The sequence below is a fragment of the Suillus fuscotomentosus genome, assembly GCF_016647785.1.
Source record: "Suillus fuscotomentosus strain FC203 chromosome Unknown F5891scaffold_28, whole genome shotgun sequence".
Classification (NCBI taxonomy): domain Eukaryota; kingdom Fungi; phylum Basidiomycota; class Agaricomycetes; order Boletales; family Suillaceae; genus Suillus; species Suillus fuscotomentosus.
The window spans coordinates 470820-605834 of NW_024539540.1; the positions used below are offsets into that span (position 1 = coordinate 470820).

A 135015-nucleotide genomic window follows, 5' to 3' on the forward strand; every position below is an offset into this window, starting at 1 on the left:
AGGTCAACACCCACTTTGATATGTTCTAATAAACATCCAAATTGTAATCAGTGAAATATCACAATTAAAAGGAGTGAACCTATGGTATGATTACAGATAATTTCAGACCATCACATGCATGTAAATATACACAAACAAGGAGAACTTCTGCTCAGAACTGTCTATAGGATCTGGCCCGTCAAGATTTTCCAACACTGATTGAGAGTATTAGTCTAACCACATTGTGCTCCTTAAGCAGACGAGTTTCCCTCCGACCTTCTCTATCATTGAAATAACATTCTGTTTGTGAGCATGAAGATGATAGATTGAGAAATGTATGTCTTGGAGGGGCTGAAGGAGAGAGAAAGTCATTGAGGGATTCAAGTACACAATGGGGTTGACAAGGGCAGGAGCATCAATGTGAGCCTGTGCCAAAAAGAAGCTCCTGTCATATGGGTTTCAGAACAGTGTGCCTCATTGCATTTGTTGCTTTGCTCACACTTGGTCAGCATCGGGATCCTTCAGGTTGTTGTGACAAGTCAATGCGACTATAGCTCGATCTAATCTAGTGAAAGTTAACAGAAGGAATATCAGCACATGAAAGATGCGAGTTCAGAGCTCTTGACAGGTTTAGTAATATATAGCCAAGCTCAGAAATATAGAAGGTGAGGTGCTTCCATCACCCAACCTAAAATTTGGCGGATCACATAACTAGATGCAATATTAGCACAAAAAAAGTCTGTTCAAATGCGTGGTAGCAGCTCATAGATGATCCTTCTTCTGTTTCTGGATCATCTAGATAAAGCTCAGTGAACTTCTGACTGCAGTGAATATGATCTATCTCACCTTTGTACACACTTCAGGAAATCTCTGTTTGCAAACTTGATCACAGAGACGCTCATGATCAGTATATCTGGAAAAGGTGAAATGACTTCCTGGATGTCCCACTCTGAAAGCTTGTCAGCCATTGACTATGCAAGTCCAAATATCAACTTACAACATCGAGCAAGCCCTGGCAGGGCACATCAGTAAATTAATGAGTCCATAATATGGTAGTGGGTAGATAATCTTTGAAGTGATCCCTATCAGATAATGTAATGTAGTTTGCATAGCATGAAGGAGATGCGATGGAGTGCTGAGTACTATCCTCACTGACCAAGGGGCCGTATGAATGGCAGGCCATCATGAACCACAAAGTGGTGCATGTGAGCATTTATGCCACCACAAAATGGTGAATGAGTGTCTCTTGGCATGTCAGATCCATCACTGTCACTAGGACTATACTAGTCATTAGAGTCCACAGCAGTATTCGGTGTCTTATGGAGGAAGCCAATAGTTTCTTCTGGAAATTAACATCTCAAAGCTAGTAGTGTAGAAGGTGCACTTGTATGATGTGAAATTTACGAATGAGATTGATGTTATTGGACAGCACTTTGATTCCTAAATGACATAGATAAGTGATCAAAGGAGCAAGTATTAGATATTATGTGACAGAATTAACCAATTGATGTAAGTGTATAGTAACTCAAACACCTAATCTCATGTATAGAGAACATAACACAAGATAACCAGGAGAAAAAAATGATGGGTCCTTAGATCAGAGGAAGATTTTCTGCCAATATGCACTCTATCCCATGTGGTAGACAAGGGAGTAGAATCACTTTGGGAAAGGATGGCCCCAACTAATTGTCTCAAATCATCTGAGGTATCATGAGGGGATTGAGGTGTAGAATGTTACCACCTGCAAAGCATAGTTATTGATACAGGTCAAGATGTGAATTTCAACCAGGATTTACAGTTCAGAGAGTGCTGCTTGGGTATCAATGATTTTGAAGCAGTACTTTAGCCTGCCATGAGATTGTAGCACTCACATATCACTATAATGATTGTCTCGGCATAGTATTCGCCTGTGCCACCATGTTGCTGGCCAGAAAAGCAGAATTAGGTCCAGGTTGGATACTATATATACAAACAAACCACTATAATCTTTGTGTTGTTGGCAACTATCTAATTATTACAGCTGTTTGAGAAACTAATATCATTGGTGATTTTTTTTCACATGTGGAATATGTCTTGGATGTTCATGTTAGGACTCAAGACACGACTTTCTGTAGTTCTACTTAATATCTGAGTAGACACTGGCAGCACACTGGTCCATTCATTGTGATGGGGGAAGCACCCCTCCCTGATTTCCACAACTCTATTCATTCTATTAATGTGCACCATGTAACAGCTACACACCTATAACACACAGGTGCCGAAGGTACTATGAACTTAGGTACTACTAAAGTATAATCAGCTGTCAGCAATAATGAGAGACTAGTACATGAATGCTTAAACTTATATCAATGCCATCATAGAATTGGGCTTGCATCTCTGCTAGGCTCCGCATCCCACATTTTGGACATTGCCCCACCAAAAGCCTTCCCAAGAGCTAAAGCTAGCGATGTAGGTGCTGCATTACTAGTCTGTCTGAATTGCTGTAGACATGTCAGATGTAGAATGGTGCGCAACACGCAACAAAGGCTTATATCATTGATAGTTTTCCTCTTTCAGAAAATCTGGATGGACTCAAGGTCAGAGCAGGGTATACCAGAACTCATCAAAGGATCCTAGATGGGTGCCAGAGCATGGAGGGTTACAGTTATCACTTTTCACCTTTTACATTGTCACTATTACTAATCATTCCATAATGTTCCATAACATTCTATTGTACAATTCTTTGTTCTCTTTCTCGTTTGTTACTTATATTCAAGCTCTGTTTCAATACTATTATATATACCTTACTCTTTACACTTTGTATCTTTAACTTGACCTATGCAGACCAGGGCCTGCAATCTAACTTCATCTTCACTAGAACATTGATTTTACTTGGATCTTTGAACATTAAGATGTCTAACCAATGCTGAGCATAACATGGAGGGCCTTTGGTATACCAAGTAGTGACAGATGACGAAGTGTGGGAACACTGGCCAGGAAGAGACTGAATGCTTCAATAGGTGCAGTGATCCTGTTGAGCGATAATTCCTGCAGGTTCAAAAATGGGTGATGAGTAGCACAGTATCTTAGAAGACTATTAGCAGGGCTGTCTTCATTGCCATTGTCATTGTCATATGTGAGTTGTTTGCGGATGTAACTCTTGCCAATAGAAAGCTTGATCAGATTGGAGGCATGAAACCCTCTGAATAGCTTGGCAGGATTTCTAACTTGAGGGAATTCATAGTGAAGCCACTGGAGCAGGGGAAGTGATACTTAATATAAAGGTCGACCAGGCAGTGGCCCTGAGGCTCTTAGCACGAGATGTTGGAGGTGGGAATAAGCTTTTAGAATCCCCAAAAACTTATCAAATGTTAGTCTGACTTTACCACTATGGTGGGACAGCTCTAATGACTGGATACAGTGCCTGAACAGAGTAAGTGATTGAGTTAGGATCACGCCAAGGAGAGTAGAAAGGTGGAAAGTGGCCCAGTTCAAATGAATGTCATAGAGAACAATGTTATGTAGTTTGGGAAGGTGAGGAGATTGCACAGGAACTTCTTAAAGGTTAGCACCTATAAGAGTGGTGAATGGGGTCCCCTTGACTGTCTGAATGAACCTTGGATAGAAATTCCAGAAGAAAAAAATGGTGTTGTTGGTTCTTATGAGTTTTATAGACTTGAGATGAAGAGCTCCAGAGCCCTCTGTCCTGTGCTCATTTAGAAAATAAAGGGCACTATAAAGTGACATCCAAATATTGCTGGCTATATCCAGGGAATACCATCTGTACATCTCTGGGAACAACAGGTTGAGAACAGTGGGCATGCAGTGGGCGTGATGGCACATCATTGGAGTGAAATCCCGACACCTCCTTCTAAAGGCAGACATGTTTAGACAGGTGTAGGCTACAATGATACACAACTTACATCTGTCCTTCACAATTAGATGCTGCTCCTTATTGAGCTTTGATCATGATATCTATCAAGGATCTTCCTGATCATCTGATCATGGTGGCCAACTATGTCCAGCCAACTCCAGATTTATTGGAGACCATTTTGTAGAGATCAACGGTGAGTGTCGACAATAGGCTGGTGTGAGAGAGGGCTGCTCTCCTCTAGTGCCAGTGTAGAGACTCGTGTGTCTCATGGTCTGATATGACAGCTTTACACTAGGAAGTACATAGCATGAACTTGTAGTGTCACTCTGTGCGCTACCCGCAGCTATCTCTATATGAGGCACAGCTTTCCCGTGCAACGCGCACCATGCGCGCACCATTCCCGCGCTTCACGATGTATGCGCGCGCACGCGTTCCCGCGCTTGCGCGCCCTATAGCACCAGCCATTCAGATGCATCCATCCACTGTCCACCAAGCTCCCTAGTACGTATATTTCCATTTCCTTTATTAGCATAGTTCCACCTTTATTTTTATCATAGTTTCTCACTCATATATATTTTTACATACCTACTCAGTAGCACTTCGGCTCCGCATGACCGCGCTTAGGCGCGCTATATAAGCGCCAGCAGTACATACTACACTTTACCTTACTTTACCTCCCATTTACTTATTACTACTTACTTACTACTTAGCAGAACATAGTAGAACTCTATCTGTTTACACCTCGCATCTCTCTTCTCTTATCTAGTATCATATCATCACTTAAGTCTAACCTCTCTGTTGTTTCTGCATATGCACGCGCGCTTTCCCGCGCTTCGCGCTAATACGCGCGCGTGTTCCCGCGCCTTGCGCGCACCTGCGCTTTCTCGTGCTTCGCTTCAGCGCGTACCTGTAGATCTTTGCTGCACTCGCTTCCCCTATAGGGTCGAACGCACTTGCCATCTCAAGTATCGCAGACTAGGCAACGCACGACCTACAACATTTATAGATACAGCTAGGAGCTATCTTTGTTCCTGGCAGTATTGTTGTTTCTACACTGGTTTACTAATGCTAGTGAATCTGGCATCATGACACTTTAAGAGGCAATCTCGTATGTTTCATGTCATTTGAGGGAGCCATGTACAACTAGCATGAATATTTCAGATAGAGTTTCTGCTGGAAGTTTGGCAATGAAACATTGGTGGGGGACCTGGCCACTCACTGACATTAGAATACTAATGAGCTGCTAGGGGAATTCAATATGAGCAGGAGGGATTTAAAGTAAATTGCCTTTCACATAAGTCATACTCATGTTTTGCAGTGGAGTTCTGAACCAAAAGACATTGGCTATTGCAAGCATAAGCAAGATGCCAGATCTCGAGTTCACAAGATTTGTTGAGTGCCCATCATGCAGTCCTTTCAGTGGGTGTTCAATTGGCTAGAAGTCTACACAAATTGGCTCAGTGACTTTGAACCGAGATCCGAGATCTGACCTATGCCATGCACAAAGGCTATTCCAGACACCCATATATTACCATGGTAAACTGATTATATATGTACTTCATTTGGATAATGTTGTTGATATTGATGATAAGACATGGTGGCTAGTGTATGAGGTATGAAGTAGGGAGAATAAGTATGGTATGAATAACTGAATAACTGAATAGCCTACACCTACATTATGTAATATTTAGAGCTTGTATGCAAGCCAGTCCTCCAATGAGAGATGCAGATCCAGCCAAGCTTACTATATCAGAAGCAAATTAGGAAATAAAGTCCTGTTGTTGGTAAATAATATGCGCTAAGATATGTATTACTTACCATGTTGAAGTGAGATCTGGATGTGATGCAGTTGTGGACCCTAATCACCAGTGCTAAGCTACATTATCGGGCGGAGTTAGTAATACTTATATAAATATATACAAGCTGTGACATACATAAAGTGTATGAAGGATTAATGACTAAGGCAGAATAAGGGAGGATGATGTTAAAAGACACTTCGCTTTTCAAGACATGTTTAAGCATCTAAATATTGACGCTTGGATCCTCATGACTGACTTATTGACGTCGCTCTGACCATTGAGGCAGAGGGGCATGTTGTCACCTTGGCATGAGTCTTGTCATGAGAAGCTTCTGAGCCACCTCATGCCAGCCGCACCCCTGGAAAAGATTTCTAGCCTTACAACAAGGAAAGACAAATTCCATCTTGACCACACCTTGCAGATGAAGGAACTTGCCAGCTTCTGTGCCACCATGACAGATCTTGCAGACAATGTTTCCTATATTCAGGCATACTGCACTAAGAACACCTCTTACCAATTAATACCAGGGGTGTTTTGCTAAAGAAAACCTAAGGAGCTTTTAGAAAAGAAGAAGGAATGGAAGATCCTAGCTGACTTGAATTCAATAAGCCAAATATACTTTGAATGCACTGGGAAAGAGAAAGGTGTGAATAGTCATAATGGCTACACATGCTTGGAGATTTGAGTCCTGCTGGATAAGGTCATTCATGCTTTGTCTACTCTTCCTGAAGAACTGATTAAGTGTGCTGTAGTTATAATTAAAAGACGAGTTTGGTGGTGAGAACGCAGCTGCATGTCATTCTATACACCAAGCTCATACTTTGTCCTAGGCTCTTCATATATTATCACCTGGCCACAGTACATATAATGCTCAGGAACTTGGCTGAAGCTGATGCCAAAGTGCGTACTCTGGAACCTATATTGGGTTTGGCAGCGATATGCATTTACATACTCAATGCTTGCTTCACCCATCTCACTGAGAGATTTGATGGGAGAGCTTACTCAAGAGTTGTGCCTGTCATGCACTGGAAGATCCCGATAATGAAGACTCCCCCATCATTCCTCTTTTATACAACAGTGGCACTTATAGTGGCTCAAAAAAGTGTCACAATGTTTGTAGGTTTTCATGTAATTAGTGTTATTGCAAGCCAGGGCGTGAGAATCTGACTAAGCCAAAGGGAGGTCCCAAAAATCTCCACGTCTCGGCTACAGTTATGTCACCTATAGCATGACATTCCAATGACGCTGTGTGATGATATGGCTATTTTAATTAGGTGACTCATTGGGACACTTTTTTGAGTTTCTATTAAAATATGAAAATCAGATCATTTAGAGATGACACCATTTACAAATATATATATAAATGGTCCCATATTGACAATATGGTCTTACTTTAATATCCTGTACATATATAAACCCTTCCAATAATATCATGTCCCTCATAATCAGCATGAAATCTATTTCCTCTTCTCAAAGAGATAATATCCATTTTCTCTCCACCTCTGGTCAGGCAGATTGCCTCCAAAACTGGTCTGAGGAAGTCAACTATTGCCAGGGTTATTAACCAGAATATTCTCAACAAACAAAATGTCAAAATAGGTCGTCCTTCTAAACTTACTCTGCATGACAAAAGAGCTCTTGTTCATCATATCATATCTGGAAAGGCCTCTACTGCTGTTCAAGCCACAAAATACATCAATTCCATCATCCCTACCACTGTCTCCACTCAAACAGTCAGGAACACTCTCAAGGAAGCCAATCTTAAAGCTGTAGTCAAGAAGAAGAAACTCCTACTGTCACCAGCCTATAGGAAAAGGAGACTAGCATTTGCTTTAAAGCACCAAAACTGGACTGTAGAGGACTGGAAGAGAGTTATTTGGTCAGATGAAACTAAAATCAATAGGATGAGGTCAGATGGTCAAGAGTATGTTTGGAAAAAAGCAGAAGATCCACTTGGAGAAAAAGAAGTGAAAGATACTCTTAAGTTTGGAGGAGGAAATATGATGGTGTGAGGCTGCATGGGGTGACATAGGGTAGGAATTCTATGTGAGGTGGAGGGGAGGATGAATGCAGAGCAGTGTCTCCATTCTGAAGGAGTGTCTGCTTAAAAGCATACAAGAATCAGGTATTGATGAAGAAGACATTATCTTCCAACAAGATAATGACTCCAAGCATACCTCAAAGTTGGCTACCAAATGGTTTGAGGACCATGATATTACTGTCCTATCATGGCCAGCACAGTCTCCAGACCTCAATCCCATTAAACATCTTTGGGAATTACTCAAGAGAATGCTTGCTGCCTATCAAGACCTACCTAATGGACTATTTCAGTTATGGGAGAGAGTTGTAGTAGAGTGGGGAAAGATTGCTAAGGAGGAATATCAGAAATTGATAGAAAGTATGCCTAGGAGGGTAGCAGCAGTCATTAAAGCTAAGGGAGGAAACACTAAGTACTAGAATTATAGAGATTATGTATATCAGATTCAAACTCAAAAAAGTGTTCCAATGAGTCATCTAATAAAAATAGCCATATCTTCACACAACATCGTCAGATTCTCATGCTATACGGGTCCTAATTGTAGCTGAGAAGCAAAGCTTTTCGGGACCTCCCTTTGGCTCAGTAGATTCTCACAGCCCTGGCTTGCAATAACACAATTATATGAAAACCTACAAACATTGGAACACTTTTTTGAGCCACTGTACTTCCTGTGCGACATCACCATGAATGCAGGACATAATGGATTTCTACGCCTGCTGATACAGAGGAAGTTCAAGCCAGAGTCTATGACTTCCATTTATCACAGCAATACATGGATGAGATCAAGGTGGCCTTTGATTTGAGTATCATATAACAGAGCAAGAAACTCTTAAATAAACAAAGAATGCAAAACTGCAGCTGTAAGACAAGGGATGTTGATGATTTACAAGACCTAGACTACCAGCCCATGCACCTTGCCACTTGGATCCAGGGTGTTTGTGTCAAACCCATGTTACATTTTTGGCAGGTAGGGATGTGGACCTGAATGCCCTGCATGGGGGTGAGGAACAAGAAGTTGATGGAGCAGAGGATGATGTGCAGGCCCTTGAAATTGCTATCAATCAGAAAGTTGCCAAGATCTATGAGCAGTTCTACTTTGACATTATTGAAAGGCTCCTAACAGGAAATGTAAGCAGGCCAGTTCGTACCTTTCCATTCCTGCCCATAGGTGCATTGACCTCGCACGTCCAGAGTTGCTGATAATTTCTGCTCTCCCCTTCCAACAAGTGCAATACTATAGATGCTCAACAGAGTAGTGGGAGAAATACTTTAACTGCATTTTCCTCATGCCCTCCTCTACTGAGGCTATACAAAATGCTAGTGGTCAAAACTTTCTCAATTGCACCTACTACCAGCATTACATGGCTCTTATTGATACTCTACAACCTCCATCTCTGAGGAAGACCAGAGGCACACTCAAGATAAAATTTGACAAGCTTATATGGGTGCCATACACATGCACAGACTGTATGTGGGCAATAGGTGCCAAGCATACCAAAGGATGGACTATGCTTCCTAGCAAAGCAAAAGGAGGCCCAATAATCTCCATCAACCCTTGCCAGAGGCAAAAAGTCACCCTGCTTATGTTTGATTGATCTGGTGAAGAAGATGTGATTAACTTGAAGGAGGATTGAACTTTCCCTGAGTAGTATATCTGATCTGGAACCTGATTAATACATTCATTACTTCTGTACTAGCACCTGCTCGTATTATGAACCTACTAGTAAGTAATGCAGTGAATATATACCATGCCCAAAGTTGCTCATAGTCAGGCTTCAGAACTATGTGCTGAAGTCTTGATAAGGTTTTGGTCGATTGTGAACCCATCGACAACTTGAGGTCCTGCAAAGAAAGTCAACAGAACAGAAATTGTGAGTGAGATTGAAGCAACTTTGTGGAGGGTTTCCAATGCACTGAATTCATCTTTGTCTAAGTCTCTGAAATCTTCTTCATCCTCCTGTTACATCTTCTTGTATCTCATGAATAGTCGAAGTAAGTATGCTATGATGCAGAAATTGATGACAAGTACTAGTGTACTATAGTGGCTGGTGTCTTACCCATGGGTACCAAAGTTCTGCAGGTCCTCATACACAAACACTGTTCACTTGACTGGTAATAGGATACATGGACATTGGTGTTTGAATGTCATTACATACTACCAGGACAAGAAGCTTCAATATAGCAGCCAAATATCTCTGTTGAATCTTAACATCTTACATAAAGAGTTGCCCAAGAGTTTATCTGATGGGACATTTTAAATGTTTTCAATAGAGTCTGAAAGCTTGACAATATGCATTGGAGGGAGATAAGGTGTGAGAAATTGATTAATCATCCGAGAAGAGAACAACATGCAGAGGCATGCAATTGGTGCTTTGGCTGCTGGTATCGCAAAATGAGGTAGAGTTATAAGATAGGCCTCAAGCAGTTTCCGCAAACATCACGTGACAAAGTGTGATGAAACGTGACAAAAGCAATGAATGTGTATAGGATGTCCGTGGCGACAAGGTATAAAAAAACGGAAACGGAAGAGTTGTAGTATACGTACTTTTCGACAAATCATCCGTTCCAGAATTACCATTTGTGTGAAATTGAAGGAGGAGATGGCAACACAAGCAAGATTTAAGGCATACATTGTACATAAAGCCCCCAAACACTCTGGACTCCGCTTCACCTACCATCGGCCTGATACTGAAACCTGCCAAAATGCCAAAACGGTCATGAAAAGTCCGGTCTGCGATCGAGAACCTAGGGAGTCAGGCAAAAAAGCGGAAAATATCAGTAGATAAAGAAAATGTGAGTTTTCAATTGTACTCACTTTTGAAATCAATGCTCATGCCTGTGCAGAGTCATCCAGTAGACATAGCTTCGAGTTCTGTAGTAGCTTCAGGCTGTGAAACCACTTTTCCATTCAATTCTACACCTTCGAAGTCTAAGCTCCCAGTTGAGATTGTTCTGTCAGCCTCAGGTCAGGTTTTTGTGCAACTCAAGAACAATGGTGCCGCTATGGACTCGGAGCGCAGCCACACTGCCGCTATGGTCTCAGAGCGCAGCCACACTACCGCTATGGACTCAGAGCACAACCACACAGCTACTATGGACTCGGAGCACAGTACCCACCTTCATTCATGGATGCTTATTATAAAGGACTTAATGGCAAACAAGCTGCCTGGGCTGCAAAGCAATACCGAGGCCATCGTGTACTCCCTTCAGCAATAATGTCAGAATTCGAGAGTGCACACTTAAATTAAACATAGTCTTCATATTAACATGTACCTACTAATTTTATTACATACTGTAAATCCTGCAAGTTTGTTCTGTATCACCGCTGCGGCGCTGCCAGTATGCTTCTGGAGTCCCGGTACCAAATGCAGTAATCACAAGTAGAGTCACAGCAAGTCACATCACGTGATGTTTGCGGAAACTGCTTGAGGCCTATCTTATGTGTAGTCCCATATTTGGCTATTGGCAGTGGGCAAGCAGATTTGATGTGATTAATGCAAAAATGTTCTGCTAACAGGCTTGCAGTAGGACAAAGTTGAAGAATGGTGACTGAAAAAGTGAGTGGTCTACTTACTTATAGCTTGTCTCTCATGCCACCAAAGTTGGTTTAAACATAGGTCTCACTCAGTTCAGATGATAACAATTGTTGTATCAACCTAGCTTACCTTTGGCATTTGTGCACCTGTACATACCAGGTATTGTCATATCCAATGAAAGGCACTGCTTTCTATGTTGCAGAATACTATGATAAGCTGGTGAAAGAAGGTGTGAACACCAAAAACATTGAAATCATGGGATAAGGTGAGTTTCCCTGCAAAGACATTTGAATCAGAGTGAAAGGCTCACCATATTTCCAGAATATATTGAAGAATTGTTCCTGGTCACAGGCATGCATGATATATGGCAGTAAGCATGCAGTCTGCTGTATTAGCTAGGACAACTGTCATAACTGATCTGATGAGCAGACATGCCATGCAGAAAGATATATCTTAGAAAACCACTTATTTGACCTGACTATAGGCTGTTGGGCTAGATGCCTAGATTTGACCCAATGGCACCAGAACTTGGAGGGTAAATTCTGTGTATTCTTCAATGATGTTGCACTCAGCTGTGGTCAGGCAATGGGTGCTGGCCCACTTAGCAGGTACTGGATGGCCAGGTATTGCAGTGAGTACATGAGCTCAGTAGACTGATGTACATAAGTCACTGAGGAAGTACTGTTGAGCGTGAATGAAAATAGTAGGTAGCTTACGTAACATACATATGAAAGAGGCATAGCGAGGTTAGAATATGCGACACTCCCCCTCAAACTGAGTGGAGTCCTAAGAGCAGTAGCGAAGTGTTTAGCCTTGAGGCTAGGAAGGGGTTTGGTTAGAGTGTCCTGCGATAATATCGTCTGTAGGGCAGTAAAATAGAACCTTTGTCAATTGAAAAACGAATAAAATGGTACCTAATATCTATGTGCTTGGTGTGCGTGTGAAACATGCCAGAGTTTGCGAGTGCAATAGCAGACTGATTGTCATAGTAGAGGGTTGTCGGCTGCAGTGAGTGGGCAAAATACTTCTGAGATAAGGCAGCTGGAGCAAGATGGCTTCCTTTGCTGCGTGCATGGCAGCGATGTACTCAGCCTCTGTCGTGGAGAGTGTCACCAGCTCCTGCTTCTTTGAGTTCCAGGACATGGCTCCACCATCCAGCAAGAACACGTAGCCAGAGATGGCATGTCTATGGTCCTGTGAGGCACCATCAGCATCCGTGTAGCCTTCAAGGCCGAGTTTGCCTTGACCAAAGGTGAGCGCCATCTTTTTCGTACCTGCGAGGTACCGAAAGATCTTCTTGACAGGCCTCCCAGTGGGCCATGCCAGGATTGGCACCATATTGGGCGACAGTCGAGATGGCAAACACTATGTCTGGCCAGGTGCTGACAGCGAGGTGCATGAGCGAGCCAACGGCCTCAGCAATATGGGATGTGCTTCATGAGCGTTGACTTGGCAGGAGTCTTGGGTGATTGCAATTGGGTGAGTGGTGTGTTAGGATCCATTGGGATGGAGGAAGGTTTGACGTCTGAGAAGTTGTACTTAGCTAGGATGGACTCGATGTAGCTTTCGTGTGAGAAGGAAATGGTCCGTGCTACTCTGTCGCGCGTGACCTTCATGCCGAGCAAGGATGCAATGGGGCCAAGATCTGTGAGCTTGAAGCGAGCGGCGATGTCAGACTTGAACTTGGTGATGAGGTTGCTGTTGCTGCCAGTGAGAGTACAGTTGTCAACGTGAGACGCGAGAACGAGAATATCCATGCCTATGTGTTTGAAAAACACTCCCCAATCTGACTCTGCTCTTCTCATCCCTAATCCAAACAACAGCCGGCAGAGTTCTTGATACCACTTGAGGGTGCCTTGTTTCAAACCGTAGAGGGTGACGTAAAGGCGAGCAATGGGATGTTTGTACTTGTTGTCGACGTTGAGTTCAGGTGGGAGTTTCATGTAGATTACCTCATCAGCAGCATCTAATTTCCCATTTAGGAATGTGCTGTGGAAATCAAAAATGTCTATGTCCCAATCTCTCCTGGCTGCAACTGCAAGTACCGTGCGAAGGGAGGCGAGATGCGCCACCGGTGTGTAGGTGTCATAGTAGTCGAGTCCATACACCTGTGAGTACCCTTTTGCCACTAATCTCGCTTTATACTTCTCAACCTCTCCATCGGCATTCCTCTTGATCCTGAAGACCCACTTGCAGCCTACAACGTTGACGTTGTCTGGCCATTCGACAACGGTCCAGGTATGTGCTTCTTCCAGTGTGTGTAATTCCTTGTTGATCACACCTTCCCATTTAGGCCAATCGGTCTGTGCACTGGCTTCCTTGACCGTCGTGGGATTGGTCCCTTCTACTGTCGCTACTCCTGCAACCATCGCAAAGATCTCTTCGTCGTCCTCGTCCATCTCACCATACTCCCCCACAGGCTGCATCCCACGAGGTAAGTCAGTACTCCTGCCATCTGTGGTATCACGCAGGCTCTTGATGTAAGCTGACTCTATCCTTACCCTTCCAGATCAACGTGGTGGAGCGGGTGGTTCGAAGTGTCGACCTAGATGGTCTGGAGGGGGTTTTTGAAGTAGTCCTTGGCCGGTGAGTGTTGAACCGCCATCATTGATTTGTACTGCACGGTTTACTGATTCTTTAGGTGTTGAACCAACATCATCGATTCATACCGCATGGTGTGCTGGTTCTCTTGCTTGTCCTATGGGCATCTCCACCTCTGCCATATTAAACACCACACTCCTTTCTACCACGACTCGCCATGACTCTGGCAAGTAGACCCAGTGGCTGTTGCTATCATGGTCGAACCCCATATATTTTCCATCAATCGTTCACATATCGAGCTTCGAGCCATTCGTCGAGTGGACCTTGACGTTGCAGCCCCAAACCAGTAAGTTTTCAAGGTTGGGTTTCTTTTTGAATAACAACTCATAGGGCATCTTATTGTCTAGTGCGTGAGTCAGCGTCCGGTTCTTCAACCAGGTGACGTGCATGATGGCTTCCCCCCACAGGAACTTCAGCAACCCACTGGCATGCAGCAGCGCACGCGTTCTTTCAATAACAGTGTGATTGAGTCACTCAGCGACTCCGTTGTGTTCTGGCATGTCGTGAACAGTGAGCTTTCATTCTGTTCCTTTTCTGTGCAAATGACGAGTAAACACCTCTCCAGTGTACTCCCCACCACAATCTGAGCAAAGGTGTTTGATCTTGGTGTCGAACTGCGTGTTCGCCCAAGCTTCGTACTTCTGGTATGCGCTGAATGTTTCATCCTTCGTTCATAGTAGGTACAGGTGAGTGAATCTGGTATGGTCATCTGTGATTGACGCAAAATACTCCTTTTGTCTAGGTATTCTTACTGGGGATCGCCGAATCGTTCACGGCGTGGAGGGTCACAGACTTTGCCAATTGGTTTCCGAGTCGCTTTTGTGTACTCGCAGGACTTGCAGCTGTCCATTGTCTTTTCGGCTGCATCAAGGTTTATTCCAGTGACTACGCCATCGTGTATCATCTGTGTGATAGTACTTAGCGCCATGTGACCTAGGCACGCGTGAATTTCCCACATGGTAAGGGTCTCCTTTGGACTTGTTGCACCAGCAAACAGTCCTTTGGGGCTTCTAATGCAATACAGCCCTTTATTGACTGATATTTCCCCCATCAGCTTCTTATTATCGTTGAAGATCTTGCAGGAACTTTTGTGGAACAACGCAGCGTATCCTGCGGATGTGAGGCTACTAATCAACACCAAGGTCAGGCCCATTTGAGGTGAGTACAGAACATCCTTCAGCAGTATGTGTCTTTGACTGCCCATTTGGTAGGAAAATTACTATGTTTCCCTTTCCAGTCGCCTCAAATGTATGTATGTCTATCGGCTGTCATTATTGGTTTTGGCGCAATACTAACAAAGTCTTGGAACAGGTGCCAGTACAATGACATGTGGCGCGAAGCACCCGAGTCGAACAATTTGGTTTGAGCAGTTTGTTTTTGGCTCGAGTCTGTGAGCGTGGTGAAGGTAAATGATGTTTTCTCTTCTGATTGACTTGATTCATGCGCTAACCAGACACCTTCAGGTTCGTCATCATCCTTCCCTTTGTCCTTGGTGCTAGCCGCCATTTTGGGTTTCCTGTCTTTTGCTTTTGCATCAGACTTGCTCTTGCCTCCTGCTCCTGAACCTCTGGCACTTCGACAATCCCTCGCCATGTGTCTGTACTTGCCACAACTGTGACAGTTTCCCATTATCCTCCTATTATGCTGACCCGAATTAGTGTTATAGGCCGCATCTTCGCTCAAAGAGCCATTCTTCTTCATCTTCGCGGCTCTCCTGTCATACTCGTCGACGATTGTTGCTATCAGCATGTCTGATGTGAGTACAACACTTGATACTTTCGCAGATGCTGTGAGTGCTGACAGGTGGGGGTCATAGGATGATGGTAACGAGCTCATTATTATTGCTGTGAAGCTGTCGTCCATTGGTGCATGTCCCAATGAGGACAGCTGTTCCTTTATTGTTTGCAATTTGTCGAAATGCTCATGGACGTTCCCTTTCTCAGGACATTTCAAGTCTTGAAGCTTTCACAGGAGCTCGATGGACACGACTCGAGAACATTTCTTGAAGAGATTGGACAGGTGCGCAAAGATTTATTTTGCAGTGTCTAAGCTTCTCACCTGTATGAACAGGGAATCTGGGATGGTACTAGCAATTTGTTACTTTGTGATGGCCTTGCCAACGCGCCACTCCTTCGATGCAGCTTTGTACGCTGTGAGTTCTCGGACCTCATCAGCGCCGGATGGTACCCAAGATGGTCCTCTTCCTGTCAGCATTGCGGGGTCTGCTGGTTTCTTTTCGGTACCATCCAGGTGACCGAGAAACCCTCTAGCATCTACTGACCATTGCAACCTGTCTTTGTAGGTCATCCAATTTTCTCCATCTGCGGCTAGTTTGGGGATGCACAGAAAATCTTCTCCAAGTTTTGTGTTGGAGCTGGACATGGCGGGCTAGTCGTTTCGTGTACTTTGTAGTTAGTTTGAATTAATGGGCGCAGGGCTCATAACCTGCAGTGAGTACAAGAGCTCAGTAGACTGATGTAAGTCACTAATATTGGATATATACCTGCAGCGAGTACACGAGCTACAGGATCGGTTAGATATGTATGTACTAGCTAAATAGAATGTACTGACCTCAGTAGACTGATGTAAGTCACTGAGGAAGTACCATTGAGCGCGAATGAAAATAGTAGGTAGCTTATATAATGTACATACGAAAGAGGCATAGCAAGGTTAGAATATGCGACAGGTATAGCACAACTGTGCTCATTGGCCATGAAGCACAAAGAAAACCTGACCTTACACTAATCGACCAAGGCATGGCTGCTGACTGGAGATGTGTGCAGAGTGTTGGTGAAATGAAATCCAAAAGGTATGCTTCTGTTGGCTTTACAGAAATTTTGAATCAGATCAGTGGTATGAAGTCATCTATGGTTATCGTGAAAGTGTTGGGCTTACACTGGGTTCACAGTCAAGTCTTCCATGATCTTTGCTTCTCAGGACAATCAAAACTTCATTCTTGCTCTTAGATTCGCTAAGTATGATATGGTTGTCTACAGGTTTGAGCTGCATCAATCATGTATCATTTTGATATTGACAAGTCCTTCATGTAGATTTGATTGTGATGGCTTGATGCATGTCACTTTATTCTCAATCAATGGTCCAACTGGTTGGAAATACTTCACTCATGTAGCATATTCTCTGACATACAGGACCCTTGATCTGGTGGGATATGATACCAGTTGTCATACAGCACCCCACTTTCCACCACGGTACATGGCCCTGCAGGTGCAACCTGCAAGTGGGTGTTCCTAGCAATCTCTGTTTCCCAGAGAATACAAGATAGAAATACTACTTCATGTAGCAGATAACATGTTTGGCCGTGGATCTATAGTTCACTGGATTCAACATATTCCCACACATATTGCATATACACTTGGCATAATGTGAGTCAAAAGCTCACAGAAGGGCAGATCTTGTGCATTATCAGTGGTATCAATAATGTTCCTACAATCCATGAAGAATATGTGGTGGGTAAGGACTACTACTCTGCCACAGCCACAGCACATCTAGGTCCTCTTATGACAGCTCAAGTCGCCACTGCCTTTCAGAATGGTTAGTTTTAGGATCAGATGCACCTCAGACTATTGATAAAAGATGCCTCCATCAAGCTGATCACACAATTTAAGACCAGGGTGGGATTGGCTCAGGCATTATTGGATTGTATCAAAGGCATGTGAAAATCTTCCTTATTGTCTTTACTGATTCATTTTCTGAAGTGCACCAAGATGTGTATCAACAGTTTGGTGTGTTGCACTGTGATATACATATCAGCAACTTATATATCAAGACTGATGGCTCAGATGATACTCTTGGATGGGAGATAGGTGGTGTGCTTGGAGATTGGAGCTTTTCCAAGTATAAGGATATCAAAAAAGTTTCAGAGCATCTTGGAAATAGGAGAGGGTTTCCTGTATCAGCACCAAGTAGTGAAGACACTGCCCCCCACTCCTCCCCCTCCTCCCCTCCCTTTCCCCTCCCTTTCCCCTTCACTAACACCAGCACCCAGTCGTCCTCCACTATCTCTTCCTCCCTTGTGTGATGGCATGCATTGTATGCAAGTAGCAGGCAGGGATGTTTCTGACTACCGAGAAGTGACAACAGATGTTGATTCAGACTGGGACACCAAGAGAGTTAGTAAATCTACCTCTGCAAGGCACAAAACCCTTAGTACATATTCAATCCATGGCCTCGCGATGTGAATGTTGAATCAGTGAAGAGAACAGTTAGTAGATTTGACTGAAGTCACATTGAATGCTAATTCATACACTTTTGCAGGGCAACACTGCTTTTGTCTCAGTCCGCCTGATGTTGGGCTTGGGCCAGCTGGGTATTGAACATGGGACTTGTGATGATCTCAAATCATTTTTCTTTGTCCTACTTATCATCATGGTTGTCTTCCATGCTCCTGGTGTCCAGAGATTGGATGCAGAATTTGTGCCCCTTGAATTGGACAAGATGTGGTGGAACCTGGATCAGTGGAAATCTTCTGTGAAGTGGAAGATTTTGTCGATGAAGCTCCATAAGCTATGGCAAGACAATATTGCCTGCCTCTTCAGTGATTATTTCCAATGCTGGACTAGCTCGGTAGATAAACTAAGAGAGCTTATTTTCAGTCATTATGACCCAAACCAGCATCTCCTCTAACAAATGTGCATGACTGATGGTGTCACCTATGAAGACATGATCACTGTTCTCTAGGAGGTGATTCAATCTGGAGCTGAGGCCAACACAAAGGATGCAGAGGGCGATGGGTAAAGCTTAGATGTTGCATTACAGCACAATTTTTTCTCCTTAGCACCCACTGACGGTGCCTCAACAACCTAAGTACCTCTCCAAATGACATTCTCCTTGATATCTCCTGATGACACGTGGTATATGCCCTCAGAGAAATTCAAGGTTGCCTCTGTCTTAACTGCCATGGCAGCAACCAGTGAGGTTCCCAAGGGCAATGTGCAACCACCAACTTATCATGACCTTCCCCATCAAGACATCATCTCCCAAAAATCTCATGTATCTGCCGCCCTCACATCCACTACTACTGATGACCTACCAACTAATGTATCTACCCTTACGCAGGGCATTATTAACAATAATGACAATAATAGCACCTTCTCCATTGATGTTGCTGCCCATCTACTGTCGCCTCTGGCCTGTCTCATGTTGTTAGCAACTCTAAGCGCAAAGCTTTGTGAACTCAAGATGATACAAAGTTCACAAAGAAGTCTTGTACTGGTAAGCAAGGCCAGAAAATGTCACTCATTGTGGAACTAAGCAAAAGAAGCAAATCCTGTTCTCATGGGGGCAACTCAAGCAAGGTGTGTTCTCGCCCAGAAGATGATGATGACTATGTACCACTGGGGAAGCACGGCAAGGGCAAGAGCTGCACTTAATAAACAAACAACTTTTTTGCATATAACATTTTGTTCATAAGAACATGCCTTAAATATCTGCTCATAGACAGTATCTCAGACATTGATCTTCATTATCCTTACTTAAGCTGTCACCAGAGTCAAAATGTTTCTCTTGGACTTTGCAGGTTAAATCTATACAACACCAAATCTACTGCAACTGTGCCCACTGTCTCAGCTTTATATATTATTGTTTATTTCTATATCAGACCATATGACAATGCAATCAATACTTTACAACATGTTTGGTTCCTGATAGAGGTCTATTTTCACATCATTCTAAGCACTTTTATAGCGCAGTGTGATGTGTATTTCATTTGACACACCTGGCACTTCAGCACATGCTTACTAGCACAAGCACTTTTGTTGTGCATCAGTGTGTGCACCTTAGCTCGATCACTTGTCCTCTTTCTGTCCATTTCATGCATGTTTTGGTTTGTCAGTGCATATTGCCATTATATCCCTGTGTATTCTGACAACATCTCTGGCACTATGTGCAAACATATTGCATCTTTATGTCATGGACACTTACTTACATATTCGCTTCGCTTCTGACTTGCTTTCATGCTCTGAGATTGCACTTGGAATTACTTACATAGCACCATGTATTATCTACCTTTTAACAAGTTTCCACCACCATCCTGCAGATCGTCCAAACTCTAAGTCTAAATTCTACCATGCTATAACTACTTCTCAACAAATTCTAAGTGTGTTCTCAGCATGTGGAAGCAAGTTGGAAGCGCAGCTAATAGGCAAAAATATGTAAGTTGCTTCTGAATGGGTTTATTGGAAGCACATCTAACTGGTCTTAGCCAAGCAGTTGATACAACAGAATCTAAATTTGTCTGTATGAGTTCAAAACCTGCTAAAGATGAATTTGCCAAGTGATCATTAGAGTCAAAATCCATTTCTCTTGGACTGTGCAGGTTTGAAACCTGCCAGTGATAAAATTTATTTTTTTATGAAAACACACCTTAAAATTTGCTCATGGTCGGTTTGCTTGCTAGCTCATCACAGTTGTGTTTAGCCAAGTGGTTGTCATAACAGAATCAAAATCTGTTTCCATCAGAGTGCAATAAGTTTGAAACTTGTTGAATGTTGTTTTTTTCTCTAAGAATGTGTCTTGAATATTTGCTCATAGACAGCATCTCAGACATTGATCTTCATTGATTCAATAACAACATTTTTATTCTATGAAATCCAAAATAGTGGAATGTGATGAATCATGAGGTAATGCAAAAGACACATCATTATACAGATTACAAACCTATTTAGTTCAAGAGAAATACATTTTGACTCTGGCAATCACTTGAATAAGCACAGTAAAGAATCTCAGCCTAATATATTTGTATTTTTCCTAATTCCTCAGGTTATTAGGATCAAACTTGAAAGTTCAATGTGTAATCTGCTCTTTTTCTTCTTAAGACCTTGAGAAAGAATTGTATTGTTACTGTACTCATCCTTCTGAGTTTGCATTAGGACTTTGGTTATATATTAACCTCTGTGTCAAAAATACACTGTGTGATCCTTTCATTGTCAGTTTTCACTTATGGATCCACTGGTAGTGGTCTTCCATCAGCACCTTTTCAGGGAAATTGTTACAGTGGCTCAAAAAAGTGTCTCAATATTTGTAACTTTTCATGTAATTGCTTTATCATGAGCTAGGGTGTGGGAATATGACTAAGCTATAGTGAGATGTCAGAATGCTATACTTCTCAGTCTCATTTATGTTCCCTATAGCATGGGAAGCTGGTATCATCATGTACAGATATGGCTATTTTAATTTGGTGACTCATTGAGACATTTTTTTTAACTTTCTGTTGTTGATCAATACAATCTCTATAATTATAATACTTTGTGTGACCATGCTATTGAAAGAGCTGACAAAATGCAGATAAATATACTTTTAGGACTTGCTTCTGAATGGATTTATTGGAAGTGATTCTAACTGGTCTTAGCCAAGCAGTTGATACAACAGAATCTAAATCTGTCTGTGTGGGTTCAAAACCTGCTGAAAATGAAATCTCAAGTAATCACCAGAGTCAAAATCTGTTTCTCTTAAATTGTGCAGGTTTGAAACCTGCCAATGATAACATTTTTATTTGTATTCTATAAAAGCACACCTTGACATATGCTTTTGGTCGGTCAGCTTGCAAGCTGTTCATAGTTGTATTTAGCCAAGTGGTCGTCATAACAGAATCCAAACCTGTTTCCATTAGACTGCAACAGGTTTGAAACCAGTAAAGATGTTTGTTTTCATTGGTCTGTAGTCAAGTTGTCAATAGAGTCAAAATCTATTTCTCTTGGACTGCGCAGGTTTGAAACCTGCTGATGATAATATTTTTATTCTATGAAATCATACCCTGACATTTCTTCATAGATTATTTTCTCAAAAATAGTCTTAGCTGTGTTATTGCCACAATAGATTCAAAATCTGATTATCCTAGACTGAGCAGGTTTAAAACCTATATAATTACATTTTTTTCATTGAAATATGCCTTGAATATTTGCTCATGAATGGTTGCCTCAAAAACTCATCATGACCAGTCTTGGCCAAGTGGTTGTTACAACAGAATTAAAGTCTGTTTATTTTGGACTGCGCATGCTTAAAATATGCTAAGTGATACATGTTTTTGACCTGCTTAGTCTAGGAGAATCAGATTTTGACTTTGATAAATTATGAACTAGAAACAAGGAAGATCAAAGTCTGAGAAACTGTCCATGAGAAAATATCCAATTGAGCATGTTGCAACATAAAACAGAAATGTATCATTCAATTGGGCTTGAGAAGGATGTCAGAAATTGATGTTAGAACTAAAAAAAAATGCAAATAAATGTACATTGAGGATTAACTTCTGAATGGATTCATTAGGAGTGCATCTGACTGGTCTTAGCCAAGCAGTTGATATAACAGAATCTAAATCTGTCTGTGTGGGTTTAAAACCTACTAAAGATGAAATTATCATGTGATCATTAGAGTCAAACTCTGTTTCTCTTGCACTGCACAGGTTTGAAATCTACCAGTAATAACATTTTTATTTTACAAAATCACATCTTGACATTTCATCATGAATGATATATGTTTGTTTTCTCTGTTAGAACACACCTTAACATTGACTCATGTGTATTTTCATGTTGTAGCTTGCACTCTCAAACATCCGCTTTATATGATGTTTGTGAATGCACTTTTCTGTGTCCAAGAACATCTCTGGGCTTCATGTGATGTGGCTCCACATCCTAAGCACAAATGCCTTAAATCATGCTTTGGGGTTGTATAGCTTTCATTCCGCTGCCACACAGTACAAATGTGTTCTCCATCTTTGATCTACAAGGCTTTATTGATGCACTCTGAGAAAACTTTATGCTGTCCAAAAGCACTCACTGCTTAAGAGAGTTAGGAAATTGATACCAGCGGTGTTATTGTAGTGCTGACCAAAACTAAATGTGCATCTGAATACAGACATATTTCTTCAAAGGTCTTGACTTGATTGAAGAAGAAGAGCAGATAACACATCAAACTTTCAAATTTGATCCTAATGACCTGGAGAATGATGAAGAATACATATCTGTCAAGGCTGAGATTCAAGATAAAGAATCAAAAGAGCCATCTGACCACTATTTGCTCATGTATAAAGTTGAGGTGCACTGTGTTTGAAACTCTTTCATTATTATGTTGCTCTTCTCTTGCTTTTTGAAAGTGCTATATTGCAGTTTATATTTAATTCATTTGTTCAGCTAAGGGAAGACATTGTGAGTGACAGGGAACAGTAGACTAGCCTTGCAGAATCACTTCTAGATGTTTTCTTGAAAGATGCTTCTGACTGTTCTTAGTCAAGCAGTTAATACAACAGAATCCAAATCTGTCTGCATGGGTTTAAAACCTGCTAAACATGAAATTGTCAAGTGATTCTAAAAGTCAAAATCTGTTTCTCTTAGACTGTGCAGGTTTGAAACCTGCCAATGATAAATTTCATTTTTTATGAAATCACACTTTTACATATACTCATAGTCAGTTTGCTTACAAGCTCATCAGAGTTGTGTTTAGCCAAGTGGTCATTCTGACAGAATGAAAATCTGTTTCTATTGGAGTGCAATAGGTTCGAAACCTGTTGAATGTTATATTTTTTCCATAAGAACATGTCTTGAATATCTGACAATTTTGTCAACCCCCTTGAGGGACACAAAATCTTTTATAATCAATCTAATAACCCACAACTTCCTGTTTCAATCCAGCTTGCAAATTTCCTCAATGACATCAGGCACTATGAAAATGCTGTAATAATGAAGGACTTGGCAGATTTGGTAGGAGTATCTATTGGAACAGTCTACAATTGCATTAAACAAGTTGTGATCACTATCTTGAAGCATCATAACAACATAATTTACTTTTATCTACTTGATCAGGAGGATCTTGAGGAATGAAAAAGGTCACTCATTGATGGTGTGCTTACATTTTTTAAGGTTGTTATTTTACCTCACAATCACTATATTGTTAGTTATGTGATTGGTGTACCCAGACACCTTCATGATTTAAACACTTTTGGTCACATAAGGGTCACACAGTATCCAGACAAGTTTTTTCATGCAGGTCAGTAGTTATGGGCAAAATTTGCATATGCAGCACAAACATAGTATGTCTCACCATTCAAACAGCTACCAGGAGTGGAGGGGGTTGACCAGAGACCATATACACTGATAGTGTGGTGTAGGAAGCTTATATTTAAGAACATGAACTGGAGGCACTTATATATGTCAGCATGAACTGGAGCCAAAGTGCTTGTAAAGAGAGTAGGTAAAATATGTAATAAAGGTTCATGACACACAAATGATCAAATCATTAAAGTCTAAAGCATAATATAATCTGATATGAAAATAAAGTGACAGAAACATACCAGTGAGGTTGGATTGGACAATGAAATCATGTATGATATAGGGCACTTTGAGGGTAGGAAACTATACAGATGTCTAGTCTGACTTTTCTTCTTATTTCTTCTGTTAACTTCTTGATTATTATATTTCAATAGCTACTATCTATGGCTCATAATGACTAAACATGCTCCCACAAGACAGAGCCAAAGTACATAGAATAAAAATATTACCACTAGCAGGTTTAAAACCTGCAAAGTGCAAGAGAAACAGATTTTAACTCTGGTGACAACTTGACTAAGGCTGATAAAGATCAATATTTGAAATACTGTCTATCAGCAGATATTCAAGACATGTTCTTATGGAAAAAATATAACATTCAACAGGTTTCGAACCTATTGCACTCCAATAGAAACAGATTTTCATTCTGTCAGAATGACCACTTGGCTAAACACAACTCTGATGAGCTTGTAAGCAAACTGACTATGAGTATATGTAAAAGTGTGATTTCATAAAAAATGAAATTTATCATTGGCAGGTTTCAAACCTGCACAGTCTAAGAGAAACAGATTTTGACTTTTAGAATCACTTGACAATTTCATGTTTAGCAGGTTTTAAACCCATGCAGACAGATTTGGATTCTGTTGTATTAACTGCTTGACTAAGAACAGTCAGAAGCATCTTTCAAGAAAACATCTAGAAGTGATTCTGCAAGGCTAGTCTACTGTTCCCTGTCACTCACAATGTCTTCCCTTAGCTGAACAAATGAATTAAATATAAACTGCAATATAGCACTTTCAAAAAGCAAGAGAAGAGCAACATAATAATGAAAGAGTTTCAAACACAGTGCACCTCAACTTTATACATGAGCAAATAGTGGTCAGATGGCTCTTTTGATTCTTTATCTTGAATCTCAGCCTTGACAGATATGTATTCTTCATCATTCTCCAGGTCATTAGGATCAAACTTAAAAGTTTGATGTGTTATCTGCTCTTCTTCTTCAACCAAATCAAGACCTTTGGAGGGAATTAAATTGCTCTTGTGCTTATCATTCCAAGTTTGCATCAAGACTTTGGTCATATATTAAACTTTGCATCAAGGATAAAAGAATCAACAGTGACCATACTATTGAAATAACTGATAAAATGCAGATGAATGTGCCTTGAGGATTCACTTCTGAATGTGTTCATTAGAAGTGCATCTCACTGGTCTTAGTCAAGCAGTTGACACATTGGGGTCAGCAATATTTAAGAGTGCTTTACATGTTGTATAAAATGCGAAGACAATACTTCAAACTTTGGGTGGTCAAAAACTTCATGTATTTGTAGACATTTTCACCTTGATTAAGTAACAAATTAAGTAACAAATATATAAATTGGCATAAATGTCTAGCTTAACTTGAAGTTTTGGCGGTCAAAGTTTTGTCAAACATTAAAACCCAGTTAAAACTTCAAGTTCAGCACTCTTAAATATTGCTGACCCCAATGTGTGATATGACAGAATCTAAATCTGTCTGCATGGATTCAAAACCTACCAAAGATCAAATTGCCAAGTGATTACCAGAGTCAAAATCTGTTCCTCTGAGCATGCATGGGTTTAAAACCTGCCAAGTATAACATTTTGATTCTATGAAATCACACCTTGACATTTCCTCATAATTGATAGATGTTTTTGTTTTTCCTGTTAGAACACACCTTGACATCAACTCATGTGTACTTTCCAGAGAGCTTCATATCACTGGTTTTTGCCAGGTAGATGTTGCAACAGAGTCAAAATCTGTTTCTTTCAAATCATGGAGGTTCAAAACCTGCTTGCAAAATCTTTTGCAGTGTATAGATTCTCAGAGACCCAAGTGCAAGCAAATAGGGACAGTTAGACATTTTGGAGTATTCATCAAAGTGATATCATTTGTGTCTATTTTATCTTTTTCAATGCAGCCTAGGTGTGACTGCTTTGTACTAGTTTTGCAGCAGAATGCAGTGAGAATGCTTCTCTTGCATCTATACATTGTGGTCTGTAGCTGAGAGCATCCTTCAGCATGATATAAAAATAAAATGATAAAAATATATCAGCAGTATTGGATTGGACAATAGATGGACATGTAGTATAGGGCATGCACAAAAATGTAGTGCTTGGTATGGAACAGGGTGTGATTTCATAAAATAAAAATGTTATTATCGGCAAGTTTCAAACCTGCACAGTCTAAGAGAAACACGTTTGAACACTGATGATTACTTGCAATTTTATCTTTGACAGGTTTTGAACCTGCACAGACAGATTTGAATTCTGTTATATTAACTGCTTGGCTAAGACCAGTTAGATGTACTGTCAATAAATACATTCAGAAGTGAATTCTTAAGCTACATTTATCAGTTCTAACATTAATTTCTAACATCCCCCTTGAGCCCAACCATATGTGATCCTTCCATTGTCAGTTGTCACTCATGACCTGGTTATTAATCTCAAGACATCACAAACATCATTGGCTCACCATGGTGGTCTGTTATCAGCACTTTTTTTAAGCAATTGCTGGATAAACATGTCTCAAAGTAGAGGCCTGGGAGAAGTCTGATGTCTTTTCCAATAAGAGTAGAATAAAAAAATCAATCATGGTGACCATATTATTGAAAGAAATAACAAAATGCAGATAAATATGCCTTAAGGGTTCACTTGTGAATGGGTCCATTGGAGGTGCATTTAACTGTTCTTAGCCAAGCAGTTGGTACAACAGAATCCAAATCTGCCTGTGTGGGTTCAAAACATGTCAAAAATGAAATTGCCAAGTGATCACCAGAGTTAAAATCTGTTTCTCTTGGACATTGCAGGTTTGAAACCTACCAGTTGCACCATTTGTTTTCTATAAAACCACACCTTCAAATATGCTCATGGTTGGTTTGCTTGCAAGCTGATCAAAGTTGTGTTTAGGTAAGTGGTTGTTATAACAGAATCAAAATCTGTTTCTATTGGAACATAACAGGTTTCATACCTGTTGAATGTTATATTTTTTCTATGAGAATGTGCCTTGAATGTTTGCTCATAGACAGTATCTCAGACATTGATCTTCGTTTGTCTTAGTCAAGTTATTGCCAGAGTTAAAATCTGTGTCTCTTGAACTTTGCAGATTTGAAACATGCCGATGATGATATTTTTATTCTATGAAATTAAACTCTGATATTTCCTCATTAATAGTTTTCTTCGAAATCCATCATAAATGCTCTTTTCCATATCATTGCCACAATATATTCAAAATATGTTTCAATCAAAGCCTACAGGTCTGCAATCAGAGCACTCTTCACAAGGAAATGTCAAGGTGTGATTTCATAGGATAAAAATATTATCATTAGCAGGTTTCAAGATAACTCAGCTAAGACTGATGAAGATAAGTGTCTGAGATACTGTCTATGATTCAATATTTAAGGCATTTTTTATAGAAAAAATATAAAAAAATGTGATGTCTCACTGGTTTCAAACCTATTGCACTCCAATAGAAACAGATTTTGATTCTGTTATGACAGTCACAGGGCTAAACACAACTTTGATCACCTTGCAAGCAAACTGACCATAAGCATATTTCAAGGTGTACTTTCATAGAAAATGGATTGTATCACTGGTAGGTTTTAAACCTACACAGTCCAAGAGAAACAGTTGTGTTTAGCTAGGGCTGTTATCACAGAATCAAAATCTGTTTCCATTAGGGTGCAATGAGTTTGAAACTTGTGGGATATCACTTTTTTCCTATAAGAATGTATTTTGAATATCTGCTTCTAGACAGCATCTCAAACATTGGTCTTCATTGGTCTTGGTCAAGTTATCACCAGATTCAAAATCTGGTTCTCATTACCAACTTTCTGCCCTCTGGAGGCTTTGACTCAGTCAATAGGTACCTAGTCATCTAAGTTAGTCAATGGAGTAGAATAAAACTTAAGAGAATAGATAGGTATTAAATTACTATTACAATAGAACATTATCCTCTAGATATATTGAAATACTTTTGGTAGCTCTTTTTCTGTACCTAAAGTCCCTTTGAATTTCTCTCAAAACTGAAGTATAAGCTATTTGATATCTAGATAATAGAAGGATGTGAGATACTGTTAAGATTGTACTCTTGTAGGATTGGATCTAAAGAACTTTGGCCTTAGCTCATACACTGTGCCCCTTTCCCAAGTACTGTCCCTTATTTCAGAGACTAATGATAATGCATCTGGAGGGTCGGATGAGTCTTATAGTAATATCCAGATGACTTTCAGATATTAGATACATGCATAAGGCTAATCTGGATGGGTTCAGACTAGAAACAAACAGAGTATAGACTATCTGAAGATAGAGCCAGAAATATAGACTATTGGAATTGATCTGAAGTCTCAGAGATTGGTGAGAGCTGATTAGACTCAAGTCTGAAGGATAGAAAGAGGACAAACTAAGATGATATTTGAACTAAGGTACTACAGAACATATACAAGAGTTTATATACTAAGAGAATAACAGAAGGATCAATAAGCAAAAGTCCGAGGCATGTATGAAGCATATGCAAAGTTTATCAAACACAAGTTGGAAATGAAGCATAGGTTAATGGATCAGTAAGCATACCAGTAGTAAGTATAACTGAGATACCGGGAATAGGAAATTAATTAAGAAGCGGATCTATACATTGGACCAGATCGAATCTAAGGGTCTGAAGTCTGGAAGAGAAGCATGAATATATGAGATATGACAGATACAGATAATAGAACAATAGTTCTAGCATCCTTGCTTACTTCAAATATTTTTACTAGTATGCTGCAATGAGATAGAGGAATATCCTATATTTGATTTTCATATGTGTGTTTCTATAGCCTAGATAATATTTGAAAATGTGAGAATATCCTCCAACACAATAATACCACATTGGAGAAATAATGATTATAGTAAAGTCTAATAATAAAGAAAGTTAATTGAATAGTACTATAACATGGATAATTAATTATGGCATCAGGGAGAGTTAAATGTCAGAGCAGTTTCATGGCCAAAATCTTACACTATATCACAATAGGGACCAAGTTACCTATTATAGTACTTTTTTATCATAGACTCAACTAATTAAGTGAATTGTATATCAAGTGAAATCATGTACTAACGTAAACACTCACAATGTTCATTACTTGCATGTGCCATCACTAAAAGCAGCAGGTATATCCTGTCCTCTGGAATGTCCAATTTGACAAGGTTAGCTTGCTATGAGAAAGGGCCATAGCCATCTACTTGGCAAATGCATCGCCAGATTTCATCCATTGTGATAAGATGCAACATGAGGCCTTGAAGTATTGTGCTAATTTCTGTACATACATGCTGAATCGTAGCATTATCAGGCATATCAGCACATTGATCCATTGACAGCAAAAATATATTATTGGTGATGGAGATGCCTTCATTCACATGTGTCACTGTCTTAATTTGCACAGTATTAGTCTGACTGATGGCGCTACAGGACCTATTCAATTTTGCACCAGATGTCTCATGCTCCAGAGTCACATGTGGTGTTGTTCATGAGTGTTAAGACCATGCACAAAGGGTAGGACTGATTCTGAGGGGCTTGGCTTCAGCTCGTGCGCTGCGCCCCTTACCCGAGTATGTGCCCTTAATTTCAGATTGGTGTCTGAGGAAAGTCTGAAGACATCCAAAGACATCCAAAGGACATCCAAAGGCGTGGGAAACTTCGGAAGGACTTTCCAGACGGGTGCAAGTAACTTCCGGATGAGTGTGGGAAAGTTCCGGAGGAACTTCCGGAAATTACAATGAGGTTTTGTCCTGATACGGATATGTATAATGGCTACTCGGGACTTGTCCTGAGTAGAAGTAAACAGAGGAAAGGCTGCAAGGACAAAGTCCAAAGCAGAATAGGTCCGGAGGACCGCGGGAAAGATCCGGATGAACTTCCGGAAACTACGGAGGATCGGATGAGCGGATGAGCGGAGTATCGGATAAGCAGAGCTCTGGCCTAGGGAGAAACTCCCTAGGCCTGAGATAGATAACAACTAAGTTGGAAGACTAGAACTGATATGAGGACTTAGAGTGAAGACTAGTGCGAGGACTAATATGATATTCAGACTGAGGTACTACAAGACATATACACAAGTTTATATACTAAGAGAAATAACGGAAGGATCAATAAGCAGAGTCCGAGGCTATGTACGAAGCATATGCAAAGGTTGACAAACGCGAGTCGGAAATGAACATAGGTTAACAGATCAGTAAGCATACCGGTAATAGATATAACCGAGGTACCGGTAACAAGGAATACCGGATAGGCTGTGTTAACGTTATATGCACAGGAAATGAATCAAGAAGCTTATTGTATATTGGATAGGAAATGTATCTATATGTCGGATAGGATCGGATCGGACCGGATCGGATGTGGTCCGGATGAGATGCGTGGATATGCAAGATATAATATTAGGGCAATGGGACAAGGGTGAACGATGCAGGCTAGCTGCGAAGGTAAAGGGATCTGGATGTGGATGTGTGGAGGTGCAGGGATCCGGATGGATAGAGGACTGCAGACATGGATAGGATATCCGAAGGTCCGGATGAGGCATGGGAATATTATCGGATGTAGGTCCAGAATACGGGATATGACAATGAGCAATTTTTGGCAATGGAAGACTCAGATGCACTAGAAGCGAGTTTGGAGTGGTGATGGGTTAATGATACCATTTTTGGTGTAGTGGTAGGCATTGTGGGAGAAATATTTTTAGACTTCAAGGGGGTGATGGCGGTGAAATGATGACAGGGCATGATACTGGCTGTGCGAGCTTTACAGAGGGGACAAAGGGAGATGTCCCATCATCAGACAGCATATGAAGTGAGGAGCAAGTGGAATAAGGTGGCGATGTGATGGTAGAGCATGAGAGAGATGATATAGACATATTGACAGAGTTGGTTGAAGAACACCAGTCCTCCAACACATAGTCATCCACAAGTTGTGGTGAGGCAGCGACGGGCAGAAGAGGATCGGGAAATATGTATGATCCAGTGATGTTACTGTCTGCCAGTTGTTCAGAGACTGATGTAGACAGAGGATTGGGCAAATATGAATGCAAATGTTGGCATTCAGCCTCATCTAATGCTGCTATCCCTAGCAAAACATGTTGTTAGTGAACGAAATAGACAAAAATAGAAACTATTATACTTTTGAGTATTGCTTCTGGGAGCTGAATATGGTCCCATTTGAATCACATAATGCAGTGACATATCTCCCTACCTATTGGACAGCCCATGTTGACATTCCTCCATAATAGTTAGGCCAACCCACCATGGGCCCACATATGGGATTGTACCCCAGTATAGAGGGTGGGCCAGGTGCTAGATAATAACCAATGCTCAAGGATGGGCCCACTGTATATACATTATGGAATACAATAATATATAGGATAGTGGTATATGATGCATAGGCTATGTCTGGTAGGTTGTACCCAATAATAAGGGGTGGCCCTACATGAACTTGCCACTACCTTAACGCATTGCCAACACAGCATAGCATCGCCATCGCCAACACCCGAGCATATCTGCGGCATTGCCGACATCGTATATATCGGCTGCCATATGCATAATACAATCAAAGCATATATACATATACTTATATGTGGTATCAGGATATAAATGAGTCAGTCTATATTGAATAGCTGTATCATCTACTACCACGAGGATGGCATGATTCTTGGTTAAATCTAGTCAACCTTCATCAGGGGATCACCGACAATGTCAAATTCCAGCATTGCTGACATTATATCAAAGTAGCACCCCACCGTATGGTAATGGCATCTATGGCGCGGAGGCCCAGTACCTGAACTCCTGTGTAGCATCGGCAACTATGGACTGGTAGGTAGAGTAGTTAGTGCAGGGAATATCTACAAACTCATGCATATCATACCTCATGTACCACACCCAGGCTATTTGGTCGCCGTCCACCTCATCCACCCCATGTCTGATAATCCTTCCCAAACCAACAACCATGACACCTGAACCATATTCAATTTCAATGCCTAAATTAGGCATCTTCATCCTTGCTACTCCATAATCACCAACACTTGTCATGACATCAAACTATTGCGGATGAGAAATAGGATCACAGTGCAAGGGTGAATGCCGGTTGCACATAATGGAGACAGCTGTAAACACAGATGCTCACTCTCTGAGACGCTCACTCATTTCATCAAAAATTTTATCCGCTGCCCAGAGACCAAGGGCCAGCTTTGTTGCCAATGATGACCAATAGAGGTTAGGGTGCATGACCCTCAAGGCCGCAGTGATGAGCACTGCCGATCTCTGTATTGCCTGACATATAGACCTGCCATCCTCTTTCAGAGTCGCTGAGACATGTGGATGAAACTTGGGCACCTACCATGTATGAGCATGGATACTGCTAGCCGTTACATGCGAACCACAACTCACTGGGTGTCCTTGCAAAAACCATGCTGGCGACAGATTGATACACCCCGGAGTTACACCGTGTCGACTAGGATGAAAGTTTGATACATGAGTTCTCCATTTATCATTTGCAATGGCGCTGCAAGTGACACTTTGTTCCAGAGCAACTGACATCCTTGCGGTGGCCGCCGCCATGTCATGCTAAAATCATCAAAGGAATCATTGTTGGCAATAGGGACAACTTACCTGTATATGTAGATCAATAGCCCCAGGGAGGTACCAGAGAACTATAATACTGAACTTGTCACAAACAACTGTAGGCTGATCAAGAACAATATGACTCTCTGGCGGATATTGGGCAAGCAGGTTTTCTTCTCGATCAGGGTTGGTCCCCTTCTCCATCATCTGCAGTACATTGGCATACCTAGCTATATCAAAGTTAATAGATACTAATGCCAATACAACTGAGCGGCGCGCCTCGAGAGGATGAAAGAGTCTTACCTGGATTGTGATATGCATCAGCGAGAGTACTGGCTAGTTGGGAGCATGCCATAAGCATGGCAAAATCAAGTTCAAGGGGAGGAAGGGTGTTTGGCCATCCAGTAATCAGAGCACAGAACTGGCAATACACATATTCACTTGCAATATTGGTTGTGGCCAAGGCCCTAGTCTGGGGGAACAGGATTCATGAAGACCAAATAACATTAGTACCATCATCTGTTCTATATATTTTTGCTGCCAAAGGAGATTACATAACATCGCCAAATATTAAATGATGTTGTGTCCAAACATCACTGATGAAGTGAGGACAAATGTAATAAGCAATGCATCCTGCACACTGCTGATGACATGTACTTCCCACCATATGTAATGAAATCGGCATGACAATGACAATGTTTTACTCTCAACCCCTCATGGCTGCTGCATGGCCTTCTCATATTTACATAACTAGATAATGCTGCCATGAAGAATCAGAATGAAATCACAGCACTCCCATGTAGTATCATGTACCACATCCACACCACCATCAGATGTTAATGATTCCAGCGGCAATATAAAACTTGCAGCATCATACATGGGACCCACCACCTAGATAAAAGAAGCATATCGTCGGTGACTATCTAATCCTAGCAGCATTATGGATACATGATCGATAGTGACGCGCCGCTCATGACAATTGATGTCCGCCGACAGGGGTTGCCGAATGACAGTGCTGCATACAATTGAATGGAGCATGATGTAGTATTCAACCAGGCAACAGTAACAAAATTTCAACTACTAAACCTTGAATACCAGGAGTATGATGTACAAAAAAAAACATGACTTTAGTTCAGAAGGCCCACACCTGATGCTGACCCACCACTAGCATTTCCACTTTGGCGTGAACTGCTGGTGACATTACTGACTGACTGACTGACTGACTGACTGATGAGGAAACACCAAATCCGGTGATATCAGAACCACTACCGATGTTGCTGGCAGAATGGCCCCCAAACCCAGATTGACCTTGAGGTAAGTTTAGGTATAAACCTTCCATGGCTTGCATTTGGCTGAGGCTCAGGGGCATTATGCTTTGCTGAGGGATGGATGCTGGGTTAGCAAGATACATGGAGTTAGCAAAAGGGGAAGATGATGCATGATTCAGTGCGAGAATACAAAGACAAAGGGCATTGTAAGCGTCCTGGAGAACCCCATTGGCCTGTTCCTGTTGACTCAATTGCTCTTGAGCACACCGAAGGTTCTCATCCCAAGTCACCGACACATCTTGCAATGCCTTGACTTCACATTGCATCCCAATAAGCTCCACATGCATAACTTGCAATGTTCGAATCTCAGTATCCTGGCCAGCGATGCGCTTGTTGAGTCCATTAAGATGCTCAGTGGTGGCGGTATTATGAGCCTGTAGTTGCTCTATCTCCCCCCCCGGATGCAATCCACAACATCATGGAGTGTGGACTCATTGGGACCCGATACTTATGAATCACAAGGCACCGCCAATTTCATAGCCCACAACTCATCAACTATGATGTCTCCTGAGGAATCAACCTCCATTGCCTGCTGGGGAGCAGTGACAGGCTCAGGTGATTATGTTACAAAACCAAATGGAATTGGTTGTGATATAAGGTCCTGTAAATCTGATCACTTCCTACCCCTCTTGGCTTTTGAAGCTTCCACGACTGCCATCTTGCTCCTTGTTCTCTTTGCTGGCATGTCACTGATGGGCTTGGTGGTGCGCTATTTTGCTGCCTTGATGGGTGGCTCTACTATGACATTAGAAGACATACTGCTGGTGCTTGTGATGATTTGGAGTGTTCCTTTTGTGTCTTCGCTGTAACTGTCATATGTCCAATTGTTTTTGATTTCACTGGCTCCAAGTTAAACAACACTCATGCTCCTAACATTAGCTTGCCTTCCACATTTTGCCATGCTAACATTCACAAAGACCCTCATTCCAGCTTGCTTGAACATCTCAGTGGCAAAATGCTCTATCATGTCAGCACCTTTTGATTCAGTGACATTGGCCTGAACTTCCAGTGGAGCAGCTTCATTGTTCCACTTCTTGGCAGTTACTTGTGCCTCTTCCTTCTCCCCCGCCAACAGACCTGTGAGGATAGTCTTAGTAGATGCTGGCCACTTTACAATCATCTCCTCACTCCCAGGAACTTCCCCTGTCTCCTCTAGTGTTCTGCACAGGTAACCCATGGGTATTTTCAGCTGTACCCCTACCCCTACCCACAAAAACCTGTACCCCTGGCCAGGGGTATGGGTTTTTTCACAGGTAGAAAGTTTTTGCCAGGGGTACACCCCTACCCATACCCGTGGAGGGTAACCTGCGGGTATTTGTAGTACATATTGTAGAGCTTGATTAGGCAATTTCAATGGTGGTCTGATCATGTCAAATGGTTAAGATTTGAGCAAGATATGAGCATTACAAGATAGGATCGCATAATTAAGGAAAATGTGAATGTTGTTAAATGACTTAGGTGTCTAATCTGAAGCTAGTATTATCTTGATTATCTTGTCAAACACTTGAGGTCTGGTTAATGTATGAGCTATCCTTTCATTTCGCGTCCTTTTCTTATAATGATCATATCTTGCTCAATTTCCAGCCATTTTGCATGATCAGACCACTGTTGAAATCACCTGATCAAGCTCTACAATATGTACTCCAAATACCCGCAGGTTACCCACCACAGGTACAGGTTTTTAATGGGTTAAATATTTTGTACCCCTACCCATACCCTTCAAAAAACCCTCCAAAAACCCATGGGTTACCTGTACCCCTGCATATCACTAGTCTTCTCTCTGATCTGAGCCTTGTTCTGCTCAACTAACACCATATGAGCTATCCATTTCTTGCCATACTTGACAAGTGGCTTTGGAGCTTTCCGCTGACATTGGTGTACAACCACTCCTTATAAGTCTGTTGTGATAAAATCGATAGATAGGGGTTGCATATATGTACACTGGCACATACCTTTTTCTGAGCTTTCAATAAGGCTTTATCATGAGTGGGAGCTTGGAGGCAGGCTTCCTTGTGAATGGCATTCAAAACATGAAGTCATTGTTTGCCTTTGACAGACTTCCAGTCCTGCAGGTGGGCCTTGAGGACTGTTATTTCTGCCTTGATTAAGGGAAGTTTGGTCTGCTGGGAGACAGTGATAGGTGATTCACTTCAGGCCATGTTATGATATAGTTGATGATATGAATGGTTGGATGGTTGAAAATTGTCAGTCCTGAAGACTCTTACTCCGATTCCTCAGTTCCTTTTATGTTTCATATCTTGTATTATTATATATAGCTACAAGATCAGTCTGAATACAAAGGATATTACTTGCACCTCTTGTGCACAAGTAGCTTCATGCATGGAAAAATCTATTATTAGTAGCATGACATATCCCTGATGAAATTGAGCAGTTAAAAGACTGATCAAAGCCTTATCCCTGGTATTTCATCTATTACATAGAAATAGTAGCTCAGAATCAGTATGACACATACAAACTTTCGGCCTGATATATATTACCTGCTCTGAGATGCTTAAATGGCTGCATGTTCTACACACATAACTGAATCTAATATCAGTGAGATATTTCTGATGAAACAAACCCATAAAATCATAGGTCAAAGCCTAGTAATTGCTAGTATTTAGTAGTAAGGGACAGATGGATACTGATACCAAGTATACATGACATTGGAATTTGTTGTAGTCTAGTAGTGGAATTGGGCTGCCAAAAACTTCACTCATCGAACATCATTCACTTCAGCACATGGGAGGTTTTAAAGTGCAGGAATGGACACCTACCAGAAATATTTGTGTGGTGGAATGGAAGAAAACATTTCGGAGCAGGAAAGTGACAGGAAAATGGGTAGAGAGACCCAAGATCCAAAACATTTGATTGGTTCCAGCCACCCCTATGAAGTCACCATCAAAGCAACCATCACAGAATATGCTATATAATGGTGAAGAAGATTTTTACAATGACATGCACCAGCAGGATGTCATACCATTGCAGCTACCAAAGTCCCTGGTATGTCCAGCAACATCAGGTATTCTGTCCCTCACTTAGCTTGTTTGAAGAGTCAGAATGACTATCTGCGACAATGGGTACTGAAGACCAAAGAATATCTCAATATACTCCTTGAGTGAGAGGCTCCTGCCGACAGGTCATGCATCATTTGTGGTACAGATGGTGTTTACAAATGTCACGGATGCTTCAGTGAGCCCCTCTTTTGTACAAATTGCTGCAGGGTGAAGCACCAGAGGCTTCCCTTCCATAGGATAAGTCAATGGACAGGAGGCTTCTTTGAGGAAAGTTGCTTGGTGAAGATTGGGCTAGTTATTTCACTAGGTCATAACAGCAATCCTTGTCCATGCCAGGACTATGAGGTGGATGATATTGAAGACTTGTTCGCCGATAGCAGTGCCAACAGGAATGATGCTGATGGAATGCAGGGAACAGTGCCGGATGGTAACAACACTGAGATGGATGAACAGGCAACCAGCATGGGCTATAGAAAGAGCACCAACCATCTACCGACTGGTGTGCCATTCCTAAAGAATAGTAAGACTATGACAACGATAGTGGACAAGTTAGGAATACACAGCCATATCACCAAGTATTGCTTGTGCACTGATGCACTGACCGCTGACATCCAGCTTTGTCAAATGGAACTATTTCCAGCATTCTTTTCCCAACCCAAGACAGTCTTCACCTTTGAGGTACTGGACAATTTCTTACTGGACAATTTGGAGTGTGGGACGTCGGCGATGAATTATTATAACAAGTTAAGAAGAATGACCACTGCCATCTTTCCACACCTCATGCCAGTGAGATCATTCATAAATCGTCGGCATGGGGTTAACCACTCTGCAGGACCATTACTGGGAGCTGAGGAGGGTAGCCAGACAATGGCGGCATCTGAAGCTATTGAAATAGAATGGCTTCGGTCATGAAACAAAAGAAGTGAAACCTGGCGACCTTGCTCTGTTTTGTCCAGCATGTCCACAGCCTGGAATTAATATAACATTGCCGACTGCAGAAGGCGGAGAGATAACGAACACTGCACCAGATCTGGAGGCGCCGAGTTGGCTTTATTCATGATCCCTAGTCATGGATGGAAACTTTAAAGCTGAGTATATGCATGCCTCAAATCCATCAGATCAAGTTGCGCTCATGGACGGCCAGGGCTTCATGGTCGGCGACAGTCTGTATAAAGCTCATCTTGCACAGGCAAAGGATATCATACAACAGTCAGAATGCAACAACCACAGAGCCGTAAATCAAGCCAATGCATCTCATCACTGACTTGAAGCAACGGGGATCAGAGGTTGTGCCTGTGCAAGGCATGGCTGCTTTGTGCCACATGCAATGGTGGATTTTCACAAGGGAGAAAGGTACACATTGCTTAAACCGCCAACATACTTGTAGGACATCGCCGATAGCACTTAGACAGATGAATATGGACTATGCATTGTGTGAGGCATTAAAGCACAACACCGATGGTATTTGGCATGCATTGACATTCTATGATGTCAACTGCCAGTACCATAAGTATCTTAAGAACCGTATTGCTGAGAGTTCTTTTTTGGACATTCCAGAGCAGCTGGAAATCATACTAGGAATTGGCCTTTGGCATGTTCATGGCCATCAGGACAGCTGCTATGTGCGCTACGCCTCAAGCTTTATCAAGGGCGCCACATGTATTGACGGTGAGATCATGGAGTTTTCTTCGGCGTGTGGAATAGGGATGCTGCACCACAAGGAGTGCTTGGATTATCAAATGAATGATTGTAACTTCATGAAAATGATTAGGATGAGTGGGTTACATCTCCTTCGTGATGTAAATAACTGACCAAAAATATAGGTAAAGCCATTTGCCACAAATTCAGACAAGTGGTAAAAGGTGTTGCCGAAAGCACCGCCACCTTTGAGAAGCTTAATGATAGCACCGATGCCATCAAAGTTCAGCATTGGGAGGAACAAGAGAGACTTGCACAAGAACAGTGCATGATTGATCCACAAGCAATGGACATTTATGAGGTCCAAATACAAAAAGGAATTGAAGATTAATATTGTAACATCAATACTAATGGCCAGACAGCACCAACAAGAAAACAAAATTAACTGCAGTTGTTAGTACAAGGTCAGCACCTTGGTTCAGCGTCTCGCAGAGGAGCAGCAACATGGCTGGCGGAGGGCATATCAATTGAGGAGGCACAGGTGACACTCCAGATAGATGTCAGAAAATTGGGGAGGTATCCCACCAAACATCAGCAGTTAGAGATTGCACACCGTCATGAGAGACTACAAGGAAAAATTGATTGTTGGGAGGCTATTGGTCTTAGATTTCTCGGCAATGGAATTGGTGATGGTGATGTTCAAACTTTGGAACAGGAGTTTCTTATTCTAGAAGATGACGAAGATGAATACATCATGGATGAATTTGGACTCTTTGAGCCAGAAAAGATATTCATATCCATGTCATCCAATCTAGGTGTAGAGAAATGCACTGACATTGGCACTGCCGACCTCATTCAACAGGAACTTACTCTTGGGAGGGACAGGCGAATGATGCCCTTCACAACATCTGAGTGCATCTTGCAGACAAGGCAGTCATTTTCCGCACCTCTGTCAGAGCAGCAAAATCACAGGCCAAGTCTACTAGAGCTTGGGTGCAAGTTCATTCAGTGGACAGGATTGTAAGTATCAATGCAAGCATTTATTCAAAGTGCCGCACACAACTCAGTAAACTCAGCGCCGACAATACATTGCTCGAGAGATATTGTCCATTGGCCAAGGAGCATCTGAAGGTTAGCACAGCTGTGGCAGATCCAAATGCAAGAGGACAGAGAATCAACACCTTGGCACGGTTTTGGTCTATGGATGTGGAAAGGGATTCCAACAGCAGTGACTGGTTGAATGAATGTGAGTTGCTGGCTTGGATTCTGAATTCACCGCTTACCCCGTCAATGACATATAGTTTACCATGTACATTGGCTGCATGCAAAGGCCATGATGGATCATTGGAAGGAGGAGCTCCTGCTTGTGCAGTATGAGATGAATTGGACATGCAAGTTCTTTCTGCACAAAGCAGAGCAATGGATCCATTTGTCTATCGCTGCCCAGGATAAGCAATCCTTGGGACATATTGCCTATGTGGCATGGCAGAGGAAAATGTATCAGGCGCCTATATGAAGATGCGATGGATGCATTTAGAACAGTAAAATTATTATGCTAGCAGAGTCCTCTTAATACTGGCTATGCAACATGTATATCCTGGATTCAATAATTATATGTTGTGCCTGTGTTATTAGTATCACAAGACTACTTATGGCGATCATGTAAAATGATTGGTAGAGAATGCACTGACGACCAGTGATAAATCAAAGATATGGGCAGTGATGGATGTTGCATTACAGGTCTACGTTGGAGCCCCACCGAATCAGGATTCTAGTAGTATAATCCATTGGCGGTGGTGGATATGGCATTACATTTGTAAATTTGAGCCCACCAAAACACTATATAATCCATTGGCGGCGGTGGATGTTGCATTATGTGTCTAAGTTGGAGCTCACTGCAACATGATTCTAGCAGTATAACCTTACACTAATTCTGATGCTGATTACAATGGATCAACAAAGGCATTTAATTGCAATCGGCCATCCTACAATCACTGTGCCTCTCGTTTTAAATACTTCATCAACTGTTCCATGACATTAATTGTGGCGCCCACATCCTGACCCAATGCGGTTTCCATTCTCATCATGGATGCCACCACTAGTCAGGCCTCCACTACCTTGCTTTCCAACATTGCGATAATGTAGTCACCCTCCTGCTTAACTTCGGCTTCGATGCATGCCAGCTGTTATGCCACTGGCACTGACCTTGCCTCCACCAATGTTCCAGGTGTGACCAACAAGCGGCCCTCTGGCTAAATTGAAATATCAGCCAGTGTGATTGGCAGGATGAAAAATACTGACCATTTGAGCAAAATGGTTTATTACCATTTGCCTGATTTCATTACAATCTGGGAACTTCGTGGTGAACTCCTTGTAGTCCATTGTATTGAATGGCATGGTCCACCAGGCCATCAGATATGTGTGAATGATATGACCTCTCACCCAAGGACCGGATGGTGTCGGCAGCAACTTCATGAAGGAATCATACAATTCCTGGTTGGTGAGCAGTTCTACCTGGCTCATCCCAAGTGTCGCTCAAGCCCTCACAAAAGGCCACCCAAGGGAGGATAAAGACCTGTTCGGCGATCAATAAATATCTCTATCAGCGACATGCAAATCACATACCTCTCCCTCCCACATCAGATATCTTGCAACAATGTGGCAAACTTTCGCTGAAGTGACAAGCATGTTGTCCTCCAAAGCCATCTGGATAGCGAGCAAGTGGGACATGGTGAACTCAAATATATTTGCCATGTCGGCGAGATCAAATGTGGTGCAGTCACTGGTAGGACTCACACGTTCGGTGAAACCAGGAATGTGTGACATATTTATTATGATCGTCTTGAAATGAAGGTCAATGTATGTGACCAAGGAATCGGAGTTTGAATATATGTGGTAACTGAGGATCCATTGTGTCGGCAAACATGTGGTGCCAGCATTTATTTGAGTCAGTATTCATGGCACAGAATCAATGTGACATGGACTTTAAAAATAGGTGCTGACAATATTCATATTAAATCTTCTATATTCGTGCCGCTGCCAGATTCTGGTGGCAGACTTCAATGCAACAAACTTGGTGGGTTGCAATGTTTGAAATTCATTGTCAGTCACAATTGATTATAGCGTAGGTTTGTGGGGAGGAAGGGGCTATACGCAAATGTGTTGTGGAGTTGTGGGATGTGGTTGCAACCACACAATTGGTATTGTTCAGTGCCCAATTAGGCAAATACATAATTAAATCTTCTATATTAGTGCTGCCGCCAGAATCTGGCAGCAGACTTCAATGCAAAACACTTGGTGGATTGCAATGTTTGAAATTCATTGTCGGTCACAATTAATTATAGTGGAGGTTTGTGGGGACGAAGGGCCCATACACAAATGTGTTGTGGAGTTGTGGGATGTGGTCACAACCAAACGATTTGTATTGTTTGGTACCTGATTAGGCAAATACACATGACATAATCAGCCACGTCACACTGGTATTTATTACCATCACAATTCATCGCCACTCATCAGACTCTTGCTTGTTCATACTTTGTGCTTCTACATCAATTAACACATTCAATATGTCTTCTGTAACTAATACCACATGCACGACTGCCAACCAGACCTTCTGCAAGGCAGGAAAGCGCATGGAAGAACTCCTGCAGACAGCTTTGCAGTTGGATCCTACCAATCCTCGCAATATGCCAATTGTGGTGGACATGGCAAAAATGCTAGTAAGTTTGGTAATTCTTGCAAATAGTATATTCTCTCATGGTAATTCTAGTCACATGCATTTACGATGTTTGCAACACAAGCAAAGTCCATTCCACTGATTGTACTTTCTGCTGCCACAGAGTTGCAGGAACACTTGGACACATCCTTTTGCAAGGTCATCACAACTCCTGTTTGGACTAACATCTGCAGAGACAATCCTCGCAACACCCGGAGCCCCCTTTACCCACTAAGTGTTAGCTTTGCGCAACCTGCGCCGCCAGCAACTCCTCCTATTGCTGGTCCTTCGCAGTTTAGCGGTGCCCTTCCTCAGGAACCTGTGATGTCTGTTGAGAAGGGGCAAAGGCAAGGAAAAAGCAAACCCTGCTGATGAGTCTGCTGATGAGCGTGGTCGTCAACTGGAGTGTGGCAAATGTGCATGTTCACGCGCCACTAGCACCAGAAGTCGCAGCAGTGTGCCGAAGACTAAGTGTCAGCATGCAAAGTCTAAGGTCATTATCAGTGATAATGATGAAAGTGAGGTAGAAAATGCGAAGGTCGCTGTAGAGACTCATGCCTCTCATGGCATGATATGGCAGTTTTCACCAAGGAGTATACAGCACAAACTTGCAGCACCACTCTGTGTGCTATCCACAGCTATTCCTATATGAGGCGCAGCTTTCCACGTGCTTGAGCGCCCTATAGTGCCAGCCATCCAGAAGCATCCATCCACTGTCCACCAAGCCCTCTAGTGCGTATATTTCCATTTCTCTTATGAGCATATTGTTCCACCTTTATTTTTATCATGGACTCTCACTCATATATATCTTTACATACCTTACTCAGTAGTGCTTCGGCTCCGCATGACAGCGCTTAGGCACGCTATATAAGCACCAGCAGTACATACTATGAGGGAGCACACTTCATCCTACTCACTTACTAGTTACTACCCACTTACTACTTAGTAGAACATAGTAGAAATCTATTTGTCTACACTTCGCATCTCTCTTCTCTTGTCTTACATCATATCATCACTTAAGCAAACTCACTCTTACTCTATCGTTTCCGCATATGTGCGCGCACTTTCTCATGCTTCACGCTAATATGTGCGCGTGTTCCCACGCCTTGCGCGCACCTGCGCTTTCTCGTGCTTTGCTTTAGTAGCACACTTCTAGATCCTTGCTGCACTTGCTTCCCCTTTAGGGTCAAACGCACTTGTCGTCTCAAGTATGTATAGCAGACTAGGCAGCGCATGACCTTACAACATTTACAGATACAGTCAGGAGCCTCGTTTGTGCCTCACTGTATTGTTGTTTCTACATCGCCAAGGAAGCGGCACCAGTCAAAGTAAGTGTTGATATCTTTTCATGTACTTATGTTCTGACATGTGTTAGTCATCTTTGCCAGCAAGACTTCCTCCTGTGGTGAAAGGTTCCCGCCAATGCTGCAAGTCTGCCGCAAGTCAGCTTGAGGGCACAGTGACACCAAATCCTGCACCCAGGACAGGCCCGTGATACATCAAAGTCGACAAGTTGGATGAGAAGATGAATGAGATGAATGTAGGTCCTGCGCCGAAAATGGGGATTCCTTATGTTGTGATCCCGGTAAGTTGATATTTGATTCAATAGCCCAATTTACTTTCTAACATTTCCCAGCCTGCTCCCAAGATCATCAAGGCTGTCCCGAAGAATGCAGGCACTGCCACCTCCAGCTCCCCCAATGTCCTTGAGGAAGACGACCATACCAACCTGAGATCGCTGGTATGGGATCCAGGATGCAGTTCCTGTGTTCAAAGGCAGCTGGTCTGCCGCCAAGGATTCAACACCACCAGCGGCAAGTTGGCTGTTTGTGTATGCTACCACCGCTTGAAACATCACTGCGGCGGCAAGGGCTCAGCTCCTCTGCAGAGGGGTAAGAAATCTACAGCGACTGTCGCTCACTGCACAAGGTTGAAGTCCTGCCAGCGTCCATTACTGGTTCATGTTGCCGAAGTCACAAATGGTATGTGACTTTTCATTCTGCTGATCCATATCTTACAGACCAACAGAACTCCCGCACATGGACCCTGTAGCCACCATCACTCAAGGACCTGCAGCAGGTGACCAGGCTCACACCAATGTCACTATGAACACCGCCGATGCTATCCCAGCCACTTCCTCCGATTCTACCATCGCACTTCTTGCTGCTGCCACCAATGTCACTGTCACTTCCAGTCCTGCAGCTGACATGGATGCCACTACCACTGCGACTCCTGCCACCAAGGCCAGTACATCAGTCCTTTCCCTGACGGATGAGGTAGCAGCACTGAAGGCAATTGTGAGTTCTCTGCAGGAGAAGGTGAGCTCAGGTGAGCAACAAGTCATTGATGCCAACTGGTGACTTGCCGAGCAAGAGGCAACCTACACACTGCTCGCCAAGCAGATGGCAGAACTTCAACAGGAATTACTCCTGACATCTTCAGTTTGTTTGCCAGTGATCATTGGCAAGCACTGTGCCTCTCTAGTACCTATTTCTAATTCTGGCATTGATGCAGAGGATGCTCCAGCTGAGTCGGCATCCATAGCATCTACCACACATGAATGAGCTGTTACATAGTGATCTAGACTTGTATGTATTTGTAGTATTAGGATAATTGCAATGGACTATGGTAGTTAGATTTGTCATTTTGTACTTGTGAATACACTGATGTATTCCTCCTTCAGAATTAGTGCTGCCAGTGCATGGCTCAGAATGGCAATTGGATACTTGTATCATTTTGTGCTCACGCTGGTGAAGTGGTCTCCTTCATCCTGATGATATGCCAAGATTGAGGATTTTATTTCAGGCAAGGTGTTAAATGAATCCTGAATGTTGGCGAGCCCGTTGCCTGTGGTGGTGAGATGTCCCAGCAACCTAGGTACATGTGCAGGAGTGTGAACTATATTTGTCAGCAACACTGGTGTCCTGAGCTGCTTCATAAAGTAGCATTTTGTAGCTTCTAGATATGGTATTCTGTGCCCACCGAACAGTCACGTGAGATGGCATTGCAAATACCAGTGAGCCTATCATCGGCAATATATGTACTGGGAGACCTGTGATATGCAGTGTTGATCGTTTTCGTAATAGAGTCCCAGAAACCAGTGTCACTGACTCTGGCATATGTTAATATGACATTGTGTGAGCCAACCAACATGAAATATCTCAGCAGCATCCTGAGTCTTGTTATAGGATATATTATGAGGCCCACAGATCTTAGTATTAAGCCAAACAATCCGAGAGAAAAATGTCACCGCTCATGCCTATAGAATCCCATTTCGGCAGGGAGTATGGTTGGTGTTCTTGTTGATCGGCCAACTGTGGTCCTGTTACGACGTGTGTCGCGTGCGAACTGGGATAATCTAACAGCGACGATCACGACAGTGATACCTCGTGCTGAGAGTCCGAGGTCGGCTCCTACAGAAGAGCAGGAGTTGCGTACGTTCACGGAGGCGAACGATGATAGCGAGTTACAGACAGAAGGGTTCTCAAGTCCTTCCGAAGGTACGGATCTGATGTCGAGCAGGTAGCTTTAGCAGGACAAAGGTTTCGATGGTAAACCCAGTAGGATTAAAGTAAGGAACATCTACTTTAATCCGTCGACCTTATATAAGGCTACTCTATCGTATCTAAGCTCAGCCTGAAGCTGGGTTCTAAGTGCTTATCTATCGAGTCAGAGATACCATGCATGAGGTAGGCTTCTATCTATGATAAGGACCGCGAGGCGTCCTTCTATCAGTACATGAGGCAACACGAGGCTTGCCTTCTATCTTGATAACATATATAGGTCTTCTAGACCTATGTCGTCATATCATGTAAGCGATCCAGATCGCTTACCTAATCCGGCATCTTCCGGACTTCTCTTCTATTTCGTCATCTTTTCGTTATCTATCATCAAGGCCCAAGGGCCCGGGTATCGTATCGTATCGTTGCCGTGCGAGGTGGCAGAGGGCAGGTCGTGTAGCTGGGGGCTCACGTAGTGACTGTAACATTACCCCATTACTACGCACAAAGTCACCGACTTTGTATATCATCAAACATCTTCTTCCATCGTAGCGGCGGGTAGTGCAGGAATTGCTATCGTGGATGTAGAAGGTGCGGAGGGAGTTTCGGAGGCAAGGGAAAGTTCGGTGGGATGCCGAAGTTCTAGATCCGCAAGTGCCTTGTGGTTGTGCTCCCAATCTAAGAGAGCTTCGAAAAACTTCTCTTCATCGCTAAACTCTTGGAGTACGATGCGTCCGTTGAGTCGCGGGCAGTGGACCGACAGATGGTCAGGTCCTAGTTCATCGCAGATGCAACAAACATAATCTGGACATCTTCTGAACTGATGTCCGTATCCTCCGCAGCGCCTGCAGAGCGTGGTGCGGGTTCTTCTATAACGGGCTTCGCTTCGACTTTCTTTATCGCGAGGTCTGTGGTATCGGAGAAGTCGAGGGGGAGTAAGTGAAGCGCGAAGTTTCTGATCCGCCGTTGCAGATGAAGTATAGCAAGTCTACGAGTTGCTTCATCTAGGTCAACACGATTGGCTACATCTTCCAGCAGCTTCGTGGTTCGTATAATGCAGACGGTGAGGGAGGTACTCGCTGCAGTTCTGGCGTCTTGGTCACCAAGGATTTCGTCGATCGCTTGGGAGTACGCGGGGGTCAGGATAGCGGCTTCGTTGAACGCGCTATTTTCTGTCATTCTGAGGACTACTCCGTAGTCGGAGTCCTTCAGTGCATTCTTGATAGAGGCGTTATCGATGGAGTTCGTCATGATGATGATGATGGAGGTTCGTGGGAGAGATGTTCGAGGATCGAGAGGGTTTATAACCTTCTTCCAGATCAATCCAAGCTCCGTTTCAATCTAAACTTGTTATCGTTATCGTTATCTCTTATCGTCTTATCTAGCCATGAGGCTAACTCGTGTTCGAGATTCTTCTTCGCTATCAGAGGGAAAGTGCCGTGATAGGTACTATCATCCTTTATCTTTGTTGAAAGATCAGGTCGTCATCAGAGGGTGGTCGTCATTGCCATGATGGGTTCTAGAGGGTTCCATGGGCTTGCAGGAGTTTCCGTGGAGTTCGTCTCGTGATAGTTTAGCCTCGTTCCGGAGGTCTAGTCTTCTTATCTTCTGTAGAGATCTATTTCTAGATTCTTTATTCAGATGTCGAAGGTACGGGTCCGAGCGTGGGTGCCAAGGCTTGCAGGAGTTTCTTGGGGTCGTCCAGCAGGGAGGTCGTCTTCTATTACCCTTTGTTTACATACGTGGTCAACTCGGGTGGTCGAAGTGCAGTGATGTGAGGGGTCCCGAAGCTTGCAGGAGTTTTCCGGGGTTCGTCCTTGTTCATCGTCTAGTTTTACGTCATTACGGACAATCGTAGTTTAGGGTCATTCCGGACCTGCGATAGTTTTAGGTCATTCCGGACCAACGTGGAAGTTGGTCGAGTTCAGGATTCAGTGATCAGTGTTCGGGGTGGAGTAGGCGTGGAAAATAAGTAAAATGGAGGATTTCACCCCCTTACTAAGCCATTAGTCACCGACTAATCATATCCAATCAGAAGTCTAGGCCAGGGAGCGGGCCGTCGTCTTCGAAGTCGTTTCCTTCCATATCTACCATTCGCAGATCATGCGAAGAGGGTACGTTTTCGTCTTCATCCTCGTCATCCTCGGAGTTATCCATGTCAATAAATCTGACAAAACTCGGCCCGGCGTCTTCTTCTTCCTTTTTTATTTCATTCTGGCGATATGCTTCGTGGACTGAAGCGATTCGTTCGATGAAAATATCCTGGGCTTCTTGTAACACAGGAGGGAGTTCGGTATCAGAAGATAGCGTCATTGCTTCTTCGGGGTTGTGCGCGGGTGTCATGGAGAGGTTGAGGGAATTCGGCGGTTCATCGGCGGTTAAATACGCCGGTTCAGGGTCTTCCTCCATCGCGGACTCAGGACTTTCATAGAATCTGAGTTTCTTGGCGGTGGGAGGGTCTTCGATTCGGACTGCGCGTCCTTTTCCGAGAACGGATATCGGTTCTCCAGAAAATTCGAATCTCTGAGTTTTTTCTGGTTCAGGGGCCAGTCTGGGTGCCTTGGATACAGGCGGTTCTTCATTCATCATCGCACGTCCCTTCCCAAGGACTTGTGCGGGCTCTGCCGAGAATTCATATCGGGCAGGTGCGGGATCTTCATCAATCTTCATCGGCTGAACAGCCGGTACGATCGTCTTCTGTCTTGGCGGTTCGGGATAAATGTGGTCAGATATCAGCGCCGGTCTGGAAGTCTTCTTCTGAGTTGTCTCCGGATCAGTGGCCGGTTTCTTCTGTTCATATCTTCTTGCTGCAAGGTCAATTCTTGGCAGCGAATCTTTCTTCGTCACAGTTTTCGTGGGCTGTGGTACGGGTTCTGAAGTTTCGACGGGGATTCCGTCCTGTGGCTCTTCGTGGACCGGTGCAATTCGTGTCGTTCGGGCTAGTGGTACTGTGCCCGAAGAGAAGGTACGGGGAGTTGTCGGGGATACCGATCGTTTTCTCTTCTGTGTCACCTTCTTTTCTTCTTTCAGGAAGAGGGGCGTCTTGCCGTTCTTCTTCCGATCAGAATCTATCTCATTCTGCTTCTTTCGGGATTCTGCGGTACTTCTGAGAGTTACCGCGCCGGTTTTCCAGTTGATTGCGGGGTTCTGGCTTGTGAGCCAAGGTCGTCCAAGCAAGAACTTGTCTTTCGGACCAAGTTCGGCTAGGTAAAACCTTTCGGTCATTACCCTTTCGTCTATTTGGAAAGTAAGGTTGCAAAACCTTTCTATCGGCTTCGTTCCGAAGCAGGATCCGTCAGCGTTCGAGAATCTTAAAGGGTTCTCTAGCTGGTGCGTCGAGATGCGGTGCTGCGTGATTACGTCCTGGTTGACAAAGGACTCACACGCCCCAGAATCTACGATCATAGATGTCGTGATGGGGTTGCTTCTCGTTCTGGAGATCAGGGTGGCGTTCACCCGTATGTCCTCCTTAGCCCCGGCTTTCTTGATAGCGCGCAGGGGTTCTTCTTCGATCATCTTTCTCCGTGAGGTTCGGGTCCATTGAGGACAGCTCGCGGCTTTGTGTCCGATGACGTGGCACACAAAACATTTCTTCTCTCGCAAACAAAGGCGAGTCTCCTTCCCGGTCAGATGCGAGGCGGCGAAGGTGTTTCTGGTAGTTGCCATATTGGAGATGGGTTCTACGATCTTCGTGGTATCCTTTTCTTGGAGCTTTCCACAGTGACGGCGGTTCTTATATTCTTGCGACTGGTCAGGCCGGTACGATCAGGGTTCTAGATCAGGGATATGAAAATCCTTTCGGGATCTAGGTTCGGGGTTCTACGAGTGTCAGTAACGTTGACAGCAAGTGCAATCAGTTATCTTGTAGCCTGTGATGGAGGCGTACAGTAAAGGGACTTTAATCCTTTGTTACGACGTGTGTCGCGTGCGAACTGGGATAATCTAACAGCGACGATCACGACAGTGATACCTCGTGCTGAGAGTCCGAGGTCGGCTCCTACAGAAGAGCAGGAGTTGCGTACGTTCACGGAGGCGAACGATGATAGCGAGTTACAGACAGAAGGGTTCTCAAGTCCTTCCGAAGGTACGGATCTGATGTCGAGCAGGTAGCTTTAGCAGGACAAAGGTTTCGATGGTAAACCCAGTAGGATTAAAGTAAGGAACATCTACTTTAATCCGTCGACCTTATATAAGGCTACTCTATCGTATCTAAGCTCAGCCTGAAGCTGGGTTCTAAGTGCTTATCTATCGAGTCAGAGATACCATGCATGAGGTAGGCTTCTATCTATGATAAGGACCGCGAGGCGTCCTTCTATCAGTACATGAGGCAACACGAGGCTTGCCTTCTATCTTGATAACATATATAGGTCTTCTAGACCTATGTCGTCATATCATGTAAGCGATCCAGATCGCTTACCTAATCCGGCATCTTCCGGACTTCTCTTCTATTTCGTCATCTTTTCGTTATCTATCATCAAGGCCCAAGGGCCCGGGTATCGTATCGTATCGTTGCCGTGCGAGGTGGCAGAGGGCAGGTCGTGTAGCTGGGGGCTCACGTAGTGACTGTAACAGGTCCCGCACATTTGCCGATGCCAATCAACCCTCACTGGTAAGCATTCTCAAAATTTGTTCACCAATGCTATCTCCCAAGGCATACTTGCCAATGCTCATGGTTTATCGCTGGCACATATGTAAGGTTCATTCGCCGACATCATCTTCCAGGATGCTATCGCCGACGCCTATTGATTATCACCGGCACAGTGTTCTGGCTATTCCTTCATCGACCCAATTTTTCTCGCCAATGCCTTGGTAAGCATTCTCAAAATTCATTCACCAATGCTATCTCCCAAGGCATACTTGCCAATGCTCATGGTCTATCACTGGCACATACCTAAGATTCATTCGCCAACATCATCTTCCAGGATGCTATCGCTGACGCCTATTGATTATCGCCGGCACAGCATTCTGGCTATACCTTCACCGACCCATTTTTCTCGCCAACACTTATTGATCATCGCCGACACAGTATTCTGGCTATCCCTTCGCTGACACATTTTTCCAGCATACACTCGCCGATCATTATAGACCATGGGCCCACTCGAAATGGGTCAGGGCTAACTTCTCCATTCTGCTGTAGGCCCACTCTTCAATACAGTTGAGTATTAATCTGGCACCCATGGGCCCACTCCAAAACTCAGAGGCTCATCCACTGTGGGCCCAGCCCTGACTGTAGGGTACAATGCATTCACCGGCCCACCCGTGGCTATGGGATGACAATCTAATGTGGGCCCATGGTGGGTTGGCCCAACTCCTAAGGAGCATTGTCAAGGTGGGCTGGCTGACTCTATAGGGCCAAGCCACTGAAGGGACTCTTTGAATTTACGACAGCACACCATATGTGCAAACGAGTCTGAAAAGATTGAATATATGTGCTTCAATATGTGTTGCTCCAAATTGTCCTCAATGGGCTCAGATAAGAGCACTGCTGAACAAATACTAGGAAGGATGGACAAAATACCATCATGATGGTCGAAGTCAAATTCAGCCCTCATCTTGATTTCGATGAAGTGAATCTTGTAAAATGATAGTATAAGTGATGATTCATCTTAGAACATAAATTTAGACTTACCAGTATCTCAACTGGCAAATCCAAGTAGTCAAGGCGGGACATATGGTCCTTGTTGAGTTCTAGTGACAACATTTGACAGTAGTGTATAAGTGGGAGGGTGAAATGAAAGCATTGAAAGCTTGAGGCAACTTGTTTTTGAAATTTGGACTAGTGCATTATCTAATTATAGATACCACAAAGACTTATTACGCTCAATACCAATATCATTGAAAGTAATATGTCTGGGTAAGGATGCAAACTTCGAAATATATGTAGCCATATAGTAAAGTAAAGTATGTGCTATATGATGAAGTATGTATAATGGACAAAGATGCAAAATCTGCTTCTTGTTGGCAGCTGCCAATGAAGATGCAATACTTTCACCCATGGCTTGGGTGACCCACCAATAATCAGTGGTAGTATTGTGTTCTCATCAGTAGTGTGCCATGTCACACACCAATGTTGCCAATGAGGACACAATACTATCAGTATCCGAGTCATGGTGGTGGCACACTGCCAATGAGGACGCGATACTATCAACATTGGTGTGTGGTGGTGTGACACTGCCAATGAAGATGCGATAAAGTTTCATCCATGGCCCGGGTGATCTACCAACTTATTGATAGTATTGCATCCTATGTAATGGCACATTACCAATGAGGACACATTACTATCAGTATTGATGGTGGCACACTGCCAATAAGGACGCAAATACTGATAGTAATGTATCCTCATCAGTAGTGTGCCATTACATACCCATGACTTGGATACTGATAGCATTGTGTCCTCGTTGGCAGTGTGCCACTATCAATACTGATAGTAACACATCCTCATTGGCAACATTGGGTGTGGCATGGCACACTATCAATGAGAATGTGATACTACTGCTAATACTGATAGTAATGCGCCCTCATCGGTAGTGTGCCATTGCATACTCATGACTTGGATACTGATAGTATTGCATCCTCATTGGCAGTGTGCCACGATCAATACTGATAGTAACACGTCCTCATTGGCAACATTAGTGTATGGCATGGCACACTGTCGACAAGAACGCGATACTACCACTGATACTGATAATATTGTGTTCTCATTAGCAGTGCGCCACCACCAACTTGAATATTAGTAGTATCGCGTCCTCATTGGCAGTATGTCAAGGCTGAAAGTCTCTATAGACAAACTTCAATTACTGTCTATTAGCAAGTACATTGTAGTCCTGCTGCTGTACAAGGTGTGATATAGTATTTGCAAGTCTTGAAGCTTCATCATATAAGTCACCATTCTCATCATCATCGTCCTCATCATCCAAATCTACAATGAGAGCCTGCTTGTGTAGTGAGTGTGGTGGCAGTCCATTGTAGCCAGTCAGCTGAGAAGTTTTATATAGATGCATGTGATGGAAATTATTGATGTGATGCCATTCTGCACATTGTCTTTCCAACACTGCGAACAGCATCATTGAGCCCTCATCTTGCAAGGAATTAATTGTTGACAATATCTGCTGGTCCTTAAACTGAACCCATGCTCCAAGGCAACCTATTTCAACATCTAGCCAAGTGATTGCTTCATGGGAGCACAATACTTTGAAAAACTTGACTGCCATCTCTCAGTTTTCCAGTACAGCCCATGGTTTCATCATAAGATTGTGGTGAGAGTACTTTAAGAGATCAAATTCACCAAGAGATGCATATCCTATGACGTCAGTGTAATTGAGGGTGGGGTGTGGTGGAACTTGGAGTGGCACCAAGCTGTTGTACTTTTCAAGCGCTGTGCCAATAGCTCCAGATCATTGTGTGATGGCTTTAGAAATATATTTGTGCATTTTGTATCCTAGTGGAGACTTGAGATTGAAGATTCAAAATGACAATAAAACAAATAAATGTACCTGTGCTGGAGAGATTCACCTTAGACAGTTCAAACATGTGTTGCACCACTAGGCCCTCTATTTCTTCAACTACATGCACAATGTGTCATTGGCCTGAGTATTGATGTGCCTGTTGATATTGAGGGTCTGACGCCTCCCAGCATCTATTGATTTCATGGCAGCGTTCAAAATCTCCAACAACATTCATTTGTAAGTGAAGGTGTCATAATGCAGCAAGAAGGTTTGCTTCAGCAGTTCTGGAAGACTGACGAGCTTCAGAATTAAGACCCGACAATGATGTAAAACTTGCTGGGGTGTACATGAGAAATGGCACATCCATCATACTGCCATACATCACTCTAGAAGGATGATTAGCATATAGTTTAGTTTAGTGATCATAAAGCAGGTCACTAACTCTGCACGCTGGAGTTTTCCAGCTCTTCAATGTATGCTACTGCGATGGCATCTGACGGTGGTTCAAGGGCAAGGTTTGTAAGGAACTCAGATTCATCTTCTCTCCATTGCAGGAAGGCATCATCAGTCAAAGATTTGTGTGTCTTGAACTCATTGAGCAAAGGAGTGTATTCATCTATTATGCGAAGTGCTTGGACATAATTGTTGTGTAAGAAATTACCTTACAATGACTTAGCATAGCGCCGTAATTCAAATCTAAAACACTTACTCAACTCAAGATATTTGTCTTTGTCCCATTGGTCAAAATGCAGATCAAGATATTGAATCCAATAAAAGTATGAAGCATGCTGAATGAGCCCACAGGCACAGTTAGAACTTGAAAAAATTTGTTCACATGTTTTGAGATCTTCAATGCCAAAACCCTCAAGATACAAAGGGTGATGAGCCAGCTGACAGCGACGGTTATGAGCATAGCCATGAAATGCATTGATGGCAATGATAAGATTGGGTTCCTGAGCTTTGGTGCTGATTGAACTGGAGGCAACAGTTTTGCGTGAGGTACAGCCAATATCGTGACCCAGCCCCTGGTCTTTCCCACAGACGTCGAGCATGCAATTGATAGCAGCAAGACCATATTTTGCACTAATGTGAATTTTAATTGAAGTGTATTGAGACTTAAAGAAAAACTCACAGTTCTCCACTATGCTTCATCTCAGTAATACACTCTATGAACCCATGCCGGCAGGCCATGACAAAAATACCTGTTTGTTCAAACACCAAAACCTTATTTTCTTCAATGGACCTGGCAGCTGTCCAATTTTCTGTACAATTGTCATCCGGGTTACCCGAGTAGTCTATAGGTTGGCTCTGAACATCGGACTTGAGCTGTTCCACTGCAGCATCTGAGAGAAAGAAGTTGCTTGTGGAAATACAGGGTCTGTGGATCCAGAGCCATCAATACATTTCACTGAGTGATTTCCGTCCATGCTGTGCAATATTTGAGGGATGAGTTTGGGTTCGTCTGATTGCTGATTTGAATCAATATCAGTATGAAGTGCATGTGACGTGCTAAAAGATTACCTCAAATGTGCAAGACAGACATGTGCCATTCATGCGCCAGTTGATTGGATCCCTGCCAAGAGCACAGTCGACTTGTGAACAAATGTTGTGCAATATTTCAAGATAGATGTCGAAGGTGGTTGAGAATTGAGCCTGAAATTATGACGAGTATGTTACCTGCAAGTGGCCCATCAGTAACATGAATTGATCCAGCTGATATGTAGCTTACGTTGTGAAGAGCACACAAAACCTTAGTAATTGTTTGAATGTCAAATGAAGATTGGCAGCGGTGTATTTGATAGTATAGTTCCAAGCACTCAAGTCTGACAACAACAGTAGGCTGGACTGGGGAGCATCCAAGAAAACCATAGTGCAGTAGTGCTGCATTTGCCACCTCATCATGTTGTTGTTGGATGCATAAGCAAGGGGAAAAATCTATGAAACAAAGTGAGAAGGATAAACACCAGTTGTTCATGACCTACCCATTATGCCCACTCTGCTCACAGTGAAAGTGTGGTGACTAGGATCTTCAGCACAACAATTTTGAGGTTCATGTTTCCAGCGTAGATATGCTTCAACAAGAGTAGGTATCTGCTGTGTCCAAGCAGTGTTAGCAAGATAGTTATGCTGAGTACGAGTCCATTTGTCTTGCTGACAATTTGAAACAGCCCTGGTAGTAGTGTTAGCAAATATAATTCAAGAGTTAGGGCACTTACCATTGTGAAGCTGATGTTCGAAGAAACTCAGAGAACAATGGACCATCTACATTTTCTTTGCCATCATTATCTACCCATTGCTCTCCTGCATCTTCATTGTGGAACATTGATTCATCATGGTCATTGTCAACATAGTCAGGTCCTGCCTCAAGGTGGGCTTCTGCAAGCAGTGTTCACATATGCAGGCTGTTTTCTTCTATAGAAGTTGAGAGAAGGAGACAGTGAGTCATAAGCATGCACCTCTTATTTGTTCTGCTCGGCGCTGTTGTTCTGCCAAACACTCATACCTGATCTGTGTTAAGGAGGCAGTGCTGGTACATGTAGAGTGAGAGTTGTTGTTGAGAATGATCATCTTGACCTGCGAGGATGATGCAGTGACAGTGATGGTGGGGGAGAGAAGGTAGTGCCTGTTGGCGGTTAAGTCCCAATACTGAACAATAAAAATACTTACCATATACACATATAACTACATATATATCAAAATAAATGAAGTTGCAGAAAGAAACATTCAAAAATGGTTGAGTTTGAAGGGTATTTCATGCTCATCGTGCCCAGCAATGAGCATGAAGGTTTGAAGGACATGGGAAAAGGTGAGGAGGTGTCGGGAAGTAGTGACCATATGTTGCCAGCAGTAACTTCCGCTCTCAGCTTTGTCCGATAACTAATATTCTACCCATACCTAAGTTACTGCCAAGTGCTGCAGAACTCGCTAAAGTACCGCAGCATAGACTTTCCCCCCTAGTTAGTGACAAACATCGCATCACATGTTCATTACTAATTAGTAACACTAATGGTGTCACACAGGTGAGCCCACAAGGTGTACAAGGTGACCTTGTGCAGTTTGTACAAGCCTGTACAGCAGGGACTTATCTGTGGGATTGTGAGGCTTGTACAAACTTGTACAAGGGCCCACTAGTTTGCTGATGGAGCTTTTAGTGTGATTTTCATGACCTCAACAGTCTTAGCGACATGCTTGCGAGACAAATTTTGTACCAAATCTCTAGATTTCATTGTTGTGCACTCGGGAAATGGTATCCAATGAACCCAGAAGTGATCATAGGTTGGGTGAAGAGCTTGTTGTTGCAGGAAATTTCATCGAGTCAGAATGCAGCCTTATGAAAACAAGATACCAAGATAGCAGTCAAATTTCTCCAATTTTGTTGGCATGCCCTGGACACCATAAAATGGATCATCTTTCATTAAAGAATCATAGCATTTGGAGCAGTGGTTGTTGAGAAACAATTGTTTGATGCTATGTATTGAAAGGGCTGAAAAAGTGGTGTTTCAGCAGCTGTGCCAACTGTTTTGAAAATGGCAGTAATTACTCACATCTTTTCCTTCCTGTTTCATCACAAAAATTGCTCAGCCTAGACACTACCATACATAGGTATATCTGCAGTGTCAACACTGTCAACAATGTCAGGGTTAGGGTCTATTATGTCTAAGCAGACTTGGAACCTGAAATGTCTAATGGATGGAGCATGTACGACGTGTTCCAGGCAAATATATTCTTATCTCAATTAGATTATTCAGACATTGTAAATCACACAGAGATATTCAGTTTAAGTCAGATATTGATTATCATCATGAGAGTACAAAGTATTGCAAGGTGCTACAATGTAAGAAACCTGCTGCGCCAGCAGGATATCACTGAATGAGAGAATACTGAGCTAGCATCAAAGACAATGTAACAAGAGCACAACACCAAAAGTCCCAGTGCGAGAATGAGTGCAACAAGGCAAAGTCCAATTTGGAAATGGAGTGATTCGAGAAGCGGTCGCCGAGCCTCTCCAAAGTGGTTGCCGAGTGCTACCCTCTTCTGTGTTAAGGTTGAGCACAGCAAACTTCACATGTGTATGTCAGGCCCATTTGAGAGGTTATGGCGGTCAGAAAGATAAAAGACTAAGATGAAAACACATGTCTATGTGCTGGGACAATGTTGAGTGCTGTTGGTATGAGGACTATGGTTGGTACTGGGGGATACGCAGCAGAGGAATAGCATGATATGAATCCACCATTTGGAGTTGTTGATGCATTTTGCTTTGTCACTAGCTCATTCTGGCTGCCGAGCAACATATAGTGCCTATAGTTAAAACTTGGGATACCAGCCATTGAGAACATAGCCTCCAAACAGACATACCTTCTTGTCATCTAGTGCAGGAACTTCAACAACAGGAGGACTGGGGCGAGAGAAAGTACTAGGCACTATGTATTGCTGGAGTTTGACATGTTCATCAGCATTTGGTTGAATATGGTGGAAGCTTTGGGTAAGGTGAGTGAGGAGTGCACGTGGATGTGATCCCAAGGACAGTGCAAAAGCATTGTGGAGGTGATGTAGAGAGGGATCAGGATGGGTAGTGGAAGACTGAAAAAATGAAAATCAGAATAACTTGTGCAGGTAAATGGTGGTAACACACTGGATCAGGGACTTGCACATTATCAAAAAAGCCTGGTGGCACTTGATGTGGGGCTGGATGGGTGGATGTCAGGTAGCATTGGCCTGAAATATTAATGTTACAATCAACATCAAGATCAGAAAAAGGTAAATGTACACCTGATAATGCCTTGTGTGAGTGGGATTTAATATCCATGTTCATGATACTGAGGAGGGTGTTGGGCGTGGGAGTATCTCTGTCCTTGTATTTTGCTATGGACTGGGAAGCGGAATTTTTGTCGCTTGCGGGGCCTTGTAAATTCCAATGAGGATGGTGTGGGCCGGAATTGTGAATAGAGAGTCAATGCAGCAAAAGATTGGGGAAAGGCTGAAAGTCCATTCATGAGAATTGAACAGATGACCACCAAGTCAAGTTCAGGTCATTTGATGCAGGAATAGGTGCAAAGAGAGCAGGGATGAGATGTACACGTTTACGAGGATGATAAGATGAACTATCCTGCACCCAATAAGCGAAGAGGTACCATAGTCACAATCACTGGATGATATGAGACGAGGCATGCTGAGATGGGATATGTGGACGCACCATTGTAGTAGTCAGGAACATCAGATTTTGCAGCCAGTTTGAGGAATGCCTCCACATCGTAATTAGGTGGGGTGTTCCCCCCCTAGCGATTCAACATGTTAGTGAGATAACAATGCAATACATGCACCTACCAAAGACTCCCTGCCATCATTTTAGTAGCATAATAAGTAGGACTAGGTAGAAACTCAACACAAAGAGTGGAAAAGAGTGGAAAAAATGTGCATATAATCACCTTCAGGCAAATTTATGTAGCTGCACTCCATGCAAAGATATGTATGAGAAGGGACAGACCGAGTGAGCTATTCACTTGGATGGATGTTCATGTCAAGAACTACAAATGGGAGCTACAAGGGGGATGGTAGTAGTGGGAAGAGAAGAAATGGATGGAGAAGATCAGAGGCATGATTGCCAAGAGATGGTTCAAAAGTTCAGCTTGTTGGGGCCCATTTGCACTTTCATCAGCAAAACCCTAACCCTATGTACAGCGCTGCACAACCCTGCATAGTGTCACAGCGTCACAGTGAGGTCCCCCCATGCACAGCGCTGTACAGCACTGCACAGAGCTGCACACTACACAATTTCTCAATAAAACATAATTATTAGTATACCATCTTGTTATATATATGTTTATGACTACATTACATTTATTTTTACATAGAATCAGTACTTCTGTGATGCTACAGAGCCTTTGCAAAAAAAAATATGTGACCTGTGACACGCTGTGTGGCTGTGGTGCTGTACCCAAATCAGGGTTTTGCTGATGTTGCCAAAGTTCCAAAGGGTACCAAACAAAGGACTTGGAAGAAAACTGAATGTATGTAGATCGAGGAAGGATATGGCGCACTTTGATGTATTTAGCATGCTTCTCAATTGAACGGCCAGCACATCAAATTTTCATTTTCATTTTCTGTTGCACAAAGACTTTGATTACAGTATCTATACGACATGATGTATATATTGTAGTATCTAGGATGTGTCATATAGATACAATAAGTATCTATATAATGTCGTTATGATAGTATCACAAGGTGGGAGGTATCATTCTGAGTTAATTGCTGCATTCAAATGTCGTGTCGAGGACTCGAGGTGTTGATGACATCACACGGACTTGTTTGGTCATATGTTCAGCCACCCTACCGTCCATATCGGGTAATCTCTTAGTTGCGCAATTTTTGTGATGTTCGAGGCGCAGCCTGACACGTCTCTTTTCCCACTCAATCTTCTAACCACGCCTCTAATTCACTCACACTTCATCCCCAGGCTTCTTCCGTACATTGGCTACGTGACGATTGCCATGGTCAGCATGCATCTCTTGTTCATGCCCAATAACGCTGACCATGCTATATAGAATGATTTCCCACAACTTAAATACGCACTTCTCTGGGGCCTTGGGCTCTTGGCTGACATACAACGGGAGTAGAAATCCCTGAGGAGAGAGGGCCTTTACGCAGCGGATTCGTGTTACTTATTTCATGTATGGTGATCGCGCGCGCGCGAAATAGCAACAGTCACCTCGATTGGCGACGTTCAACATCATGATATCTGATTCCGCAAGGAGGTGACACTTTGAACACGCATCTCCCAGGTCAACGAATCTAACTCCAACATTGAAAGGTAAGTCACGACAGCACTTGAGAAATATTGGATGACGCGATGATATCACCAACGCAATTTGCAAGCCAAGTATCTAGGCAATGTGTCGCATGTATGAGTCTAGTCGAGATCTTCGAACCCTGGTCCTCAATGCAACTCAGACCACCAATATTCAGTGAGCGAAAAATTACTGTCATCAACGAGGCCGGTCCCTGTGCAGAGCAGATGCAACGTGTATCGCTCGAATGCTGACAAGTTCGAAGGGGAATACAGATGACAAGGGCGGAAGATGACAAGAAGCTGAGTGTGCGGTATACTTTGTTCGATGATTTTGATGAATAGATTCACTGAAAATATGAACAGGACATGCGTGTTTATATATATGTGGGAAATATATGTTATGAAAGCTCGAGCGGAGTGAAGGAAAAGGAAAGGAACCGGTGTGCGGTATACTTTGTTCGATGATTTTGATTGAATGGATTCATTGAAAATATGAACAGGACATGCGTGTTTATATATGTGTGGGAAATATATGTTATGAAAGCACGAGCGGCGTGAAGGAAAAGGAAAGGAACCAGTGTGCGGTATACTTTGTTCGATGACTTTGAATGAATGGATTCACTGAAAATATGAACAGGACATGCGTGTTTATATATATGTGGGAAATATATTTGAAAGCACGAGCGACGTGAAGGAAAAGGAAAGGAACCACGAGGCGAGCGATGGAAAATATCCTGATTATGATGAAAAAGAGATCCACTTTCTGCGATCTATAGCCGAACGGGGTTTACTCTTTGTGGCGGGGTAAGGAGGAGAGCTGTTAGGTTAAAAGCCGTCCAGTCAGCGTCATGAAGTATCTCGTGAGCGTTTTGACATATCATCTGATGAAATGTGTAACGTTTCTTACTCCGATGAAGAAGCTTGGACTAGGAATGGGAAAGGCACAATAGTCAGGGAAGTGTAAGTAGAACCGTAAATAAGAGATTCAGCTGACTTCAGTCTTACTAGGGAGATTGAATCATTGTCCAAGGGGTGATTGCTTATGTGAAAGTGAGTGCTGTATGTACAAGAGAGTCATCAAATAACTCACATCGTTGTTGATGGGTAAGTTGTTTCGTAAGGACACTAGTCATACACAACTCGGCGGCCACAGCTGAATGACAAGGCATTACCACAGTACCCAGCCCTGTTCCCATCATGATGTTATAAGGACCTGCTGAACCAAATACTTGGAATCCATCCTAACTAATCCTCCTGCCAGTGTCTCGAGGGTTATATATGAATTCTGTTCATTCTCCCGTACTAGTCGTAAGTGACCTACTTGTGATACATGTTTGCATCTCAGCTGAATTCCTTGCCATTAGGTTGGTGCTGGGCCAGTGGGTCTGGTAGCAGCGTTGACGCTCCTTCAAAACGGTATCCCGGTCCGCATCATCGATAAAGACCACCACCCCCGCATGGGACAGCGTGGTGCTGGAACATGGGTTTGTCGCACATCTACTTGTCACACCATCCCGTGGTCTCATTGAATACATGCTCTATGTAGTCACGCTCCCTCGAAGTCTACAATTTCCTGGATATTTCAGAAGTCAATAGTCTGGGAAAATCAGCCCTTCCCGGCCGTTCGTACAAGCCTGGGACATTGGAACCTTTGAAAGACTCATCGATGTTCCCGCATCTGGAACCTACTTCAACGATACCATTCGTGCGTAACACCATCGCTTAATCAAACCTTCATGCTGATTCAATTTTTAGCATGCCCCCAAATTGATGGGTCAACAACTCCTAGATGTGATTCTGCGACGCCATCTAGAGAAGTTTTCTTGTTCTGTTGAGATGGGCACCGAATTGCGCTCATTCGAACAATGCGATGAGGGCGTCACTGCTATTCTAGCAAAGAACGGCATATCAGAGACTTTTGATACGAAGTGGATCATCGGCGCTGACGGTGCTAAAAGTGAGGCGCAGTTTAATCCCTTGGATGAACGACACTGAATGTGTTTTTGCAGGCATAGTGCGCAAGCAACTTGGACTCACATTTTTGGGTGAGAGTAGAGACGATACCCGGCTTGTGACTGGGGATATCCGTTTGACGGGCGTTGGCCTCGATAGAGTGGTACGTCCGGTTTCTATAAATTCGATGAAATGCTATCCTAAACCAGTCTTGAAGCATTGGCACCTGTTTGGAAACTTTAATGAACGAGGGTATGTTCACTTGAGGCTTGGAGATGTGTATATTGACGACATGCAGCCTCTCACTGCGTGCAACAGATGAAATTGCCGAGGATGGCTGGCAATTTTACCTTTACGGCCGCGAACTAGACCCCACGAAGATAGCTGAGAGCGAAGAGCTTGTCTTTGAGACCATCGCATCGTTAATACCAACGAAGATTACATTCAACAAGGTGGTCTGGATGAGTGACTTCCGGTACGTTCTGTGTCCCTGTCTGTGTGGATACACGTTCATCAATTTGTTCCAGGGCTAATATCCGGATGGTGAATAAGTTCAGCAAGGGTCGAGTATTTGTTGCGGGTGGTATGTAGTTCTGTTTGAGATGTTGTAGCTGTACTCATACATGTCGCCGTAGATGCTGCTCAGTATGTCTATCTTTGAGTGCCCTCTTTGTAAATTGCTGCTAACATATCCAAGTGTCCACAGCCCAACGGGCGGTCAGGTATGATTGATCCGATTGTTGCTAATACTTGCTCATTTGTCTATGGACAGGGACTCAATTCAGGTGTACAAGATGCAGTAAGTGGGGTAGATGCAGCATGTGTGTTATGACTGACCGCGTCTTACACCAGTTCAATCTGGGATGGAAGCTTGCGCTTGTCCAGAAAGGGCTCGCCGACAAAGCTCTTCTCGAGACATACAGCGCAGAGCGTCTGCCTGTGATCTCCGAGATGCTCAAGATGACCACCTCGATTCTCGACAAGGCAACAGCGTCTGGGGACCTGTCAGCCGGACGAAATCCCATCCTTTACATGCTCGGCATCAACTGCCGATTCAGCACCATCGTACTCGATGAATTTGTTACTTCAGTTGAGGGGAAGCCCATCAACGCATATGGTGTGCTTGATGAGGGGCATCTGGACGCCGGAGATAGGGCGCCTGATGCGCCCAATATGTTGCGGGTGGGGGGCGCAGAGCTCAACACAACGACGCTTTTCGGTCTGTACAGACCTTGGTACCACACAATGCTTGTATTTGCGCCGAGTCTTGCTGATGCTACCCCGATCTTGGGTGCACTGGAGGCATACGACAAAAGTGTTGTACGATCGGCAGTCGTTCTGCCATCATCGGCATCAGTGACGTCTGTCGCGTCCCCTGACCTCGTCCTTGTTGATTGGGAGGGGTATGCTTATTCGGCTTACCTCGTGGAAGCCAGCCAGACAAAGGTGTTTGTGATACGGCCGGACGGAGTGATTGGGGCGATAGTTCATGGTACAGAAGGCGTGAAGAAGTATTTCTCAAAAATATTTTTGGATGCGTAGTGGTCAGAATATTCGTTCTTTATTTACTATTTTTACAAGCACGGCTCATTCCTGTATGCCTCCGAGTCATGCGATGTAGTGAGTGTATCATATTTGTAACTGTAAAAGCGATACGATCGACCGAGAACCACGCACCAATGTGCATGACACTTTCGCGCAGGTCACTATGACGCAAACAGTTCAACCATCACTTGATCCTAGGCCTGTTCATGCATAAGTTGATTGTCACTTGCAGCCGAGATTATGATGGCAAATGGGATCGACAAGTGCACTGAGGTGCAATGTAATCTTTTGCAATGTCATTGTTATAGGGACATCAGATGTGAAAATCCCGCAGAGCCGGCAACCCACAATAGTTCTGGACTGACCACTTCATTTCATACTCGTCTTATAGCTGTACTATGCCTGTCCTTGTTACATTCACGGACCATAAGTATAGATACATGGTTTTACATGTAGTATGCTCATATGTCGCCTATTGTCAAGTATGAAATTTGTTTTGCGCTGAAACATCCCCAAACGGTGTTGAACTTAAGTGTAACTAGTACTACATAGTGTCATATCCCTTGTGGAGAAATTGGTGGTGTACTGATGTGACCTGCGAGTCCTATCATAAGATATATCACATCCTGTCATCATGTGTTGTTTTGAATTTTTGAACCAAGGTCTGCATGTTGCTGATCTGATCCGAGTCTGACTATGTGTTATGATGTTATCCAGCAACAAGTGAAAATTATGCATTTCCCGTCGAGTGATAGTCTGCCATGCACTTAATGCGGACTTTGGCAATGCATTATTAGTGAACACTCCTCAGGCCTCAGTACTCAAGCTTCAAGGTCTGAACGACGCAACACAAATTTAGACATTGAAATTACTCCTCACGTCTCTTCAAGTCAGTCAATATGGAGCATTCTCAAAAGCACCTTCATTGCCCATTGGAACAGGAAAAACTGTCCATACTCTAGGAATAACAACCACATTGACCAAGTCAGCAACGAACTACGGACTGTGCTATCAGCCACAACACCAATGCGAAAGCAGAAATACGCCTCGTTATCCAGATGTGGTCACGGACAGGCTGCTAGCCCATCGGTGAGCAGTCTAGCAATCATTGCACCCTTGGTACTGGGTAAGCTATTGACATTGTAGGAGGTAAGAGGTAATCAATAAGGTTGAATCCTGGATGCAAAGCCAACTACCCATACTCACTCTCGTCACAATACAGCACAAGTAATCACAGCAATCATCGTAAGTCTTGCAGGGCTCGGATTGTTGACTACATGCAGTGACAGACATACATGCTGCCCAAGCACTGATAACGACGACCGGGAAGGAGAAATGCATGATTTATGTGAAGTGATACAGGTGCTTTGCAGATGGAACTCTGAACGTGGACACGGCCTGCTTTTATATCCTAAGAATAGAGTTTTGGTAAAAGTGAGTTGAAATTTCTATTGGTTTGGCAGATTGGTTGCGCCTGGATGACAGAACTACAGGGTGGATGATATGAAGAACCTAGCAGAGTCCCAAAATCAACAGACAAACAACACAGAATTCAAACACATCAGGTCACCGTTCCAGATATCCCGGGAGAATACTACAAACGATGTGTTTGTGCAATCAACGCTATTCCTTCCTGTAAAGTTACAAATTCCTCGCTTGATAGTTACTCATACCTTTTGCCACATAGTCCGAGTGCTTTGCTTTGATTCCTGACTTGTTTATAGTCGAGGGCGCCATATGCTGTGAGCGTGGTCTATAGATTGGTTTTCAAAGTCCGCTGAGTTTGATAAATCGCGTCTCTACACGTGCAGCACCACGATCTTTATTCACAGTCACATAGTTCCTATTTCTGTTTTCTCATACGACTCCTGTCAACCATTGCCCATTATTGATCTTGGCGTGCATCCGTTTGGTGATCATCGCGCTCTATCTACAGCTATCAGCGGCAATTAAAATTTCCCCTCAGCGCACATGCTAAAGGCCGCTGTTCTATATTTTTACGAGAGCCAGGACAGCGCCCTGCTTGACGTGAGTAATATCAGCCTCTGCGACGTCGGATTTTGTTGATGGAACACCTACTGTTTAGTTCATCGGTGACTGTCATTACTGGGAACACAGATGCGGGCCATGAACGATTCGCCACATACGTGACAAGCAACATGGTCTCTTTACCCCACAGCATTTTCAGTCAGTCCTGGATCGATGTTCGGTCGGCCATCCTGACCAGGCTGTGGCTCTCACCAAGCTCGCGTGGGCCCGCCTTGAAGGCTACTTCCAAACGGTAATCAAGACAGACTCTATCATTTCTCACGAAGCCCTTGCATTGCATCCGCCAGGCTACTCTGATCGTCCATTATTTATCTATCACCTCCTCAATGGAATCTGTGCAACTGTCCTGCAAGCTAGAGAACAACAGCATCACGGCAGGGGCAAGTGGCGTTGATTGTGTGATCCGTGAGTGCAACAGTTTTCTAACAACGCATCCGATGAAGGCATCCATCTTCAATGTGTCGTGCTCGAGCTCTGTTCTCTGGGCAACCAACGCCGTCCCAGAATCCTCTATGAGCTTGCAGATGTAGTAAAAAGACGCTTTGAATAACACGGTAGCATTGGTCACCTAGTAGACGAATGCATACAATGTCGTCATGCAGCCGTTTTTCTCTGCTCTGAGAGACATTCTGAACACGAAACCTACCTGAATAGCTTGGCCTTGTCACTCGATTACCGCTCGGATCACCGAGGCAACTCTCATGACCTCAATGAGGCCATTTCTTTGTATGAAGAAACCCTGTGCCTGTGCCGTGCTGGGCACAGATCTCGTGATCCCTTCAAGTGTTGAATAACCCAGGACTCATCCTCGACCGTTTCAACCAACGCGGTGATATTTACGACCTCATGAGAGCCATCAGCCTTTATTGGTAGGCACTGACACTGTCCACCTGGGAATCGATATCATAATCACACGCTCAATAACCTCGTTGTCACGCTTCAACACAGATACGACAAATTGGATACCAGCGAGGATCTCAACAGAGTCATCTACCTGTGCCGAGAATCACTTCAGTTAGAGCACCATAGCCTCCTCAATCGCCGTTTAACTCTTTGCAGTTTAAGCTCGGCGCTCTGTTCTCGTTTCACGTAAACTCAGAGGAATGGAGAGGTCGAGGAGGCCACTCAAGTATTCTTTTCAGCTACTCTTGGTTGCGGGAAGCATATCTGTCTCGCTACAGAGTGCAACGCAAGTCTGCTATTTGTCACTCGCTGTCGAGAACTTCAGATTGGCGTCAAGACACCCTATTCAAGGTTTTCGGTATCGACTTCAAACAGCTCTGTGCTCACAACCGAGAATTATCAGCCCCGGAAGCATACCAAATATGCTTGGAGCTTTTCACATGACGTGCTCCAGTCCACAAGTTCAATTCTAGCTCGCAAGATCTCAGAGCTTAGGAGGAGCCTTTCTGATGTTCGGGGTTCCACCGGCAGCGCTGCCCGAGCTGCTGCTGATCGAGCAGCAAATCATTCAGTACAGGAGACTTTAGGAGTAATGCGGAGCGGTGGTAATTTTCTAGGTCTCTGGCGGTTCCTGCTTCTGCCGTCATATACAGAGTTGCAAGCGGCAGTACGTCATGGCCCAGTCATCGTCCGCATTGCGAGTCAATACTCGTGCAGTGCCATCATTGTCCTGACGTCAGGAGAGTCTCGTCACGTTCGCTTCCTGCGCATCACTCTCACACATCTGAAGAGGTTCAAGAATGACTTTGTCAGAAAGATTCGACTTACTTGGAATTCTTCACAAGGCTTTGGGGACGTCGTTGTCATCTATCTCACCTATGCCAGGGGCTCATGCTAGCGAGATGGTGACGCGTATCAGCCACACCAACGCGCTTATGCACGACGGCAAAGGCCACGGTTTACGAGAGGTAATAGATATGTCTAGATTGTCCAGTGTTTAGCTACGGCTTTTAATTGAACAGAGAACGTACTACACCCAAGCTTCATTAACGATCACCCTCGCTCAGGGCGTCATAGGCGTAAAACAAGAGTAAGCACGCCTTGGCTAAGTGCCTTAAGGCGTGATGCGAGATATACAATAAGTAGACTTTGTATACCGAACAAGCAGTCGGCGAGTCGTGCAGTGACAGTTACTGCGCATATATACAAACAACATATACCAGTAAAACCCAGAAATGTGAGACGAGGTTTCCGTTGGATTCTGCTTGACGCTTAGTAGTGCCCTCTATGGTCCGTCCTCCTTCGGAATGAGACGACGGACTTCGCTGGACGCTTGGTCCTGTTGTTGCTAGTGCCCTCCAACTCCAAGGCCCATGCCGTGTCAATCCCTGAATGTCTGGTGTCACTGACAATGCCCTGGTTGTTGTTGCCGGCAGTGTCCTGTGCATCTCCAGCGGGTAAGGTCTGGGATCTCTTGCTGTCAAGACGTTGGTATCAATTGCAGGTAAGACGCCGCACGAGCAGGATAACTGACGATGGGCACAACTTCTGGATGATGGAGTCATCATCACGTTTGGTAGTGACAGAATCTAGGACTTGACCCGAGGATCTCTCACTATCAAGTCGTTAGTATTGATCGCACTCGACATGTTGCATTGGTATAATAACTGACTATCGTTTGATATTGGCGACGTCGTCACATTTGGTAGTGACAGAGTCTAGGACTCGACCCAGGAATCTCTCGCTGTCAAGGCATAGTAGGTGTTGATCGCACTCAACACGCTGTACTGGCAGAATTGTTGACAATGGGAAAAATGCGGTATTTTCGTGGATGGTGGAGCTGTCGTCACGTTTAGAAGTGACCTGTGAATGACTAGCCTAGAACGCATTCGCTAGGTGTGCTCGGTGTCTGTTTGAGAGAGACACGAGGGTTTGGAGCACAGCAGCAAGACCAGGGACACTCCGAACTCGACACAACAACAGCGGGAGCGATAAGGGCAGCCAAGTCATTAAATTTTCACAGCAAGAGGTGAGAGAAGACGCAGAAACTCGATGCTCGGATCCCCAGTATGAGTAATATATCGAGCACCGATCACATATAGAACTTCTACTGCGCCTTCGATCGTCCACTATGCCATGATGCATCGTCGCCGTCGAACATCCAGATCATTCAGGTAGGGTAGTGGGACATGAATGCTGAGTATAGGTGCACAGCTGGAGTCGGGCTTCCGCCGCTGACAGTTTGGTGTGGGTCGTGTGGGCGGTGGCGCCTAATGATCATTACTATGATTGCCTTTTTTAGAACCACCAGTCCCCATCATGGTTTTGCCAAATGACATATCACTACGAGCGCTCTCTTGTTTCAGACGATGATGTGAGGTATGACATGACGACTGACTTCGAGGAAATATCGAGACTGGGGGCTTCTTAGACGTTCAAAGAAGAGCAGTCACAACCCCTGGTCTCTCTGCACGGGTCAGACCACGGTATGTAGAAAATTTTAATCCGCCAGCGGTGACCGTAATATTATTCATGCAACGCTTTTTATAGTCATTCTCTGTGAATACCTTGGCGCATTCAATTGCATGCGGGTCCACTGATAGCGACTACATGCTGCTCGAGTGTTGGTTAAAAGTGCGCGACCTCAGGCTTATCTTTATTCGAATCCTTTTCCCTCAACCACAGTATGGACGCGCACAGTCATGATACCGAGAAGAAGATCGATAGCTTCGAGGCTAGTAAGGATTTTGACCCCGCTTTAGAGGACCCTGCCGAGGAGTTGAGCTTGCATCGTGGTTTGAAAGCGAGACAGATATCTATGATAACGGTATTGCGAATTCTCATAATGCATCTTGCGAACCAAACTGAAACTCTTTTACTCTCCTAGCTGGGAGGCTCACTGGGCACAGGCCTCATCATCGGTTCAGGTACTGCTCTCGTCAGAGGAGGTCCACTAGGTCTCTGGTTTGGGTACTCCTTCATGGGTTTAGTCTGTTACTTCGTCATGATCTCTCTAGGCGAAATGGGTGCATATCTCCCTCATAAGAAAGGTTTTGCAGGATATGCGACTCGATATGTTGATCCTGCCTTCGGCTTCGCTCTTGGATGGAATTATGTGTTCAAGTATTTCATTCAAACTACGAACAATGTTAATGCGGCGGGCGCTGTGGTGCAGTATTGGACCTTAAGTGTACCTATTGAAGTTTGGATGGGTGTGTGCATCTTTTTACAATCCAATAATGCACTGATCCTTGTTCCAGTGATTTACATTGCGCTGAGTGTGTATGACATCTGTTTGACTAGCCCAGCTAACACGTCTCATATTAGTCTTCCTCATCAACTTATTGGGCATTCGCATCTTTGGCGAAGTCGAATTCTGGTTCTGCAGCATCAAAGTCGTCGCTTTGGTTGGTCTTATTTTGATGGGACTCATTATTGACCTCGGCGGCAATCCCCAACACGATCGTATTGGCTTCAGATACTGGAGAGCACCCTACGGACCCCTCCGTGAATATCTTCTTGCTGAAGTACACGACACTCGTGTCGCTCAGTTTCTTGGATTCTGGAGCAACCTTACTACAGCTTTGTTTTCGTACATCGGCACAGAGCTGATTGGCGTGACCGTAGGCGAAACTGAAAATCCAAGGAGAAATGTGCCAAGAGCTATTCGTAGGGTGTTCTTTCGTATTTTGGTGTTTTATGTGGGGGGTACGTTCGTCATTGGCTTGACGGTACCGAGTAATAGCAGTGTACGTGGTATTGTGCACATAAGGGGCAGTTCCTGACTTTATTGTAGGCACTTTTTGTGGCTAGTACATCTCCAGCTGGTGCTGCTGCATCGCCATTTGTCGTAGGTACGTGCCTTGTCCCTACCCATGGACTATGCAACTCTGGGACCTAACGTCTCATTGATTAGTGACAACCATTGCTGGCATAAAAGTCTTGAACCATATCATCAATGCCGTGGTGTTAATCTTTGTACTTAGTGCATCAAACTCAGACCTCTATATCGGCTCCAGAACGCTCTATGGTCTCGCTGTGGAACGCAAGGCACCTCGTATATTCGCCAAGGTTAACCGCGCTGGGGTTCCTTGGCCCTCGCTCATTCTGAACACTTTAGTCTGCTTCTTGACATTCCTTAATGCGACTTCGTCGAGTTCTGTCGGTAATGAACGACGTTTGTTTATCGCATGTAAAATGCTTATTATTCGGTAGCGTTCGGCTGGTTCGCAAGCCTTATTGCGAGCTTTGGCGCTATTACGTGGATGTGTATATCTTATACCCACATGTATGTTGTTTATACTGAGCAAGTTGTCATTTTCTGATGGAATTGCTTTCAGCGCCTTCATGCGTGCGTTGAAAGCTCAAGGAATAGATCGAAACACTCTTCCTTACAAGGCACCCTTCCAGCCATATGCTTCATGGTTTGCCTTGATTTTCACAGGCATCGTGCTTTTTTTTAATGGTAGCATTTATCTGATCATGTTTGCAATCTGCGCTAATCACATCAAACAGGTTTCAGCGCTTTTCTTCCCTTTGTATCGTCATCATTCATCACGTCAGTGGCGAAGGTGATCGTAATCTTCCGGAATACTAATTACAATCCAGATCTTACATCCCTATCCCTATTTTTTTCTCGCTATGGGGCGGATACAAGATTTACTACCGCACTTTGACAATCCCCGCAAGCGAAGCCGATCTTATTACCGGAAAACGTGAAATTGATGAAGAAGAAGCACGTTTTCTTGCTCGGGAAAAGCTGAAAGGTCCACGTTCTGGAATACAAAGAATCTGGGATGCGCTTTGAATAGTCTACCACTGAAACAGTAAGTCTTCCCAGCTTTCGAAAAAGGCATCCATGTAACAAAGTTTTCGCCTCAAGTTATTTACACCTCAAGGCCCCAAATTAATTCACATTTGGTTATCACGAGCCACGTATTTGCTCTGGTTTTAATTGTGTGCGAGATAAGATAACCTACTTTTGTACGTTAAGGTTCGCGCGGCGTTTCATGTCGTGCAGGGGCCCCTTTCAATCTATGTCGCGAAGGGCGGTTCGCGCGCGGGAAAAAGTCATTGGCTCAATCCCGGTGCTCTGCTGATTTCCGGCCTGGGACACGGGACAGGGAAATAATGGAATGTGTCCGTAGCTTCTTTCTTCCAATCCTGCGTCGTGATGGTCCACCCGCATCAATATTTACTACTAATTTGGGTATTTGGGCGCCCAAACGGTGTTACCCTGGCCGCTCTTGGGCTGGTGGCGCCGGATACCGCTGCCAATCGGTGAACTTTGTGAAGGGGTCATTCTGATTGCCCTTGATATGCCTTCCTTGGCCTTTGATGCTGGAGCACGGGAACGCGAAAACAGCTAAGTGTATACATGGCATGGAACAGGAGTAAAGAACAGACACGTTGAATTTATCATAAAGTTCCTAGCAGGCGACATGCCTGAATGAGAGTATAACCAAAACTATTCTCTTTGAGACCTGATTTATCGTAGCTCTCAGGGTCATGGGACGCCTCGGAACCTGGTTTTTTTTTTCATTGATCCAGGAGAAGCCGTCGCGGCCCATGTTAGTCTTGTTCGTGTTTTCGCCACCCAATCGACTCCTGGCCATATAGAGTAGTAGAGAGCGGATCGAAGGCGTCCACGTAGAGATGCTCGTCGACTTCTTTTCTGATAACATCTTCAATCTTCTGCATAAAATTTTTGTTTCGTCCAAGGTGAATGTAAACCACAGACGACATGATACTACGATCCCCAGCAGACAAAGTCATTCCGAGACCTCTCTCGCGGTTCCGGAAGTCGAAAGGATACTTAGAATATTGACATACAGGCGGATCGTCGCACTCTTCCAATATTTCTGGAAACCAGGTCGTAAGCCCAAGCATGGAAATCTGATCGAGCAGCTCTTGACACAGCGCGACGGCGCCAATGCCACCCAATTGCTTCAATTCATCCCACTGAAGGATATCGGCTGGAAGTCAGCAATTTCCGAACCGGCGGGAGCGAATTGCGAATTAGATTTCTTACATCCCGAATGTCAGTTACTAGCAAAGAAGTGTTCAGAGAGTTTTGGTGGATGTAATCGATGCATGATTGTATCGTCTTAATGCCAGGATGGTCGGGAGCAATTGGGTGTTCGACTTCCACTTCGTCTTTCTTCTCGAACCATGTCATGATCTAATAGCAGAAGTAGCTTTTAACGGTGGTTTAATTGCATGCAATGATGAAGTACTCACTGGAGCGATATTCATACTCAGCATAGTTGCTCCGGCTTCGATGCAGGCGCGAGCATGTGCAAGGGAAGTCACCACTGAGAGATGTATACTTATTGAGTATCTGTTGGTGAGTTCACGCGCAGCACGGATACCGTCATCTGTCGCTGGAAGCTGAGGATAGTCAAAGGAAGGCTGTATGCACTACTAGAAGCGCATTACCGTGATGATAACTCTCCATCGTCGGACATCAGCTCGGTCAAAAAGTTCGACGAGGGCACGGGCTTCGTACACCATGGCAGCCTTGCTGTCGTGAAGTCGCGAATCGATGAATATCACCACCGGGCCTTTGACTACATCTAACATGGCCAAGCCAAGTTCAAAAAGCTGTAAGACTATCAGTGAGCCTTCACGTAGGGTAGAAGTCTAACACACGAATTGCCGAAGGACAAGCCTCATATAGAACGTTTTCGAGGATTTTCTGTTATATGATCGCTGACGCTCCATAAACATAAGGAACCAAAGACTAACGGATATCTTTCGAGTACTTTCTTGGTAGCGACCCAGACATGGTAACGAATGCCAGTCGTATCTGCCAGGTCACTGACATTCTTCGGGGTGAGCAAGCAACCCCAAACGCCACGAAAATACAATGCTGCTCACAACTTCAGTCAATCACATCCAATGACACAGCCAGGGGAACATACCCATAATGTCAGCCGTATCCCCATAGATTGGGACATCCCTGTATGGAAACGAGGGCACCACCCCCATTTCGTCTGCCTCGTTGGAAGAGGGCTCAGGTAGGACCTCATACCGAGTGCTCATCCATAAATCCAACTTAATCTTGTCCTCCCTTGAGATAGGGTAAGTACCCTGGCATTCGGTCCGTCGGGGTTTTTGCGGATAGTGTTCATCGGTAGTGGCGCTAGGGACGGCCATTCTGTGAGATAGATACCCGTTCCCTGCATCGCATCCCCAGCCAGCTTTTTAAAGCGACAGAATGTCCACAAAACGACCACTGTGGCTCATTGTCGCATGGGCAGGCTCGATGTTTTGCCCGCCTTCAAAAGCGGCATAAGCCTGTACGCAGCAATCTTTTTTTTGTCAAAGGGAGATAAAGAAAGGCACCATTCCGTTTCATTTCTAGACACATTCTGACAGATCTGAACGGCTTTTGACACGACTGTTGACTCGGTGCTTCGGATCATCATCAACCGATCATCAAAGACGACAATAGCCAACCGCAGTATCAACGGTCAAACGAGCTTCATAAACACTGTGTATGTGGGCGTAGGAATCTTCAGAAATAGGGTGGTGCATGCCATGGTCACCGTCGACCCCGAAGTCGTCCAGTGCACGGAACTATAAGCCAATCGTTTCATGACTTCAAAAGGTCCGATAAAAAAACTGCTAGTTGCAGGTAGTGGCGACGCACGCCCGGCGAAGGTTATGTCGTTTTACCCGCGAGGAGGGCTCGATTCGGCGTTAGTCCGAGCCCAGAACGTCTGAACCTTCTCTTCATGAATCATGGATCATGGATCCAGCGAATCCGATGCACGTCCAAAGGAAGTCCGAAGCTCGAATCAAGCTGTTCGCAGAGTCCAAAGATGAAGAGGGCAGTGATTTTTAGAGGCAAAAAGGGTTTGGAATTATGCCCGAGCGAGTACCCGTTTCCATCAGAATGTTCACTGCCTTGATTGTTCTAGTGTGGTATTTGGCGCTTGGGAGAATATAGATAATTTTAAAAAAGTTATCGACGTCGGCAACGCGAAGAGATGATGTGGATATGGCCGAGGATGTTAGCTCTTTGCCAAGGTCGCAGGCAGGAACGAGGAGAGTTCAGGTTCGCTGAGCTTTGGGATATACGTAACAGTGCATCGAAGAATCTGGCAGATCATTTGAAACAGCCGCGAAGACCAAATTGAACGGGGTTACCAAAACCGCATCAACGCTCAGTTGATCGAAGCGATGTAAAATTGATAGGTTCCGTAGATACAAGTCGCAACAATAATACTCATAACACCACCTACTTATATTACAATGAGTATCAAGATTATACAATTCATGCACATATATCCACTAGAATGCGTGATAACTTTTTACAATAGCGAAGCGCAAAATTAGAAGTAGTAGGTTGTTCGTAGGCTCTAGAAATAGCGATGCGGCAAAGAGAGCTAGTCGAGATGCAGCGAGACAGTGATAGCAATAGAGCGGGGGTATCATCTAAACCGATCAGTCCAAAAGAAGAGAACAACAATCCGACGTATTTCGGTTCTACCGATGAACCTGGGCACGTTCGGCCGAATAAGCATGCCAGTTATCCACTTCAGCTTCTGGCACAGTTTGGGCAAATGGAGGGAGAGTAGTGTGGTAATGGTTTGAGGGCCCATTATGGTTGTGATGGTTTGATGACTGCGAAAACCAGTCTGTAAGCAGTTGGGATATTGATTGCGTACAACTCACGCTGTAATGATCGTCTTCAACCTTGACGGATCCGTAATGATTGGAATGGTAGTTGCTTGGAAGTGGGTGATGCGACAATGAACTTGGACGACTGTTGACCGGGGAATGCGATGAGTGTTGCATTTGGGTGGGCTGCTGGTGGGTGAAACAGAAAACAATGGTCACTAGGATCCAGAGAGTTCTCATAGAGTTGGAGGACATTACGTCACTCGCGCAAGGAAAAAGCACTCGCCGAAAATGGAGGACTTGAAGTTGAACTTGATCCGGACGGAGTATGAGGAAGGTGATGAAAAGCGGGAGCGTGCAAATTAAAGAGCGAGGAGGAGTTGCCTGAAACACCGCCATGACCAGATGTGCCATTGTGGGAGGGTATATTGCCATACTGGTGATGGGAAATTGGCTGCGGAATGGTAAGTGGAGGTGGACGATCACCATGAGGGGCGTCTTGCGGCTAAGTAAAAGGCGTTGTCAGACTACTAATAGTGTTGAGGAAGGAAAAGAACAGACCATGTAGAGATCATCCATTTTGCGTTTCTTGAAGTCGCGGTCACAGTTGCGAGTGTCGTGGAAGTTGGACATGGAGTGCCGACGATAGTCTGAGGACAAATGACCAGCTCGATGGTCAGATTCCAACAAACGTCTCATTTCTTCATTTTCTTTCTGCAAGCGAGTATTTTCTTGCTCGAGCTCGCGAATTTTGACCAAGGGGGGCGGTAAAGCCGCCACTTGGTCTGGAGTAAAGCCCAAAGCAGTTTGTAGTTTAGTGACGGTTTGCTCGAGCTTGAAAAAAGGGAAAAGTTAGAAAACGCGTCAAGTTCGCGTCGTATGGAGCTAACCTGCTCGATGTAGGCCTTTCGCTTTGCACGATGGCGAGCTTGAGCTTTAGCATTACGGCTGCGCTCTGGACGATCGGGTTGTGACGAGACAGATTCAGCAGCGGAGTGAGCCATCGAGGACATGTAACGTTATAACGTAACTTTGGGAGAGGAAAGATAGTTCGGGGTTGTAAAAAAAAAGGATTGGACGGTTATTATAGTTGGCGTACGTTGAAAGGACTCCACTCAGACGCCCAAGCCATCGCAACTATTCCAAAAGAATTCAGTGCCTCGGATTCCGAATTATTCGCTTTGAAAAGTCAGCCGACATGTCTTCAATGCGACCCTGGTGGCAAGCTTGATTCCTTGCAATCTTGAATCAAATCTCAACGAACCTTCTCCGACTCCATTGTATTACATTACAATGTCTGTGTGTTCACGGAAATCCTTTGAACAATTATTTTACCTTGCCCCCCGGCGGTTCACCCCAAGTACCGCAACTTACCTTCCTATGTTGTTTTGAAGATAATAATTTTTCACAAGAGAGTTCCCCCGTCGGCAAGTTGCGGTTGTTCCATCAGGCTAATGCCGCTGTGCCTTAGGGATGCGTTCGTGTGTTGATCCCCGATCAACAAAAATATATTATAATCTACTTCCGCGTGCAATCTACTCAATTTTAAAACTCAGAACTCCGCGATACTCCGCCACTTCTCCAGACCTTTCGTTATTGCGAAGTGTTCGCTGAGATGCACTCCCCGAATTATAGCGTACATAGGTCTACTCATCTTCTGTGATTATACCACTACTGCTACTACTACAACCATACAACTATTAACTCACTAGTACCCTCGGATATCCACGGCTGCTTCGAACATGTCACCATTCAGGGACTCCGTCTATCATAAGATCGAAGCCCTCTCTCCCCATGTATATCCCCCAACGCTCCCTACTACACTACAAGTACGCTTATCGACCAGCGGCTATCAACTTCCGCTCGATGGGAATCCGCGCAGAAATGGCGAGGTGCCAATCACCTGCCACCTCGGTTATATATCGGTGCTCAATTAATCGAAAAATATATCCCACAAGATACCTTTCGGTGAGATCCGGTTCCGCCAATGTCCTACTAGCACTAACCCTTGGGGGGTCTATTCACAAAAAAAAAACGCGACTGTCTGCCAGTAGCTGACTCCGTGATTGACGGGGTCTTTATACCCTTTCTCCAAATCGCATCTACTAAACAAGTTGGTAGTTTATCCACTTTCAAACTGAACCCCACCAATTCAATCGGCAATCCCCGTCCTCCCACGCGAAGGCTGTGCAAGTCTCTTCACGCCAAACTTCTTTCCGATCCAAGCCTGTGACTGGGTGATCTTCATTTATTGACCAACCTGGGTATGTCTGCCGCATTAATGTCCTGCCTTTGTACGTCATGCCACTCCAATTCAACGCCTCGCAATCGCGTTCGAGGGTCCCTCTCATCCTTAGCCGCTGGCCACTCAGGTTCAACCTAATAATAATCACCGCAGCGAAGCCTAACAAGGGTACACACGGACCCATTTTGCGACTGGCACCAGCCTAGCTCGAGCGCTTTGTTTCCCTGCGGTTCGGAACCTCCAATATAGGCATGTAAGAGCCGAAGGGCGAGCAGGTCGCCCATCGACCCCCCATACATAATATCTAATGCGGTTCCAATTTTGATAGGCGCAAGGCGTGGAACATTCCACCGCACACGATATGGGGTCGCGGCTCGGTGGCCAGTGGCCGACCATCCTCCTTCCTCTTTCGACACTCGTCGATTTATTTATGGCCCCTTCATCCCAAGCTCACACTCATTGATCGAGGTATCATTGCATATTGCGATAACTACTTCCAAGACATCGTCATCATCATGTTCCCCTCCTGTACCGTCGGAAAATTGGGCCACCACTCGTCGCGGCCACGAGTCTGATCGTGGTGGCATTAATCTTCACTTTCCTGTGGTCTCGGATGTCGCGATCACCGGCAATTAAGCTATCTCGGGACTCTCTCCTCCAGCCTCATGGAAAGCTCAAGGCATATCTAAGCGAGATGATGAGGCTTTTACTTCCAAGAGATTTGCATGGGAAGAGGTATCCGGCTAAACTTCTCAGTTGAAGCCAGAGAAGCAGATAATATTGACTTCGGGACAATGTTTCTCCTAGGCTAGAGAATATGTAGCTCCGAGTCGAATCCCGAAGACATGTTTGAGATGAACGGTCATCATATGCGCCGGCGCCTCGTATGTAAGTATGAGCTCTTCGGGAAGGTTGCAAACTTTAATAATGCGGCCTACAATTGTAATGGGGACAATTGTTATAGGTTGCCACCTACTCCTTTTGCAATAGCAAGAGTACTTCGGAATGGAACCAATATAGTTTACCTCGCCTCCACCCACCGCATTTAGCAGGTGGCATCCGACAACGCAGTTAAATATATTTGCTTATCACTAGTACACAGTCTTGCAGCAAAGTGAAAATGGATGCATCGCGAATGGACCGATACTGACGAGCTCTGCTCTGGTGCGGTCGGTCGTCGGCTTTGACCATGGCAAAAACGTTGACACGTTGGAAGCGATTTGATCGCAACCCCGAGTGCCTAGACGCGTGTACTCCGCGACGCTGTAGCAAAGGTGGTAAGTCGGGTCCGTTCGGTTTCAGACATGATTGTTCTTTTGTCCACGTGCATTCAACATTGCACGTTTATCATCCTCAGATTTGCAACGCTGGCTGATATCGACACGGTCGCTCGCACTGACTCTATGGCCCCTATGTGTACCATACCAGTTACTCCGCGGGTCTAATGCTGGAAACAAAAAGAGAAACACTGGTGAATAAATTACCGTTTTACCAGCCCCTGGGATGCATTTAATAGGCATTTGTGCAACACTTCAAAACATGAAGATAAATCAGTACTACATATGAACGGAATGACGGCATGGGGTCATGACGGATGGACTGTTACAGTTCATCATCCTCAGAAAGGACCAACCGCCCCGTCCCGGTATGTCGAACGCCCGCCAAGTCCATCCCTGCATCGTCCTCGCTCACGGTGTCCGTTGACATTGATCGCTTTGCAGAGCGTTTTGGAACCGGCCGCGGTCTTGGGCGCGTCCTAGGTGCGGGAGTTTCTGGTGTACTGGAGCGACTTCTCCGCATGGCCCCGAGGATGTCATCTTCACCGTCTGAGACATTTTCATCGGCACTGGACTCTCCTGCCGGTTGATTCTCGGGGTTCCCCACATTACCCTGCTTCCTAGCCTCAACATCTTTACCTTTTCTCCGCCGTTTTTTAGTTCCCGTCGCTCGCATGGTTCCGATCTTGCCACTTTGTGCGGCTGCCATGACAGCTTTATCTCTTAATGCCTTTTCCCTTTCGAGGAAGGCCTCCATATCCCCGTACTCTGCATCACTGTCCTCAATGAACTGTGCTGACTTGTATTGCGTTTCTTCCTTCTTTTTCTTCTCCCGTCTCTTGCGCTTGGGCTCGTTATCGTCAATAAGCTCGACGTCAGAGTTAGAGGGTGATCGTCGTCTCCGTCGCCGGCGGGACTTCTTGCTCATGAGCTCTGAAGCCTTCTTGCCGTCAAGGTCAATGGGATGTTGGAGGAATTGATCAATGACATTGATGCTGCTCAGCAGGTCAGAAGGAGGAATCACTGCTGGAACAGCCCACTGTAACTCGTCACCATCTATAAACTGATCAGCTGGCCGCTGCTCAAAAGTTCGCGAAAGAACGAACCGTCGTCATAAATGGTGAACTTTAACAGTCGAAACATGAGCTTCAATATCGAGTTCTTCGTTGCGGCTTCCGCATGTTCATCGCTGATATATGGTATTACTGAAAAGGCGTTAGCGCAGAGTAAAAGTTATCCAGAATCACCTACAGTAATCGAGAAATTTGGAGATTGCTTCTGCAGAAGGAGTCAACTTCTTCTGTTCATCGTCGTCCAGGTCGGGGTCTCCGTCTTTGGGCTTTTTATCCGTCCCCTCGATAATCTTATTGCGTTGACGAATGACTAGCACCAATATCTTTACAATTGAAACATGATCAGAGTCATTCGGTGAAGATGATTGATATGATTACGAACGTCTTTGACCCATTCTATAAGTTCGGTCTTTCCATCGTCTACTAGGGCCGCTATCGCAATCCCGATTTGCTCGCTCCACGAGTAACCCTTCTTCACTTGCACCTCGGGAGGGAAGTTGGTATCTTCTACTATCTCGCGCTCATGGCGGCCTTTGCGTTCCGGTTCCCAGCTCGAGTACAGTTTCCAGTGTCCGCGGTTCTTGGGGAAGAATGCCTGATTCAGATTGAGACAGATAAGCATTGAGCGTTAGTACGTGAGATAACAAAAATGAAAACCTCACCTCAACCGCGAGGAATGGCTCTCCTTGCAACGCCTTGAAGAACCTGTGCAAAATGAAATTGACCAATTTCACAAGGTCCTTGGACGACTGGTCTTTCGGCAATGACTTCTGATCATCGAGAATCGTTTTGAATAGATGGAGTGTCGAAACCTATAAGAACTTGTATACCAAGAAACAATCAACACATAATGACAACTTACGTTGAAATATAGCCCTTCTGCCTTAGCTTTCACGGCTTGTCGGTGGATCAAGTTGACCACCCTCTTCATGAACTCAGGGGAATCGAAGTCCCTGTAACGCGAAAGATATGTCAGAAGGGTCTTCGTTATCGCCGAGTTTGCAAATTTCTGCACATCAATCAACCAACTGTCATTCAATGTTCCGCTTCGATCATGCGACACACCATTTCGAAGGCATCAAAGGTGAACATTGTCTCGTGGACGACCTCCTCCTCGCTATCCCCATCAGGTTCGTTCTCAACGTCAGGCACCCCGTCTTCATCAGCTAGTAGTCCCTGACCTGCGATAACTTAAAATGACACTGAAGGTGGAAAATGTATGGCTTACCCGTGGTCTTCCTCTTACCCGGCTTCTTTTTCCTGACGTACACTGCCCCAGTATTCTCTTTCCCCCACCGTTCCAACATCCGTAGCAATGCGTAAGCGAGGTGCACACTGGCATTGAGATAGGCTAGTGATTGCGTCCCCTCCTTGTAAGATCGAAGGCTTTCAAGTGAAATGTCAAGAACGTCGCCATTATAAATCAACTGTTGTTGTAAAACAGCTGCAGCCTCATTGAGCTGAGGGTCGGAGATTACCGACGAAGACATGACGTCGATCAGGAGAAGGAGTTGAGTAAGGCACTCTATTCCCGCTTGCAGCTCATTCCACATTTTCGGCTGAAAAAAAAAAGCTAATGTGAGCCAGCGACCGTAACAGGTGATAGCTTTGACTTTCACAATACCTTTTCATCCATAGCTTGTCTCATCCGCTTCAAGACCCAAATGATCCACCCACGGTCGGTAACTTCCGCCACTAGCCCGAGGTTCCATTTTCGCTGTCCTTCGGCCGCCTTTTCGTTGGACCGGGATGTCAGGAAAAATTCAAGGTACCACTTCGTGACGTAGAGCAACCGAAGATGATCTTTTTCTTTGATCTTCGGGCGTTCGGACTTGATGTCCTTGAGCAGAGAGCGGAGGAACGCTGCCGAGAGAATGAGGAGGACTGGGAGTATGGAAACTGACTATACAAACGATTAAACGATGACTCCACAGACTCGCGAGCAAAACCCTGAAGGACTATCTTGGCTTCGACGGATAGATTGTCCTCGCGGGCTAATTCGTCAATTTTGTTGCTTTTGCGAGCTTTAGAACGCTTGGCAAAGTCGAGAACGTTTCCAGACTCTCGTGTGATAGCTGCTTGGCGATGAAGGACTAGCGGCCTAGAACTAGAGGCTGGATCGTTTGGACCTTCGGTGTCTACATCTGGAGCTACTGGTTTCTTGCCCGGCCTAAGCTGCACGGAAATAGTTGTCCCAAAACGGGAGTGCCGTGAAGATGCATTCCTTGCCAAGTCTTTCTTTTTCTTGTCCTCTGCAGCAAGCAGCCGATGAAGGTTTTGCGCTGGTTGCTGGAGTGGCGTCAGGATGCAGCAAACAAAAATAGGAAGGAACTTCACTTTTGACTGGTCTACGGCCAGTAGATGAGGTTTTACGCCGCGAAATAACAAATAGAATATCTCGAGTACAAGAGTATTTGATGCGTTGAAAAGAGGATCATTGGACGTATTGGCAGCAATGGTCAGAAGCAAGTCCAGCGTGTGTGTCTCCGAGAGTACTTTTACAAGTCTAGTCTGCAAACTCGAGTACTCCACCTGGTCCGCGCTCAGGTGCGTATTTGCAGGGAGGTCCTTGATAAATATCAAGTTCCGGATGAGATGCAGAATCAGATTCACTATCTGTCCGTCGCGCTCCTTCCTCTCCTTTGCAGGCTTTGAAATTGGGGGGAGAACAATCCCAAAGAGAGCTTGCATGACGCCTGGCTTCAGAAGTGCAGCCTTGTAATTGAGGTGGCTGAACATTAGCTGGGTATAGTCCGTCCCTTTATCAAGCTCCTCATCCAGCTCCTGCAGCTCTTCCGCCATGTCAATTGGCCAGGTCATGGCAGTCATTAAGTCTGCACATGCGATGGCGCGCTTGTCTTCTACAAGTCCCTTGCCTGCAGTTGCCAACAGTATCGGTACAAGGTCGTTTGGGAGGACCCGGGTCTCCCAAAATATGCGCGCGACCGTACGCTCGTCATCCGTGTCGTCCTTTCGCCAGAGTTTCTTCAGATCTCGGAGACAACCGCTGACTTCATCGCCCATACGGTAGGCACCACCTTCGTAACCACCAAGTGCATCAACGACTCGTTGGACGACGGGCTCGAGAATAGCTCTTCTGTCGACTTCTTCCAGGCCGGACTCATGGGACGAGTGGATAGAAACGACATCGTTATCCATGGGCGAGTGCTTTGACGCTGAGCAGAAGGAGTTGCGATGCTCGACGCGAATGAGTAACACGCGGTCTGTCACATCACGTGACGGAAGTCGTAGGTTTCACGTTTATCATTCATAAGACTACATCGGAAGTCTAACTAGAAAAACGACACAAACTCGGGCTCACAAGGTGCGTACACGAGTCGTACTTGGCGTTATCCTCTCTGATTCACGCGGTTCCCCCTCACGTCGGGGACCTCATTGCTGGAGATCCCCTGCTGTCTGCAGTCACAGAAGATGGAGTACTACTTAGCGGCACTCACTGAATGCAGCGATGCATTCGTCGTACGTAGGCCACAGCACTCGTATCAGTAGCGCGATGGAATATGATGTATGAGAGATTTGCAACGACGTCATTCGACATTATCCCGTCAGAGATGAGCTTCTCTTTCTCATGCCAGCAGGGTAAGGCAACTGCCGTATAGTAAGCTTTCATGACTCTTGGGGTACAAAGCATAAACATTTGTCGTGGACCTAGAGGAGGGCTGCAGTAGGGCTGGGCTGTAAATTAGTGGAGAAAGGTGAAACAATGAGAAAGAGGGGTGACGATCGATTGAAACATATTATTGTGGCTGCCGGGCACTCCAAGGTATTTACTGCAGTGCTTGCTCGGTGTCATGACAGGCGTGGAAGTAGAGTGGACGGAAGCATAAATAGCGCTCCAGATGGGCGTCGTTGGGCTGTAGATAAGTCAGGCACTTGGATGCCACCGAGGAACGAAAGAATTACGCATCATCTGATGCATATGAACAAGCAGACATCCCGGGCCTGGAAAATCCCGCAAAAATGTGATGACTTCTAATAAACTACTCTGGATGATGTTCGTCAAGGGGTACTCATTGTTAGAGGACGAGTTACTCACAAAGGCTACACAATATTGAGGAGAAACAGTACATAGCCTTGCGAGGATGTTGCTATGATGTGCCATTTTTCTTCGCTGCTTTCTCCTTCTTCAACCTCTCCTTCTCGGCATCTGCCTTGGCAATTTCATGTGCTCCGTCATTTAGTCCCAGCCGATTCCGGGCAATCTAGGGGCATACGAAGAAAGTTTTTATTAGTGAAGAAAGCCGTAAGATCATCGGTGATTGGGGTGATTCTAAACTCACCTCAATAGCGTAGAACTGTATTCGTGTGACTAGACGTCATGAGGTTCGCATCAGGGACATCAACAAAGAATACTGGGAATACCGAAGATGGTGTTTGTCTCCCCGTACTCTTTCCTTGCATCCGTGCGGATGAGAGACCCAAAATTGTAATCTTTCACTTTTTTTTCATACCTGTAATTGGGTCGAGCTGTCAGCTGTCTCAACACATACCGATAGCACTCACACTTGACAAAACTCTCTCCACTTCTTTTTTCCAATGTCGCTCTTGAGCCAGTCCTCGTCAAGCCTGACAAGATGTGCATGATTTTCCTCATTGAACTCAGGGAACGTCGACATGGTATGTTCGTATATCTCGTCGTCAAGCCTGTCCACTCAAATGAGCCGCTGTGTGGTTCGAATAGAAGAGCCTCACTTTGTCAATTTGAGTGAACGCGGATGAACTTTCTCGAGCAGGTTCCAGTATGTCTACCCAATCATAATGGTGTCAGCTGCAGTGAAAGGCTGAATAGCCCGACACTCTCGCACCTGAGCATGTTCGACCGCTTTCACTGCAAATCTGCGGAGATTGACGAGTTTGGCATAGATCAATCTGCGCTAGACGCCCAAGTGTCTTTCGGCACTCACTGCTTCTCTATCTACGCTCCCATGAAGCAAAGAGAACGAATGATGAGCACAGGAAGATCGTGTGGAGACGATTGGTCTACCTCGATGAGATTCTGAGCATTGTTGGGATCAAAGCTTTGAGTCGACATTATGTTTCTGAGACTTGAAAGGTCGATTTCTAGGCAATTCTAGGAGTATTGTGGAGTAGATGGTGAGAAAAATTACTGCGGTTCGCGGATGAGTACTGAGTAGTGACGAATGAGGCTAAGTACCTCCGAAGAAGTCGTGTGACTGCGATCTTATCAAAGACAATAATAAGTTGGCATACAAGCGTGTACCAGTACGTGCATAGTCTTTTTCAAAGTGCTCAGTATCCTTAAACCCAGTAGAATGGCGGTAACTGTCTGTTCCTTCTTTATTATGTATCGTTCAATGGAATGTTTGCGACATCTCCCAATAAACTTAAGACTGCATATCTCGCACACAGAAAGATTAACTCCTAGAACTTGTTTTTGATTTCTTTTCAACCCCAACACCAAAGCGTTTCAACTTCTCAAAATACTTTTGAACGCGACTCGCAACCTGGCGTGGTGTCCGGCGACCATCCATGGCTTGCGAGATTTTTGCCCATCTATGACGGTTTGAGTCTTTTAAGCAGACGAGAAGATCAACGCTCACCGATTGCGCTCACCATCTGGAATCTCCTCGAGGAGCCGTTCAAGTAGGTGTTGTTCGGATATTGACCATGCCTGCTTATAAGTCTCGGGTTTTGGCTTGTCTGTATATGCTTTTGCTTCTGGTGCGGGTGGTGACGGCTCGGCTTTAACTTTGTGGTTGATATTCTTGACGTCAGTTGAGTTACGAGACCGTTTTCCGAGAGTAGAAAGAGGGGGGATGGTGATTGACATGGATTCGGCGCTGGCCTCCAGGTTATTGTCGAGTGACTGAGGCTGGAGGGGTTTGCGCGAACGGGAAGATCGATTGAGGCTGTCAGGCTGTGTGACAAGGCGTTGATTAATAGTCGAAGTCCGTCTCTTGGACCATGATGGTAAAGGCTGAGCAGGCTCTGGTGGTGCTATTGTGGATGGGGTAGATGGAACAGTCGTACTTGTGGAATCAATGGATGTACTGTCGTTGCCTGATGGCCATAGTATGCTCTCGCTGATATCAACCTCCCCACTCTCGTCATCTACATCATTCCTGACAAATACTGCATCAGCCACCTCTGCATTCTCAGTGGCAGCGTTATACGAAATCTTTCTCTCTTTGAGTTTTTGTATCTTCGCATGTGCACGCTCACGCCTGCGCGTAGCTGTGAAGGATTCTTGGACGGGAGGTAATTTTGTTTCTTTCTCTTCCTCCATGCCTTCGTCCTCGGATAACGTAGGCTGATCGAGACTAGCATGGAATGGAGATGCGGTAAGATTAGAATTAGACGTAAGATAGAGTGCGTTTTCAGGGTCTAAGCTTCCCAAGACGGGGTCAATGATGATTCGCCGTGCATCTTTGACGAATTGTTGAAGGGCAGAAAGAGGGGAGTGTTGAGTGGTGTGCGGCACGCTCCATTCCGTGTGTGCGAGACGCTTTCGGACTGCAAAAGTTCGTAAAGGTGTAGGGTCTGCGACGAAGACGGGATTTAAGATTGCAGGAAGGTAAATGAAAAGACAAAATCCCTACCAGCCGAGGAGAAGACCTGCCAATGAACCTCGTTCGCAAGGGGAGATACGGAACACTCATTATTTTCCGACCACCTCAAACCAAGGCTGTTGAACTGTAAAATAATAAGGGAGGATGTGCTATTAACCGCGCGGTAAACTGCATACCTTCGAACCGATATTCTCGGTGAAGGCCTTCGGTTGGCTAAGGGCATCTGCCCTGAGCTTCCTAAGTCTGTCTATGTCTGCCTCTGCACGACTCAACAGAGATTTCTGAGTTTGTATGTAGGCGGACAGCGCCTCGAGCCTGTCCAAGGAGTAATAAGTTGGCCAAATACATCACAAAAATAACAGATAAAAAACAGTAGGCGTACGTCTCGGCGCGTCTCGAGTCCATGTTTGCGATATCATGGAATTAACTCTCTCTCTGAGAGTTGCACCAAACCGATTGTTGCAAAGTTCGAAATGATTCCTCTCTATAACAACCCAGCTAGTCCAGACTCAGTGCTAAAAATTATTTTCGCATAAATTGCGTAAATCGCAGCACTGATTAAATGCTGACCCCCCTTATGGTACCTATTTCTCACGCATGCAGATGTTCAATTGATCGTCCAAAAGTTCAACCGTGACCGAAGGACTCTCGTCGTCGGCCGAGACGGCGAGCACGCCTCATTAGCCCACCGTTCATCATGGCCTCCCAGGCCGCTTCATCGCACTCAATTTCTAACACCGCATCCTCCACATCTTTGTCACCCAGTCTCGCCAATCTCAACGCCCTATCTTCCCCCAAGCCTGATCATCAGCGGCGCATGACGGCTTCAGCACTACCGCCTCCAACATCATTGAACTTGGTATCGCTTATTGATTTTTTGTTGCTGCTGAGTAGGCGACTAAATGTGTTGTTCAGCCCGAACCTGTCTATGGCCATCCCGGGCACGCCCCAGGATCACCCCGGCGGCCACCATCGCCCCTTCGTAATGAATTCACTCACAGAAGATTCTCAAATGAAAGCCACTCCGGAGATGATGACGATGATGACGATGAAGAAGACCAAGATCTCACGTGGCCACGCAGCCGGTCGCCTACGTCCACCTCAGTCACTCAGTTCGCTGCGAACCTCGCAAACCGTGTCAATTCCTTCATCAGTCCTTCAATAACAGGCAGACCTCTTCCGTCTGATGACGAATTAGAAGCTGAAGCTCAGAGAGAGCGCGACAGAAGTCGACGAGAAGCCGAACGTATCCTCACACGGGAAGCAGAAGAAAGGCGAGCCATGGAGGAACGTGTCCTCTCTATGATGAATAGTTCTCCACAGTCACTTCCCCCTCCTCGAAGTAGGTCACACACGTTACCAAATCCTCCCTCTCCTGCGCACTCTCAGAAGGACAGTAGCCCCAGTTGGTGGACAGCCGCCAAAGCACGCTTGACTCCTACAAAAGATAAAGAACCACTCACTCCAGCTCAGCAAGTCATAGAAGAAACTAAGGCTCGTGAAAAGGAAACGAAGAGTGCTAAAGGAAAGGACAACGAATGGCCTGCCTGTTCTGCAAGCAAATATACCAACCCCGCTTACCTTAACCTGAAGATACCCCCGGGTGGCCCTCCCGCTCGCACGTCGTCTCCTACCTCCCCGACTCCAATTCGAACACCCGTCAACCTCTCTCCTGCCCGTGTCACACAAGTTCCAATAAACCTCTCGCCCGCCTCGATTCAGAGAGGGACTTCTCCTGGCGGTTCGCCTGCACGTGAACCACCTCCAATTTACGCCTCGTTCACACCCTCGGGTACTCTGGATGTACCAGGTACACTGCTATTGATTGCAAAGCGTTTTGAGAAACTTGAGAGGTGGAGCGTCACCCACGTGCGTGCACTCGAGGAACGCATGGGTGATGTCGAGCGCTGGCTGGTCGATAAGGAAAACCAATGCAGCAAGGAGGGGGGATCTTCCAACAACGACAAACCCTCTCCTAAATCTGAGTTGGCTGCTATTCAAGGAGACGTCACTGAGCTACAGTCACGAATGTCGGAGCTTGGCCGAGAGATGACCCGCCTTGCGACATCACCTGCCACTCTCTCGTCTAACAGCGCCATTCGTAGCTCGCCAGTCATGAGCACCACCCCTCCTCCGGTGGAGTCATCCATCGTCAGCCCTCATGAACCTACCTTTTCTAGCGCAGCGGACACTACAATCTCCGAATTCTCATCCCCCAATACCACATCAACTCTAGAAAATATCTACAGTCTCTCCACTCCTCGCCGAGTACCATCCCTTACAGCCCGCGAGTCGACAAGTCCACCCCTCGCTCGTGTGTCCACCCGTCGTACACCGTCAGCGAGCAGGACACGTCTTCCATATCCAACAGGCGACTACACTAGCCCGGGAGAACTAATATCCCCACCTCACACTCCAGCCAGCTCGCCTCCGCTACCGGCACGTCCTGCATCAATGGTAATTTCCGGATTACCAGCTTTGTCCAGTCCGCTGGAACTCCCCGCCGCAATCACTCCACCTGTCCGCGCGCCATCTCCTAGTCTGAGTGGCCTGCCCGCTCCCAGCATGCACAGCCCCCATCGAGGCAGCGTGAGTCCTTCGCCTATGCAAGCAGCGCGTAAGCGATACACCGTCGCTCTCGGTGGACCCATCGTAGCGCCCCCTGAAACCGAGCTTGACTACGGGAGCGAACGTTCGGGCCTCGGCATGGCGTCTTTCTCTACAGCAGAGAGCAGTGAAGACGATGACGACGATTACCAAAATGCCGCAGACGAGACGTTGGGGAAGAAATCTGCATTCCGTGCGATGACTGCTGCCAAACTCGGCAACGGTGATTTGGCGAGCGCTACGCCTGCGAATAACAGCCCGGGTAATCGTACGCGCGCGCAGTCCACCTATAATGGGTACCCGAATCCATTGCAGAGCAACCAAGCGGTGTCTGCGCAGTCAAAACACCGTTTCCGATCGCAGTCCATTGACTTCCGATCGGATAGCACTTTTGGTGGCGATCAAGCCAATAAATTTGTGGATCCACTTGTTCTGCGACGGGGGAAAACGGAGAGGGGTAAGGAGAAGCCTCTAGTGGGGCCAGGAAAGAAGGTTCCTGTAGGACAGCTTGTGGCGTTCTTTGATTCGGAGCGTCGCTGAGTGTGTGCTGTACCTTCGCGACGATGTTTGACTTTCACGATCTCATCTCATGACCTTCCAAATCTACATGCTGACTTGATCTCAGACTTATTTCATACCCATATACCACGCAATCATGCCTGGTCTTCGTTCGTGTATCTTTGATTGTTGCTATCATTGTTTTTGAGCTAATGGCTTCCTGCTATGACAGAAAGATACACATGTGTACTTGCTTCGTTGGTACGATGCCTCATCCTCCATGTTGTTACGCCTAATAGTAATAGCTATCCGTTGCAACTGATCTGCAACTGTAGCAATTGGGGACCGGTTCTGGGTGTGGGTAATGGCATGGGCATCACAATGCTACGCTGTCCTCACGTTGTAATTGGTGAAGGAAGGAAGGTTCAATGGCACATGCACAAAGTAGTGATCCAAGAAATGTGGCGTATCATGACCCTCAACAGGATATTCGGGATGAAAAGGTTGATCCCGACTGTTCATTAGGAACCAAGATGAGGTTCTGTGTTTTTTGTGAGGGGCGTTAAGACTCGGGGCGCCTCCCACATAGATAGTGGACATGCAAACTGAGGTTGCAAGAAATACAACACCACACTGACCAGTACAACTTTGTGGAGAAGGGGATAATTCAGGAAGCCTTAGGTTTAAGGCACATCCAGTGAATAAGCGGATGGGAGTGATGGGACTTTAAGAGTCAGTATTGGCAGATGGTATCATTGGCATCGCGAAGATGGCTGGTATATGATAAAGCTATTACAATTTCAAAAATTGGTTCGGCATTTGTCCGTAATTGAAATCCGCTTGGTTCCGCTGCGCATCCAGCAATATCGTATTGAGTGACCATATCCAAAAGTAGGGTGCCCGCCCATGTTCCTGATATGAGTGGACAGAAGATTGACATGTTCATGTTTGTCCCCAGAGCCTGGCATCATCGTCTCTATGCGTCTGACCCGAGACTTTCAACATAGTACTGTGACATTGGGATGATTTCGCAAGAGTCCAGTGGGGAACACTGCCTGGCGAGATTCAGAACCAGACATGAGAACTTCCTGCGTGACGCGCACTCCGGGGGACAGCAGAATGACAGTGAATGGCAGTGAATAATGCACAGTAGTCGCATATATCGATGGCAGGGAAGTGACAGGTGACCTGACCAAGCTACTGCGACACCGAAGACCGAAAAATGCGGTGATGCATTTGGTGCCGCAGTACTTGATCGAATATTTGCTAGTGGTTGATGGAAAATTTGAACCGTGGTGGGTGACTGATCATGTTCTGGAATGTCACAAAGCCTGTCTTTCCCCATCAAGGAATGTCTTTAGAGAATCCCCGTTTAATACACGCACCATCCTGCTGCTCAAGGTACCCGCGTACTTTTTCCTGCCTATGCCAAGCTGATTTCTTCTGAGAGATGATAGTTGGAGCGGAATGTCGGAGATAAGGCAACAAACAAATTTATTTCACCTGGACTTGTGTGCATTGGAGTAATCAATGGAGTGAGAATCGGGACGGAACATGGGCCTGAAGCATCCGATATTACTCCAAGTTCCGCATTCCGGTCAAGCCTGCAAGACGTCGGATGAATTCCGCTGGTCTGCCAAGCCAAGGGGATTATCATTCTTCATCCTTACCATCTGATGAACCCTGCAAGCGAACAAAAAATATCGAGTATGCGGCATATAGAGCACAGAAGGACACCAGGTGTGGTTTGCAATTGCCATAAACTACTGGGTCAGTTCAGCCTTAGCTAATAGCAGATATGCATACCTCGTGTTCGAGTCAATTTGCACAGCTACATTGTATTAGGATTTAATGCCATCAGCATGAGGCTCATTAATGTGATGTTCGTTGGCCACCTACTGAATTACTAGTACCCTGGTTTTAGGTTGTATGGCAGCTGACACCTTTGACAGTCATAGTATGGGCGGTATGGGGCGGGTTTGAATTTGAAATTACTGGGCTAAAGGAATAAATCCGGGCGTGGGAAGTAACAATTGTCACAAAACTCGATATATTCATCGAAACTCCTAAATCTGAATCCGCAGATAGGTGGGTTTCAAACTACGTTAGCGGAAATATTAGCGTCAACTTGTACAACTACCGTGACGTAGTCATTCCACAGCCAATATTGCCATGTCGCAGAGAACGTACCAGCCCTTGCACACAGACAATCCTTCAAGCAAATCATCACCTGGAGAAAAGGATGACAGGAAAGCCCAATCTCCTGCTGGCATAATTTACTTTCTTCTAACTCCTTATCCACTTAGGTCTCAAATTCAATTCCAAGAAATCCCTTCTCGCAAATCTTGCGACGCCACGACGCAGGAAGAGTTTGTTGCATGTTTGGAACGGATTAAAGACTTGATCAAAGATAATCTGGCAAACGAAGAACTTATAAATGACCCCGCCGAGGTTGTTCTCGACAGGCTTGCTGTCTCACTTGACTGGATGCTAATCACGGTAAGTCCAAGTCATTGAAACAAGTCTGGATACCCTGATCACAAATCTAGGCTGTGATATTTATGATAATGAGCATGTCGTACTTGCGGTTACCCGCTTTCGCAGCGCTTGGGGATGCAAAAACACATGAACTTTATCAGAAACTGGTTGAAATCACGAACGATAAGGCAATGAACGATATTTTTCTCCGCCTATTGGCACAAACGCCTGAAACGCCTCTTTACACGTTCTCCCGCGGGCTCGTACAGACCAGCGTCCTATCAAGCTGTCTCTTCACATTCCTCGCAATACTGGGTAAACTCTTCATTGGTCGCAACGGGCTCTACCTTGATATATCATCTCGTCGCAAGTCTCCGAGGCAATTTTTCTTTAGGCCGTCGCCATTCGTATCGAGCTGGCTCATGCTGTTTCTCAAACCATTACCAAACATCTTTATGTTAAACCAACTTCTTCTTGGCACAGCATTCGTCATTGCGCATTATCTCGCTTTATAGTGACCTTCCGTCAATTCCCCTTTCAGTGCATCAAGCTGCAGCTGAGCAACCCTTCCCACCACCTCGTTTCCATGTAGCCTTTCGTTCAAGCATGCCTCTTCCTATTCCAAATATTCTGTAGGTCATTATTTTGTAGCTACTTATCAGGACACGAATTATTCACGCACACGACTGATGTCTTGTGTGGTTTTAGCTAGTCTAATTCCATTCTGCACCATGTACTGCGTACCCGCTTCTCGGATTATTGGTGATAGCACGAAATACTTCAGTCGGCAGCCATACGCATTGTCCTATTAGTAGACGTATGACAGTCAATAAAACATCAACAAGGGAATACAGAAATTCTGTTCATATGAATGTACGGGTAATGGCATGTAATACATAAAATACCATTTAAAATACAGCAGTGTAGAAGATGTTCGTGTGGATGATGCATAAATAACAAAAGAGTAGGGTATAGAGATGCCCGGTAAAGAACTGAGAGGATCTAAACGACAGTGGACACTAACCAAAGTATCACTAGTATAACCAGTTTACATTGCAACATGTTCGCTATGGCTGTGACGCAGCAGCTTCTTGTTGGAGCTGCTGCTGCTGCACCTGCTGTACCGCCTGAGGGTCCCATGGTGGGGGATCCCGGGCATCCACGAGATTATGATCAGCAAGTGCGTCCCGTAACCGATCTCTGCGGTTCATGCCCATGCGTGCGCGACACCGAATAAGACGAAGCTTTGTTCGCGTGATCCCTAACGTGTTGTCAGTTTCAAGTTGGTATATATCACAAACAAACAAATGCCGCACAAGTTGCGATGGTAGCACGGTCCTCATCCACAAAAGGATTCTCAGTCTGAAGGTCATCTTGCAGTGTATACAGACACCATAGCGATGCCTCGTATAACTTCTCGCACTCATCTGGTGCTTGGTCGAGGAGTTCCCTACGAGCTGCGGTACGACTCTATAAATGGGCTATGAATACCGTCAGTCCGGAATATAAAGGTAAGTGCGTACGAGAAACAGGGCACGATCATAGACCGATTGTTCGAGGTATGTCTTAGGGCCATTATATTGCACCGGGAGCCACGTCTTCACCAGTGTAGCTCGGTCACTACATTTGATAAAGTGCTCCTTGAACCACAACAGAGCTTCGTCCACCACGTAAGCACTGTCCTGCATTCTGAAGGCGGAGATAGAACATACCATCGTTGAACCCTTCACTCACTTCGAAGTCACCATCAGGGTGGCGCATCCGTAGGTGTTCTTGGAAGTTCCTCAGCTTGTCGATCCCTTTCTGCGAGAAAGACATGAGGAGCAAGTAGACGGCAACGCTTGTCACAGCATCGGATTCGGCTTCTCGATCTGCCTTTTGCCGCCGTTGCGCAAGTTTCTCAGGCTCGCCTTCGCGTCGTGAAAACTTCGCTGGATCAGGTAGTGGCTCTGCAAAAGGGTTAGTTTAGCATACAAAAGGGCAGGGGATACGTACTCTGAGGTGCAGCCTTGACACACTCATACAGCTCATCGGCCCACTGCGTGAGGAAATCTGTCTTCTGCGCAAGTTCTTCTAGATACGCAAGAAGCTCGTCTTCCATTGGGTTTATTTCTGTCTCCCTTTCAGAGGGAGTCCGAAGAATAAGTTGTGGACGTCGAGGTGACGAAGAGCTGTGGTAGTGGTTGGAGCCGGGAGAAGTAGGTGATTTGGGCGTCGATGCACCAAAGAGCTTGCGAGAGGCGAGAGAGAGGGCACGACTCAAAGCGTTTGTAGCGGCGCGCGTGGGTGATGATGACAGTGGAGGGGCAAGAGGGTGCGGAGGCGGTGGGAATGTTGGTATTGGTGCGGATAGCGGTGAACCCGATGGTGATGATGCTGTGTGATTTGGCGGGCGTGTTTCGCCGGCGGGAGGTGATAAGGGAACACGCTGATCCCGCACCGGTCGTCGTGCATTGTTTGATTCTGAGTGGATGGGTCAGCTTACAAAGCGATGGCAGGGAACATGACTCGCCATCAACAACACGAGTGGATTCGACTGTACGTGGGTCGATGAGGACGTACTCCTTCCGGATGAGACCATCTTCCTCTGACTCTCCTGGAATGATGGATCCTTCAATCACAAGTAGTTTCGGGCCTGCCTTTTCCTCTTCAGGATGGGGCGGATTTGAAGCAGTTTGTTTTCGATTGATGTTGGTAGTCTTCGTCTGCGTTCTCTCAGGTGATGGACTGAGTGTTTCATTTTCAGATCATCATGCCCAATATAATGTCAAGAGCCCATACCTAATCGGAAGAGGGATAGCGGATACCTCCTCCACTGCAGTGTCCCTTCTCCGGAAATGGAACTTACTGGGTGGAATCATAGCCTTCGGATCAAGCACTTCTGGTGGAATGATTTTATGGTGTTCAGGAATCTGTCCAGGGGGCATTTCCTCGACTTCCTCGTCTTCTACTTGCGTCGTATTTTGCGCCTGCATTTCAGGTGCAGGACGAGGAAACTTGGACTTTGCGAGCGCTCTGCTCTTAAAGAATTCCTCAAAGCTGGAGCGCTCGGCAGGCTGCCGCTTGAGCAAGGTACGGATCAAGTCCTTGATATCAATAGCAACAAGTGTAGGCTCTTCTGTCTTCATTGTAGGTGGAGTGGAAGGATGTGAAGATATACGGGCAGGATCCTCGTCTGGGAATTTGACACCTTTGGAATGTTCGATTTTCTTCAAAAGTTCAACGTGATTTTGGGCCCGGAAAGGTGGTTTTCCAACACACATCTCGTACAACACCGCACCAACACTCCACAAGTCTGCTTTCGCATCGTATTTCTCGTACCGCAAGATTTCGGGAGCCATATAAAGACTGCAAATTATGGTGGTCAAGTGGAGCCATTACAGTAGTAGGAGAACGTACGGAGAACCACATAAGGTCTCTGCCATCATAGCGTTTGGGAGGGACCGTGCAAACCCAAAATCGGCGACCTTGAGTATTGGAACGCCCAAAGGGTGGCCCTTTGCAAGTTCCTCTGGCGATGCGGGATTCAAGAGCAAATTCTGTATACAATAAGATGTTAGACGCCTTGGTTCTATTCCAACGAACACACCTGAGGCTTGATATCCCTGTGGATAAGATTTCGCTGTCGAAGAAATTTCAAAGCGCGAGCTTCACAAAAATCAGATCAACGTAAAGTAAAGGAACTACCATCTCTCACCGAGCTGACGCAGGAAACTCCGTACGACAATCTCGTCTAGACCGCCCGTTCTCGGGTGAGGGTAATATTGAAGAGCAGCTCCTGGTGAGGGTGCGTACTCCAGACCCTCTACGCGACCGCGTTTCTTTATGTAATTGGTTAGGTCACCGCCGGCGCAGTACTCCATGATAAGGTATATGTTGCGTTCTGCGCGCTAAAGACAAGGTGATTAGAAAACCGGTATAAGATAACAGGTGGGTGATTCATGATATGGGCTTGGATGAAAGAGAGAAGATATAAGAACGACCAAAGAGGACTACAGGTAGCTCTGCTGCTTTCGGGACGCAGCATAGTACAGGATTGTTATGTGCGAAGACAGAGCAGGGGCACTCACAACAATGTCAATCAACTTTGTGATATGTCGATGAGATAATGACTTCAAAATCTCAATTTCGCTTTGCAGGTTATCAAACAATTTTGCAGTAAGTATATCTCGTCGCACGGATTTGATGGCGACCTGGTGGTGAGTTTCCTGCAAGTGCCACATCGTTTCTAAAAGCTAGATAAACAAAGGAACTGGTACGCACCTCGTGGTATCCTTTATAGACAGTTGCAAAGCTTCCCTTTCCGATATCGCTGACTATTATATATGGACGTGATTCGTCGTCCTCGACTGTCCTTCTCGGCGTGGATTTATCTGAGGCCATGATAAGAGGTTAATGGCTAATGGAAGTAAGGTATAGCGGTAGCCCGCGAGAGCAGAGGCGCTGAGCGCCGTCAGTGTGTTGTGAAAGAATCTAGTAGCAATCTGAGAGCAAAGGTAAACTGTAAGGGAGAGCACTTAGGGAGTGCCGCTTGACCTGCTTACTTCGTCCAAATCAGGAAACCTGAGAAGAAGCGCCATTCTGACTAAGCTTGCGCTGCTGGCAAAGTCACATCACGGAGCCTACATGTGACCAGAAATCGGCCAGGCACACTCACTGCCTCAGGGGACTTGTTTTCTTCTTGTCTTCGCCGTTGGCGTTGTGTAGCCATTTTTCCTTACTCGATCTATGACCTGGCGTTGGACGTATCATCGATGACTATTGCTGAGGTGTCAAATAATAGTCTTGGAAGGAAGGTTCTACTAACTTCTGACCAGCTGGTATGTTCGGTATGCATTTTTTAGAGGTGACCAAACTGACTGATATAGGTTAAGTATGTGTATCCAAGTCCTCAGTTCAATGATTTGCTATCTGGCACTCTAGCAAGACCGAACTGTTACTCGTTACACAAGCTTGCACGGCCTTAGTCTCAGCATAGGGCGACCAAGCCGCAGCGAATACCCGCTTAGGCCGATAGAACAATCCAACTAAGACACTTATCAGCCCATACCTTGTTTTTTAAGGGCGCCATCATGCAATCACGCCGACAGTAGTGTCATTCACATGCAGTTGCGCTGGGGGGAATTAAAGTATGACTTCTTTTGCATCAGAGTGAGTCCTTTGGAGTCACTAGTGGACCTCATGTTGGACATGTTATTCGTATAACTTGTCGGATTTTCCAGGCAAGACAGCTTTTTGTGACACATGCTACCGAATATTCAGGGGAAGGACATCTGTCTTCCTGTTATTTGTCTACTCAGGGAAGACCAGCATTCACGCATCGATGACGATAAGCCGGATCGACTCGACCTGTACTGGAAATGACATTGTGATAAGTCACAAAACACTATTCAAAGTATTTCAACAGTTGCCCAACGGTAACCTTTAGCGCCCGAATCTAACCAACTTAAGCTGAGCTCATGGGTGTGCCCCCATGAACTCGAGATAATATTGACCTTCGGTTGGCCTTACTTTTCCTTCATTCAGATACTTGAAGTCAGTCTCCCTCCCTAATACTGACATGCGGTACACTAGCATTAGGCTAAACGGATACTTGCAAGAGTTCCTGGTGAAATTCTGGAGTCTCCCCTCTGAAGAGAACTCTGACTGCCAAACGGGATTTAAGCGCAGCCTCCATTAAATTAATAATAAGCTATCAGACAATTAAAATTAGGGCGTGAAATTCTTTTTCAACACGAACAAGATGATCGAACACCACAAAGCGAGTACCGTAATGACACAAGTTGCTAGGAGCGGTTGCCGCCCAAAGAGCCAACATAGTGTACAGAGGGCTTGAGAAAGAGCAAACAAAACGGGTAACGCATTTGACCATGACAAGACGCGGGCCCGTACATGTGGAGGCCAGTCGTGCATTGGTCGCCGTCTCATTTGCACATCGATGTCCTCGCTCGTACTCGTGGCGAAGTGGCCTAGAACCCACTTCCCAAATATAGCGATAGCCACAATGAAAGGGGGGACGAAGAGACACGCGTCCATCACTCCTTGTAGAACCAAAGACGTGAACGAAGGCGCTGCGAAGACCGACAGGATTGTTCCACTTGTGAACGTGCCGTTGCTGATGGTGCGGAAGACGTCATTGACCCCAGCTACCACGGTTGTGTGTCTGTGGTATAGGCGGAAGTTGTGCTGCATGGTTGCAAATTTATTTATGAATGCAGTAGCACCCGCCTGCCAGTGAATACCGAGTTTAGTTGCGGCATCCTGGAAGGAAAGTTCGAAAGACTAACGCAGAGTAAGAGCGTGTTCATTAACCCATCGAGACTTTTCATTTTACGCTCCTCATCAGCGCAAAATTTAGCCTCCCGTAATTGTTCCTTCAGCATGTCAGCACTGTCATGCAACTCAGAAGCGTATTCCTGGGAAGCGTGGGTTCTAGGAGGCATTTAACATAATCAACAACATGCCTCGTCACTCGACTGAAACTTACCCGTCTAACGCTCCAAGCTGCCCATCGAACTGAGTCGGATAGGCGTTCATTGGTTTACAGACAGTCGCCGCCCATGTGAGGGGGCTTGTCAGATGTGAAACCTCTGACGAAGCATTTGTGACATTACGTAACTGTCACAAGAAGATTTGCCTCTTAATGATTAAACAGGCAATGATATTTCCCAATGCCAAACCTCCCAAACACCGTCCGTGACGGCTTCGAAAGGCCAACATAGAGTGATCATTGAATATTGATCATGGGGCACTTGCAATACGTATCAGGTCAGTAAACATTAGCTGCAACAGTATGTACTAAGTGCACTGATTTTGGGCCTATCTAGCATTTTTGCATACTTGATATCGATACTTATTGCATAGAGTTTATTCTTGGTGACGCTAGCAATCTGTTTTCCAGTACATATTAGGCCCCTGGAGGTCAGAACTGTTACAATGATGGTCTGGAAGTTTCGAATCCACCTTCACTTAATTTATATGGCTTTGGATCATAAAATCCTAGACTCCTGGTGAAAAGAATTATCATTCACTTGTGTTTCACAGCGCTTCAAGGTGGTCCACATTGCGTGGATATCTCTCAAGATGGTCGGCTGCAGGTAATAAGACATCATGGAAAATCTCAACAGCGACCAAATTTAAAACCTCGAACTGATAACAGAAAGTGTTCTTCCTCAACCTATTGCTCCACGCAAGGAAATATCCTCTAGATAAATTCTGTCAGTGGTACTAGCAACAAAATGTGATGGCAAAATTGCGAATTTGCCCTATGATAATTGCCCTACTTGCTAACGTTCACACTTTCTTCTCATCATACAGGTCTGTGCAGGTAACTTTCGAAACTCAGAAGTAGTGAGTGATTCAGGTGCAGTAAATGACATTGCAAGCCTATTGAAAGAAGCACAGGCTTGTGGAATGGAAGAAGTTTGATTTTACGATAAAGCGTAGCACCTGGTAGGACCGAGGAACGCTGAGCGCTGAAGTAGGAAGCGCAAATGACCACGGCAAAACATGAGCCTGTAGTACATGTTCAAGGTCCTCGTGGAGAAGTGACCAATCTAGATCCCAAGTTCCTAAGATGGTAGCGGCCACAACGAAAGGGAGAACGGAGAGACACGCAATTATCCATTTCAAAGCCAAGAATGTGAATGAATGTAGATGAATGTGCTGCGAAGACCAAAAGAAATGTTACGTTCGAGAACGGGCCATCACTAGCATTAATGACGCGGAAAATATGTTGTCGACCCCAGCTACAAGGGTTATGTATCTTGGGTCACAACCACTGTAGCTGGGATCATGGGTATAAGCAGCAAGTGCCGAGGTAGCAGGTTTATCTTATTAGTATGCAGTAGCATCGACCTTACACAAAGTCAGTTGCATTCTGGAAGGAAGATTCACCCAGTAAGAGTTGGTGAAACAGCCCATTGTCTGTGAAAACTGTGTGAAAAGGGCTTTCATTCGAAACTCTTCTGCTACCAGTAGCCGTTGCCTCAACGTTTCAGTAATGCCATGCAATTTGAGATTCGAGAATATCGTGTTCCAGGGAACGAGGCCTAGTGGTGTTAAATGATAGACCCAGCCTAACGTACCATCCGACCAAGAACAGGTACTGACAGTCGAATTGGGTTGGATAGTTGTTAATGCCATTGCTGAAGTAAGTTCAAGTAACCTCTCGGAAGGGACGAGCTCTTATTTTGCATTACGTAATTTGTGAACAATTACTCCAAAGCCTCCGAAATGCGGGAACAAACATGCTACTACTCCGATCTGATTACGATTTCCTGCCATGACCAACCAGGTGAGTTTGTAGTTAACATCGCCCAGCCACCTGTGGAAGTGTCAATGTTGACCCAACCACGACGTATGACAGGCGCTCCTTGATTCGTCGAATTCAATTTATTCCAGCGATGAAGATTGTCGTCCCGATGAGTCACTGTTCGCCATTTACTACTCTACACAAGTCACGCCCGCTCCACGAAATTTTATAGGCGCCCTGCCCATCGAGCTTTTGTTGGCAATATTCATGCATCTTTATCGGTCGTCTCGTCGTCTCACTCAAACTGGCGAGACATGGAGACTAAACGATCCTCTGTCATCATTGTTCCCCTACGCTCCGGCCGCAGTGTGTTCGATGTGGTGTTCGGTGTTATCGTGTGTTCCAGAGTTTTGGACTCGTGTGGTCATCAGGGTTGACTCTCAATACACACAAAGTCAAGATATTCGACGTTATTTCGAGTGGTCAAGAAATCTTCATCTAGATGTTATCATCACCAGAAATCGCGATGAATTTGAAGGAGTTGATATGAAGGAGAAGTCAAAAGTCTTCAAGGCGACTCGTGAACTCGTTAGGCATATTGAGCGATGCAGAAGCATCCGCTTCAACGTGATGTACAGCTCATCATTGCCGTCCATACTCCACGACTTTCATCAGGAAACGGCTCCTTACCTGCACACATTGAAACTCAAATGTAAAGTTGACGATGGTGGATCCCCGCCTCGGAAGCTTGTGCACTGGAGTTTTGATGCACCCGGCCTTCGCCACCTCTATCTAGATGCCCGAAATTTTTTCGACGTCTGTGTAGACCGTAACAACTGGCTCAAGCGCCTACACAAGTTAAAGTCACTTTCGGTTTCCCGCCATCACCAGTTTTCAGCCAAGGGCATTGATTTATACAAGCTGTTGAAGGCAGTAGAGGAATCCCCTTCCCTCGGATACTTGGAGCTCAAGGACTTGCACTTCTCTCGCCTGCGTCCTTGGACCACAGTGAATGATATCAGTATAGACCTAATATCTATGAGTTTGGAGGACCTATCAGGCGAGGTGCTCTCAGAAATTATCGGTTATGTTGACAGTGCCCCACATACAACTCGCATTTCTCGTTGCTCTATTACTACTTGCCACCACTCCCTAATCTCTAGTAGCGTCGCCCTCCGTGGTATCTCAGCCAACCAGGATTTGATGGCTCCTCTGGCACATTGGCGCGGGCGCACGCTCTCGCTCATCGATTGTGCATGCTTCCATGATGATTTCCTGCGGGACATGATGGACGGAGGACCACACGACCAATCCTTCGCATGCAAGGGGGTGAAAGAGTTACACCTTGTCAATTGCACGAAATTTTCTCCAAGGTTGCTCAAGGCTATGGTGCGAAAGCGGAGGAAGCTAGCACGCAGATCCATTTTTTGGATAAACGATCAAGAAACTCTTGATTGGACATTTCCAATTGTGGCGCCCATCACATTGATATCAGTTGAAGGTGGACCAGCGTTATTCAAAAAGGATAGGGAGTGGTTCGAGACGAACCTTGGGTCGTTTCACTGGGATGAGCAAGTGCTGGACCGTTCATTCGAGGATTCTGGCGATAGCGACCATGACCGTATTGAATTAATCCATTAAGTATATAGCGCTTGAGTATAGGTGATAAGCTATGCTTGCAACGACACAATTTTATGTAAACTAGCAGGAGAAATGGGAGCTAACAGCATATGGATAGATTCTGGGTCGTTATTGTATGCGCCCGCTGGGTCCCCCAACGTGCGAACCCGTTGACATCTCGTGTCCGAGTAGGCAGCACACTTGACATTGGCTATGTGTTTGGGAAGGAGAAATACAGCCTGCCCTACAAGCCCCAACTCAAAAGGGAACGCAAGTATAAACAACCGAAACTCCTGCCTCCAACTAGAAATTACCCAAAGCGAAAACCACAAAAACACACCTCACGACACCATTTTTAAATCTAACAATAGGCTCGATCTCCACGGCCTTCTCATTTTTCGCTTGGCGTATATTCAAGGAGTGCGACCGAGCTGACTGTGAGAAGCCACATTGAGGTGGGTTCCTGGGCAGCGGCTGTTGGTGCGGATGTTTTGAGATGGAGGATGAAAGGGTGATGAGTAGATGATGAACGAGACATATGAACAAGATGATAAGCGGGAACTACCAGTGAATATGAGTTATCAATTGGTTACTGTTTTCACGCTTGCCACTTGTTTCTCACCGTATATTTATTTCCAATCTCCCTTAAGCGAAGAACGAGGTCAGCTTCAAGTTCCTGCAATACAGTTAGTCCCAGTCTAACGTTGAATATGATTTGCAGAGGCACAGCCAAGAACTACGTCCGCCCCTTGGATGTCGTGGCAATATCGAGCTCGTCGAGTAGTATTTGTTATCCATCCGCTCGTCATCGGCCATAGTGTTCTCTCTGATAGCTAGGGCCCCATGTCAAACAGTCAAAGTGGTCAACGCAGCATTCATGAATCGTGAAGCGCACACCGTTTGCCACTGTCGATGACGCAGGCGATTTAGACATGGTCAATGGCGAAGATGATAACCAAGTTATGGACGAGGTGAGCACGCAAGTACATTCGACGATACTCAGTGCCCTGGGTATCCAGTATGCCCTTTTTGAAAGCACACGATGTACTAAAGCAGGTGGCAAAGAGTACAGTATAAATGTTCATTTGCGTACTTAACTTCTGCTCACGTTCAATCGAATCCAGATCTTCTTATGTACCGGACCGTGTAATCGCAGCGTCACCATGCGGTCGCTCCTTCGACGGATCTCTCTCCACGCCGGAATGGCATCCATTTCGCGCCATGAGCTATGGTGGCCCACTCAGACACAAAATTAAGTTTGTGTTCTGTGATTCCTCGGTACGTCTTTTTATCTATTCGGGAGTATAGCGCATGTTTCTGCCCTTCTATGACATCTGTGGACAGACTGACCTTCCCGCGTCATAGATAAGGATGAGGCCGCCCTTGCTACCACTTTTCACCGACGAGAAGCTGGCCAGCAGAGTCGAGAGCGCAGTAAACGATGTTTTGTTTTGTCTTTCATATGACATCTGTATAAAATATTAATATCATCAGCTTTGATCTGGGCTGGGACCGACTTTTGAGTCATAAACTCTGGATCATTCCCTTTCATTGTCGCATCACTCCTTCACTTCGATCAAGGTGGAGCAGCCCTGCCTTTCCTGCGGTAAAACCTTCCCCACACAAAGATCGCTCTCTGGGCATCGTTCCCGTTTTACACCATGTCACCAAATTTTGATGATGGGAGAAAATCAAAACGGATTCGGATTGAGCAGGAGGGGGTAATGCAGGAAGCGAGGGATGATGAAGCCCGGGCAACAGATCATGGTGAGATAGATGCAGATAATGATGCAATCACCATAAATCAGGTATATTTTGTTTGAATCTTAGAGCCGAAACTCACCATACATTTACCACATTGTCATGAGACACAGTCGGTCATGATCACGTTGAATTCTGAGAAAAACAGAAGTTGGTAGCGCTAAAAACGCACCTAATTACACCCGAATCCAGTCGATATCCAAACATCATTCGCTGTCCAACTGAAAGCCGCTGGCATTTTTTCATCAATACTCCCACCATCTTATCAATTGCCGCTGCCGAGTAGCACGACATGTACAGCCCTGCTGTTCCCAATCTCTGCACGGACACTCAAAATATCCAAGAGCTTGGCGCGGTTCGGAAACGGCTGTGCACGGGGCCCATGACTGAGTGGGCTTGAAGTTCGACTTATGCTAAAGGCTGACCGAACCTGGAAGATGAAGCTTCCTGTCCCCAACTAGTAGTCCCCCTCAGCCTATCAACCATTTACTTCCGCCAGGTCGTATAAAGGATCCTCCTGAACCGAACGAGAAGAACGGCGGTAGGGTCGTTACCCACCCTTCTAGCGTTCCTCTATTCCTCATCAACAGACCCGTATCTAGGAGACAGGTATCTGCGGCAGGTGCCAAGGCCCAAGGACGTCGTCTGCCTCTCAACGCTCGGCTGGACGTTCTGGCATCGACTTCACTTCATAGCTAGTCACCAAGGTGTTAAGGCTCATACGTCGGGTCCTTTTGGCCTTCCTGGTACCCTCGATCGGTGAGCCTTCCTTTCTATTTGCTTTCTTTCCGCAGTTTTATTTCGATATCTGTGATGATTATTATGAGCATCTCCCCATCACTATGATGGATTGTTCTCCGGCGGTCATAGGCCTTCATAGTCTAGCTCGCCGGCATTCCACACGATTTCACTTTCTTATCTTGTCAGTGATTTGACAGAGTGACTAATGAATGTTGGCAGGCAGTCATTCGACCAACGGACCCGTTTAGGTCGAAGGCATTGGCGACAGGGTCATAGATTACAATTATGCCATATGTATGTTTTACCTCACACTTGTTCGACACCTTGCCAGACACGTGACGGAAGGAAGATCTATCAATGATTTCAATATTCATTGAAATGGCAAGCAACGAGATTGACATTTTATGTAAAGTTGAATGAGAGTGTGCTACAAACTATCGGTTACGGTCTATTCGTGATTCAGGTGGTTATTTCGTGAGTCACTTTTCGCAGGGATTTCGGGACATACGTTACCATTTGTAACAAATAATCACGTTTTCACGCCAAAAAAAGTGGCTCGCGGGATAGAGATCCATCGCGAATAGACCATAGCCGATGAAAAAAAAAAGTGAAGTACCCGCGATAGGTGTATCTCGATTGCATTCGGAGATTGCATCTCGAAATGTGTAGTTATTATTGGCCTCCGTTTTCCGCTGTGCGGGATGTCGATAATCACTTGCTTATTGACCCAGCCGCGTCCTGTTTTATGCTCCCCTCGAGCGCGGTAATAGCTCAAATCGTTGACACAGGCATGAGCTATCTTGTAGACATTCCTCACCGAATATCCTTTACTGGTTTAGCAATTCTGTATGATAAGACACATATCCAACGGGTTTTATTCAGCCATGAGACGATGCTGTCTGAGGGCGCAAAACTGTCCAGGGGGATGTAAGGACCAACACGTGTCAACCCCATAACGGCAGTTACTATGTGACATTGTAAGTGGTTTTAGAAGATGACACTTTTGTTAAGATCCTCATGCAGAAGTTCCCGCATTCCGGGGGGTAAAACGGGTTCTTTGCCGTTGACAATATACCCTGTTGAAATTCCACGATGGCCGCGGGTGAAAGATGCGGTTAGTCCTGACCTAACGTGATTCAAGAGTTTCACTGACGGAAAGGCATTTCAACGCTTTCTTTAGCATTGAATGTGATGGTCGGAAAGTCCTAGATAGGCTATGAATATCCATTATGCTCATAAATATCCTGCAACCCACCACGTAAGGTATAGCATTCAGTTGCACTATAAATGGCTTGGAACGGTTACGCTGCGGAAAAGTGCAAGAGTCACCTTTGTCATCGATAACCCGCTTCGTTACAGCGAGCGCGGTATCTGTTGTCATCTGCATTGAACCCAGCTGACGCGAAGGAAAACCAAGTTGGCGGAGCTCAGATGTTCGATCACGAGGGGGATCATCACCTGGCGTGTGATGTCCAGATAATCTGATGATAAGGAGCCTTGATGTGCTTACCTAGTATACCCTTGGGGACAGAAGGTGAGTTGATCAGCGAGCCCGAGGTTTCAGCGGATACAGATCTCACCCCAAACAAGAAATGATCAAAAATCTTGCCGTCTTCCGGAGCGAGCACTGTTTGAGCTTTCGGGTCAAGAAGACATACTCTTGTGATTGGAATGTTATTCTGCTCCAGCAGCTCCATTACTGATTGAGTATGGACGCGGTATGATGCAGATGGTTCATTTATGGAGGCAAGCCGGGCATCGAGCGATGAACTGGAGTTGTGTGATAGATGTGTGAACTCAACTCGACCGTTGATGCCAGCCAACATGATCATATGCTAAAACAACCTTCAGTCCTTGAGCGAATTGCGCTGATGAGTCCACTACGTGCCGCATATTCCAGCTCAACCCAGGGTGGGAGGGATTTTGGCGTCGTTTCATCCTCCTCCATGTGTTCTGTGTAAAAATATGAAGTTACTTTTCCTGCACCAGGTTGCAAGTGTCCCACCGATCACGTATGTGAATGTCATGATGGACGGTGCGATTTGCGATCCCGTCGATGTACTTGTCAGTTCCGATTCAACCTTTTTCGAATCAAGGTCAGCTGCAGGATCGAATGAATGCAATTACCTGCCATGTGGTTTGCTATGAAAAGTCCGAATGTCACGTGCAATTTAACCGCTGGATTTGGCGTCATCGATCTCCAATTTTCCAGATCAGGATATTTCGGTTTGCTTCTTTTCCGTGTGCCTCGCAGCTCCTGTTAGCCTGGTACCGTAAATCAAACATTCAACTTTGATTCGAGTTCAGACTTTCATTCCAACGGACTAGTCGATATCATTTTCGGGATAGTTTGGTAACATTGTGTTACCGTCCATATTTTTCATGCGATTTCAACGGCTTAAATCAAGCCTTCACACTGACAGCAACTAATGACACGATTCAATCGGACATACTCAAGAAAGAGTAGATTGATCTTCCCTGACATGATGTGGCGCGCTTTTCGTGTTACGATGCGAGTAGAAAGGTCCGGATTGTCTCAACTGCGACACTCAGCTTCTCACTCCCATGCGGACATATATAATAAACCACTAGCACCTCCGAATAATCATCGTCTCCACATACAATGTCTCCACCTAAATTCAGGGTCGCTATCTGGTGAGGCGTCTCCAGCTTGTGGCTATAGTCGTGCTCATTGCAATACTGCTCTAGTGGAGGAGGGGTAGGTGGTTTGACATTAGCCGTTGCCTTTTCCCAGTACCCGGATATTGTCGTCGACGTATACGAAGCCGCTCAGAGCTTTTACGAAGTCGGCGCTGGTTTGGGTGTCTGGCCCAGGTCATTCAAGGTACAGATTTCGGACAATAACATATACTGGGGTCAGACCATAAACTAGGTGTTACGAAAACTTGGGTATGACTTAGAACGACAGCTAATTCAGCGCTGCGGTTACGAATTCACAGAAGAATATGGTCAGTGACAATTCGTACACGATTGATGTTCAAACTCACTGAGAAATTTAGTCCCATGTATCAAGCACCGTAAAAGTGATCAAACCGTTGGCTTTCAGCTTTTTGACCTGGTGACAAAAGGTCAACTTTCCTGTACATTCAAATGCATCTCATTGACCACAATCGGTGGCACAGGCAATCAAATGCGTTTTCATCGAGCTGACTTTCATGGCGTACTTCTCTCACATCTCTCGCCGTCTTGTACAACGTATAACGCCAAGCGACTAAAATCATATATCCAGCCCCGTTCAAGAAAATCACCAATCAAGTTAATATTTCAGGATGGATCGACCGCGACATGCGATGTATTAATTGGCGCCGACGGAATCAAATCTTCAGTCAGACCCTGCATGATGCGTGAATTGGCTGAGGTCGTGGGCCCTCATGAAAAGCAGTCTGTGCTCTCGTGCATGAACCCAATCTGGAGTGGCGTCACTGCATACCGAACATTGATTCCTGCAGAGAAGCTGCGCGCGCGTTGTCCTAACCACCGCGTCTTTGCGGGGGGGATTACTCAGGTAAATCATCTGTTAGTAGTTACATGGCATAGCATTGACTTAGCGGTGCCTTCATTTCTAGTACTTGGGAAAAGATGCTGTGAGACATTTTTATTTTTATCTATCATATACATTGTATTGAGGCTGACGCATCTCAGTTCTTCCTTGCATACTCAATTTCTCTTGGGAAATACATCAATTTCGCAGGTTTCACGCTTCAACCTGATCTCGTTAACACGGCCTATGAAGCCGATCCACGAATGCCTCGTCGGTCTTTCCAAGGGAGGGCTGACAGCGACTGGGTCGGAGAACTCACGGCTGAACAGTTTGTTGAACCTTTCAAAGACTTCGAAGAAGACGCGAAGCAGATTCTCAAGGTCTGTCGTTCCTATCTGTTCCACTGGTCACTCACTGACAATTTCCGCAGTGTGTAGAAAGAGGCACGCTTTGGGCTGTACACACCGTGAAAACATTACCATCCACAAACTTCGGACGAGTTGCACTATTGGGAGATGCTGCCCATGCAATGCTGCCGTTCCAGGGCGCTGGTGCTGGTCAGAGTATTGAAGTCAGTGGCGCACATTCGTGCTTCCATTTCACACCGTGCTGATTTGATTTGATAGGATGCTTACCTCCTCGCAACTGTTCTTGGACACAAAGCCACGACCTTGGATACGGTACCCAGGGCCCTTGCCATATACGACAAGTTGAGACGGCCATTCTCATCAGATGTGGCTCTACGCTCAAGGCTCAATGGCCAACTATGCGCGTTGCAAACGAACGTCCCTCTGCACAGGCTCGGCAATACTGTCACCAAGAATTGGGAATGGGCATGGCTGACGGAGCTAGATGATGCCTTAGAAGAAGCTGTCAAGCTTGTGGAGAACAGTTCAATCAACATCCGCTTGTAACATATCCGCGTTATCTATGTCATCATTTCAAAGTCGTGTATTTCTATATAACTGTGTCGGATAATAATATGTATCAGGTAATTAAATGTGTATAGTACGGATCAACGACGAACAGTTTGAAATAACAATAAAATCCGTAAATTGGTATATATGCACGAAGGACCGTCGACCCAGACTGATTTATCTCCTTTTGCTCAAAATACGAGTGACACTGGCTTTGACGACGCCCGCTGCCTTCTCTACCTCTTTCCTCGACAGCGCAGCAGTGGCAGCAATACGTATAGTGGGCCTGGACTCTACCATCTCTTGTCCGCGCAAGTGCTTCGCCCGCGTCAGCAGCACACCGTTTGCTATCGAATCATCGACAATGTCCTGCAGGATGCGTTCTTCAGCCTCGTAGTCATAGGTGGGCTGGGTGACAGCAAGCGATTGTTGTTGGGTTCGCAGACAGAAATGTATGATAGGACTGGCACGATGACCGAGTAGCGTAATACCTTCGGTTTTCTCCAACACTGCGCGGATGGCGCGGATATTGTCTTGCAAATTGAGAAGTACCGAGGGGTTGTTCCGGAGGAAAGTTATTGCCTCCGACCCAGAGGTTGCCAGGAGAGCAGGCATGGAAGCCGAGAATACAAAGGACGTGCCGTTGATCCGCTGCTTAATGCATGACTACAGGATCATGAATGCGAGCAATTTGTACTTACTTGGTGATCCACCACAATAGAAGAACCAGCACAAAAGCCACCTGCAGAACAAAGACCGTTAGCAACAGAGCCTACGAGCATGTCAATCTCCGGCGCCTGGAAAATTTCACGTGAGCTATATCCTCACTGGAATGAGCCAACCCACTGAAACGTTGTATAGTTCTGTCAGACCACGACCGGTTCGGCCCATGGTTCCGAAAGAGATGCTTTCATCTAGGATGAGGCGGTACTTGTACTTCAGCTTAAGTTCAACCTGCAAACCAAAATTGAGTGAACACGACACTAAATAGATTGGAATGAAGGAACCAACCAGTTTAGGAAGGTCCACCATCTCGCCATCGCGCTCAAAGATACCTTCAGTTATGATGAATCTACGCGTGAGAGGACCCTTGCGTTTTTTTCTCTCCTTCTCCACGCTGACGAGGGTATCCTCGAGACTCTTGAGATCATTATGATCGAACCAACGGACGGTTGAACGGGATATTAGGATGCCTTTTTGAATGGCGAAGTTCACGGAACGGTCGGCAACGATGATATCCCCACGCTTGCAAAAGGCAGGAATGACAGACGAAATAGTTGAAAAGCCTTGAGAGTAGAGGATAGAAGCCTCCGTGCCCAGAAACCCAGCAATCTCACGTTCAAGGTCGAGATGGACATCTAATAGATATTGCACGTCAGCCTACCGCGGCACGTTGCTACCAGCCGCATTCACCGATGGTTCCGTAAAATCCAGGGGGTCCACAACTCCCAAGACCATATTTCTGAAGCGTCTCGAGGGCCCGCTCCTTGACCTTCTCATTACCCGCTAGTCCAGCAAAGTTGAAGCTAGCGAGGTTGGTTACAATTTTACCAGTTGCGAGGAGTTTTGGCTTGGGACCATTAGGGCCAGAAATGACAGGAACTGAGCTGAGATCTCTCTGTTCCCACTCGCTAAGAGGTTGTGCAAGAGGTTCGGGCACCCATTCGTCCACTAATTCGTCTATTTCCTAGAAGGACATCAGTTAGGGACGAACAAGCGCAGTTTGATAAAACCCAACAACCTTTTCAGAAAACTTGATGAAATGCTTTCCTGACCTATCAGTGCGAGTCCTGGACTGTAGTAGAGTCCTTATGGCAAAAATGACGAGAATAAGCTCGAGAATTGTTCGTCCGGGATCGTTCTGGTGAGAAGATTTGACATATCGTGCAACGACTGCTGAGCCTGGAATTCTGTAGAAGCCAGACTCTAGTTTTGACAAGGAGAATGCCAGGAATGATAGCACAGGCTCGAGTGCTACGGAGGTCGAGCTATCCATCGTAAAGAAAGTTTGGGACGTTGCTGGAAACCGTCACTTAGTAGTGCTCAACCGGCGCAAAATGACTTATATAAGCACGGTCCGCAGACTTGTAAACGTAATCAGCCAATCAAGCTCGTTCAAATCATTATTGCCAGCAAGTCGCTGTGGTACACCCAGGGGCTAGGGAATCGTTGTACCCCAACCACCCTTGCACATGAGCTAATTACAATCCGAGGACAAGTAAAATGTTTCAAGTCGAGTTGATGATCAGAATCGGATTGAATTTTGCAAGTTTTGTATCTTGGCAGTCGAGGTCGTCCAATCGCTCGTATCCTGACACCGCGAACTACAGCTATTGTGACATAGAGGATCCAGTAATTTCAATAAGATGCCACCTTGCACCTCTTGTGACACCACGAACAGTCATAGTTCAGAAGCTCAGTATCATAGACCGCCGACGCCGGCCATTGTGGTATGCAGTCATTGGCAATTGTCCACCTCGTGCAGCAGGCAGTTTACACCATCGAGTGACACACAACGCACATCTGTAGAGTTAAGACAACATTAGAGCGATTGCTGCGATAGGGGTCACGATGATGTGGCCTGTTCTCACCAGGGTTGGCCCAATTACGAGGCACATTTGCCAATACTGATTATCCATGCATCATTGACATAGGAATCGTAATACGCTAATGATGTGGAGCTTGCGATCATGGTAACCATCGTGGTATGCGAGTGGGGTCGGACTAGACGTAGGCAGCGAGCATTGGGCCATTGGTAGAGGGTCTCATGCTTCTTGCACTGAGGATCTGAGTAGCACGGTATTTACGTGTTTGGGTGCGCTTAAAGCCCGGTAGGATTATGAAGGCGTAGTAGGTACGATGGTATAGTTATGCTTTCCCAGATCCTTTTCCTGGAAAGACGAGTACAACAAAACGTAGTCATAGAGACTACGCCTTGTGTGCCACTGATCTATTCAGGTTCAACATTCATACTATTCATTGGGTGTGTTAAAGACTCAAAGTTAATCTTTCAGACACTCACAGTAAATATATATCGCAATAATGCATCAACCTCTCCAGACGTTACAAAGCACAGGTCTCGATTAATCCACCGTCAACGATTCACCCATACGACGCACTCTGCTACCCGATGAAAACCTCGAGAATTCCTAAAGGGCTTGCGCGAAAGATGCAAGAACGTCCGCAAGTCATTTGGAAGTTTGATGCTGGCCTATAGGCGTACCTGTAAACTGGTTGTAAAATTTTGATGCCAAATCTGCAGGCACGGTTTATCGTGGAGAGAGACCTGTGGTGCAGGGCCCAGGCAGCAGAACGAGATTGAGTGTGCCACGTGACCTAAGTATGCGCGGCAAATCGGCAAATCGAACCCGTCCACCAAAGAATCGCAAGTAAGACGTAGCGAGCTACATGCCTAAATGTCTTGACCTCTCTAGACTACCCAAAGCTCCAGGTCTTCGTTCAATTAACGTGCGTCCTCTCTCTTTCATGTCACATTCTCTCATTATTGTTCCTTAAAGCGTTGCAATGTAACACCCGGCTCCCCTCTTCCATTACTTTTCCCTGGTACCGCGCCGTACAACCGTGCCCGCACTGTTGACCCAACGCACCCTGCCACTCGGTGGAAAGCACACGCGTTTCCGCATTTCTCCTGCCCTGCATTCATGCTGCGCGCTGTACCCAAGGGTGCGCTCCTGCGCCCAGAATTTGAGAGGCGCTTACCTCAGATTGAGCGCTCTGCCATAGTACCGCGGGGGAAACGGAAGGACGGTTCCAAGAAACTAGATATGAGCATAGTCTTCATGATTTCAAAAAAGAAGACCAACAAAAGGGCAGTGGTGCGCAACAGGATCGCAATGCGCATCAGGTCCGCCTTTGAGCTCATTGTTACTCGAGGTGCTGATGCTGAGCCGAAAGAGAATCTCGAAGACAGACATTTGAGCAAGAAGTATGGGCCTGAAGAATCTTCGGGTGTCGTTGGGAAGCCCAAGAAAAAGCTTGATCGTTCGAGTCGCGAGTTAAAACTTGCCAGCTTGGCATCGTCGATCACCCCGTCTAATCTGGGGTTGATATCGAATCCTGCGCCCACCAGGCATCTAATCCTTCAAGGTACGTTATGAGAGCAATGTTCATTTGCCTCTCTTCTTACATGGACAAAGACTGGACATATGTTATGTCGCCTTCTCTCCTGAGTTACCGCATGCCACTCCCCGATCTCATACAACATCTCCGTGCAGGCCTCGAGAGCATTCGAGCGCAGTCAATGAAGCTCGATGTGCAGTGGGCATTGGACAAGAAACTAACAATCGACTCGCCGTTGGCCAATATCACAAGCCAAGAACCTGAGGTGGACTGGCGGCACATCGCAACTGACGAAAACGATATTCCTGCGTTATTTAACCTTGATGAGCCCGAGCATGGTCTCATCAAGGCGGGAAAACTCATCAATCCTCAGAAACAGCCCGTCAAGCTGTTTTTCCCGACACCACCATCGTCTGGAGAGTCGTCTTCTACCTTTGTTGAAGATGATCGGCTTGTCACTTCCCACAGATCTGTCGATACGCCCATGCAGTTGGCTTCACCGGCAAATCGGCCAGGTCATCAATCTTCTGGTTCCATTTCTGATTCTTCGAAACCTACCCTACGTGCTCCGTCCACATTTAGAATAGGCGCAATGGAACGTCTTGCGACCGTAAAGAACCAGCCCCTGGTTGTACCTGGTCGCAAAGCAGAACGAAGACTCTCTTAGAGGGGAGCTGGTGCAGAAATTGCGGATATCGATGAGATAGATTACCCAGATTAATACGGCCGCATGTACGCCACGTGGAACGCAGTCAACTTACCAAGAAACGCGCAATGGTGCCGAACAGACTTGGATGACCCTATCGCAACAAATATCTTATTTATTTATTCCCCTGCCTCAGCTGGGGTGTCCACGTCATTCCACACACACGTATCACCATCCACACCCCACGAACCGTCCCCCGTTCGCAATTTTACGTCATCAGCAAACTATTCAATGCCTTCAGGAGCGCCACAAACACCGCCAAGACGGTGATGCCCTAAGTCAACTGCTAACTGGTTCGCCAGCTTTGTGCCTGACGTACATAGTTCAGACGGGTTAGCCTGAAGTTTATGTCCGTTTCAGGCCAGTGACATGACTAATCTACAACTCAGGTCCTGCCTGTGTAACTGCGACCGGGTACGAGTGATTGTAGTGCCAGTATCAATCTCTATATCATACAGGGTTCCAGATCTCCATAGGTCTCCATACGATTGAGTCCAGCTTGCTCGACTCCACCATCCTGACATTCTCGCGTTTTCTTTGTCACCTTCTCCGTTGTCTACCAGAGTATACTGTAGTGGTATTTTCACCGACACATTATTTTTTCCATGTGTTATTTTGTTTTCGGTGTGAGTTATCTCTTATAAACATCTTCCAAAGAACGTATTTTGGTTTGTCTGCGGATAATTATCTAGTCACATAAATGTCGTGATGTAGGTGAATTTAGCCTGATGACGCTTGCTCACTGCTTTCTTATCAGGCATTTTGTAGCCGAATGGTTGACACATCCAGGTTCCGAGATGCTTAGGCCTGGTTACTGACGCCTCTCTTCGGAGGAATCGCTGGCTATATAGTCGACTCTCTCAGTTCTTTCCATCAGCATACCTGAGTGGTTCATTCTTATTGGCCTCGTTGTTTTCCGAGAGTCTATAGCATACCCGTCGGTCTCTCCGGTCCCAATACATTACCATGTTCAGCTTTCTCCGATACATCACAGAACATTCACTCTGGTCATTTTGACACGAATGTTAACGGAGATGTATGCGCGAAACGACCTCGACTCTGCCTCGCTTCACTTTTCAAATTTTAGATCAGTAGAAGCAGCCGTCGCTGGTAGCTCTTACCACTGACTGTTCAATCAAGCTCGGCTGTAAGACGTAATCGTATGTTTCAAAAATGTGAATTGCCAAGGCCTTTACGTCGGTGGCTTATCTCCAGAAAAGCATGAAGAATAGTCCGTGCGTGAATAAGTATGATGTGAGGGTATTATGTACCGAAAGAATTACATCCTAAGAACTAGCGCTGTGTTGAAATAGCGAAGCAGTATTGGAACAATATTCGCTGTTAAGCCTAAGCGGGAATCTTCATGAAAGACGCGAAATACGCATCAAGGACCTCAGCGCGATCCAGTGGCGCGATAGCTCCAACATAGCCATCAGGGCGAACAGCAACCAGTGCACCTTCAGATCCCACTCCAAAATACGAATAACCCTCTCCCCCAAAGCTACCAGTGGGATCGGTGTCATCGACAAACGCCCTAAGAGCACCTCGATCAATATCATCACACTTGACAAATATGAGCAAACACTCACTTCGACCAATGAGAGCGAAGAAGCGTAGGAAGCTGCAAGAAGTCAAACTTGTCCTTCCGGTCTTTGCTGATCGTGATGACGTCGAATCGCGAGTCCCCAGGGGTCGCGTAACGGTTCAGGAAGCTCTGAGGTTTCTGCAGGTCCGCAACCATAGACTCGACCCTCGCTTGCTGAAGCGGATCGCTGAATTCACCAGTGAACACAAGTAACTTGAAGAGGGAGTCTGAAGGAAGTAGGTCCTGGAGCTCGAATGGCCGTCCGTCTGCTGCCCGCATGAATTTGTATGGAGGGACGCGTTTGCCGAGGACGAGACCACTAGCCAGCTCCTGGTATGTGTCATTTACTACAACTGAAGGGTGATAATGTATCCCAATTCCACTGGTGAAATCTGTTTGGAAAGTCCTACGATCTCGCGGGATTAGTAATCAGACGAGACTTGTTGATAGAATAATCTCACTTCAAGACATGTTCGGACGAAACCCCATCGCTGTTCTGCTCAGTCAAGGGCTTCTCGCACACAAGGGTGGACCACATTTTATCAAACGCGATCAGTTCTAATGCGAATTTACGGCGCTCTGATTCGTACTATCGGCGGCGCGTGAGCAAGGAGTCAAATAATTGCACAAAGAGCTTGCCGTTGACAAAAGGGACATGTCTGCCCACCCACGGATAACTTGGGCAACTTTCCAAGCTGACAAAGCGATTTAGCTCGATCGCGACGACAGCAACGGAAGACATACCTAGATTGTGACTATCGTTGATACTCGCGTTCATTCCTTGTCCTGGAAGTTCCATTGTAACCAGACCGGGGAAGGGGCTAAATTTAGGACGCTTACCTGCTTTCGGAGAGTGCGTGTGGCAAGCATCACCAGCGACAAATATTCTGTTTTTGATAGAAAACTTCGAGGCCACTCGTTGTCCAACTTGAGTAGAAGTGTCAGAAAAACACGAATTCATAGCTGACAGTAAGATGCATACCGCTATATATCGTCCACCACAAAAACTCACTCTTCCGGGTAAGCTTGTAAGGTTTGAGCGATTTCTGGGCAGTCTAAGGGGAACATTGATGAATGTTGACCGTAGTATGATGATGGATATCGCTTACTTGAAGAATTTCCTCTGGACCCATTCTATCCTTGTCCACCCTGCCTGTCACTGGATTGATGACATCTCTGTCTTCCAGTTGGACATATGCGCGAACGCGATCCTCTTCCCGAGGAAGGAGAAACATCGAGCCATAGTTAGATTGTGCTAGACACTTATTCCTGATATCCGGGAAGTCAGTATCGGGCACAAAGTCCACGACACCCCAGATGGCATCTATCGATCGAGAGTGAGCTTAGTGAGAATTTTGAGAGATCAACTTTCTCACCAGATTGTTCTCCATCCATCGTGATATCGAACTGTTTGCGGGTCCATGAGTGAGCGCCTATCAATGTGAATGATTATATTGGCAGGATCGATATTTTAGGAGCCTACCGTCACCACCAATAACAAATTTAGCGTGGACAATTTCTTCTTGTTCATCCTCGGATTGGTCTAGTCTTTGGAGCACAACGCGAACTGGATATGACGTAGGATCCGTCAATTCGTCTTCATTCTTAGAGAGCTCTATCGAAGTCGGCATGGTCGATCGTTCGACCTCAACGCCAAGCGATGACATGGAATCTAAGAAAATGTCTTGAATGGCTCCTTGATGGAGCGCAGCCTTGATCTCGTTCAGCTGATATAATTCCTGTCAGATTCATGAACGCACCTCGAATGGGTATCTTGCAGACGGAGCTGTTATGTTTGATGTTCTTTTGGTAAGCTAATGGCGGAAATTCAGTGAACATCCTTCGTCGATAGCGGAATTCACGAACCTCTATGCCACCGGTCGAAGAAGGGTTGTAGAATGCCTAAGATGCAATGAGCAACATATCCTGCAAGCCCGTCTTGAAAGATGTACCGCTAGATGGATTTGGGAACACTCCTTTAAAAGGCGCTCTGCAAGTCCATAACTCTATATTCAGCTCGTTAATACTGCGTCTTATTCGGTCAGTCAGGAAGGATCTTCACCTGCAACAGTTCAATAGTGCGAGGTGAAATTCCATCCCCATAACCGGCAGTTATCTTGAAGGCCCTAACCGAAAGTTGAATTGAAAGCAGGCATAGAAGGGATTGACCCACTGACCTTTGGTCGACGATGCGGACATTCACTCTCGCATTTGCGAGGGCATTCGCGCACATGAGACCAGCAGGGCCAGCGCCAATAATGAGAACGTCGACTTCAGAGTGACGTGCGAACCGAACAGGCATTGAGAAAGAACTATGACTTGGTAATGGGAGTGTAGAGGAATGCGTCTTGGTACAGGGGATGCAGGTCTACAATCTTCAATAAAGCTTTCTTAAAGGCGGCACAGGGGTAGAATAAATAGAAATCAGCCGCGACCGCTGTCCCTAGAGCCATGTCAGTTCCCTGCAAGTAAGACCGAATGATATTTGCCGAGATTGATTTAGATACAACTCGGAATATCCTGTACTCCAGTGATATAGATAGAAACCATGCATTACTCCCAGACGGCCATCATGACGCGGTGGTGTGATCTGGGTATCTCTGAGTTTGGTATACGTAGAGTCTTGGTAAGGCACTAACTTGAACCCTAAAAATATGGGACGGGGTGGACCAACCAACAAAGCTTCATTTGTATGGAAGCAAAGGCTAACCGTATCCGCGACCAACGCAGGAGTCAAATGCAATTTTGCAGACTGCGCCAAAGTGGGAGAACATGCTTGACAGACCGCTTCTGCGCATCGATGGATTGTTGAGGCATTGCCTCCGGGTCATCCGAGAGGTAGGTCAGATGAGGCCAATGTACTAGCACGTATGGCACATGGATCCAGGACACTCTTAAAATAAATCTGCTGTCCCTTTATGTATGAAGGCGACTGTAGCTTGGTGCTTGAGCATGACATTCAGCCACCTACATGCGCAGAGTTAGGACTGACCGATAGTGGCAACCGGCACTGGCAGCTTGTCAAAGTTTCTAGCACCCCAAAATTTGAGTCACGTGTTTGCACGTTCCTAACTCATCGATAACTTCCCACAGGTATACATAATGATGCATGACATCATTGTACTACTGTACTATGTACTACATAGTAACCTCCCAGGAACGTGACTCGGGAGTTTTCTTTGCGACGCAGGGAATGTGACATTCTCTTGTGTATTATTGGCAGTCGAATAGGGTCGGTTCCTATTGTCGGATCCTGGGCATGTCAGGCAGAATGGAGATATGCATCGGTCACGCCGGTGTTGTGTCTTTCGTGCAACTCGAATGCACGTCAGAGCATGTGCCATCATTCACAAAATGTGGCCTCGCAACATATCTAATATAATTTCTCCAACCAGATGGTGTGTCTCTCAGATTTCTGGGGTGAGTCTTTTCGTGAACAATTCCAGTGACGAAAATAGCACTGGAACTTGAACGGACACGGACTGCAAGGGAAATACAAGGCCAAACCTCTATACTACGGCTCTATCTATCCAGGACCGACTACTACAGCAATGCGCAGGAATACCGATAGTGCTGTGGGTAGAAAACTATTTGCCGGCTGAACATGACAGAACTAGGGTTGTTTCATGGCAAAACTAGGCGAAACTCAGAAGAGGTAAATTATTCGTCAACTACAAAATACCATTGGTTGACATTAATGATTCGACATCCCAAACACCCCCCTCGCTTCTCGCACCATAATAACCACCGAGAGCTCGTCGTTAATAGACTTCGGCACCCATCATACCTGCCTGGTTCCGAACTTCCTTGAAGCACCTTCCGGCGTTTTGAGTCCGTTGATGTCAAGATCAATAAATTTTCAGCTACATTCTGTTCATCGAGTGCGTTGCGCGGAATCAGTCAGGTGTTTGGGAAGATTGTTGTCGCAGTTTTCGGTGTGACGCCAGAGGAGTTGAGCGGACAGTATTCACGCTTGAAATGTGATCTATTGAATGAATCGGGGACATGTCCTAATATGTTCGTTTATTGGGTGGATGAATACAGTTAGGATTTGCATTGACAACTACGCAGTTTATCTCACACATTCCGGTATCTTTTCAAGTTCTGTCAAATTCTGTCACGGCGAATGGCAGCCGCAGAACGGCAGTAAGTAACCACCGACTACGAACCAGGACCCTTGGCGCTCCAACAGCATTTAAAAATGTTCAGTCTGAGCAATATTATATTTTGCTCGATCGATCTCATCAACCGTAACCGCAGGCGGATTTGGAAACTAATAGTTCACTCGGGCCAAACTCAGGTTATTGATATCTTGGAAGGTGGCGTGACGATAAACCCTCTCTCAGACAGGTGGGAGATTTTTGGAAGGATTCATACAGCGGCAAGCCACAGTATATCTAATAGTGTCCTGATGTCCATCATATTTGGAGCTAATAAAAGCTATGTCCTGAAACTGTGCAATGATACCATGAAATTGCTGCGATCCTCTTGAGTTCTCCGTCGCGCCGCTGCGATAGCAAAAATGGACCGGAAGGCTGTCCGAAGCGAACTGTCAAACGCAATGCCCGCGAGTGAGAACTCTGATAAACCGGCTCGTTTCATGCAGCAGGTGGACTGTGCAACAGAGATGACGCAAACCTATAGTATTTCTACGGCACCGATGTTCAGATGACGACGGAAGTTGTCTTTGACTCGTGTGCTGATGTTATGATCCGAAATCCTCTCGTGTTCTCCGACACACTGCTGCGCTAGTAAAAATGGACCGAAAGGCTGTCCAAGGCAGACCATCAACTGCAATGATACTCGGGAGTGCTAGTGAGCCTGGCGAACCGCCGGGCAACTTGTCAGAGTCGTCCATCAGGTGCCTGGGCTCGGTCCAATCTTATTGTCCGCAAAGTCAGGCACCTCGAACAGATACCGATCACACAGTAGATGGATCAACGAGAAGAACGGACTTTGCTCGTGAAAACCAGTTTAGGGTATCTTCAGTGATAAGTAGCAGGTCGTGAAGTCCGTCTGCCATTCCGTACGTGATGGGGCTAGATCACGCCTCCGTCTGACTTCTGTAGCACAAAATAAAATGAAAGTCAGATGCAGACTGCAGACTGCGAAGCGAGGAACTCAGCTATTCAAGCTGGCCATAGAATTTCAATGCCAAATCTACGAGTACAGTTTATCGCGATGAAGAGACATATGTGCGGTTATGATCTTCAGGCAAGGATGAACGGATGCGTGATGTTCTCCTGCAGGAGGCCCGAGCGCGTTCTGCTTCAAGTGATCGCCGTAGATTACACGAAAGGGGGGGGGGGGGGGGGGGTATTGTCGGGTTCAATCCAAACTGCTCTTCAAATAATGTCTTCTACTTCGGATGGCATCTGATGCAGACCTGCAAAACGAGATACTTAGTAGGCGTTGGATACAGTGTGTTGCTGCAAAATGTCTTCAGAGGTGGCGAGCTCGGAGTTTGTAAATAATTTGTAATAGCCAAATGCGTAAATATGGACAACAACAAACAACACATGCTTACATAATACGCTATGCGCTCATCCGTCATAGTACTTTGCATCTCGGTCTTCGACTCTCGAGACTGAGGTGAGTTGGAGGTGAGACACTCTTTTATTGATTTTACTTTTGATATAATACTAACTATTGATATCTAGTATTTACATACATTCATTATAGACTTCATTCCGTTCCTTTTTCGTCCGTCGTGTCCTCGAACAAAAGTTACTGGTCGGTCTGTGGGTGTCTGTACAAAGACTCATAGCGAAAGGTGTCACTGTGATGGATTGGCTAGCCTATTTGGGACCAAGCTGTGGTGCTTGCACACTGTACAGCGCGAAGTGGTTTACTGATGTGTATGTCTTATCACATACTTTTAAGCCTCAATATGACAGTATAGCCTGTGGCTTGGACCTGGCCTGCAAGGGCATGTGGGCCAGGGCCTGAAGCCAGGCCAGGCACATCACTATTCATCGCCGTGTTTTGGTGTTGTCATAGTAAGTATATCATAGCTTTCATGTATTTAACACTCGATGGCATTGATCTGAGCCAACACAGGATGGATCTATACAGGAACTCTGAAGCCAAGACAGCGACCGCAACAGTTCAACTTCCCTTTCTCGAACAACAGGATGTCAACATCAAAACTCATAGGAAACACATAACAATATCTGTGCAGTTGAAGCGCTCAAAAAGGGCGGGTATACGGTACAGCAACATTTGTATGGCGAGTCTTCTAGGTTATGGCAATTGCATCGTCCAGGCCAAGGCTTTCCGTAGATGGAGAATGGAATGGTTACCATGCGCTTCATCACGTAAAGATGCCATGCTATCTGCATGTTGCGACATGTGACTGTTTCGGATTTGTATCGTTGTCGCCCTGTCAAGGTGGAATTAGGATTCTACAGCAACGGTGTGTCTGCAAGACGGCTGTGCGTGTGCAAGCATCAGACCAAGATGCGACTAACGGCCACATAGTTTCGTACGAAACACCCCGAAAATGGCATTGGAAATCAGTGTCCGACATCGCCAACGATTGGAACTTTTCTGGTATCCACGTGGTCGCATGCTGATACTGGGTTGTAAATAAAATTCTACCTCGATTATCCAGGGCTTATTTTTATTTGATTTCGAACTGTTTCACCCGATCTTGATGCGGGATCAAATATAAATTTCCATTGTGCTGATTTTGACAACAGAAACGCTGAACGGTGGTATATCTAGCACGAACGCTAGCGTCATACACTACTAACATTCCCCACTTGCTCACACCCATCCCTCGAACATGACTTACGTCTCAAATGATCCCAGTTGGTGGCCGCAAATCAATTGGAATATTCTTTTGAGCTATTTGGCAGGTTTGTCACATTAGAGTGTCTGGATCCAACGTTAACTTTCGGTTTTGAAGTTGCTGCTGGCATCGTGGTGGTATATGATTGGGGTGAGCAGGACAGTGTTCGAAAATCGCTGATGTTCTCATGATATTTCGACTAGTCTTAACACTCGGACAAGAGGTACGTCGATGTTATCGCCGGAGCAGCCATCTCACTAAGAATGGTGTCATAGATTGAACTCATCTGGGTAAGTAGCAAGAGTTCCGTATCAGAGGAAAACAAGAGCATGCAATGAACTCGTGACAGAGACAACGTTGGTCTCTCATGACTGTGCTATATCTAATTGTTCGTACCTCACGTTGTTTAGCGTGATGGGCAAGTTGTGCTGACTCCAGAATGGTCTAGATACGCTATATTGGAATACCATTTTCTGTGTATGTGTCGAGATCAACAACTCTGCACTGTGCTAATAGCTCATCTTTGACAATTAGTGTCCATCTTCTGCGTATGTCTCATATGCGCTGTGTTCCATTTTTCTGACCGGCGGGACACAGAAGTTATGCCATCGGTATCGCTGACAGATGCAGTAAGTATTCTGCAACCATCTCATTCCCATTCAATCAATACGCTCATGTGTAGGGGTGAGTGAGATTCCAATCATCGAACTTGGCGCAACATAATGACTCGACAGGTGTAAGTCGGAGTCTTTGATACTAGTGCGAGGGCGTTCACTAATTGGGAGTTTTAGGCACTATTACGGACTACGCACTGAATGGGACAAATGTAGCCTTGACTGCGATGTTGTGCGGTAAGTTACCCAGGTGCAATACCTCTGTGATGTTGACCTGACTGACACATGATGCAAGTCATCATGATTGCTCGGTTGCATGCCATGTATCAGGGATCTAGAAAGATGCTTATGTTCCTTGTTACTATCTCCCTGGCTGTAAACATCGCCTGCGGAGTAATTGCGGCAATAGCAATCAACGATACTGTAGCAGGTAAGCTTTACTCGTTGACTTGAAGAACACGGCCCATTGGACAAACACCAGAGGAGTTGATACTCTCTAGCATATACATGTACAATTATGAAATTGATTGGGACAAGCAGCTTCTGTTTTCAATCATTTGGATACTAAACACTGTCTGGGAGGTCCTCGCACTGTATCTTTCAGTCTGGATTGCTGTAAAACGCTTCCGTGAGCTGCGACGACTCGGCCCATCTACAGGATAGACCATCGGGGACTGTTTCAGAGTGCTGATACAATCTCACGTTCTTTATTTTTCAAGGTGAGCTTGTAATGTGAACGCAGTTATATTTTTTTGCTGAAGTTCCGCACATGTCAGCTTTGCTGGTGGATCTTGCCTCCAGCTTGCTTATCTCTCTCTAGAAATCGCGGTGCGCTGACCTGTTGCTGATATCTGCGTGTAACCACTGCTCATCATTTCTGTAGAATTCGATTTCTATTGGAACTCGGATACTCGGTGATACTCTTCAAATTTTATCGGCCGTGCAGATGTTTGTGCTGGGACCACGCCTCATTCTTAGCGTTCGAGAATACCACGCCAAACTCGTGGCATACTCCGATGCAGAAACTAGCATGAATTCGATTGTTTTCCAGGAGCGTGTACATGTATCAACTAGCAGTACTGTGTAGGGAAATACTTGCCGAGTGGTCTGCAGGGAGGAGAAATTCGATCGAGGATCCGTCGTGGTTTTTATTTGACATATAGGGTTTCGAGGTATATTTAAAAGGTCTAGGCGAAGCTATTTTCTTGTCGTATCACTACTGGAACGATCCCGAACGAAGCACCCACGCTTAAACCAAGTGGTAAGGGGAATTATATTCCTGTTCTAGGTACTATTAGTGTCTAGAGTCTTCCTCCAGGATACTGAGAGTATATATTGCTGTTCTAGTTCTTGTTCTCGCCGCGCGCCCTCGCCTTCGAAACCAACAGCGTGTGGGTAGTATACAGTGTAAGGCGACCGCCGACCAGTGGCAGTAATTACAATTCAATCTCCGACTTTGCCCTAATCGATATACGTGTGAACAACACGTCTCGCATAGAACGCGACACATCGCGTTCATCATCAAGATTGTCTCTATTCAAACACAATGAAAACATCAACCTGAACACCACCTGGTGACACAACCACGGCAATAATCTCCATCTTATCAACTAAGAGCGGGAGGGAGACGAGGTAGAAGCAAATAGTCTTGCCACCCCCGCTGGCAGTACCACATCATTTTCCTCCAAGATTTCAACTGCTGCTTCAAGCTGCCATTCAAATGGCTCGCAATCGAGTGTTTATTTAGCGCGTTTCGCCGGTCACGGTACTGTCAGGTCATGTTCACCAGGACAAAATTTCCGAAGTCCCGAGTGCGGGCATAGCATCAATTGGGACTTACATACAAACTAGGCTCATTTGACTAGTAGCTCTACCCCGCTCCACATTCATGGTTAGTGCAATCAAACACCTTATAAAGATTGTACGTCTATCAAACTCAAAGACACCCAGATCACAATCACATCACCGCATCATAATGCTGATCTGCAGAGCAATGCATTATTGCTATCTAGATCACTAGTATACAAGATCTGTATCTAGATCAACCGCAGCAATTACTGGTTTTGATCAATTCGGTCTTACTCGCAGGTAGCTAACATGGCTCCAGCGACAGTGGGCGCGACTGATTTCTATATATTCTACCACTATGTGTTCCTTAAGAATGCTCTCTTGAAAATTGTGGACCTGCATCTCCTGTATCAAGACGCACTCCTCTACATTTCCCCATTGTTAAGTTATAGCTCTTTCGCGATACCTGTTTCGTTCGTATGCCACTTTGAAGTCGACGTTCTCAATATTGCCGCTGGCCCTGGCAAATGCGAGAGTTAATGTCCGCATCGTCGACCAAAGGTTAGTGTTTTGACCCCTTCTATTCCTACTTTTAACTCGACTTTGCGCTAGAGCCTTCAAAGTAACTAGTCCATGATGGACTTTCACCCCGCACTATTGAACTTCTGCAGGTTCCTTACTGACCGACCGAAACTCGGTATCAACAAGCTGGATATATAATCATCCTTCCAAAGGTGTCTCGCCAAGTCGATCTAGTCGTACGCCTTTCGAGACAAGCTTGCTGGATGTATGACTGATGGCATCTTAGTTCCACCATTAGCTTACCAACAGAACTTCAACCGCGACAGCTCCATCCGCAAGATACCCATTCGAGGTGCGTTTATAAATTGCACGGAAACTATATCAGTTGAATGAAATTGTATTCCATCGCATCCAATCGAGCAGTTAGTACCTCCCTGCACTCGAATCAGAACCACCAGGACTTGCTTGACCATGAGGAAAGCAATAGTGCCTACTAGTAACTACGTGGGTGAAGTGGGTGGTGGACTCGGTCTTCGTATGTGATCTGCTTATATATGGCACATGATATTGTTTCTTATCCACAGTATTCGCGGTCCAGCAGAAGCATTGCCTGTATGTAACAATTCCAGACAAGTGTCCGGACTCGCATGCTTGCCGTTGCATCAAACACGTGGATTTAAAACAATCTAGTAGGTGCGCGGTGCGAGATATCGCGTTCGACAAGAGCTAGGATGCTCAGGCCCTTCAGACCCGCCGTCTTCACATATAAGGCTGGAGTTTCTGCCATAGACAGCTAGTAAGTTGCATTCTACGGTGGTCTCGGTTATGCCGGACTCGCAGTTATCGACTAGCTGGCTTTGGTATCGTTCTTCTCTCTGATCCATTCCGTCTCAGAGCCCTGCTAAAAGCAAGGCAAGAATAACTCTGTATCAGACATCATGGCCCATCAGATGATCAAACTATTGCTCATATGTATATGTACGGTACGCAATGTGTAAAGATTAGCATATATGGCTGACTGGTGCATGTTTCAAGCTCTGACTCGGATCACACGACCATCGATAATGACGTGAATTCACAGTCAAATTAGTGACCCTGAAGCCACTTGTTACCATCTCTGCCACTGGTTCCAGGACTAAATTAGACAAGTTCAACATCAGTGGCGGCACAGCCCACTTGCCTCCCGACTGCAAAAATTACTCAGGCCAATTGAATTCTTCGCTGGCATGTTCCGTTGATTGACCTAGGACAGCGTTTAAAATTAGAGCGACATACGAAAAGTCTTCCTGATACAGTTCATTTACACCTAGAAGCATCTCATCATAAGATGCGCTCGGGTCGGACACATGATGGAAAAACACGCGGATCTCATGCGGAGCAAGGACTGTCAAAGAGGGTTGCAGCGTCTCTGAGGAGAATGACTGCTCGGTATCTAAACGGCAGCCCTGTGAAACACCAGTGTGAGTATCCATCCCGAAACTACTATAGTCAAAAAGGTGACTGACTAACCGACTTGGTGTCTACTGTGACACCCTTGATGTGCAGTTGTCCAATGTACTGCATCTCTCAGACGAGTGCCTCGTGGATAGATAAGAACAAAGAACATACTTCCTCCGGGGGTTGCCATCGCTGTAGTTCCGCGCAGTATTAATTACGCGTATTCCTTTACCAACGAAGCGATCTATCGGTTTCTGGTGGCGCACTTCGATAAGTCTTGGATGCGAACCTGCGCCCTATAACTTGAAACCTTCAGTTAGAATCCCTATTAGCTGTGAAGACCGCCGGAAAAATCAAGGTAATTCGGGTGGTCATGTCAACTCACTTGGATTGTCCACAGCATGCGCGCACTGATGGGTACACTGTTCCGACACTATGTATACACAAGCCTATCAGCACGGTGGTTGTTAGTCAAGCCAAACAATGACATAAGCCACAAATTTGAATCGCCAAAGCTTGACGTACGTGGTCAGCCAGTTCAAAATTGTTTAGGTAGTGAGCCAAATTTAAATTTATATCGTTTGACATAACTATGTTGACAATCCAGCAGCCCAAGTAACTTTATTTGACCATGTAACTAGTGTTCCTGATTTTCAAGAAATTCGGTTGGCTCCATCTAGGGTCAGTACCTTACAAACTTAAAGATTCCTAGTCCCAGGTCACCGTGACACCACCAAATCACGACGGCCGTTTGCAGAATAATGCATCATTGCAATCTAGATCAGCACTGGTATCATCCGTGTCTAAATCAACCTCAACAAATACTAGCTTTGATCGATTCGGTCTGGTAGCTAACATGGCTCCAGGGACACTACTGTGGGCATGACTGATATCTATTTATTCTACCACTCTAGCATCTTTAAGAACGCTCTCTTGAGGATTGTAGACCTGCATCCCCTGTATCAAGACGCATTCCTCCACTTCCATTACTAAGTTATAGTTCTTTCTCAATGCAGGCCGTTCCATTCGTAGGTCACTCTGAAGTCGATGTTCTCATTATTGGCGCTGGCCCTGCTGGCCTCATGTGCGCGAATGCCCTCGCAAATGCGAGTGTGAATGTTCGCATCGTCGACCAAAGGTCAGTGGGTCGACCCTTCCATTCCTGCTTTTAACTCAACGTTCCGTTAGGGCCTCCAGAATAGCCGCTGGAAATGGTGATGGAATTTCACCTCGCACTATTGAACTTTTGCAGGTGAAGATGCTTCTTTGCTGACTGACTAAGACTCGGTATTACCAAGCCGGAAATAGAGTTATGGACTTGCAGAGCGCCTTCTGAAGGAGTGTTGCCAAATCCATCTAGCGGTACACCTTTTAAGACGGGCTTGCAGGATATGTTGTAGCTCATTACATCTTAGGCATTCTACAACCCTTCTTCTACCGGCGGTATAGAGGTTCGTGAATTTCGCTATCGACGAAGGATGCTCACTGAGTTTCCGCCATTAGCTTACCAACAGAACATTAAATGTGACAGCTCCGTCTGCAAGATACCCATTCGAGGTGTGTTCATGAATCTGACAGGAATTATATCAGCTGAATGAGATCAAGGCTACGCTCAATCAAGCAGCCATTCAAGATATTTTCCTAGATTCCATGACATCGCTTGGTGTTGAGGTCGAACGATCAACCATGCCAACTTCGATAGAGCTCTCTAAGGATGAAGACGAATTGGCGGATCCTACATCATATCCAGTCCGCGTTGTGCTCCAAAGATTTGACGAATCCGAGGGTGCACAACCAGAAGAGATTGTTCACGCTAAATTTGTTCTTGGTGGTGATGGTACGCTCTGAAAACGTTCCTCTCACCAATATAATCATTTACCTTGGTAGGTGCTCACTCGTGGACCCGCAAACAATTCGATATCACGATGGATGGAGAACAGTCTGGTGAGAATGTTTATCACTTTGAATTTTCAACACGCTCACTCTCGATCGATAGATTCCATCTGGGGTGTCATGGACCTTGTTCCTGACACTGACTTCCCGGATATCAGGAATAAGTGCCTTGCACAATCCAACCATGGCTCACTTTTTGTCATTCCTCGAGAAAAGGATCTCATTCGCTTATATGTGCAACTGGAAGAGAAAGATGTCATCGATCCAGTGACAGGCAGGGTAGACAAGGATAGAATGGGTCCAGATCAGATTTTTAAAGTAAGCGGTGTCCATTACCATACTATAGTCGGCAGTCATCAATATTTCCCTTAGACCGCCCAGAAATCGCTCGAACCTTTCAAGCTTAATCGGGAGGGTGAATTTTTGTGGTGGACGATATATAGCGGTACGCACCTTTCTACTTGCTATGCATTCGTGTTCGTTTAACATCTTTACTCAAGTTGGACAACGAGTGGCCTCGAAGTTTTCCATCAACAATCGAGTGTTTATTGCTGGCGATGCTTGCCACACACACACTCCGAAAGCAGGTAAGTATCTTGAATTTGGCCCCTTCCCCCGGTCTGGTTACAGTGGAACCTCCAGGACAAGGAATGAACGCGAGTATAAACGATAGTCATAATCTGGGTATGTCTTCCGTTCCCGTTCTTACGATCGGGCTAAATCACTTTCTCAGCTTGGAAAATTGCCCAAGTTGTTCGTGGGTGGGCAAACATGTCCCTTTTATCGACGGCAAGCTCGCTCTTGTGCGGCTATTTGTGTGCTTGCTCACGTCCCGCCGATAGTACGAATCAGAGCGCCGTAAATTTACATCAGAACTGATCGCGTTTGATAAAACGTGGTCTACCCTTGTCTGTGGCAAGCCCTTGACCGGACAGAACAGCGGTGGGGTTTCGCCCGAGCAGCTCTTGAAGTAACATTACTTTACCAACAGTCTTTTCCTGTTACTAATCCCGTGAGTTTGTAGGACTTTCCAAACAGATTTCACCAGTGGAATTGGGATACATTATCACCCCTCGATTGTAGTAAATGACACATACCAGGAGCTGGCTGGTGGTCTCGTCCTCGGCAAACGCGTCCCTCCATACAAATTTATGCGGGCAGCGGACGGACGACCATTCGAGCTCCAGGACCTGCTTCCTTCAGACTCCCTCTTCAAGTTACTTGTGTTTACCGGTAAATTCAGCGATCCGCTTCAGCAAGCGAGGGTCGAGTCGATGGTCGCGGACATGCAGAAACCCGAGAGCTTCCTGAACCGTTACGTGACGCCTGGGAGCTCGCGATTTGACATCATCACGATCAGCAAGGGCCGGAAGGATGAGTTCAATCTCTTGCGGCTCCCTGCGCTTCTTCGCCCTCATTGGTCAAAGTGAGTGCTTCCTCATCTGTGTCAAGTGGGATGATATTGATCGAGGTGCTCTTAGGGTATTTGTCGATGATACCGATCCCACTGCTAACTTTGGGGGAGAAGGTTACTCATATTTTGGAGTGGGATCTGAGGGAGCGCTTGTTGCTGTTCGCCCTGATGGCTATGTTGGAGCTATCGCGCCGCTGGATCGCGCTGAGGTCCTTGACGCGTATTTCGCGTCTTTCATGAAGATTCCTGCTTAGGCTTAACACCAATCTTCTTCAAATGCTGATTCAGCGTTTCAACGAGATATAATCCCTCCAGCAATTTGTATACCCTCAATACTTATTTTCGCACGGACAAGATTCTCTAGGCTCAACGGCAGATCTTCTTTTAATACTGCTTCGCTGTTAAGCAATTTCCATACTCACAAACCAGACTTATTCACGTGTACACTCTATAGTATAATGCCATGCACTATTCTTCATTCGATGAGCTGCCGACACACGCGGCAATGTCAATTCACACCTTTGAAATGGAGGATCGCATCTTAGAACCGAGCTTGCTCGAACAGTTGACGAGTAAGAACTACCAACGCCAGCTGCTTCTGCCGATCTTATAATACAATCCGAGAGGCAGAGGCAGAGTCAAAGTTGTCTCGTACATACACCTCCACAGGCTCCACTAGCATGCGTGTAAAAGTGGTCAGGGTCAATTTTTATGTGAGGAAGCTGACCGTAGAGGCTACATAGCTTTGGTAGAGTTTTGCCAGTTCTGCCCCCACATTATTGAAAGACAGCATTTCTTCACGCAAGTATATCGTGTCTATATGATCGGCATTGGACTCAGTGCGTCCATGCTATTATTGCTATAAGTCAGTACTTAGTAAGCGTAAAATAGTGCTTAGTAGGACGTAATAAAAGTAAGTCGTCTTCCTACCATTCCCAACTTTCCCCTTCAGGTATATCGTTTTCGAGATCGCATATCACAAATCATGCATCTCCCCTCTATCATGAAAACGAAGGGCTGAGTGTCAACAAGAGTATTGGCTAGAAGAGTCGCGAGCCTTGTTAGATGTTTGCAGGATGAAAGGTGTGGGAGACGAAGAGACGTTGGAAAATGCCGAGCCGTGACTTCTGACGACCATCATGCTAGCGGGATGTCGTACTGTCAGACTCTGAGTCGTCCACCCATCATGCACTGCAAGGGGTCCGCCTGCTCCCGGTCTCGAAAAGGCAAATCTAGTCTTGAGCAAGTCACGCGCGTGAGATCTCACTCAGCTAGTTCCAGCACAGAATCCCTGACTCTCACCCTCTTCCACGCCTAACATTCATCATGCCTGCCCACCTCACAACCCGCCCAGAATACTCCCTCCTAATCGACAGATATGACACATGGATGTTCGACTGCGACGGCGTATTATGGCATGGCGATCGGTTGATCGAAGGGGCTGTAGAGGTTTTGGAGATCCTCCGGAAGCGAGGTGCGTGCCAAGTCGCATAATATTTAGTATTGAAAATGACAATGATGGCGATCTTTTGATACCGATCGTTATGAAGGAAAGCGAATTCTTTTCGTCACCAATAACGCTAGCAAGTCGAGGAAGAGTTATAAGACGAAATTTGATCTCTTGGGTGTGCAAGCAAGTGTGGTGGGTGTTTCGTTCGTGTTGGGTCTTGATAGATCCAGTGGTCATTTCCTGATTGTTGCGATGCGATGGGTTGTAGGAAGAGATATACGGTTCAGCATATGCTTCTGCTGTTTACATATCCTCAGTCATGAAACTTCCAAAGGATAAAAAGGTGTATGTGATTGGGATGGCAGGTATTGAGGAGGAGCTGAGGGAAGAAGGCGTTTCTTTCATTGGTGGAACGGTATGTTGATACCCCTTCCCTGATCCTACTCCAGCCCACCGCTCATTACCCAAACTCACTCACTCACTCACTCACTCACGCACTGACTCGCGCGCGCACACACTCAGGACCCAGCAGATTGCACCCTCGAACCATTCTCCCTCTCATCTTTCTCCCTTGACCCAGACGTTCAAGCCGTCCTCTGCGGCCTAGACCTCAGCGTGAACTATACGAAACTGTCAAAAGCATTCCAATACCTCACACGAAACCCCGGCTGTCAATTCCTAGTCACCAATGAAGACAGCACATTCCCAAGCGCCGATGGTCTCTTGCCTGGAGCAGGAGCTATCAGCGCTCCATTACGTTATGCACTGGAGAAAGATCCGATAAGTATTGGGAAACCTGCGAAGACAATGTTGGATTGTATTCAAGCCAAGTACGTGTCTCCGTCTTAGCTGGTGTGTTTGGTTGTCGGGAGATGATAATAATACTGCGTTATGATAGGGTGAAATTCGATCCGGAACGCACGATAATGATTGGAGATCGGTTGAATACTGATATTTTGTTTGGACAAGCTGGGAGCCTGGCAACGCTCCTTGTCCTGACTGGTGCGTTTCCGAATTCAACGATCAGTCCTTGTAATGAACGCTGTGCTTTGTAGGCATCACGTCGAAGCAAGATATTACCGGCCCAAACGCTTCACCAATAGTACCCGACTACGTCACTCAGTCTATCGGAGACCTTCGTGTTGTCGACGGACAATAGGTTTAGTCTTCCTCATAAATACCCACGTAGAAGGGCTGGTCCCGCAAGGGAGATGTAGATATCTTGGAAACGATTTGAATAGAAGGAACTAGAATTGGAATTGGAATCAGCGCCTCAGGTGGTCCTCTCCTTCTCCGATTGTCATGTGCTGATGTTCTCCTTACCTGCTAGCCACCCAAGTATGGTGATGGAAAGAGCCGACTATATAGCCAGCGATTCCTCCAAACAGAGGCGTTGGTGACCAGATCTAAGTATCATGAGCATTCTCAGAGCGTCTACAGATCCCGAGAGACAAAGCTCAAGCATGGTTCAGGTTTGATGACAACTGTCCGAGAACAGTGTTCTCTGTTCACCTTTAATATCATCACCGATGGGCACCTCTTCTTCGTGGACACGCGGCCAGAACACGACGAATACTTGCCCAAAATCTTTCCAATATCACCAGAACCTTTACAATTATCACTGCTATCTGTGCAGGAATCTGCGAAAAAAATGCTAGATGGTGATCCGGCACACACGAAACGAGATATACGAGATAGAAGCAAATCCTGAGGGAGGCCGACCTCATACATACACGCATAGAAGGGCATCAGTAAGAGTGATTTATAGGTATCTAGAACTCGATTTAAATAAGGAACTAAAATCGCAATCGGTGCTTCAGGTGGTTTTCTGTTTCTCCGATTGTTCTCTTCTGATATTCTCCTCGGCCAGCCATTTTAGTGCGCTGACGGAAAGTGCTGAGAGAGATCCGACTATATAGCCTGTGATCCCTCCAAAGAGAGGCGTTAGCGGCCAGGCCTAGGTATCATAAGCTCAAGCCTCGATAAACGATGCTAGGACTGACCTGCCATGGTCGATCCCAGTCCAGTGCGATTGGAAAAGCACCGAGCCAAGCGCCAAAGAGAGTCGCGACAGCGGGATAAACCAGAGCTCTTTCTATCGGATTTCGTGGACTAGCACAATGTCAGACAAAGAGTAAAACGGTATACATATTAACCCACGAAAGCTCGGCGAATAAACGTGTCCAGTTAAGTCTGGTGATGAACGACGAAGTGTCGGAAGAGAACGAGGGGTAACCCAGTGCATAAGCTGGTGCGAATACGGATAGTAGTGCCAGAACGATCGCCAGCAAGAATGTATGAGGGAGGTGGCTTTCCATATATATACAATCAGCACAAATCTCGTGGGATGCGTCAATTGTTACCTTGCAGAAGGAGCACCGAACAATATTATAGTTGCGTGGAACACCAAGGCTACACACGAAGTGAAGACAGCCACTCTCCCTAATTTCTAAGAGAATATGAGAAATACGAGTCGCGAGGAAGGAGACACACCGAGAATCTCCCCCGATTGAACTGATACCTATCCACTTTCATCTGATCGCTCGAAACAGCACGAGAAGTATACTCGAAACACCAATGCCTGATCCAGCCCGCCCACCATACTTGAAGGACTACCAGCCCTGCGACGATCCAAGCGAGTGTGATGACTGGGTTATTTGTCAGTGCGTCTTTAAATTGGGTTTCTGGACGGTCGGGGTCTGCGAGCGATGGCCAGAGTAAAAGAGATGTCTGGGGTAGGAAGAGGGCTGTGAATGCTACAAGGCTGGTGTGCACGCCCACGACGGAGGTGTACCTTGCGTACGGGAAGAACCCATGTTGAGCCTTATCTGTGGAAGACGAAACCACGGTCTTCGCGGGCATTTTATTGAGTAGTGGCAGGGCTCGGCTCAATATGTATCGGGCACTACACTTAGCTTGAAGATGGACTGACAACGGACACGCCGGACATCGCCGAAGTAAGTCCCCGACTCCCACGAAGTGGGAGAAGGGTTTTGTCTAGTGTTGCCGCCGGTGTGAGTTGGAATCGAGTTAGCATCGACTCGACTCGGAAATTTACGCAACTCGTGGCAACTGCCCCATGCGGTGTAAACATCGAGTTGCACTGCGAGTTGGTGATTGACATATCGAGAAGACTTTCCCATAAGCTTCCCTGGTATCTTATCAATGTTACTGTAAGTCTCTATAATCTTGCCGACTGTAGCTCGAGTATTTCATGCAATCTTGAGCACTTCTCCAGTGCTTTACACCTCGCTGTTATACCTTGTCAATATGTCTGCCCTACTTACTTCGTCGGTCCATAAAAAATCAAAAAATTTCCACTTTTTTACACATGAGTTTTGTACTACCATGTACATGCCCATAAGTCTCGCACTCATTGTTTTCACACATGGCGCTAATTGTGATTAGGATGCAGAACAAGTATATCCACTCTCATACAAAGTCGCCCTCGACATCTTACCCATACCGGCTTCCTCCGTGCCGTGCGAGCGAGCCTTCTCATCAAGCGTTCACGATATTGTAGCCATGATGAGTCATGACTGTAGAAGTATATAATTCTGTTTCTGCCAAATATAACTATTTATGCGCCAATAAATTTGACTTGCTAAACCAGAAAGAGATAGATCTGAGCCCGTTGATTGGTGGACTTAATTCCCGAACAACATCCGAACTCGCTAGTTGCACTGGTGTGTAACTTGATACAACTCGAATCGTTTACTTGTTCGAGTTCGCTAGCACCGCATCACACCGCGTCGACTTGCGGCAACACTAGTTTTGTCAGACGCAAACATGCTTCATTTTTCTGTCAATGGACGTGTCGCGGGAATTGATTACATACATAACTGAGACATTTAGAGCCAGTTCGGCAACGAGATGTTGACTGAGGTTTGGCAAATGTCAGGTGAGGCTTCTCGGCTTGAAGTGTCCCAGACGTCGGAGCTCAAATTATAGCTGTATTCGTCCAACCCTAACGCCAGCTGTTATCAATACACTATACACATCGTCCTGTCACGAGTTCCA

The 135015-nt window shown here is 45.4% G+C and overlaps 34 protein-coding genes across 34 annotated transcripts; 16 read left to right on the forward strand and 18 right to left on the reverse strand.

Annotated features, from left to right (window-relative positions):
- Nucleotides 1-207: 207 nt before the first annotated feature.
- Nucleotides 208-947, reverse strand: F5891DRAFT_1188940 (uncharacterized protein; the record flags this gene model as incomplete). Its single annotated transcript, XM_041367072.1, has 3 exons — nt 208-424; nt 479-544; nt 838-947. 3 exons carry the CDS (start codon nt 945-947, stop codon nt 208-210), a joined length of 393 nt encoding a protein of 130 aa, XP_041225816.1.
- Nucleotides 948-16448: 15501 nt separating this feature from the next.
- Nucleotides 16449-18561, forward strand: F5891DRAFT_980511 (uncharacterized protein; the record flags this gene model as incomplete). The annotated part of the gene is made up of 12 exons (XM_041377007.1): nt 16449-16615; nt 16639-16688; nt 16715-16802; nt 16857-17044; nt 17138-17189; nt 17234-17358; nt 17401-17438; nt 17523-17549; nt 17594-17729; nt 17866-17936; nt 18082-18390; nt 18505-18561. 12 exons carry the CDS (start codon nt 16449-16451, stop codon nt 18559-18561), a joined length of 1308 nt encoding a protein of 435 aa, XP_041225817.1.
- A 13278-nt stretch (nt 18562-31839) lies between these two features.
- On the reverse strand, nt 31840-35378 carry F5891DRAFT_980512 (uncharacterized protein; the record flags this gene model as incomplete). The annotated part of the gene is made up of 10 exons (XM_041377008.1): nt 31840-31924; nt 31987-32074; nt 32261-32453; nt 32508-32684; nt 32730-32911; nt 32985-33153; nt 33495-33572; nt 33630-33696; nt 33902-34338; nt 34917-35378. The coding sequence occupies 10 exons, from the start codon at nt 35376-35378 to the stop codon at nt 31840-31842; spliced, it is 1938 nt and encodes a 645-aa protein (XP_041225818.1).
- Nucleotides 35379-36898: 1520 nt separating this feature from the next.
- On the forward strand, nt 36899-37938 carry F5891DRAFT_980513 (uncharacterized protein; the record flags this gene model as incomplete). The annotated part of the gene is made up of 3 exons (XM_041377009.1): nt 36899-37012; nt 37172-37201; nt 37363-37938. 3 exons carry the CDS (start codon nt 36899-36901, stop codon nt 37936-37938), a joined length of 720 nt encoding a protein of 239 aa, XP_041225819.1.
- A 335-nt stretch (nt 37939-38273) lies between these two features.
- Nucleotides 38274-40180, forward strand: F5891DRAFT_980514 (uncharacterized protein; the record flags this gene model as incomplete). The annotated part of the gene is made up of 7 exons (XM_041377010.1): nt 38274-38379; nt 38428-38802; nt 38850-38988; nt 39087-39128; nt 39157-39684; nt 39732-39910; nt 39966-40180. 7 exons carry the CDS (start codon nt 38274-38276, stop codon nt 40178-40180), a joined length of 1584 nt encoding a protein of 527 aa, XP_041225820.1.
- Nucleotides 40181-42230: 2050 nt separating this feature from the next.
- On the forward strand, nt 42231-42751 carry F5891DRAFT_980516 (uncharacterized protein; the record flags this gene model as incomplete). Its single annotated transcript, XM_041377011.1, has 2 exons — nt 42231-42383; nt 42434-42751. The coding sequence occupies 2 exons, from the start codon at nt 42231-42233 to the stop codon at nt 42749-42751; spliced, it is 471 nt and encodes a 156-aa protein (XP_041225821.1).
- Nucleotides 42752-43449: 698 nt separating this feature from the next.
- F5891DRAFT_1188950 (uncharacterized protein) lies at nt 43450-44943 on the forward strand (the record flags this gene model as incomplete). Its single annotated transcript, XM_041367073.1, has 8 exons — nt 43450-43507; nt 43564-43587; nt 43634-43707; nt 43755-43838; nt 43893-43964; nt 44016-44361; nt 44408-44697; nt 44749-44943. 8 exons carry the CDS (start codon nt 43450-43452, stop codon nt 44941-44943), a joined length of 1143 nt encoding a protein of 380 aa, XP_041225822.1.
- A 1465-nt stretch (nt 44944-46408) lies between these two features.
- Nucleotides 46409-47130, reverse strand: F5891DRAFT_980518 (uncharacterized protein; the record flags this gene model as incomplete). The annotated part of the gene is made up of 2 exons (XM_041377012.1): nt 46409-46653; nt 46701-47130. The coding sequence occupies 2 exons, from the start codon at nt 47128-47130 to the stop codon at nt 46409-46411; spliced, it is 675 nt and encodes a 224-aa protein (XP_041225823.1).
- Nucleotides 47131-53761: 6631 nt separating this feature from the next.
- F5891DRAFT_1128661 (uncharacterized protein) lies at nt 53762-54515 on the reverse strand (the record flags this gene model as incomplete). The annotated part of the gene is made up of 3 exons (XM_041364302.1): nt 53762-53985; nt 54034-54407; nt 54457-54515. The coding sequence occupies 3 exons, from the start codon at nt 54513-54515 to the stop codon at nt 53762-53764; spliced, it is 657 nt and encodes a 218-aa protein (XP_041225824.1).
- Nucleotides 54516-59690: 5175 nt separating this feature from the next.
- F5891DRAFT_1034834 (uncharacterized protein) lies at nt 59691-59943 on the forward strand. The gene is made up of 2 exons (XM_041361782.1): nt 59691-59815; nt 59867-59943. The coding sequence occupies exons 1-2, from the start codon at nt 59696-59698 to the stop codon at nt 59936-59938; spliced, it is 192 nt and encodes a 63-aa protein (XP_041225825.1). The 5' UTR covers nt 59691-59695; the 3' UTR covers nt 59939-59943.
- F5891DRAFT_1034835 (uncharacterized protein) lies at nt 59944-60821 on the reverse strand. Its single transcript, XM_041361783.1, has 2 exons — nt 60749-60821; nt 59944-60417 (listed from the first exon to the last, which is right to left on the reverse strand). Exons 1-2 carry the CDS (start codon nt 60751-60753, stop codon nt 60138-60140), a joined length of 285 nt encoding a protein of 94 aa, XP_041225826.1. The 5' UTR covers nt 60754-60821; the 3' UTR covers nt 59944-60137.
- F5891DRAFT_1034839 (uncharacterized protein) lies at nt 60789-61311 on the reverse strand (the record flags this gene model as incomplete). The annotated part of the gene is made up of 2 exons (XM_041361784.1): nt 60789-61161; nt 61221-61311. Coding segments are annotated over 2 exons (238 nt in total), but the record flags the coding sequence as incomplete, so codon positions are not given.
- A 78-nt stretch (nt 61312-61389) lies between these two features.
- Nucleotides 61390-63606, forward strand: F5891DRAFT_1188954 (FAD binding domain-containing protein; the record flags this gene model as incomplete). Its single annotated transcript, XM_041367074.1, has 12 exons — nt 61390-61419; nt 61476-61595; nt 61658-61816; nt 61867-62068; nt 62121-62227; nt 62282-62316; nt 62363-62539; nt 62592-62647; nt 62700-62709; nt 62771-62786; nt 62837-62863; nt 62917-63606. The coding sequence occupies 12 exons, from the start codon at nt 61390-61392 to the stop codon at nt 63604-63606; spliced, it is 1629 nt and encodes a 542-aa protein (XP_041225828.1).
- A 2143-nt stretch (nt 63607-65749) lies between these two features.
- On the forward strand, nt 65750-66448 carry F5891DRAFT_952696 (uncharacterized protein; the record flags this gene model as incomplete). Its single annotated transcript, XM_041375126.1, has 2 exons — nt 65750-66047; nt 66231-66448. Coding segments are annotated over 2 exons (516 nt in total), but the record flags the coding sequence as incomplete, so codon positions are not given.
- Nucleotides 66449-68883: 2435 nt separating this feature from the next.
- On the forward strand, nt 68884-71705 carry F5891DRAFT_1034864 (dicarboxylic amino acid permease). Its single transcript, XM_041361785.1, has 13 exons — nt 68884-68940; nt 68993-69047; nt 69112-69388; nt 69449-69773; nt 69822-69839; nt 69889-70310; nt 70358-70415; nt 70478-70726; nt 70777-70849; nt 70902-71026; nt 71077-71119; nt 71170-71387; nt 71444-71705. Exons 3-12 carry the CDS (start codon nt 69248-69250, stop codon nt 71366-71368), a joined length of 1653 nt encoding a protein of 550 aa, XP_041225830.1. The 5' UTR covers nt 68884-68940; nt 68993-69047; nt 69112-69247; the 3' UTR covers nt 71369-71387; nt 71444-71705.
- Nucleotides 71706-72046: 341 nt separating this feature from the next.
- On the reverse strand, nt 72047-73573 carry F5891DRAFT_325698 (uncharacterized protein). Its single transcript, XM_041371355.1, has 6 exons — nt 73485-73573; nt 73213-73432; nt 73000-73164; nt 72802-72951; nt 72593-72742; nt 72047-72522 (listed from the first exon to the last, which is right to left on the reverse strand). Exons 2-6 carry the CDS (start codon nt 73288-73290, stop codon nt 72133-72135), a joined length of 933 nt encoding a protein of 310 aa, XP_041225831.1. The 5' UTR covers nt 73291-73432; nt 73485-73573; the 3' UTR covers nt 72047-72132.
- Nucleotides 73574-74767: 1194 nt separating this feature from the next.
- Nucleotides 74768-76655, reverse strand: F5891DRAFT_1034889 (uncharacterized protein). The gene is made up of 7 exons (XM_041361786.1): nt 76454-76655; nt 76289-76404; nt 76080-76219; nt 75751-76023; nt 75476-75694; nt 75244-75378; nt 74768-75192 (listed from the first exon to the last, which is right to left on the reverse strand). Exons 3-7 carry the CDS (start codon nt 76200-76202, stop codon nt 75055-75057), a joined length of 888 nt encoding a protein of 295 aa, XP_041225832.1. The 5' UTR covers nt 76203-76219; nt 76289-76404; nt 76454-76655; the 3' UTR covers nt 74768-75054.
- A 2136-nt stretch (nt 76656-78791) lies between these two features.
- Nucleotides 78792-83007, reverse strand: F5891DRAFT_1034892 (timeless protein-domain-containing protein). Its single transcript, XM_041361787.1, has 11 exons — nt 82122-83007; nt 81698-82073; nt 81409-81647; nt 81013-81343; nt 80850-80965; nt 80647-80793; nt 80447-80596; nt 80167-80379; nt 79963-80107; nt 79818-79916; nt 78792-79767 (listed from the first exon to the last, which is right to left on the reverse strand). The coding sequence occupies exons 1-11, from the start codon at nt 82941-82943 to the stop codon at nt 79037-79039; spliced, it is 3369 nt and encodes a 1122-aa protein (XP_041225833.1). The 5' UTR covers nt 82944-83007; the 3' UTR covers nt 78792-79036.
- Nucleotides 83008-83893: 886 nt separating this feature from the next.
- F5891DRAFT_1188959 (DUF757-domain-containing protein) lies at nt 83894-84837 on the reverse strand (the record flags this gene model as incomplete). Its single annotated transcript, XM_041367075.1, has 8 exons — nt 83894-84007; nt 84086-84114; nt 84168-84256; nt 84309-84449; nt 84498-84550; nt 84611-84641; nt 84710-84720; nt 84790-84837. The coding sequence occupies 8 exons, from the start codon at nt 84835-84837 to the stop codon at nt 83894-83896; spliced, it is 516 nt and encodes a 171-aa protein (XP_041225834.1).
- A 343-nt stretch (nt 84838-85180) lies between these two features.
- On the reverse strand, nt 85181-86740 carry F5891DRAFT_1188960 (uncharacterized protein; the record flags this gene model as incomplete). Its single annotated transcript, XM_041367076.1, has 5 exons — nt 85181-85319; nt 85367-86306; nt 86366-86459; nt 86512-86650; nt 86718-86740. The coding sequence occupies 5 exons, from the start codon at nt 86738-86740 to the stop codon at nt 85181-85183; spliced, it is 1335 nt and encodes a 444-aa protein (XP_041225835.1).
- A 412-nt stretch (nt 86741-87152) lies between these two features.
- On the forward strand, nt 87153-89158 carry F5891DRAFT_908801 (uncharacterized protein; the record flags this gene model as incomplete). Its single annotated transcript, XM_041373591.1, has 2 exons — nt 87153-87194; nt 87251-89158. Coding segments are annotated over 2 exons (1950 nt in total), but the record flags the coding sequence as incomplete, so codon positions are not given.
- A 2256-nt stretch (nt 89159-91414) lies between these two features.
- On the forward strand, nt 91415-92691 carry F5891DRAFT_1034924 (uncharacterized protein). Its single transcript, XM_041361788.1, has 4 exons — nt 91415-91457; nt 91490-91687; nt 91745-91939; nt 91990-92691. Exons 2-4 carry the CDS (start codon nt 91613-91615, stop codon nt 92431-92433), a joined length of 714 nt encoding a protein of 237 aa, XP_041225837.1. The 5' UTR covers nt 91415-91457; nt 91490-91612; the 3' UTR covers nt 92434-92691.
- On the reverse strand, nt 92692-96469 carry F5891DRAFT_1034930 (kinase-like protein). Its single transcript, XM_041361789.1, has 12 exons — nt 96182-96469; nt 95989-96126; nt 95616-95808; nt 95508-95566; nt 95318-95457; nt 94700-95266; nt 94431-94645; nt 93914-94381; nt 93631-93867; nt 93442-93575; nt 93235-93388; nt 92692-93179 (listed from the first exon to the last, which is right to left on the reverse strand). Exons 1-12 carry the CDS (start codon nt 96299-96301, stop codon nt 92986-92988), a joined length of 2619 nt encoding a protein of 872 aa, XP_041225838.1. The 5' UTR covers nt 96302-96469; the 3' UTR covers nt 92692-92985.
- Nucleotides 96470-97571: 1102 nt separating this feature from the next.
- On the reverse strand, nt 97572-98475 carry F5891DRAFT_1034937 (uncharacterized protein). The gene is made up of 3 exons (XM_041361790.1): nt 98406-98475; nt 98206-98350; nt 97572-98146 (listed from the first exon to the last, which is right to left on the reverse strand). Exons 1-3 carry the CDS (start codon nt 98453-98455, stop codon nt 97628-97630), a joined length of 714 nt encoding a protein of 237 aa, XP_041225839.1. The 5' UTR covers nt 98456-98475; the 3' UTR covers nt 97572-97627.
- Nucleotides 98476-100176: 1701 nt separating this feature from the next.
- F5891DRAFT_326118 (uncharacterized protein) lies at nt 100177-101909 on the forward strand. Its single transcript, XM_041371356.1, has 2 exons — nt 100177-100214; nt 100287-101909. Exons 1-2 carry the CDS (start codon nt 100203-100205, stop codon nt 101811-101813), a joined length of 1539 nt encoding a protein of 512 aa, XP_041225840.1. The 5' UTR covers nt 100177-100202; the 3' UTR covers nt 101814-101909.
- Nucleotides 101910-105116: 3207 nt separating this feature from the next.
- On the reverse strand, nt 105117-106438 carry F5891DRAFT_1034947 (SAM-dependent RNA methyltransferase). The gene is made up of 8 exons (XM_041361791.1): nt 106300-106438; nt 106183-106247; nt 105875-106129; nt 105805-105814; nt 105624-105752; nt 105550-105575; nt 105448-105499; nt 105117-105370 (listed from the first exon to the last, which is right to left on the reverse strand). Exons 1-8 carry the CDS (start codon nt 106319-106321, stop codon nt 105282-105284), a joined length of 648 nt encoding a protein of 215 aa, XP_041225841.1. The 5' UTR covers nt 106322-106438; the 3' UTR covers nt 105117-105281.
- A 98-nt stretch (nt 106439-106536) lies between these two features.
- F5891DRAFT_326244 (salicylate hydroxylase) lies at nt 106537-108800 on the forward strand. Its single transcript, XM_041371357.1, has 9 exons — nt 106537-106949; nt 107004-107139; nt 107188-107263; nt 107315-107383; nt 107438-107820; nt 107882-107899; nt 107958-108176; nt 108227-108367; nt 108423-108800. Exons 1-9 carry the CDS (start codon nt 106918-106920, stop codon nt 108708-108710), a joined length of 1362 nt encoding a protein of 453 aa, XP_041225842.1. The 5' UTR covers nt 106537-106917; the 3' UTR covers nt 108711-108800.
- A 90-nt stretch (nt 108801-108890) lies between these two features.
- Nucleotides 108891-110761, reverse strand: F5891DRAFT_1109713 (serine palmitoyltransferase; the record flags this gene model as incomplete). The annotated part of the gene is made up of 6 exons (XM_041363702.1): nt 110455-110761; nt 110127-110400; nt 109725-110071; nt 109560-109667; nt 109415-109510; nt 108891-109367 (listed from the first exon to the last, which is right to left on the reverse strand). Exons 1-6 carry the CDS (start codon nt 110707-110709, stop codon nt 108891-108893), a joined length of 1557 nt encoding a protein of 518 aa, XP_041225843.1. The 5' UTR covers nt 110710-110761.
- A 1246-nt stretch (nt 110762-112007) lies between these two features.
- F5891DRAFT_326320 (uncharacterized protein) lies at nt 112008-113592 on the forward strand. The gene is made up of 3 exons (XM_041371358.1): nt 112008-112181; nt 112232-112820; nt 112871-113592. Exons 1-3 carry the CDS (start codon nt 112122-112124, stop codon nt 113458-113460), a joined length of 1239 nt encoding a protein of 412 aa, XP_041225844.1. The 5' UTR covers nt 112008-112121; the 3' UTR covers nt 113461-113592.
- Nucleotides 113593-114660: 1068 nt separating this feature from the next.
- On the reverse strand, nt 114661-117509 carry F5891DRAFT_326376 (FAD binding domain-containing protein). The gene is made up of 14 exons (XM_041371359.1): nt 117262-117509; nt 117147-117210; nt 117037-117090; nt 116951-116986; nt 116845-116898; nt 116568-116796; nt 116461-116517; nt 116194-116408; nt 116067-116139; nt 115829-116011; nt 115724-115779; nt 115546-115673; nt 115089-115490; nt 114661-115033 (listed from the first exon to the last, which is right to left on the reverse strand). Exons 1-14 carry the CDS (start codon nt 117384-117386, stop codon nt 114847-114849), a joined length of 1863 nt encoding a protein of 620 aa, XP_041225845.1. The 5' UTR covers nt 117387-117509; the 3' UTR covers nt 114661-114846.
- An 8473-nt stretch (nt 117510-125982) lies between these two features.
- Nucleotides 125983-126534, reverse strand: F5891DRAFT_1035025 (uncharacterized protein; the record flags this gene model as incomplete). The annotated part of the gene is made up of 3 exons (XM_041361792.1): nt 126347-126534; nt 126054-126261; nt 125983-126005 (listed from the first exon to the last, which is right to left on the reverse strand). Coding segments are annotated over exons 1-3 (230 nt in total), but the record flags the coding sequence as incomplete, so codon positions are not given.
- Nucleotides 126535-127248: 714 nt separating this feature from the next.
- F5891DRAFT_1164306 (FAD binding domain-containing protein) lies at nt 127249-130026 on the forward strand (the record flags this gene model as incomplete). Its single annotated transcript, XM_041365353.1, has 15 exons — nt 127249-127376; nt 127427-127490; nt 127547-127600; nt 127654-127689; nt 127742-127795; nt 127844-128075; nt 128126-128182; nt 128235-128449; nt 128504-128576; nt 128632-128718; nt 128774-128815; nt 128865-128920; nt 128974-129101; nt 129156-129557; nt 129613-130026. The coding sequence occupies 15 exons, from the start codon at nt 127249-127251 to the stop codon at nt 129797-129799; spliced, it is 1815 nt and encodes a 604-aa protein (XP_041225847.1). The 3' UTR covers nt 129800-130026.
- Nucleotides 130027-131161: 1135 nt separating this feature from the next.
- On the forward strand, nt 131162-132265 carry F5891DRAFT_326721 (HAD-like domain-containing protein). Its single transcript, XM_041371360.1, has 4 exons — nt 131162-131410; nt 131518-131825; nt 131894-131997; nt 132051-132265. The coding sequence occupies exons 1-4, from the start codon at nt 131315-131317 to the stop codon at nt 132152-132154; spliced, it is 612 nt and encodes a 203-aa protein (XP_041225848.1). The 5' UTR covers nt 131162-131314; the 3' UTR covers nt 132155-132265.
- A 546-nt stretch (nt 132266-132811) lies between these two features.
- Nucleotides 132812-133857, reverse strand: F5891DRAFT_980539 (GPI biosynthesis protein family Pig-F-domain-containing protein; the record flags this gene model as incomplete). The annotated part of the gene is made up of 5 exons (XM_041377013.1): nt 132812-132952; nt 132999-133107; nt 133156-133305; nt 133359-133444; nt 133489-133857. The coding sequence occupies 5 exons, from the start codon at nt 133855-133857 to the stop codon at nt 132812-132814; spliced, it is 855 nt and encodes a 284-aa protein (XP_041225849.1).
- Nucleotides 133858-135015: the final 1158 nt, after the last annotated feature.

Bases quoted from the DNA above. Each gene is read 5' to 3' on its own strand.
- F5891DRAFT_1034834 (XM_041361782.1), top strand. From the start codon at position 59,696: ATGTTCGAGGCGCAGCCTGACACGTCTCTTTTCCCACTCAATCTTCTA. The intron at 59,816-59,866 runs GTCAGCATGCAT...CATGCTATATAG, and splicing joins GCTACGTGACGATTGCCATG to AATGATTTCCCACAACTTAA.
- F5891DRAFT_1034864 (XM_041361785.1), top strand. From the start codon at position 69,248: ATGGACGCGCACAGTCATGATACCGAGAAGAAGATCGATAGCTTCGAG. The intron at 70,311-70,357 runs GTACGTGGTATT...ACTTTATTGTAG, and splicing joins CGGTACCGAGTAATAGCAGT to GCACTTTTTGTGGCTAGTAC. The intron at 71,027-71,076 runs GTAGCATTTATC...CACATCAAACAG, and splicing joins CATCGTGCTTTTTTTTAATG to GTTTCAGCGCTTTTCTTCCC.
- F5891DRAFT_325698 (XM_041371355.1), bottom strand. From the start codon at position 73,290: ATGTTTATGGAGCGTCAGCGATCATATAACAGAAAATCCTCGAAAACG. The intron at 72,743-72,801 runs GTGAGTACTTCA...TTCTGCTATTAG, and splicing joins TGAGTATGAATATCGCTCCA to ATCATGACATGGTTCGAGAA. The intron at 72,523-72,592 runs GTAAGAAATCTA...GATATCCTTCAG, and splicing joins TAGTAACTGACATTCGGGAT to TGGGATGAATTGAAGCAATT.
- F5891DRAFT_1034889 (XM_041361786.1), bottom strand. From the start codon at position 76,202: ATGTCCTCGATGGCTCACTCCGCTGCTGAATCTGTCTCGTCACAACCC. The intron at 75,695-75,750 runs GTCTGTTCTTTT...CCTTTTACTTAG, and splicing joins AAATGGATGATCTCTACATG to CCGCAAGACGCCCCTCATGG. The intron at 75,193-75,243 runs GTGAGTTGTACG...TGGTTTTCGCAG, and splicing joins TTGAAGACGATCATTACAGC to TCATCAAACCATCACAACCA.
- F5891DRAFT_1034892 (XM_041361787.1), bottom strand. From the start codon at position 82,943: ATGGATAACGATGTCGTTTCTATCCACTCGTCCCATGAGTCCGGCCTG. The intron at 80,108-80,166 runs GTTCGTAATCAT...TCAATTGTAAAG, and splicing joins TTATAGAATGGGTCAAAGAC to ATATTGGTGCTAGTCATTCG. The intron at 79,917-79,962 runs GTAGGTGATTCT...ACGCCTTTTCAG, and splicing joins CTCCAAATTTCTCGATTACT to TAATACCATATATCAGCGAT.
- F5891DRAFT_1034924 (XM_041361788.1), top strand. From the start codon at position 91,613: ATGTCGCAGAGAACGTACCAGCCCTTGCACACAGACAATCCTTCAAGC. The intron at 91,688-91,744 runs AGGAAAGCCCAA...CCTTATCCACTT, and splicing joins CACCTGGAGAAAAGGATGAC to AGGTCTCAAATTCAATTCCA. The intron at 91,940-91,989 runs GTAAGTCCAAGT...TCACAAATCTAG, and splicing joins TTGACTGGATGCTAATCACG to GCTGTGATATTTATGATAAT.
- F5891DRAFT_1034930 (XM_041361789.1), bottom strand. From the start codon at position 96,301: ATGGCCTCAGATAAATCCACGCCGAGAAGGACAGTCGAGGACGACGAA. The intron at 95,567-95,615 runs GTGAGAGATGGT...ATTTTTGTGAAG, and splicing joins GAGTTTCCTGCGTCAGCTCG to CTCGCGCTTTGAAATTTCTT. The intron at 94,382-94,430 runs GCGAGTCATGTT...CCATCCACTCAG, and splicing joins ATCCACTCGTGTTGTTGATG to AATCAAACAATGCACGACGA.
- F5891DRAFT_1034937 (XM_041361790.1), bottom strand. From the start codon at position 98,455: ATGAACGCCTATCCGACTCAGTTCGATGGGCAGCTTGGAGCGTTAGAC. The intron at 98,351-98,405 runs GTAAGTTTCAGT...AATGCCTCCTAG, and splicing joins CAGCTTGGAGCGTTAGACGG to AACCCACGCTTCCCAGGAAT. The intron at 98,147-98,205 runs GTTAGTCTTTCG...ATTCACTGGCAG, and splicing joins TGAACACGCTCTTACTCTGC to GCGGGTGCTACTGCATTCAT.
- F5891DRAFT_1034947 (XM_041361791.1), bottom strand. From the start codon at position 106,321: ATGACATTCACATACGTGATCG. The intron at 106,130-106,182 runs GCACGTAGTGGA...AGGTTGTTTTAG, and splicing joins GGGTTGAGCTGGAATATGCG to CATATGATCATGTTGGCTGG. The intron at 105,500-105,549 runs GTGGGTTGCAGG...TAGCCTATCTAG, and splicing joins TGAATGCTATACCTTACGTG to GACTTTCCGACCATCACATT.
- F5891DRAFT_326244 (XM_041371357.1), top strand. From the start codon at position 106,918: ATGTCTCCACCTAAATTCAGGGTCGCTATCTG. The intron at 106,950-107,003 runs GTGAGGCGTCTC...ATACTGCTCTAG, and splicing joins AAATTCAGGGTCGCTATCTG to TGGAGGAGGGGTAGGTGGTT. The intron at 107,384-107,437 runs GTCAACTTTCCT...TCGGTGGCACAG, and splicing joins TTTTGACCTGGTGACAAAAG to GCAATCAAATGCGTTTTCAT.
- F5891DRAFT_326320 (XM_041371358.1), top strand. From the start codon at position 112,122: ATGCCTAAATGTCTTGACCTCTCTAGACTACCCAAAGCTCCAGGTCTT. The intron at 112,182-112,231 runs GTGCGTCCTCTC...TGTTCCTTAAAG, and splicing joins CAGGTCTTCGTTCAATTAAC to CGTTGCAATGTAACACCCGG. The intron at 112,821-112,870 runs GTACGTTATGAG...ACATGGACAAAG, and splicing joins CAGGCATCTAATCCTTCAAG to ACTGGACATATGTTATGTCG.
- F5891DRAFT_326376 (XM_041371359.1), bottom strand. From the start codon at position 117,386: ATGCCTGTTCGGTTCGCACGTCACTCTGAAGTCGACGTTCTCATTATT. The intron at 117,091-117,146 runs GTGAAGATCCTT...AGCTGAATATAG, and splicing joins GCACTATTGAACTGTTGCAG to AGTTATGGACTTGCAGAGCG. The intron at 115,491-115,545 runs GTGAGATTATTC...GCGAGATCGTAG, and splicing joins TCGTCCGAACATGTCTTGAA to GACTTTCCAAACAGATTTCA.
- F5891DRAFT_326721 (XM_041371360.1), top strand. From the start codon at position 131,315: ATGAAACTTCCAAAGGATAAAAAGGTGTATGTGATTGGGATGGCAGGT. The intron at 131,826-131,893 runs GTACGTGTCTCC...GCGTTATGATAG, and splicing joins TTGGATTGTATTCAAGCCAA to GGTGAAATTCGATCCGGAAC. The intron at 131,998-132,050 runs GTGCGTTTCCGA...TGTGCTTTGTAG, and splicing joins AACGCTCCTTGTCCTGACTG to GCATCACGTCGAAGCAAGAT.